This window comes from Peromyscus eremicus, chromosome 5 (genome assembly GCF_949786415.1).
Source record: "Peromyscus eremicus chromosome 5, PerEre_H2_v1, whole genome shotgun sequence".
Lineage (NCBI taxonomy): Eukaryota > Metazoa > Chordata > Mammalia > Rodentia > Cricetidae > Peromyscus > Peromyscus eremicus.
Window position 1 is genome coordinate 49,154,344 of NC_081420.1, and position 144,179 is coordinate 49,298,522.

General features: G+C 39.6%; 1 long non-coding RNA gene across 1 annotated transcript; it reads left to right on the forward strand.

Annotated features, from left to right (window-relative positions):
• Positions 1 to 102,947: 102,947 nt before the first annotated feature.
• On the forward strand, positions 102,948 to 107,224 carry LOC131910483 (uncharacterized). Its single transcript, XR_009379135.1, has 3 exons — positions 102,948 to 103,056; positions 106,714 to 106,790; positions 106,895 to 107,224. It is a non-coding gene; the product is annotated as an uncharacterized LOC131910483 (long non-coding RNA).
• The last annotated feature ends 36,955 nt before the right edge of the window (positions 107,225 to 144,179 follow it).

Below are 144,179 nucleotides of genomic sequence, written 5' to 3' on the forward strand. Positions count from 1 at the left end.
TTTTCAAAGGTTTAATTCCAATTTAATTCCAATTTCCTTTAGTGTCAATTGTCTTTGTAAGAGTTGGAGAGATGGCTTAGCGATTACTTGCTGCTTTTCTGTAAGACAAGAATTTGGTTCCCAGAACCTACATCAGTCAGCTCACAACCACCTGTAACTCCAGCCCCAGGGAATCTGATGCCCAGCCTCCAGGGGCACCTACCGGCATACATATATACATATACACACATACACACACATATACACATAAATTAAAAAATTGTGGTAGGCTTAAGTCATTTCATCTTTTTGGTTTGTTCATGTAAGTAAGATGTGTTCAGTCTATTGTACACTCTTTCTGAGCTTTCCTTGTGATCCAGGTTCCTTTTGTAACTGGTTTGGGGCAGTTTTCCTACATTTAAATTTTTTTCTTAGGAATGAATTTGTTTTTATATTGAATATGAAAGCTCTCTGTTAGTTTTAGTGTGATTTTCACCTGCTTAGAAGGAAAACATGTCTATTTTTACTTAGTGTACAGAGCTAATTTTGAAGATGCAATCAGATTTCCTGGAGATTATTCTGAGAGGAGTCATTCTTTTGGAGTTTACTAATAAAAACTCACCTCTGGTCCTGTGTTTGACGAGCAAATTAAAGAAAAAAAGGGGGTCATTTTATGTTACATATATCTCTTCAAACTGCAACTTGGATATAATTTTAACTTTTTATTTGACACATAAAATTAATAAAGCAAATTAAATATCTAAACAATTACTATATTAAGAAGTAGGAGCAGGGTATGAGAGTGCTAACCCCCCTAACACATACCATGTATGTATGTATGTGCCTGAGCATGTATGTGTGTGTGCATCAAGTATGCATCGAACAGTAAAGTGAGATCTTAGTGCCATGGAAATTCAGTGCTTGCTTAGATAAATTCAAGATGCCATAATTTGTCTACCAATAAAACTTACTTTTAACTATATATTAAGTTGATATTCTACAATATCTTTGAGAAAATCATTAAAATTTTTTAAAAGGGGCTGGAGAGATGCCTCTTGCAACACCACAGTTCCCAGCCCCCCATGTGGTGGCTCACAACCCTCTATAACTCTAGTTCCAGAGATTCTTATACCCCATGTTGGCCTTTACAGACACCATGCATGCACACAGTACACATACATGCATGCAGTCAAAACACTCATAGGATTTTCAAAAAAGTTTTATTATTTTTATGGCTATGAGTTAATGATATTAATTAGTTGTTTGGAGAAAGCAAACTAACAATGAAAAAACCAAATTCATAAAGTTATCTTGACAAGCAAGCTTGCTCATCCACAGTGATGGAAGCCTGTCTCTCCTTAGACTATTAAGTGACTTAAGGATAGGGTACATATATTCTATAGAGTTGAACTCAGTATATTCCTTTTAGAAAACAGTAGCTATCATCAATTATGCCACCCTATAACCTTCAATTTGCATTCCTACATTGAAATATTAGAACACAGAAATTGGCAAGGAGAGATGGACTTATTCATAGTTTGGCCAAACCATGAAGGGAAAGAATGTATTTCCTCCCCATGGTGTTTGTGACAGTCTTAAGATTTCTAAGAGCCATAGAAGGAGATTTAGCTGAGAGACCTTGTAAATCCTCCTTTCCAGGTAGAAAGGGAAGAGCAGAGCACTCAGCCTCAGGAGGCCCCCTGTCTTTGTTCCTAGTGGTTGCCTCTATTCTCAGCAGGGAAGGGCACAAGGTGTTCCTTTTGAATCTAGAATATCTTCTCTGTCCCAGCAGGGCTCCAACCCATTGTCTCTCAGCATGGGATGAGAAGCATACAACTTCTATGTTCAGACTGCTGGCAGAGGAAAATGAAACAGCAGAGCCAAGTTATGAAGAAGGGGCTCTGTGGTCTTTCCCTTTTCAACATGTAGCCTCACAAACAATGAATAAATTTTCTTTAGAAAATAAATTCTTTGGTGTCACACTGGGCAGACATTGTCACTTTGCTTTCTGAAGTGTGAACTTCAGTTTTAGTGACTGTTCAAAAACTTATCTATAAAGTGCATGTCTGTGGTAATGCACAATGGGCCTTGAGTAAAGGACAGTTTCTCCACTACTACCTGTGGATCTGGTTGACCTGCGTGAACAGATGACTCTCTCATTAGCAGCTATCTGCCCTGAAAGCACCTCCTCGGTCTCTTCCCCTCTCACTGTACCCTTCAACATGAAGATGAGGAATGGTTACAGTAAGGTGTTTAGAGTGAATAGTTTTCCATCAATTCTGTAGATGTTGAAGCATCTTCAGAGAAAATGAAGGGTCCTTGTAAAGGGGAAAAAGGCCCTCAGCCTGGGGTCTCCTTTGCATTCTTCTATTGGCTGAGAGGCAGCAGACTTCAACATAGTTGACAAAAATCAAAATTACCTACAGAGGTGACATTCCCCAACAAAGACCTCCTAAACAACACAGACAACGCAAAGACTGTGTTTATAACACAGCTAATGTCAGTGTGTTTGGAGTATTGGGTTTAGCCCAATCTGTACTCCCACCTTGTCCCTAAACATGAACACTGTACCTTGTAAAACCATCACTCCATTTCATTTACAAAGGAAATTATGTAATGGAAATAAAGTAATGGAAGCTTTTTTAACTTAATTTTTTAACTTTGTACCATCTTTAAACCTTGTAATTTATATGCTTTATTGTCTGGAAAGTCACATAATCTGTGTGAGGGTATACATGTTTCTATCTGTCTGTCTGTCTATCTACCTATCTGCCTACAAATATATATAGAGAGAAGGGGGAGGATGCTCTTGAGAAATTTAGAAACAGCTCTCTCTTGAGAAGTCTGCCCCCATGTGTTGGGCATAGATTATCTTTTTTCTTTTTTAATAAAATCACTTTATTCTAATTAGCTCAAATAATATCACACAGATAGTTTAATGGAGTTATTCAGTCCCAAGTTCTACATATCTCAGCGAACTTCTGTATGTTAGAACAGCCGTTCTAAAGCCATGGAGCTTCACGTAAAGGTTTACATTTTGCTGTTACATGTATGCACTTATCTACCATAGAAATAAGGAAAGAGAAATGAAGGAAGGGAGGGAGAAAGGAAGAAAGGAAGAAACTATGGCTGAGTTGGAATTAGAAAGAAGTTAGGCGTGTATCCTCTTTCATGATTCTTCTGCCTTTTGTCTGCATTTTGTTGTTCCTCGTCGCTTACTATCATTTTTTCTGCTCTCCCCTCTTTAAATGGCCATGCTTCAATCTGAAGCCTACAGTGTCTCTTATTTCTCTGTGATAAACTTGCTCACCTTTCTTAGCTCTGACTTGTCCTGAAAGTTTTCTATGGGACAGTGAAGGATGTAGCTTTACCTGAGTGGAGATACCTCAGGACAAGAACGTCCCAGTCCATGTTTAACAATGGACTGTATCTCTTTGCTTCTGTAGTCAGACGTCAAATTTTCATTGAAATATGTGCTGTTTACTAGAAGCAATGGAGTCAGAGCCAGGAGCAGCCTGTGAGATATTCCTTACCAGGTGCTGTCCAGGGGAAAAGACATCTGTCTGCCATTTCCTCCATTGGTTTTCCTGAGTGGCAAATGGAGAACAGAATAGCTTACAGCTCAGGAAGCTGTGAGGAGGCAGCATAGGGCTAGTGCTTTGGGGATGCTCCTTACCCACAGAAGGGATGAGTGAGTAAAGAAAGAGAAGAGCAGTGCTGAACAACAGAACATTGTTTAGGTTTAACCTTTCACAGACTTCTATATTCTAGTTCGAGGCTTCTTAAACTCCTCTGTTCATAATCCCCCTTTGCCCTCAATATTTTGTATGTAACCCCAGGTGCATAAATATATAAAACAGGTATATGAAGAAAGCATAAAGATATTTATTTTAAAATAATTTTTGATAAACATACCAGTTTTATAGCTTCTTGAAGATGAAAGCAGTTGCATTCCGATGACATGGCTGGCTGACTTATCTTTGCATGAAAAATTAGATTTTGAGTGAATATTTGACTCTTCAGGACCTAGAACATCTTCAAAAATTTTCAGAGTTGATTAATATTTAGATTTTATTATCATCAATATCAAGCACACTGCTTTTTGTGAATGCATAGTACAAAAGAACAAAAAGTATGCTTAGGGCATTTTCAGAAACATGGGGAACCCTGTCTTAACCCCAAATCCCAAAATTCACTCAATGATTTTTTTTTAACATAGTAAGTGTTGACACTAAACCCACAGCTCTCATCTTAAAGGGAGTAAGGGATAGTTTATTCTAGAGCCATTTTTAGTGACCATGGTCCTGGAATAGAGATTTAGGTTAACTCAAATCCCATGATCCAGTGTGGAAGCAGTTTCATGAAATTTTATAGTTTTTACAGAACAAAGAAAGTCATAAATCAAGGCAGGTTTAAAACACATCGGTGGAGACATCAGAAACATGGTTATGGCAAGATAGGGGAAACTTTTCTATAGGTCCAAGATATTATCTGATGATATTTTAGCTTTGGTTGGTAAAAGTTAGTTGTCTATTAAATTCCAAAAGTTTCTAACTATCAGTAACAAGATGTTAGACCAGATACAGAGGTGGAAAAGGCATAGCTATTCTGGAGGCTAGAACTAGCCCAAGATAAGGTAATTAGCCTCTGGACCTACAACATTCCAACCTTCCCACGGTACTACAGTTTTAATCAGCCAGTCTCTTCATACACAGCCTTTTTTTTCCCCCCCCAGGAGATTTTGTTCACAGAAGGCAGCAACTCAAACAGCTAATTTCAATATCAAACATCAAACACAGTACAATCCAAGATATTCTTTTTGATACATCCTGAGAAATGCTAGAAGATTTCTGTTGTCCAGAATTTAATCTTTATCCTCTCATGGGAGCAGAAACCTTTTATGGCCAGTAAAATTTGAGCTAGATGTCTTAGTAGAGTTTGTTGGCATTGCTTGGTGTGACAACATGCACAAGGCAAAGCACCCATGCTGTGTTCAGAAGCAATGGCTGCAGTGGAGCTGCATGGAAGTGTGAGACCAAAACAGGAACTGTAGACCTTGGAAGTTAATGGGAGCCCAAAACAGTATACACTGTAAATTGTGTTCTCAGCGATTTTTATGAAAAGTAGAGAAAGTGGCTTAAAGTCCTGAATAATCATAGAATATATAACATAACCCTAAATTTTAAAAAAATAGAATTTTCAGAGTTTAGTAAGAATATCAAAGACCATTTTTTTCCATCTTAAAGGGGAAATAGACTATTTTCATGAGAAGTAAATATTACTTTAAGGAAAAGTTTATAATTTATTGAAACAGGTACTTGAAATTTTTAAAAATTAATTCATTAATTTATTTTTCATTCAGCCACAGTTTCACCTCCCCCTCTACTCCCAGTCCTTCTCCCCATCTCCCCTCTGTTTCTACCCCCAATCCACTCCTCCATTTCTGTTTAGGAAAGGGCAAATCTTCCATGAATGTCAACAAAACATGGCATATCAAGTTGCAGTAAGACTAAGCACCTCCCTGTTATGCCTGATTGCAGGGACCCCCAAAAGACCACCACGGAGACCAAATCCCATATGTAAAAGCACAGAACCTTTATTTTTCAAGCTCTGAGCTTGGTCTCTCTGTCTGCCCAACGCATTGGTGAAAGCAGAGAGCCCTGAGCTCAGGTAGGATAGAGTTTTTATCATAGCAGAGGTTGGGGTGTGGGGATTTCCAGGGTTCAGGACCCTGATTGGCTGACATTTATCTTGGGGTGTCTGTAAAACAAAAGTAGGCATATGCTAGACTCAAGGACATCTGGCCACCTTATCTATTGGTTGGAATGTTTGGGATGTCAGGTACTTCCCCTTAGATATAGGCCCTCCCTGGGTAGGATCAGCTAATGGCTTTTCCTGGGTCTAGGTGTTGCCTGCCAGTAAGCCTGTCGCAGAAGCTGTCTCTGGGCCTCTAAGCCTGTCATGGCAGCTGTGTTGTGAAGCTGTTTTGGGCCCCTCCATGCTCCCCATATATCAAGGCTGGGCAAGGTGACTCTGTGTGAGGAGTAGGGTCCCAAAAGCCAATAAAGGAGTTGGAGACAGCCTCTGTTCCCATTGTTAGGAGACCCACAAGAAGACCAAGCTATACAACTATAACACACATGCAGAAGGCCTAGGTCAGTCCCATGCAGGTTCCCTGGTTGTTGGTTCAGTCTCTGTGAGCCCCTGTGAACCCAGGTTTGTTGATTCTGTGAGTTTTATTGTGATGTTCTTGATCCCTTTGGCTTTCATAATCCTTTCTCCCCCTTTTATGCAGGGTTTACTGAGCTCTGCCTAATGTTTGGCTGTAGGTCTACATCTATTTTCATCAGTTGCTGGATGAAGCCTCTCTGATGACAATTGGGCTAGGCACCAATCTATGAATATAGCAGAGTATCATTAGGCATCAGTACATGGACATTTTCCCCCCTTCAGTCATGTTTGATTCTGTCCTAGGTCTCTGGGTCATCCAGCCTGCGGGTCCTGGTGCTCTAGGCAGTGTCAGGGGTATGATTACTCTCCTGGCAGGGGTTCAGGCTAGACCCATCATCATTGGTTGTCCACTCCTGCAATCTCTAAGCCACCCCTACCCCAGCACATCCCATAGGCAGGGCAGACTATACGTAGAAGGTTATGTGGTTGGGTTGGTTTTCCACTTCCTCCACTTGAAATCTTGCCTGGTTTGTCGAGCCCCACTTGACCTGTGGAATGAGTTCTGAAGCAGGGAGTGTGGAATTGGGAAATGATATCTATGAAATATAGACGTAGATGAAGAAAAAGATAGAGACACAGGATAGCTTCAGGAGGATTCTGGGTCAACACTGCAGACACTGAGTTTTATTACTGATAGCCTTTAAGTATCCAAAAAACAAGGAGGGCAAAAAGACCTCCCGCTTTCAAGGACATCAGGGTTCAAAGTACGAAGTACAGTTAAGTATAAACACCTCCTTAGTACTCAAGATCTCTGGTGACCATGCCTTACAGCAAAGCATCCTGTAAATAGGCCTTGAAGTATAAGATACCTGGTAACCACACCTTTGGCCAAGACATCCTATTATGGAGCCTTGCAGGGGAAAACAAGCTCAGATTCTCTGACTTTGAGTCAAGATGTGGGGGTCTTTGTGGACCCCCACACTGGTCACAAGAGACAGTTGAAACTGGGTCCTAAGGTTCTCTTCAGAAATTACTATTCCCTGGTTGAGGAATTAAAATTATATCCCATTTAGAGGATCAGCAAATTCAGCATGTTTGTGTGAGTGTGTATGCACATATGTGTTATGTTTATGTGCGTGTTAGTGTGCCTTGTGTGTGGAGTGCAGAGAACAACTTTGACTGCATTCCTAAGGACCCTGTCCATTTTTTTTTTTATTTTGAGAGAGGGTCTCTCATTGGCCTGGAACTTGCATATTTGCATAAGTTGGCTTGTATCTAGAGTTTTCCCGCCTGGCCCACAGTCAGGGCAAATCTCTCTCACCTGCCAGTCCCACAGCCCCTCAGACCCGACCAAGTAAACACAGGGACTTATATTGGTTACAAACTGTATGGCCGTGGCAGGCTTCTTGCTAACTGTTCTTACAGCTTAAATTAATCCATTTCTATAAATCTATAACTTGCCACGTAGCTCGTGGCTTACTGGCATCTTCACATGCTGTTTGTCATCCTGGCGGCTGGCAGTGACTCCCTTCCGCCTTCCTGTTCTCTCAATTCTCCTCTCTGTTAGTCCCACCTATACTTCCTGCCTAGCCACTGGCCAATCAGTGATTTATTTATTGACCAATCAGAGCAACACATTTGCCATACAGAACATCCCACAGCACTGGCTTGCCATCCAGTATCTGGGGTCCTCTTCTCTCTCCGTGCCAGTGCTGGGATTATTCTCATGCACTGCCACACCTGATGTTTAGTTTTACATGGATTCTGGTTTTCAGACCCAAACCTCCTTTCCTGCCTGGCAAGCATTTTCAGACTGAACTATCCACATCTCTATAATTCAGGATCATTTTAAAAAGAAAATCAGTTGCATTTTGATCACCAATTTGCAATTTATTAGAAATTGTAAATTTATTAGGAACCAATACAATTAAGTGGGTTTGTCTGCAATAAAATTTTATTTCCTCCAAATATGTGCAGGTGCCTAAATGAGACAGAAAGCAGGTGTGGGAAAAAAAATAATTATCTGGAATCCATAACTGCTTAATCTCGTCTCTGAGGATGTTACAGAAGCCGTTTGACAGGATTGTTTCTCAGACTCAGATAGAAAGGTTATAAAGAGTAAAATCCTTGATTTTATTTTTTTTACAGTCTTATCCCTTTTATTTTTGTGCAACAATAGAATCTCAGCTATCTGAGAGCTTTTGATTTTGGAAAGACAACTGTTCTGCAAATGTAAGGCAAGGGCTCTGGCAAGTGAGCATTAAAATGCTAGGCATCAGCTGTCACTTGCCAGAGGGGACACATACTGTAATTGCTCCCTTTAGAATGCTGTGTTGTTCAAATTCTGGCCAAGATGACACCCAAAGTGGGTGACATTAAAAAAACAACCAATTCAATGCACCTGGTTGCATCTGTGTTGTTCAATAGAGGGGGGAAAGGAAAGAAAAGAAGAAAAGCCATTTTTGAGAATGATTCCTACATGGTTAACTGAAGGCAGAGTTAGGCAATGTAAATCTCAGCAACATTAAAAAGTATACTGTGAGGTTTGCAGCTTAGTGACTACGTTGCTGAAAGTACGATTCTACCTAATTTTATCTGACACTTTCCTACCAACATGTAGCCTGCTGGTTCTCATTGGTGCCACATAGCTTGGATGGAGTGTAGATTAAAAGATGTTGGATCAGGGACCAATGTTCATCTGGGCTTTGCTGTGAGAAAATTAGCAACTGACAATGATACTAGTCTCTCTCATTGCAGGTTGTTGCTCATTGTATAGGGTCATTCAGTTGTGATTGAATGAAGTAGTGAGGGAATCTGCAGTCCTAAACAGGTTGTTGCAGATGAGTCACCCATTCTAATTTGATCATTAGTACTTTATAATATGCATTTATGTGGTGATATTGTGTTCCCCGATCTTTCAGCATTCACCCCAATACCTGGCTCCAGGTTTGTTTTTATTAATAAGACATTTTAAGATTCGTGCTACACATTTATGAGACAATATCCTGAGTAATGAGAACTGAAGTTCCCAGGAAGAAGGTAGCTACACACCTTTGTAAAACATTCTACAAGGCTGTTTGATTAAAATTATGCTAGAAATTGTTGAGAGCTGGACATTTGAAGGTCCAGAGCCAAATTATCTTGAGCTCTCTTTAGCACCCTAAATAGGTATTCATTCCCCACCTCTGTATTTGAACACCCAATCTTTGTGACTATCAGGTAAAATTCCCTTTGGAATACACCAATGGATACCTTTTATTCTACCAATGCAAAAGCTACATCTTCCAACAGACAGCACATCATCCCATCATAGAGATTCCTCTGCTTTCCTGCCACCCACCTGTCTGATATTTCCACCAAAGTATCTTTTAATTTCCCCCGAATTATAGGTTATTTTTTTTTTTTACTACTATAAAAACTCATGAGGTTGTCACCACATTGAGACATGGTATTTTGGGAAACCTAAATCTGTTCCTGGGCCATGGGAATTCATGGCTCCAGGATAAGCTGTCTCTTATCCTCTTTGAGTAAAAGATGTGTTTTTGTGTCAATGGTATTTAGCTAGTTCCATCTCCCATGACCTAGATCTCTCAGCGCTGAACTGGCCATTCCCTGGGCACCAGGTTTCTTGTCAACCCCTAGCTATTTTCCCTTGTGTCCCCTCTTCCCCAATGCCCCAGGTGGCACCAAACCCCTCAAAAATTAACAGTTCAGGATGTAGCACTTGTCTTCATCCATCACAAAGCATCCTATCCTTCCAAGGATTCATTTTCCTCTTCATCCCAGTTCCTCAGCATCTTATCAAAACTAGAGAACTGCAATCTACCTGGCTGTCAACTGACTCCTTAAACGTGAAGTTCCTCTGAAGACATCTATTCAGCCTATGGTCTGGTATTTTATGTAAGACAGGCACTCAATAAATGCTTGCTAAAAGAAAGGGGAAAAAAAAAGGAAAAATACCTGAGATTTTGTGTTCTTTAAAACTCAGTCTCAGGAGTCAAACAGTTATATTCCTTGGGAGGAAACAACACACAATGCCTCTGACTAATGTGAGCAAGAAGAAAACTTTATAGGAAGGCTACAAAATCTTTATGAAGGTAATCAATGGCAGTTGAATTTGTACTGGACTAAGATGTAACCTTAATCCAGTGACTGGTGTGCTTATAATAAAAGGGAATTTTAAAGATGGACAAACGGAGACTCAGAGGGAGGAAGACCATGTGTAGGTGTAGGCAGCAATGGGAGAAATATATCTATAGGCCAAGGCATGTTGGACATGGCAACACCCTGTAGAAGCTAGGGGAGAGTCTGGAAACAAGTTTCTTGGGGTCTGTTGACCCCAAGCTCTGCCTTGCCCACACTTTGTGATCTTTGAGCATTCAGAACTGTGAGAGGATAAAACTTATAGTCTTTTAGATCAGCTCCAGGAAGCACATAGTTTCTGGGAGATTCATTTTTATGGCTGAGTGAGCATGGTCCCACTTGGCTATGGGTTACACAACCCTAGTATATGATAAAATATGCCAGAAATGAATCTTATTTTGAGGACAATGTAATATTTCTTAGAAGAATAAAAAATAAAACTCTTACAAGACTAGATTATTTTAGGGCCATTATAAGGAATATATAATTGTCTACATATTCTGAATTTGTTATTTCATTGCAATCAAGTTGACTAGATAGACTCAGATTCTGTCTTCAGAACAGTGAAGATCAGGAGTGAAGGTGTCCAGTTGCCTAGTGAGAACTCACTGAATGCAAAACAGGAGGTTAAGTGCTGAGGCAAATGATGACATAAACATTAAGCACGGTCTTAGCTGATGATCTTTGCTATGCTCTGGAAAGACCCCTAAAGTGTTTTCTATTTGTTTTAAATTAGTGGAAGGAATCTGTTATGTCTGTTGATATCATAAATCACTACCTTTCCACTCCTGTCTCTCCTATTCTCCACGGATAATTAAGAAGGAAGGAAGGGTAATGTCCAGAGAAAAATGCTTCTTCAAGGATGCCAGGCCTAATTCCACATCCAACGTCTGACCTACATGTTAGGGGACAGTAACATTTTAGGCAAAGCCAGAGGGTAATTCAAGCTGAGGTATGTGCCAGACAATGCCTGGGGAAAATGCTAAAGTGCTTCCTTGAACTCAAAGTTTTGACTAATGTTCAGAGGCTTCTTGATGTAGCAGCCTGAGCTAACAAGAGAGACCATCTGTCATTGTCAGTGCCTAAGGCTGCTCCCCGAAATGTCAATAGCAGCAACTGCAGTTCTCTGAATTCAGTGTTGTGTTTCCCAGCAGGAACCCAGTCTTTAGGTTCTCAGTTTCAGATGCCCCAGTCCCTTCTCTTTGAAAGTTTTCCGACTACCAGCTGCAGAGTACATATGTGGTGTGCAACCAGGTAGGGAGCAGGCTTACTTTGTAGAGAGGAGTCAGCAAGCTTTTCTCTGTTTTACTACAATGTGTGGAGTGCTGGAAGCAATGATGACTCCTTCTCAGATGCCTATCTTCACTGTTACTGCTTGCTGCCCAGTGTTGTTTTATTGAGACAAAGTCTCATTATTTAGCCCTGACTAGTCTAGAGTTCACTGTGTAGGCCAGGCTAGCCTTTAACTTTCAGCAATTTTTTCTGCACCCATCTCCAAAGAATTATATGTTTAAAAGATTTACTTTTAATTTTGTTTATGTGTGTGGGTATATGTACATGCATGCAAATGCCCAAGGAGGTCAGAAGAGGGTGTGAGATCCTCTGGAGCTGGAGTTAGCAGGACAGCCTGTGTGAAAACAGTTTGTGTTTTTAACTGATGAGCTGTCTCTCCTGCCCCACCAAGAGTAGTAATTGAATAAAGCACAATAAACAAACAAATAAATAAAGCTACTAATACCCTGTTGTGAGGCAGAAGAGATATATGAGCAGTAGAGCTGAGCAGAGGTAGTTGAAGAGGCAGAGCAGTCTTCTGCCTATCTGTATAGCCAGACAGGCTATTGGAAACGTTGTCATCAGCTTTTATGGTAAAACCTCAGGTTTATAGTAGCAGAGTGCCATAACCTTGGGCAACAGAATGCTTTAACCTATAGTTTTAAGATCAATCACAGGAGCTTGAGCCATGTCAGAAAGGAGTAGGATGTGAGGTGACCCAGAGAACTGCAGCTGTGTCATGGTAGCTGTGTCCCCTGCGGGTCAGAATGTCCCTTTGAGGTCAAATATCCTTGTGTTTACCCATAGCTTGTTCCTTCTTTATGAAAATGAAGGCACCAGATGCTTTCCCTATACTTGCACTAATATGAGGTCTACATCCTCAGATGATCTCAGCTTCATTACAACACAAATTGCATTGTGAGTTTGAGCCCTTTTATCCCTGCCTTTGTAGACTTTTTGGGATAATCATGGATAGGAAGACCCTAAAAGGGGGCGTAGTTTTAATTGACAATTTGACATAATCTAGAATAACCTGGGAAGAGTCTCAAGACTCTTGGGAATCTTTGTCTAGATTTGGTTGGCATGTGAGTGTGTCTGTGGGAGTTATTTTGACTGTTTGTTTATATGGTAAGACCCAGCCCACTGTGGGCAGCATCACTCCCTGAGTCTGGATCTCAGACTGTTTAAAGACAAAGAGAGTTGAGCACTAGGAAGAATGCATTTATCCACTTATTTCTGCTATTGTTTGTGAATGTGATGTAAGGTGATACAATGTGAGGATGTGATGTAATGTGACTAGCTGTTTTGAGTTCTTGCCACTTCAATTTCTTGCCTATGATGAACTATAAGCTGAATGGTGAGCTAAAATAAGCCCTTTCTCTGATAAACTGCTTTGTGTCTGGGCATTTTGTCACAGTAACACAAACAGACCTAGGATGCCCACCATGATTTGGGAGATGAGATGTCAGCCCTCTGTTACTTGCTCTTGGTACTATACCTGCTACTTGCTGCCACACCTCCCCATCATGGTGGACTCTAATCCCTTTAGAACCATGAGCAGAATAAACCCTTCTCTAAGTTGCCTTGGTCATGGTGTTTTACCACAGCAACAGAAAAGTATCTGATACAAATGCCACATATATAATTTGGTTTAGAGAGGAAATAAACTTTTAAGTGAATGAATTCTGGATATTTTTAGACCCTCCTATCACAGAGGAACCTTTTTCAGTTTTTAAAAAGCAGAGATTTGTTTGATATCCTTAACTTACATTAACATGTTTCAGTATTTATTTGTTCACTCATTACTTTGACTTGAGGCGAGGTCTTTCTTCTTAGCCAAAACTGGCCTTGATCATGTGATCCTCTTGCTCTGCCTCCTAGGTTCTAGAATTACAGGTATATACCACCATACTCAGCTAGAAAATTGACAAGTTTTTTTTTTCTCGTTACTTTGAGACAACATCTCATGTAGCCCAGGCTTAGCCTGGAACTTGCTATGCAGCAAAAAAGGATGGCCTTTGACATCTGTTCCTGCTGCCTCTGCCTTCTGCATGCTGGAATTCCTAGTGTGCATAACCACAGCCAGATTATGCAATGCTTAGCATCAAACTCAGGGCTTCCTGAATGCTATGCAAGAACTCTACCAACTGAGCCATATCTCTGGCCCCTCAGGTGTTTAAAGCAGTTGGAACTACTAAGATAAACCTTTGTTTCTCTTTAAAGAATTAGGGACCAAACAAGCCAATGTGGGTGCACTGTGACCATGCCTCTTCTTTCTATTAGAGGTAGTGGACTATTCATCCAAATATAACTCCTGTAGCTTTTGTCAGACTACAGCTCTCATTTGAAAAGAGCTTCATAGATTCTATTTAACCTAAAATCCCCAGTAAAATAGTATCATTGGTATCAACTTATACAGACCGTGAGCAACTAACTGTGCATGTTCAATGGGCATATTGTCTTTCTTTTAAATGAGTTTTTCAAAGTCTGGCTTATGCCTCCCTGAACCTAAAAGGACATCTAAAAGTCAGGTACGAGAAGATGTTAAGCGTGACACTCATTTCTGGTCTCTCATACATCCCACTGACATTCCAACTAGCAGCCAACCCCTGTCGTATTCTCTAATTCCATGTGCTTGCAAGGTCTTTACATTTTCTTCTGCTTGCCTCTCTGGTTGCCCTGAACCAGGAAAGTGATTACTGTTGAAATGGGAGTGTTGCCTGATTCAACTGCATTGGTGAATTTATTTTATTTTATTTTACATTTGCTGATAATTGTCTTTTGACCAGACTACTATAATTAGCAACTTGTGTTTAAATTTATTTCCACTTCAGTGTTGTCTTCATATTTCTAGTATTTCACCCATTACTGATACTTGGAAATAGGTCCATTTTCCTGTATACATTTCTGGATATTTTTGAACAGAATTGTTTTTGAGTATTCATTTTACATCTATTTCTTTCCAGCACATAAAAATTATCTTTAAAGGTCATTAATTTAACAAGTCAGTCCCAAGGTTCCTTTACTAAGGTTAAGGAACCTTAACTGTTAGCATAAGTATTCAAAATAAAAAACCAGACCTCCAAAAAAATTGTGAACAAGAATATCAAACTTAAGGAAGTATTAAGTTATGAAACCTATCAATGAAACTGATCACATACTAAGCCCAATTCTCTATAATGATCATTGCACAGATACCTTTATGTGATGCTATACGATATATGTAATTCACAGCCATGGGATTTTGAAATAGAAAGATGCTAGTCATGTGATTTATAAAAAGGAAAAGTAATCTAGACCTGCCATCTCGGCTATTTGGGAGATTGGAGGCTTACAAGTTCAAGGCTACACTGGGGTGTACATGGACTTTAAAACCAGTCTTGGTGACTTAGTATGACCCTGTTTCAAAATCAAAAAGTAAAATTTCCCACAAATACAGCAACAACAAAGACTGGGGGTGGGGCAATTGAAGGGATGGTTCAGTGGGTAAGAACTTTGGTTGCTCTTGCCCTGGATTCAGTTCCCAGCACCCATGGGTAGATTACAATCATCCAAAGCCAGTTCTGATTTCCTCCTCTGATCTCTGTGGGCACTGCAAGAACTTGGTGCACTTACATGTATGTACATAGATAAAATGCCCATACATACCAAATAAAATAAATATAAAAATGAATTAAAAAATAAAACAACAAAATGACATGGAGTGGTAGAACCCTTACCTGTCATTTGCAGGGCTCTGGTATTAGAAGAGACTGTGTGTCCAGCATGATATAGCTACAATAGAGTCAGGATCCCTAAGTTCAATTCCATAGTGTTTTAAATTTATTTGAAATTTAAAATATTTGTGACTTTACCATTAAAAGTATATATTTATTGGAAATTTACATACTTCTTTAAAATAAAATTTACTTATTCTTAAATATTTATTTAAAGATTTAGTTAAAATATAATCTTTTCAGTATTTCCGGAATATAATTTGATGTGGCAGGTGTTTAGCTCAGATGTGCATTGGCTGCCAAGGTGTCGTCTCAATGCAGGGGAAGATCTATTTTGAGTAGATGCCTGGTTTCCGCTTTAAAAAATGCATTTTATTCCATGGTACACCTTGAGAAATGTTACAGCTCAATGAACAGCATGACTCTTTGGTTTTTCCGGTTTTTTTTTTCCTTGCCCCAGAGTTCATGAATATTAATCACGTCTCATCCTCATCACTGAGGTCAGGAGCACAGATGTACCCCCATCCAGTGGGAAGTGAATTACCATTGAGCAATCAGCAAGCCCACCTTTTGTCCAGAGCATGGATGCCCTCTGACCCTTGCATAAAGCCTGCATTCTAGATCTTGCCCTGAGGAATTGATATGACCATTTCTGGATACATTTTTCCCTTCTCAGCTGCTGCCAGTCATTTCCATTATTTCTACATTCTGAGAAGCCAGCATACCTTATATGTGTAAAAAACAGTCTTTAGACATTTGGTACAGGAAGGAAAGAAAACCAAAGCTAGAGGAAAAATTACAACAGGGTTCCCACTAGGTAATAAAATAAAAATAACAGTTACATGTATAAGACTACAGACATACTTTCACGGGTTTTGGCTCCTAGCATCAATGTTATTTAATTGTTTATTTTTTAAGCTCATAATAAAACCTGTAGACAACAGTTCCAACATTTAAGAACCACTTTGAGGAATTGTTTATCAAATGACAAAGAACACTTTGGATTTAGAAAGTTGGAAAAATATTTTTAAATGTTTATTTTATTGTTATTTATCTGTATGTGTGTGTTGGAGCTGGAGGTATACATTTGTGAGTCACCTCATGTGGGTGCTGGAAACCAACCCTGAGTCCTCTGCTAGGCCAGATTTAATTGCTTTTAACCACTGAGCCATCTCTCCAGTTAGAGATCTTTTAAAAACTTATCTGGCCTCTGTAATAAAGCCCATCTGGGGTGTTGTCATTTAAATTACCACCTAATTACAAGTACCACAGCTGCCCAATCTCTCCAAAGCTGGTTGAGATAGGTGAACAATGAGGACAGTGGAGCAAATCTATAAGCATTTTGTTTATACTTGGTGACTGGCTGCAGACACTATGGTGCACTGTGTTTTACCACAAGTGGTATGCAATTAATGAGCAAGGAGAAGGGCAAGGTTCTCTTTTGCCTGGTTGGACTATCACAAGTTCTGAAAAAATTGTGATCATTTCAACCATGCTTTACCCTTTCATTTAAGAGGAATCAGTCATATGTTCTTTAACCCATATTACCTGTGTTCATATCATGTCTCAAGACACTAAAAAAATACACTCAAGTTCTGAGTTGCAAGCAGTCCAACTTTTCTTCATTGGTCTCCTCAACATTAGGTGAAAATGAGTATAGTAATGTTCTAGGGACTTCAAGGGGTTGCTACTGTGGAGTATTTGATGACAAATAAATGCAAAAGCATTTTAAATATTTTTAAAATAATATTAACTTTACAAAATATTTATCATTGCTACACATTCAAAAAAGAGCTTTGAAGAGTTATAACCCAAAGAAGAAACAATCAGAAAATTGGTCATGTTAGTATCCAATCTTACTTTCTCCCCCATTTTTTTGGTATGGATAGTTTTCATGATCAGTCTTGCAGTACACTGATTTTTGTTGTTGTTCACTGTTTCTAACGTACTATCAAGCCTACACATTAAAGTCAAGGCTTCAGTAACCCCATTTCACTTCTAAAGAGGCTCATCCTGTTGTGAACTTCCCTATCTTTTATTCAAAATTATTTTTGTTTTATCATAAGGAATCATTCATGTCTAATCAAAATTGTATGAAAGTACCAATGTGTATATAACCCATGGGAAGGATTTTTCCATTGAGTTAACCCTATTTTATCTTTTCATTATGCTAGAAATTTTTGATGATGGTCTGATAATATGTATGAAAAATTACCAAGATAGTTGGAGAATATAGGAGATACCATGACCTTTCAGAAAACTTAATTTTGATACTGGCAGTCTGGTAGTCTAGAGGAAGATTGTAAAACCCAGGTATTTAATTGTTGAATAATTGTTTTCATTTCTTTTTGAAAACATATTTATTTCAAATTCACCCTGCACTATCAGGGCCTAACTGCAATTCATTTTTAAAATTAAGCTAGGGGTTGTTCTTCTTAGCAGGCTTTCAACTATTCTTTTATGTGTTGTCTCAATGGGGTATAAGAAATTACTGAATACTCAGGTCAGCATTCCACACTCCTAAGTGAGATTTCATGGTTTCATAGATTTCTGATTCTAAACTTCAGCCAAGCAAAGAAAAAAAAATAGCACAAAAGAATTCTAGGTTCATCTTGGGCTCCTTTCACACCCTGGGATCTGATTCTTTCAGTTTGACAAACTGAACCCAAATGTGTGAAGCTGATAAGCATCCTTGGCCACACTGTCAGAGCAGCAGATAATGCCAAAGTCATTGGACTTTTTCAACAAGTTCAAGTGGGAAAAAGAAGATGGATAGTTTCAACATAAACATACAGGAGAAAAAAATCAACAACATACACACACAACAACAAACACCTCCAGACCTAGGGAGATGGCTCGAATTTCGTTCCCAACACCCATGTAGAACTACATCTGTAAATTTTGTTCCAGGGGTTCCCTTGCCCTCACCTAGAATCCTTGGGCAACTGCACTTACACATGTACATATCCCCGTCTTCTCCAACATAGACACATAATTAAAAGTAAAATAAATCTTTAAAAGCCACAACTTATAGCAAGCCTGTTTATGAAAAAAATCCTTAACTTTTGACAATTATGTTCTAAACCTTCTATTATTTCTTATCTCTAACATCCTGCTAGATACGGGAAATCGAACAAAAGTATGACTAAATAAAGAAAACTAAATCGACACTTGAACTAAAGTGATGTAACTAATAAATAAGTGCAAACAGATGGCCAGATTTGAATCTATAAAATCAATATTTTACCAATACCAGAAAACATCAACTTAAAATTGTAACATGACAGAAATAATCCTTCACAATAGTTACTGCTGATACAAGGCACCTAGGAATTACCTTACAATAGAGAAGCAGGACTCTAGAAAAATGCCAACCCCTAATCTGACACATAGCAGGCAAGATGAATAGATGGGAAATTGTTATTCCAAGGGATAAGACACTGTATTACAAAAGACAAAGATTTAGTTCAAATAATGTACACATGTAATCCAATTTAAAATCAAATTTCAGCTGTATTACTTAAGGAGTTTTACATGCAAACATTTTAAAATTTCACTAGAAGAATGAAGTCTGTGAATCAGTCACTGGAATTCAAAAAGAAAATGTCTTACAGCAGTGGGTACCTCTGTGGAATTTTCTAAAGCCTTAGAGCTAAGTGGAAAAGATGGGACTAGAACTAGGCACTCATATCCTTTCCACTGATGGCAGGGTAGGGAGCAGAAAGGGAATAAATTACATAGATAAAACAAGCCATAAGGGCTGCATGGTAGATAATTTGCCAAGCATTAGAACCTGTAACTCCATGGTAGAACAGTTGCTTAGCATTAGAAAGGCCCTGGGTTGTGTCACAAGCAGCACACACACCCTGAAAACCTAATATATTGTCTGGCATGAAGCATGTTAGTCATTACCAGGTGTCTTTAACTTCCTTTGTCCTGGTTGTTTCCTTTTCCCATTTACTGTGTCCCTTCTATTGGCCTTGGGAGGTCACTAAAGTCCCTTTCCACTGTCTCAGACTCCAGGACAGCTATTTCTTTTTTGGGAATTTATGTTTATTCTAGTAACTTGAAACCAAAAAGTAGTTTTATATTCAACAATGGCATGTTAAAATATAAAATAAACCCTATAGATTTACAGGAATTTATTAGGCAGCTTTATGCCATTGGAAATAAATATTGAGGTAGTGTTGTTTATGGTTTTCCCAAATCACGTTTAAACGACTCTCCTTGGTAATGTTTGTAGACTTATACAGACAGAAATTTCATTGTTGGTCAGTCATATAGTTTCCAAATTCATGCTGAGAGTTTTAATTTGTTTTGATGTGTGTTTGTACATGCATGTGCATGAGTGAATATATGTGTGATTTATGTCTGCATGTTTGTACATATGTGTGGATAGCCCAGAAGACAACCTCAGTTGTTATTCCTTTATTTTTGAAGCAGGGTCTCATACTGGCATCAAACTTAGTAGTCTATGCTAACTGGCCAGGGAGCCCCAGGAGTCAGCCTGCGTTTGTTCTGTACTGACAGAGCCATCTTCCTAGCACTATTCATTATTATTTAAAAGTTAGGCTCAGGGGCTAGAGAGATGGTTCAGTGGTTAAGAGCACTTGCTGCTCTTCTGGAGGTTCTGAGAATTCATTTCCCAGCACCCATGTCAGGTCAGGCAGCTCACAACCTACTGTCCCTCCAGCTCCAGGGGATTTGATGCCTCTGGTCTCTTTGACACCTGCACTCAAGTGCACATACCCACCTGAACACACACACACACACAACCACACACACACACACACACACACACAGAGAGAGAGAGAGAGAGAGAGAGAGAGAGAGAGAGAGAGAGAGATACAGATAATTAAAATTAATTAAATCTAAAAATCACTGGTCTCACTGAAAAGCATTGGTGTTGCTTAGGAAAGGCAGGATTTCCCAGGGGCATGAATTCTCTTAGCTTCTTTCCTCTGTATTTATTTTCACTGTCAACATTTTCCTGGGTATTTGAAGAGGATTTGTGGTGAGAGTTATTATCCTATATCCAAATATAAATAGAGGATTTAAAGGGTAACATCTGGACCTTTCCATTTTAAAAGTGATTAATTTTTCAGAGAGGTTCATTGAGACCTTAACCATGAAGCCAATGGCCATGACGACAGGGAAGGATCAGATTGCTCACAGAGAGGCAGACAAGAAAAAAAGGGAATGGCTTTGAACATCGACTTTACACTTTAACAATCAGAGTATCCTTGTGGGGCACTTTTTTTTTTCACCCAGAAAATAAAGGAATTAGAATGAACCATCTGAGGGACACTTTTTGACCCTAGGATTTTTTTTTTTTTTGAGACAAGGTTTCTCTGTGTAGCTTTGCACCTTTCCTGGAACTCACTCTGTAGCCCAGGCTGGCCTTGAACTCACAGAGATCCGCCTGCTTCTGCCTCCCAAGTGCTGGGATTAAAGATGTGCGCCACCACCACCACCCGGCGACCCTAGGATTTGATGATGGCTCTCAACTGAAAAACAGTGAACTCATTTTAGGTACTATATGGGGGAATTGTACATGAAAACAAAAGCCCCTTAACATTATCCACATTTTATTGGATTCTTAATTCATTTATATAGTTGCGAGTAAAACTAAGTTGATTCTTCACCATAGCTTGGTTTATGTGACTGTCTCAGTGTTGCCTGGGCCTCATTTTTTTTTATGATAGGAAAAATGGGCAAACATTTGTTAGCTCTTTATCTAGTCTCTAAGGTGAGGTTAGAAGTGGTACATGAGAGACATTTTCATTGGTTAAGCAAAGTCCACATCCACCCATTGCAGTTGGTCTTTCTCAAACCTCTTGTTCAGGTTTCTGTGAAACAAATGTTGGAGATTTGGGTATACATGTGATAGTCTGACACATAAACATTGCAAAGTGTCCAGCTAGTATGCATGCATGCTCTCCTTACTGGGAAAAAAAAAGGTTCCTTGAAGATGTAAAATTAAATTATAAGTCAAACTTCTCGATTGGAGAAAATGTCCTAGATTATCTGGCTCATCATCATCATCATCATCATCATCATCATCATCATCATCAGAGTATGAGATATTCTGTCTCCTGGCATATTTCAAGCTCCTGCATCTTCATATCAATAGGACACCTGAGACTGACTTGCTTGAAAATGAAAGCAAGCACCTGATTAGACTGCAATGGCCCTTTTCAGTTACAAGTGCACTGTCAGTCATATTTCTGAAAGGTTCCAACTATTGCAAGAGCTCTCTATAGAGAAAGAAATATCAGGAATTGCAATCCAAATGGTGAGTTTTGAGGTTGTAAAAAAACTGCTTTAGGACAACAGTTTGGGAAACTATAAAAAAATATTGTATATATGTGCATGCAAGCACTCGTGTGTGTGTGTGTGTGTGTGTGTGTGTGTGTGTGTATTCAGTTGTACACATGTGTGTCATGGTATATGTGGAGGTCAAAGGACAACTTTATGGAGTCAGTTTTGTCCTTCCACTGTGGAGTTCTGAGGATCAAACTTAGGTCATCAGGCTTGGCTCTTGGAATGCTTCATGAACTATATTTTAGAAAACAAATTTCAGATGTAGATTTTTTAAAATAACAGAACTGATTTTTTAATTCCTCTCTGTCTAGGGTCATTATGGAATACATACAAATAGTTTCACTCTGAAAAATCTCAATTTTTCTATTTATTTACAGGCTGCGTCAAATAAATGACAAGAACAAGTGAATAAGCATTTGGTGTCATTTTCCAGAGACCATTAGCTATTAATAAGAGACAAAATCAAGAGCGAATCTCTGTCTCAGCATGGCTAGTCAGCAGCTCCTTCCATCTGTTAAAATTAGGCATGAAATTCAGTGCCTACCACCAAGTTTTGTACAATAGAATGGGAGATAGCATTTATCATTCCATGTTTCTTTCCTTTGTTTTCTTCTTTCTTCCAGTTTGGACTGATTAAAAGGTGCAATATGGATGGGCCACAGACAGATAAACCAAGGATGACCAGGGACACCTATATCAGACACTTGTGGGGAATATGCATCTAACATCAGTTGTCTACTACAGGTTCATCTTCACATCCTTTTCTAACTATTAGCTGACATAAGAGCTAAACTTGAAGACTCTTGAGTTCAACCAAAATTTCTATTTTGGTTTCATTTCATTTTACACAGTTATTTACTCTAACTAAATGTTCAGCCTTTCTCCGTTAATCTTTAGAACTCTGATCTTTCTTTTTTAAAATGATTTATTTCCATTTTCTGCATATGACAGTTATGTCTGCATGTATATAACCACATGCATGGAGTGGATGCAAAGACAAAAAGAGAGTGTCTGATCCCCTGAAACTAGAGTTTCAGGTGGTTGTGAGCTGTCATGTGGGTGCTGAGAATTGAACCGGGGTCCTGTGAAAGAGCAATAAAGTGCTGGAGGATGTCTTTCTGTACACTGTGAATATATGTTGTTTCCATTGGTTAATAAATAAGTTGCTTTGGCCTATGGCAAGGCAGCTTAAAAGCAGGCAGGAACTCCAAGGAGAGAGACAGGAAAGACAAAGGCAGAGTCTGAAGAGATGCCAGCCACTGCTGAAGGAGAAGCAATATGCCAGCAGGCCGGTAGAGCCATGGAACACATGGCAAAACAAATTAATAGAAATGGGTTAATTTAAGATATAAGAGCTAGCTAGCTAGCAAGAGGCCTGCCATAGATCATATAATGTATAAATAATATAAGCCTCTGTGTGTTTACTTGGGTCCGAGTGGCTGTGGGATCATGAGTGAGAGAGATTTGTCTGGATCATGGGGCCTGGAGAAACCTTCCAACTACAAATAGGCACCTTTATCTATTGAGTCATTTTTCTAGCCACCGGAACTCTACATTTTAAGACTCATCTTAGGGTGGCATGCTCTGTGATGACTTCCTAACTTCCTTTCATCTGAAAACACAATGATCCCTGGGCAGCAGTCAATTGATATTCCTTGATTCCTGCTATTGTAGCAGTTGTATGAATAACTGTCTTTGCTCTTTTAATGGGTAGTAACTTCTTTTTGGACAAGCACCAGTCTTAATTATTTTCAAGTCCATCAGTGAACTTAATGGTTCACACAGGAAGCTTAATACTTATTGAATAAGTTCATGATTTAATTCGTAAATGAGCAAATACATGAATAGACTGAATTGAGGCAGGAATTTTGTACAAAGAGCCAGTTTTTATGATTCTCAAGTGGAAAAGATGCCTCTATGTAAGTATATTACCTATATATGTGGAGATACATATATTTATATGTAATATATGTGTGTGTGTATCTTACCACACATGCATCTATGTATTAATTTACAAATATATGCATGTATACTTAAATATAAATGAACATAAAGAGACATTTGGAAAGTTCAAAATTTTTAAAACATCATAGACACTATTATGTATTATTTCTGTCTTATGATTAGAATATTTAATAATTGTTAATATGAATTTAACAAACATGTTTAAATAAAACATCAAATCATAGTCATTTTGAGAGGGTCTTTTAAGCCTTTATTCCAGGAATCACCAAGGGATTCTTTGGCATCCAGGGTACTTTGCCTATGTGTCTGTCTCTGATCTTACTTGCATTGATTAGGAATGAGGACAATCATTAACCACTTTTCCCCTCCTTTTGTGGGATGGGCAACATTGGTAATGAAAACTGATATTATTTCATCTAAGCAACTGATGCTGAAGCCAGGCCCTAGCCCATGGTGGCTGTGATGTTGCAGGGCAATAATGCAGTCTTGATAGAATAAAGATGAGTGGACTGCTTCTATTCTCTGTCCCACTGAGCACAAAGTCCCCTTCCTTTAGGAGTTTATAGCCTCGTTTATCTCCCTGTTCATTTTGTCATTGGCTTACTATGTGCCAAACCTCTAGTAAATAGAACAGAAAATCTTCCACAGAGCAAAAACAGTGTGCTGGTCCCTACCTCTTTCCAAGAGATAGCATCCCTGGCGATTACTAACACAAAGTGGTAGTGTTACATATTGGAATGTCTTTCCCCAGCTCCTTCATGTAAGTAGCAGCACATAAGTATAGGCTTGGTTCCAGTAGGGTGATTTACATATTCATCCCAGTTACCCTGATGGTATGCTATCAATTCCCTGGCCTGATTGCAAACAGACTGTCAACAATGTGAGTTATCAGAAAGTAAATCTGTGTTGTAATTATGTAAAGCCAGAAACACATGGAGCTGGACAATAGATCCAGTTTCCTCTTCTATCCTGCAGAAGTAGAGCAATTTTATACACTGTAGCATGGAGAAATCTGAGCTGTTTGCTATTCTGTAACAGGTCTTCTCAAGCCCATGAGATTCTGGATCCCACAAGCCATTTATACCCTTTGCCAACCCAATCCACAACCACAATATCCATTTGCGTAAGAAATTAGCCTGCTATTTCATATTTTGTTGTAATTTATTTGTATTTTCATTTTTCTTTACTCTGAAAGTAATCCAAACTTATCAAGACATTAATGGAGGTTAAAAATAGACTAAAACCATGGGAAATTTTTAAAAGTTTCTTTTTGGTGTTTTATAGGTATGCATTCTACTACTGAGTTAATTCCCTACACCTAAGGAAATATTGAGGTAAAAAATATAAAATTAAATAAATGTCAATGCTTCCTACATTTAACTAGGAAGCGAGAAATAGATGGCTTAGTGGGTAAGGATACTTCTCCACAACCATGAGAACCTGGGTTCAAATATTTGGCATTCAGATAAAAAGCAAGACATAGTTGCAGTGCCTATAAAGCTCAATATTGGAGAGTAGAGAGTAGAGAGAGGCAGATCCCAAGAGCTCACTGACAAGCCTGTCTAGCCCTTTGAAGGTTTTATTTTTAATTTTCAGTTACACACACACACACACACACACACACACACACACACACACATACACATATATGAGTATGTCTATATGTGGGTATATACACCTCTGTACCTGTATCCAGGGAGATCAAACAAGGGTATTAGATCCTTGTAAATAGAATTATAGGCTGTTATGAGTTGCCTAATGTGATATGGGCTTTGGGAAATGAATTTGGGTCCTCTGCAAGAGCAGTGTATGCTATTAACCACTAAGAGATCTCTTCAGGCCCTTTGATTTCTATTTTAAGCATACTAAAGTCTAGGGTCACACTGTGCACTGCCATTTGTTAACTTCTAGTGCTCTATGATTGTTGGATATGTCTTATATCACTTTTTCTAGGACCACTGTGGTTAGCATGGACTTTTAGTTCCTTTCTGAAGTACTAATTATTCCCCACAATGCAATGAGACAATCTGTGTCTAAGGCATTGAAGAAATAAATACTTTCTTAATTTTTATAAAGAATACACATGAAAAGGTGTGAGAGGAAATGGGAGCAAAGGAGGCATGTGCTAAGCTGGTTCTACTAGCATTTACAATTTTGCTTTCCATGTTAATATGTATTTTCCAAATCTACTTTCTGTATGAGGTGTCCCTGGTATGTTATAGACTAAGAACGCCAATCTTATTTTATGAATTGATTTCCAACCATTAATGGACAACATCGACTTGTGATAAGCATTGACTATTTCTAAGTAGGTACTTCATTATTTACTTGGTTGTTTCCATCAGTTTATCCAAAGCATATTTCAATGCATGGTTTTTCCCGATGTTTCCTCAAATAGCTGCATTAAGATCTAACAGCCCTAGCATATCCAGAGCCTCTAAAGAGGAACATAATAAAGTCAACTTAAAAGACAACTGATGTGCTGAAGAAATGCTTCTATAGTTGAGAACATGTACTCCAAGGTTCTCAAATTCAGCTCCACAACACCCATGTCAGATAGTTTACAACCCCTTCAAACTCCAGCTCCAGGGTATCTAATGCCCTCTTCTGACCTCTGAAGGCACTGCACTTACATGCACACACAATTATAAAAATTAAAATAAACCACTAATCTAAGGGTAAGTTGAAATGGTTTTATAGAAGTTTGTAGCTCATCTTTTTATTTCAAAAATATCACAGCTATTGGCACTCTTATTTACTGCTCCACATATTTTTGCTTTGTAAATAGCACAGGATTTCTGTCAACGTGACACCAAAAGCATCAAGAAAGAAAATATTTTTGTCAGAATTGGCTCTGCAATCAACAGGCTTTCTCATCAGTTCAGGCAGTTGTCCCTGATGGTGGGGAGCCATGGGATACTAATTTCATGCTAATTTTGACTTTGATTCCTTTATGCCATTAATATATTCATCATTAGTGACATGCCCTGAACTTCACAGTCAAGCTGGGGACCTCTAGAGATGGATTAATTAGGTCAATGGGAAGGAGACAGCATGAATCTCAGTTTTAGATGGCAGAAAGATCATAATTAACCCCAATTATTTTGAAGGTACCGGTTTCTTAGTTTTACCTTATAGGATAGCTGCCTTAAATGGTTTAGGAAGAGTTGCGGTCATTTCTCCCTCTTTGGAATATCTCCCTATAAAGGGGAATATTGATAAAAGCTGTCATTATTGTCCAAGATAGTTTCTTTTGTCCCATTAAAGGGTTGAATTTGGATCTCTGCATGTAGTAATGAAGTCAACCTTATACATAGAAAGGTGTGATCTTTGTTCTCAAATCTTAGAGATCACCTCTGTTAGCTTCAGAGCATCATTTCTGAGACAATAGCAGGATTTGGGGTAGGAATGAGCCAGGCCAGAAATTCTAACAATGTGATATGGGGTGAGGACTTTGAGTCACACAGTAATAGCCGGTTCTCTAATGGGGTAGAGACTGAGATTAGCCTCTTCGCTACTCACCCACACATGTGGGTGGACTTCAGCCCTATAGGCCATGTCCAACTTGTAGCCCATGGTTTGTATATGGCTGGAATAATGATAGACATGACCTAACATAAAATTGTAATTTTACTCAAAAGAGACTGACAATTTAGTTTCTAAGCAGAAACTTTTTAGATAATTGGTGTCAAATGTTAAAATGGTAGACACGCCTGCAAGGTGTAGACAGACTTTCCTGGAAGAAAACACACTTGGGTTATCATTATTTTAATGTAGCACTGACCCTCACTCCTCTAGGGAAGTACAATTGAAGACTACACTCTTTGAGCCTTTTGTGGCCCTGAGTTCATATGTCTCTTGGGTCCTTCATAACAGTGTCTGTTAGGTGTTTTCACAGTATAAGCAGGATCTAACAGCTGTTTACTTAGATATATAGTTTCACTTTTTAAATTCTAGGGTTGGGCTATGAGAAGGATCTGCAAAGAATTTCTATTTCTTCCTTAATGAGGTATCAATAAGCAAAGATTAAGAGTAATGTGCTTCAGAATTCACTAACAATGTTTGAAATTTGTGATCTTCCTCATTTTCACATGGTTATTACCCCTGCTCAAAACAAAGCCTCACATGGCCCAGCCTGGCCTCAAATCTGCTCTATAGTTGAGGAGGACCTTGAAGTTTTAATCCTATGGATTCCAACTGTGGAGTGTTGTGCTGGGATTATAGACATGCACCAAAATGCCCAGTTTATATGATAGTTAGGGGGAAATCCAGGATTGCATACATGCTAGGCAAGGGCTCTACCAACTCCCCAGTCTTTGTGACTTATTTATTTTTCAGAAATGTCACTTTTATTCCCAACAGTCTGCACTGAAATACATATTCTTGCCACCCTGCAGTGCTAGGGATCAAATCCAGAAGGCTTATTTTTTGATGGTTACCAAGAATGGGGTTTGAACAAACTCCAACTCAGCATATCTCACTGCAGTGTATCCTGAGAGAAAACAGCCTGTCAAAAGAGTCGGGTAGCTGAGTCACAGACCTTAGCAGAGAGTGCAGAGTGATTGCTTTCAATATTTTCTTTTTCTTCTTCTTCTTCTTCTTCTTCTTCTTCTTCTTCTTCTTCTTCTTCTTCTTCTTCTTCTTCTTCTTCTTGTTCTTCTTCTTCTTTCCTTTTACTTTATATGTTATGTAGAACAGCAATTCTGTGCATGACAATCAAGACCCTGTTGGGAGGTGTCTACAAGACCCAAACCTAGCATTTCCTGGCCCTTTTATGTGTTTGCATTAAAACAAAACTACTGTCTATGGAGTTAAAATGATAGCTTGGCACCCACTTCATAACAATCCATTTAATCCCCTTCTCCTGTATGCACTTACAGAAATAAACAAAAGGACCTAGGGTAACTTGATATCCTGATCAAACAGTAGAAATTGCTAATTTTATTATATCTTAATGCCCGAGTGCATGTTTTTTTAAATCATGTTCTTTCTTTAAGATTTACTTTCAGAGTTATCTTTAATCTTTAAAATAATCATGCCAGTTAAATAAATGTTAACAATCATTTTAAAACTGAACATTTAAGAGAAATATTAATATCACAGAAATGTAATTTTTTTTTGTTTGCTTTTGGATTCTAAAACACATGTTGTTAGCTATGGATGAGACTCAGGGTACATGTACAAAGCCTTGTGTTCAATCTCTATCATCCAAAGCTAAAACAAGAAGAAAATAAGTAAGTGCTTTAGATGACATTTTGAGCTATATTCCCCCTCAATGAACGTAATAACCACTGTGGATTGTGATTTATATAAAACAAATGGATGTTTTTACATCATAATATTTTGGTTCAATTTAAGTGAATTACACTTATTTTTTTAAAAATTTTTATTTTGCAATACAATTAAGTTCTACATACAGGCACAGATTCCCTTGTTCTCCTCCCTCCCGCCCCCCTCACCTTCCCCCCAGCCCGCCCCCCATTCCAATCTCCTCCAGGGCAAAGCCTTCCCCACAGACTGAGATCAACCTGGTGGACTCAGTCCAGGTAGGTCCAGTCCCCTCCTCCCAGGCTGAGCCAAGGGACCCTGCATAGGCCCCAGGTTTCAAACAGCCAACTCATGCAATGAGCACAGCACCCGGTGCCACTGCCTGGATGCCTCCCAAACAGATCAGGCCAATCAACTGTCTCACCCACTCAGAGGGCCTGATCCAGTTGGTGACCCCTCAGCCACTGGTTCATATTTCATGTGTTTCCGTTTGTTTGGCTATTTGTCTCTGTGCTTTATCCAACCTCAAAGAATGTTTCTGATTTAATTATGGTGAATATTCAAAGATGTATTTGTCATTATGAGAGATGTCTTTGCAATCTTAAAATACTGTTGCCTTCTGCAAATAGGGAAAGCTTGACTTCTTCCTTTCCAATTTGTATCCCCTTAATCTCCTTATGTTGTCTTATTGCTCTGGCTAGAACTTCAAGTACTATATTGAATAAGTATGGGGAGAGCGGACAGCCTTGCCTCGTTCCTGATTTTAGTGGAATTGCTTTGAGTTTCTCTCCATTTAATTTGATGTTGGCTGTTGGCTTGCTGTAAATTGCCTTTATTATGTTTAGGTATGTTCCCTGTATTCCTGATCGCTCCAAGACCTTTATCATGAAGGGGTGTTGGATTTTGTCAAATGCCTTTTCAGCATCTAGTGAGATGATCATGTGGTTTCTATTTGCAGATGACATGATAGTATACTTGAGCAACCCCAAAGATTCCACCAAGGAACTGATACAGCTTATAAACACCTTCAGCAACATAGCAGGATACAAGATCAACTCCAAAAAATCAGTAGCCCTCCTATATACAATGGACAAAAAAGCGGAGAAGGAAATCAGAGATACATCACCCTTTACTATAGCCACAAATGACATAAAATACCTTGGGGTAATACTAACCAAGCAAGTGAAGGACCTATATGACAAGAACTTTAAGTCCCTGAAAAAAGAAATTGAAGAAGATGTCAGAAAATGGAAAGATCTCCCATGCTCATGGATAGGCAGAACTAACATAGTAAAAATGGCAATCTTACCAAAAGCAATCTACAGATTCAATGCAATCCCCATCAAAATACCAACACAATTCTTCACAGACCTGGAAAGAATAATACTCAACTTCATATGGAAAAACAAAAAACCCAGGATAGCCAAAAGAATCCTGTACAATAAAACAACCTCTGGAGGCATCACGATCCCTGACTTCAAGCTGTACTATAGAGCTACAGTAATAAAAACAGCTTGGTACTGGCATAAAAACCGACATGTGGACCAATGGAATCGAATTGAAGACCCTGATATTAATCCGCACACCTATGAACAAATAATTTTTGACAAAGAAGCCAAAAATGCACAATGGAAAAAAGAAAGCATCTTCAACAAATGGTGCTGGCAAAACTGGATATCAACATGTAGAAGGCTGCAAATAGATCCATATCTATCACCGTGCACAAAACTTAAGTCCAAGTGGATCAAGGACCTCAACATAAATCCAGCTACTCTGAACCTGCTAGAAGAGAAAGTAGGAAGTAGTCTTGAACACATTGGCATAGGAGACCACTTTCTAAATAGAACACCAGTAGCACAGACACTGAGAGAAACAATCAATCAATGGGACCTCTTGAAACTGAGAAGCTTTTGTAGGGCAAAGGATACGGTCAACAAAGCAAAGCGACAGCCTACAGAATGGGAAAAGATCTTCACCAATCCCACATCTGACAGAGGACTGATATCCAGAATATATAAGGAACTCAAGAAATTAGACATCAAAATGCCCAACAGTCCAATTAAGAAATGGGCTATAGAACTAAACAGAGAATTCTCAACAGAGGAAACTCAAATGGCTGAAAGACATTTAAGGAATTGCTCAACATCCCTAATCATCAGGGAAATGCAAATCAAAACAACTCTGAGATACCACCTTACGCCTGTCAGAATGGCTAAGATCAAAAACACTGAAGACACCTTATGCTGGAGAGGATGTGGAGCTAGGGGAACTCTCCTCCACTGCTGGTGGGAATGCAAGCTTGTACAACCACTTTGGAAATCAATATGGCGATTTCTTAGAAAATTGGGAATCCATCTCCCCCAAGATCCAGCTATACCACTCTTGGGCATATACCCAAGGAATGCTCAACCACACCACAAGAGCACTTGTTCAGCTATGTTCATATCAGCGTTGTTTGTAATAGCCAGAACATGGAAACAACCTAGATGCCCTTCAACTGAAGAATGGATAAACAAAATGTGGTACATATACACAATGGAATACTACTCAGCAGAGAAAAACAATGACATCATGAGGTTTGCAGACAAATGGATGGATCTAGAAAAAATCATCCTGAGTGAGGTATCCCAGACTCAGAAAGACAAACATGGTATGTACTCACTCATAACAGGATACTAGATGTGGAACAAGGATGACTGGACTGCTACTCACATCACCAGGCAGGCTACCTGGAAAACAGGACCCCAAGAAAGACACAGGGATCGCCCAACGACAGAGAAATGGAATGAGATCTACATGAACAGCCTGGACAGGAGTGGGGGTAGTGAAGGGCGAGGGTCGAGGGAAAGAGAGCTTGGGTGAGTGGGAGATCCCAGCTGGATCAACAACAGAGAGGGAGAACAAGGAATAGGAGACCATGGTAAATGAAGACCACATGAGAATAGGAAGAAACAAAGTGCTAGAGAGGCCCACAGAAATCCACAAAGATACCCCCACAACAGACTGCTGGCAATGGTCGAGAGACAGTCCGAACTGACCTACTCTGGTGATGGGATGGCCAAACACCCTAATTGTCGTGCTAGAAACCTCATCCAACTACTGATGGATCTGGAGGCAGAGATCCATGACTAGGCCCCAGGTAGATCTCTGGGAGTCCAATTAGCGAGAATGAGGAGGGTTTATATGAGAGAGAATTGTTGAGACCAAGGTCGGATAAAGCACAGAGACAAATAGCCAAACAAACGGAAACACATGAAATATGAACCAATGGCTGAGGGGTCACCAACTGGATCAGGCCCTCTGAGTGGGTGAGACAGTTGATTGGCCTGATCTGTTTGGGAGGCATCCAGGCAGTGGGACCGGGGCCTGTGCTCATTGCATGAGTTGGCTGTTTGAAACCTGGGGCCTATGCAGGGTCCCTTGGCTCAGCATGGGAGGAGGGGACTGGACCTACCTGGACTGAGTCCACCAGGTTGATCTCAGTCTGTGGGGAAGGCTTTGCCCTGGAGGAGATTGGAATGGGGGGCGGGCTGGGGGGAAGGTGAGGGGGGGCGGGAGGGGGGAGAACAAGGGAATCTGTGGCTGATATGTAGAACTGAATTGTATTGCAAAATAAAAATTAAAAAAAAAATACTGTTGCCTATATATTTAACATAGTTGTTTCTTTTTAGAAACAGGCTCTGTACTAACTGTGCTAACTGGAATGTTGTACTTTTTGACAAGTTAAAAAATAAAAGGTTTAATCTACTAAAAAAAAAAAGATTTACTTTCAGGAGCTGGAGAGAGTACGCTCTTTCACAGGACCTATGTACGATTCCCAGCACCCACATGATAGCTACCAACTGCCTGTAATTCCAGTTCTGGGAGATTCAGTGTTCTTTTCTGGTCTTTGTTGGCAAGGAATGCATATGATACACAGTCATACATGTAGGCAAAACACCCATACACATTAAAAAATATTTAATAAGAGGTTTCCTTTTAATTTTAATGGTATGTTTGCATATGGGTATGGGCACATGAATGTAGGAAGCGCCCAAGGAAACCAGAAGAGGGCATCAGCAGATGCACTGGAGCTGGAGTTGCATAGGAGGTTGTGCACTGCCTCATATGGGTACTAGGAACTGAACTCAGGTCTTCCGCAAGAGCAGTTAGTACTCGTAAACACTGCTAAGCCACTCTGCAGGCCATTTTTGTGCTTTCTTATATGTTCTTGACAGAGTATGGGAAGTACATTTAGCTACTGCAGCATACCTACTACAAGGGCATTGTTGAAAGAAAACTCTTATAATGTTAAACTGCAAACTGTGCCTGGACTTGTTTCCATGCTGATCATTTTCACTTGAAAGAATGTCTAATAGACCAACTATTAGTTTTCAGATATGGCTAATAATTTTAAGATAAATAACTGATAACACTCAAGCATTCAAACAAAAATTAACATATTAAAATAACTATATCTACCCCTGTGGAGTTGAAAGGCTTTTCCAGTGAGATTAAGAGATGTGCTCATTGATGTTGTATATCAAACATGTCAGTGTGTGGAAATTTTGTCTAGCTCAGTGAGCCAATGTCTTCCCAAAAACTAAAGTATACGATATAAAATAGACCATAGTGAAAAACATTCTTCACAGCCCAGGGCAACCAATAGATTAAAAAAAAATAGTTTTGTGTATGTGTGTGTGTGTGTGTGTGTGTGTGTGTGCATGCTAGTGCCAGAAGAGTATGTCAGACCAACCTAGAGCTGGAGCTATGGGTTCTATGGTATGAAGTTGGGTCCTCTGGAAGAGCAGAAAGCACTCTTAGCCATCTTTCCACTCCCATCAATAGATTTTAATGAAATTGAGTAAGAGGTTTCTGATTTCTATTATGAAGGTCTTGAAGAGCTCACAATATTTTTGGTGATCTATAGGTGTAAAGCCAGATTTCCCTTTCCCTTATAAAAACCAGAACAACACATTACAAGTGCTTGGATGTGGAAGCATGGATGAGAACCTTGCTATGTTTATTAAGCCAGAAACTACTCAAGCATGTAAATCCATGATATTCTTGATACTGTGTTATTTGCTTTGAAAATGGAATTAACTTCATAAAATATGCTGTTTGGTTAACCTATTATGTATTTGTCTTATGAAATAAATTGATAAGTTAAATATTTCTAAATATCTAGGCTTAAATTCACAAAACATTAAATACCCCTGGATCAATACATGCAGAGAATTCATGATAAAACTTAAAAGCATGATGGTTATCTGAAGATGGGATTGTAGCTCAGGGACAGAATACTTGTTTGTAGAGATCAAGAGGTCACTAGTTCAAATTTTTAGTTCCCCCTGTTGTTTCCTATTTGGTGAACTTGGGCTGGAGAGATGGTTCAGGAGTTAAGAATACTTGTTGCTTGATTATGGGAACAAGATTTAGCTTCCATCACCCATATGAGGTAACTCATAGATGCCTGTAACTCCAGCTCTAAAAGATACAATATCCTCTTCTTGCTTCTGAGGGTACCTGTACACACATGTGTACATACACCCCCTCACACACACAGACCTTCATGAACACATACTTAAATAAAATAAAATCTTTGAAAAAATCCAGTTATCTGAAGTCATAAATTTTAGGAACCACTGATATAGAATGTTCCTTCCGTGTCTACTCTTTTATTTGATTCATGCTTATTTCTGGTAAATGTATCCATATACCTTCATATATTTGTTCCTGCCTGAACTGGCATTCCTCCACTTTTGTAGTATAATTAGTTCTGATCTTTAAGGCTCCATTAGAGCTGGTTTGGCAGACTTCTTCCTTATAGTCTTTTATAACCAGTTTTCCCAATTTCTCTCTTATACAGATTTTTCAATTTAATGATCTGGTCAGCTATGTGGTGCTTTGGTAGACTTTAAGGTTTAGTTTGTGTTGTATTTTAAGACAGTCTTGTTAGTTTAGGCTGGTCTTGAACTCAGATTCTTCTGCCCCTGTCTGCCTGGTACTTGGATTGAGGCATGTACTTCTTTGCCAAGCTCAGAGTATAAGATCTCACAGGGCAAGTGTTTGTCCTCCATTCTTTTTTTTTTTTTTAATTTTTATTTTGCAATACAATTCAGTTCTACATATCAGCCACAGATTCCCTTGTTCTCCCCCCTCCAGCCCCCCTCACCTTCCCCCCAGCCCGCCCCCCCATTCCAATCTCCTCCAGGGCAAAGCCTTCCCCACAGACTGAGATCAACCTGGTGGACTCAGTCCAGGTAGGTCCAGTCCCCTCCTCCCATGCCGAGCCAAGGGACCCTGCATAGGCCCCAGGTTTCAAACAGCCAACTCATGCAATGAGCACAGGCCCCGGTCCCACTGCCTGGATGCCTCCCAAACAGATCAGGCCAATCAACTGTCTCACCCACTCAGAGGGCCTGATCCAGTTGGTGACCCCTCAGCCATTGGTTCATATTTCATGTGTTTCCGTTTGTTTGGCTATTTGTCTCTGTGCTTTATCCGACCTTGGTCTCAACAATTCTCTCTCATATAAACCCTCCTCATTCTCGCTAATTGGACTCCCAGAGATCCACCTGGGGCCTAGTCATGGATCTCTGCATCCAGATCCCTCAGTAGTTGGATGAGGTTTCTAGCACGACAATTAGGGTGTTTGGCCATCCCATCACCAGAGTAGGTCAGTTCGGACTGTCTCTCGACCATTGCCAGCAGTCTGTTGTGGGGGTATCTTTGTGGATTTCTGTGGGCCTCTCTAGTACTTTGTTTCTTCCTATTCTCATGTGGTCTTCATTTACCATGGTCTCCTATTCCTTGTTCTCCCTCTCTGTTGTTGATCCAGCTGGGATCTCCCACTCACCCAAGCTCTCTTTCCCTCGACCCTCGCCCTTCACTACCCCCACTCCTGTCCAGGCTGTTCATGTAGATCTCATTCCATTTCTCTGTCGTTGGGCGATCCCTGTGTCTTTCTTGGGGTCCTGTTTTCCAGGTAGCCTGCCTGGTGATGTGAGTAGCAGTCCAGTCATCCTTGTTCCACATCTAGTATCCTGTTATGAGTGAGTACATACCATGTTTGTCTTTCTGAGTCTGGGATACCTCACTCAGGATGATTTTTTCTAGATCCATCCATTTGTCTGCAAACCTCATGATGTCATTGTTTTTCTCTGCTGAGTAGTATTCCATTGTGTATATGTACCACATTTTGTTTATCCATTCTTCAGTTGAAGGGCATCTAGGTTGTTTCCATGTTCTGGCTATTACAAACAACGCTGATATGAACATAGCTGAACAAGTGCTCTTGTGGTGTGGTTGAGCATTCCTTGGGTATATGCCCAAGAGTGGTATAGCTGGGGGAAATGCAAATCAAAACGACTCTGAGATACCACCTTACACCTGTCAGAATGGCTAAGATCAAAAACACTGAAGACAGTTTATGCTAGAGAGGATGTGGAGCTAGGGGAACTCTCCTCCACTGCTGGTGGGAATGCAAGCTTGTACAACCACTTTGGAAATCAATATGGCGATTTCTTAGAAAATTGGGAATCCATCTCCCCCAAGATCCAGCTATACCACTCTTGTCCTCCATTCTTAAAGCAATTGTGTCTATGTACAGTGTTCTATGTACAGCTGTCCAAAGGACTGACATTTTAGGCTTGGGAATGCTGTGTTATCCTGCTGCTCTGACATTGTACCCAGCTGATGATTGTGACATTGTCAAAGTCGAGTACTTCACTGACCTGGGATGCTGGGAACTGAACCTTTTGGTAAGATATCACAGAGAAGCCAGCCATCTTCTGGTTCCAGGATTTCTGGAAATCCTTCCAGAGTCCTAGCTTTTCTCCATCACTTGCAATCACCAACCTGTACTCAAAGAAATTACCGCACAACTGAGGTATCATGAAATAGTCAGACCAGTTAATGAAAACTGGAGTTATCCTGATGGAGTTGAGCCAGTTAATGAATGGAGACAGGCCAGCTGGCAGTATCTGTTAGAAGCCACACAGACACATGGCAGCAGGGCTTTTCCAAAACTTCTGTAATTGGATGGAAGTGGGGACATTTCTCAAGATTAATAAGAGTGGCGCACCATGTCCAGCTGGCAGCCTTAGGGTCTCAGCCAGTGTTCAGTCACATTCTGTGTGAACACTTGGGCAACCTGCAGCAGCAGCTGGAGCCTCTGCTTCATGGGAGGCAGTGCCTCTTCTGGAAGCCAAGGCTCCACTCACCTGTCATTGCTGACCTCCGCCTGAGGCCGCTTCCAGAGGTTCTTTCTTGCAGAAATCCTTGTCCTAAAAAATAAAAAAGAAGCAAACATTACTTACAGCACAGGATGGCCTGACATCCTCCATGCTGTTACCATCTGTTGCAGATATTCATACTGGACAGTTTTCAAATGACAGCAGATGTCTCAGCAAGGAAAAAAAAATAATCAGCTCAAAATATGTCATTACCTAGCTAATGTTATAGTTTCAGAGGATAGAAATTATGTTACTTTGGGTCATCAAGCTGATATCCTCATTTTAAAATCAACGTTCTTTCTTTTCATTTCAAATGAATGGTGTTAGTTGTTCTGCCAAGAGTTTATTACATAAAAAATATATTTAAATGTAACTGTCTAAATGAGGAGTTTGCATTCAGATTTTGTGTCTTTAAATATGCTTTGAAGAATATTCCTTGGAGCCATTAAAATCCTGAGTAGGAACAAAAAAGGTACTGTCAACTGTTAGGGATGTTAATGACTGTCCGGTGTGCCTCACACCTGAAGAACAATTTTAGAAGGCCCACTCTGTTGTGTCTATCTTCCATTAGTCAATTTATAAAACTGATTAAAAAACCAGGAGATGAGAGTTTTCTGTGTATGTCTCCCAGTAACAGAAGAAGCTACAACCATAAAGTATCACCAATATGACTGTCCAACCATGAGCTGAACAACTACGATACCAGTGCACATGCCAAAGTAGATAGGGCAAAGCCTATAGGGCCTTAACCCTTCACAAAGAACCATAGGCAGTCATCATCCACAGAGAAATCCAGTTCTTTGGGTAGAAATTCTATAGAAAGGGAAAGTCAAAGAATCCTAAAGCCAGAAAAGGACTCAGCAATGGGAAGTTTTGTGTTGCTGATGGAGGGGCCATTGTGACAGGGGATGCAGGTGTCCATCAGAGCTAGAAGAAGCTCCCAATTGATAGCAGATAAGGAGGGAGACATTAGCTTTAACTTGTAAGAGCTCTGCATATTCTCTATGCGTATCTTAGAAGTTAATTCTCCCCACAAACAAAAGTGCTGACTTATTAACAGCTTGCCATTATCCCTGAGAAAGTTAGAGTAGAGGAAGCAATTAAGTTTATGAAGCCTTCTTTGCATTACAATGCCATAAAAAGGTCCATTAGTGCCTATTTAAGTGCCTAAACCTGTGGTCATTCATATAGCAACAATAGGCAATGATGCACCCCATCATAGGCAAAACCCATCCAGAGTAGATAAATATTCTATTTGTTTTAGGAGAAAGGTCTTCTTTGGACATTATGCTTTAATAGTCCTGTGTACAAATTATCTTGTTTTTTTCCTAGGTACCTGTGGTAGTTTGAATAACAAATAGCTCCCATAGACTCATTTATTTGACTGCTTAGTCACAAGACAGTGGCACTACTTGAGAAGGATTAGGAGATGTGGCCTTGTTGGAGTAGGCATGACTTTGTTGGAGGAAGTGTGTCACTAGGGGTGATCTTTGAAGTTTCAAAATTCCAAACCAGGTCGAGTTTCTTTCTGCCTCTCTGCCTATCAGGATATAAAGGTCTCAAATACTGCTCTAACACCTGTCTGCATGCTGCCATGCTTCTCACCATGATGATATTGGACTAAGCCTCTGGGACTAAGCCTCTGAAACTCTAAGCAAATGTAAGCCCCTAGTTACATGCTTCCTTTTATAAGAGTTGCCTTGTTCATGGTATACAGCAATAGAACAGTGACTAAGATAGTACTGTTAAGCATATTTAGAAAGAAAATGAATTACTATGAGATATGAGTAGTCAGTAATCATGTACATTAGTAATGGGACCCATTTCCAGGCAACATTGCAGGACACATTTTGAGATAACAAGACTCAATTTAGTGTATACAAGTCTTTGAATGACAATTATCTTGAGTACATGATCTCAATTATGTTTGTAAAGAGCTGGATTCTGTTCTACCACACAGAGATGAGGTATTAGCTCCCAGATCTGATACCTTTTGGTGTCAGACACAACAGTCTCATCCAACTCCTCTACAGGAAAAGATGAAGACACAGAATCAGTGTGAAGATGCTATAGAAGGAAATTTCAGACAGGCATTAGGAATGTCTGTTACTGAGTGGCTGGCAGGAGATGGAGCTAGACAAGGAAGAGATGAAGAGGTAGACAGACCAATTACAAATCATGAGCCCTTTAGCTAGAGTGATGGACTTTCAAGACCTGCTTTAGTAATTCTTTGTGAGCAATGTTTGTGTTCCGTAATGATTTTCTTTTCCCTTTCTCTCTTGTCATTAATGAATTTTCCTTTTGAAAATGCCAATCATTTGTTGAGGTGTAAAAGAGAAGCAAGAAAAGGGAAATGTACTTTTTGCTGTGTTAAAATTTTAAAGTGATAGTATCATATCTTGGAAAGTATGTTCATTTTATGATGGTTAACACATATGAGCCCCAGAGATGATGGACACTTGGGAAACTGGATATGGCAAGAAGTAACAGTTTTTCTTTGTATGTGTTTTGTCTTAAGGCAAGAAGAGTTGTTGTGGCTGATAATGAAGTTATCATAAGAAGGTGACCATGAGATTACATATTCTTATTTGTACAATATGTTTGTGTTTGTTAGCTTTTCTTCTCTATGACAAAATAGCTGAGATAAAACTCTAAGAAAGGAAAGATTTATTTTTGCTAATAATTTCAGAGTTTCTATTCCATGGTCACTTGACTCCATGCTTTTGAGCTTTTGGTGAGGCAGTGCATCCTGGAAGAAGAGGATGATTGTGGAAAGGAGCTCTCCTTATGCCAGTCAGGAAGTAGAGAGACACAGACAGGATGGGATCAGAGGTAATACATACTTTCAGAGAGCTACCTCGTGACCATTTCCTCCAATATGGTCCTATCCCCTATTAGTCCATTTAGCTATAATTTATCATTCATCCATTTATTTACTCATTCATTTGAGACAGGATCTCATGCAGCCTAACCCACTGGTAAAGTTAACTCCCTTATTGCCTAATGGTTTCTTGATAGCTCCATTAACTGGATACCGAGCCTTCAGCATGCCAGCCTTTGGGGCTGCTTTATAGCTAAACAAAAACACTGTTCATAGTTGAAAATATTAAGGATATTTGGAGAATTCCAACTCTGTCCAATATGAGATAGCACAATCTGATTTTTATCTTTTTATTTGACCAACTAAAAAGCTAAATGAAATGTAGGGCACAATAGTTTTAATTCATAGAACAATAGCAAATACAGGCCCATGACCTTCAGGAAAATGGAATCCTGAGAGATATCTGGAGTCACAGCACAGTGGACAGAAGTGAGCAAAGCCTGGTGGCTGTCTTAACTCAGAAGATAGGGTCAGAATTTAATTCATAGAACAATAGCAAATACACGCCCATGACCTTCAGGAAAATGGAATCCTGAGAGATATCTGGAGTCACAGCACAGTGGACAGAAGTGAGCAAAGCCTGGTGGCTGTCTTAACTCAGAAGATAGGGTCAGAATTTAGGGGGTCTGAAGTAGTTAGTGTTTGTTGTCAGTGTTCTTGAAAAGAAGGAATGAGTAGCCATTGAAAATAACTTAGGGATCTTCAACTCATAGTTCAGTTCTTTTATATTTAAAGAAGTCTATATACTGTTCTACTGTTATCATTTAAAATTTATGTGAATGTGTATGCCTGTGCACATACATGTGAATGTCTTGCCTGCAGAGGCCAGAATAGGAAACTGGATCCCTAGAAGCTGGACTCACAGGTGATTGTGAGCACCAGATGTGGGTGCTGGGAACCAAATGAGTCATTTGCAGTAGCAGCATGAGATTGGAACTTCTGAGCTGTGTCCCCATCTCCACAGACCAGTTCTGATTCACATATGCTAGGGAAAGGTACTCCAGAAGGGGTGGAGCCCTAAATTTGGAGGCTCTTGATGAGTTGGCAATAAGTTGTGTTCTTAGCAAGATTAAAAAGAAAGAATTTCTACTTCCTGAACCACTGAGAAAAGGCTTCAGAGGGGGGTCACTTTCATAATGGGGATTACATTAATTTAGGAATAAAAGTTACTCTAGACCAAACCTAATAAATCTTATAAATAAGCATTGGAAAGATTAAATTTATCACAATTAACTATGAGCCAGAACATAGTCTGGTATTCTTTAAAGACATGCAGCAGTGAACAATATGAAATTCACAATTTCTAACCTCCAGTTAAAACTTACAAACCATGTAACGAGATACAAAAGTAAGAGCTGTAACTCAGAGATTAATCAATAGAACCAGAAACAACAAGGACAATGGAGGAGGAGACAGCAAGCTTTAAAGAGCCCTGGGCTGATTTAATCTTATCAAAGAGGGAGCGAGCAGGTGAAGACAAAATAAATTATGTGGGATTTATAGCTTAAGAAGTATGTTAACTAGGATGGGCAATGTGACTCAGTCAGTATAGTGCTTGACTAGCATGTACAAAGCACCAGCTCTGATCCCTGGCCCTGCAGAACCTGTGTACAATGGTGACACTTTAAACACTCAGGTGGAGGCAGAAGGATCAAGAATTCAGAGTTCTTTTTAATTACATAGTACATTCAAGCTTGATCTGAGCAGCATGGGAATGAATGGATGGATAGATTAATAAATGAATGAATGGTAACTAAATAAATAGTATTTTTTTTTCTAAAATGAAATGCACTAGATAGGATTAACAACCCACTAAGCACTGCAGAAGACCAGCAAGCATGCAAATATAACACGAAGAGGATTGGTGAGGTGGTCCTGGGGGTAAAGGCACATGCTGCTAAGCCTGATTAGCTGAGTTTGAATCTCAGAACCAACACAGTGGAAGGAGAGAAAATACTCTCACAAGTTGTCCTCTGCCTTCCAAATGTATGCAAGGCATACAGTACATAAACAAAAAATGTATATTTCAAAAAAGATATAGCAAGATAAATTGTTCAGATAAAACCCAGAAAGACAACAGAGGGAGATAGAGTGAAGAAACCTTATTGAATTTTGAGGTGTTAAGCAGGTGACCACATTGAAAAATATTAAATATGCCCCAAGGAAAAAAAGTCATGTCACATGAATAATGAATGAGAACAGACTTCTCCCCCAGAACTATGCAAGCCATAGAAAGATGGAGTGACACCGTTAAGAATCAAAGGAAAAATACTAGAGCATTAAAAGAAAAAGAATAATGTACTTGGGGCTGTATGACAAATGTGGAAGTAGATAAGAGAATGGGACAGAAGATAAGATAGGACACTTGGAAACATGCTTCCAAAGGCTCTGGAGCTGTTGGTGAATGTAATTAATATTCTTTGGAGGTGGGATTAGTCAAAATAAAAGCATATATTGCAAAACAACACTGCAGCACTAAAACTTGAAGTATGAAAATCAAACTAGTAATCCCATAGTGGAAGCAAAATTAAATCACAAATTGTGCTTACTGAAGCCAGGGATGATGGTAAATGCTTATTATTTCAGCATTTGAGAAGCAGATTTGGGAGGATCAAGATTTTAAGGTCATATAAACCCTCCTCATTTTCACTAATTGGACTCCCAGAGATCCACCCGGGGCCTAGCCATGGATCTCTGCATCCAGGAGGGTTTATATGAGTGAGAATTGTTGAGACCAAGGTTGGATAAAGCACAGGGACAAATAGCCAAACGAATGGAAACACATGAACTATGAACCAATGGCTGAGGGGTCACCAAATGGATCAGGCCCTCTGAATGGGTGAGAGAGTTGATGGGCTTGATCTGTTTGGGAGGCATCCAGGCAGTGGCACCGGGTCTTGTGCTCATTGCATGAGTTGGCTGTTTGAAACCTGGGGCCTATGCATGATGGCTTGGCTCGGCCTGGGAGGAGGGGACTGGACCTACCTGGACTGAGTCTACCAGGTTGATCTCAGTCGGCAGGGGAGGCTTTGCCCTGGAAGAGGTGGGAATGGAGGGTGGGCTGGGGGGAAGGTGAGGGGGGGCGGGAGGGGGGAAAACAAGGGAATCCGTGGCTGATATGTAGAACTGAATTGTATTGCAAAATAAAAATAAAAATAAAAATAAAAGATTTTAAGGTCATCCTTGGCTACATGATGAGTTCAATGCCAGCCTGGCTACATGAAACAGTCTCCAAAAAAAAAAAAAAAAAAAAAAAATCAAACTGAATAAAAACAGCAGCAGAAACAAATTAATTGTTCTAAAGCGAGGAAGGATGAATGAGAATATAATGAGCAATGAGATGAAAGGAAAATATGTTAATATGAGAAACTTAATTCTAACTATATTGAAAGTTAAGTTATATAATTAAGATGCTCTAATAAAAACAAGAGATTGTAAAAGCACATAAGAAGTTAGAACTCTCTCTGAGACTTAATTTATAATAATAATTTGATGATTACTATTAAATATTTTAATTTTATTTGTAATTATATGTGTCTGTATGTGTACATGTGTGGGGAGTTGTACATGAGTAGAGGTACCTACAGAGGCTAAAAGAAAAATAAGGTCCTCTGGAGTCACTGGTGGTTGTAGGCGACCAGATGTGGGTGTTGGGAAATGAACTTGGACCCTCTGTAAGGACAATATGAATTCTAAACTGCTGAGTCACCTCTCAACCCTGGCAAAAGACCCAATTTGATACAAATAAAAAAAGGTAAGCTAAAAATAAATCACAAGAAATTGATATAGCTGGATATACTAATGAAAAGACAGCAGGTTACATTTTTATAGATAAACATTTCTCTGTTGTATTTTCTCCATTTAGTCTTGAAGCCTCTATGGAGATTGGCAAATGTTTTTTGCTCTGCTCTGATAGGAAGCCAGGATTTGGGTCCTAGAGACAAACAAAATGCCTTTCATGAGATTCATGTTTGTTCTTGCAGAGGGGCTAGTGTCTAGCTGTCCAAACCACGAACAGGTGCCCTGCTTATAGGCAACTTGTTTACATGGTAGCCCTTTTTGTGGCTCTTGTCCTTGCTACTCTGTAAGAGATCTTTGACTGACAGGGGAGAAGTTTGCAGACATTGATCAAGAAAGGCAAGAGGGACAACTTAGGTAAGCGTGTGTACTTCCTGAAGCAGCGTGATATAGGTTCCAGAGGCCAGAGGCAGTGTGGCTTATCAGGCCAAGTGGGAAAGACCTTCTTGGCTCTTGTTCTCAACTTGTGGATAGAAGCAAGACAAAGTGAGAGAGGTGAGTGTCCAGACTTGGTTAGGGCAGGTGTTACCAAGCAGATTTCACCAGGGAGTTCTGTTACAGAAGGTGGGTTCACGGCGAGCAGGTATGTGCTGATTGCAGCACTGGGGTAGAATAAGGGCATGCTGTATATCTGAGTGGTCCATGCAGGGTATGGGAGCCAGTATGGTGAAGCGAGAAGTTGATTGTCCTGGAGAGCTGGAAGGATGTGAAGACCAGGAGAGTGAGGGGAAAAAAGGAAGCTTTCTATTCTGCTAGTAGGACTGTAAGTTAGTCCAACATCTATGAAAAATCAGTATGTAGGTCCCTCAATAAACTAAAAATAGACATACTGTTATTTGTATGATCTAGTTATACCATTTCTGTGTGTTAGACTTCAAGACAACATATCACAGAGATACTTGCACATCAGTGTTTCATGTAGTGGTATACACAATTGCCAAATTATAGAACAAACCTAGAGGCCCATCAGCAGAGGAAGGGATAAAAGATGTGATTTGAATATACAATATAATTTTCAGCCACAGTAAATAAAGAAATTGTGTTGTTTGTAGAAAAATGGGTACATCTGGAAGTAATTATATTAAGTTAAGTCAGTCCCAGAAAGAAAACAATCTCATGTTTTTCTCAGTTGTCGGACCTAGAATTTGTAGCTTCTTAAGCCCATATGTATGCTATGGTGTGAAAGGAGAAGTGAAGCAAGTGGTAGTGGGGAGAAGTAGGAAGGAAGTAGGGGATGGAGGAACGCATTTGGATATAAAGTTCACTATATCCATGCATAAAAATGGCTTTGTGGACCTCCATATAATCAGACAATAGAAACATCCAAGAAATATCACTACTTCCTCAATGAATAAGTCTGCATTACACCTAAGTGGCCACATACAAATATAAAGATTCCTCACAGAGTTTAGGTCAAGGAATGTGATTAGGCATAAAAGGGCCAATTTCCTAATGATGGTGAGAGTCATTGATCAAGAAGATGCAGCAATCCAAGTACATATGTTCTTCACAGAACTGACTTCATAGACTTACCATAAAGCAAAAATTCCCATGGTTAATCTTAGAAAGATCAACATTTGCCCAATGTTGCAGATAGAACAAACAAAAGAAAGTCAGTAAGGTTATGGTAGATTTTACTGACATCAGCCTGCCCTAATCTAATATGGGAAATAATACATCAGGAAAGCCATGGGATACATATTCTTCCCAAGTGATGGACTGTGTATCAGTCATATCATTTTCAATGGACAGAAAATAATTGACATCATGCAGAGAGTGCTCTTTTACGGCTAAGGTGGCTCAGTGAATTAAGCAATTACCGTATACGTGTGAAGATGTGAATTTGGATCCCAAGAGCCCACAAACAGGTGGATGAAGTACTATACATGTGCAATTACAGAGCATCTGTGGCAAAATGGGAGCATCCCTGGAACCCCAGAGGCTACTCCCATTTAGCAGTGACCAAGAGACCCTGTTTCAAGCAAGGAGACTAGTACTACCACCCAATCTTATCATCTGTCCTCCATGAGCACACTGAGCACATGCATGCATACACCACACACACACACACACAATTATAAAAATACATTATTTGTCCTTTGTCTATAATTAAATATTATAGATTATATTTATAATTATAAACAATTATAAAATTATATGTAAATATAATTATAATCTATAATTACAATTATATTAAAAGGAACTTGATAAATATAATTTATTAATGTTATTAATTTATTGCCAGAAATTTATCATTGCAATTCAACCTCATCTCATGTGATGAGTTAAAGCAATCTTAGTTTTTCTTTATTGGTAGCAGTTTTGTGATCTGTTTAAGAAATCTTTGTTTATATCAAATCCCTGAAGAGATTATCTTGTCTCCTCAGTATAATATAATTTTATATTTGATTCATAACATGTATGGGGTAGAATTTCATGCTGGGAGAAGCAAAGGTTCATGTTCTGTCATTTCTGTGGGAATATCCAGTAAACTTTCATTTACTGAACAAGGCATTCTTTAACACAGTCTGGCAGTACTACTTTGGTTATGAGGCATTTGACTTCATGGTTATGTCTCATTCTTAGGCTCTATTCAGCTTTATCCACTTACTTGTTTATTTCTGCAAAAAAAACATTAATCATTGTGTCTTTATAAGTTTCAATATTTGATGTCATCTAAGTCCATTTTATTTTGGTGTTGGAAGAACTCCAGAGTTGTTCCTAAACTTTGCTTTTAATACAATAAATGTATCAGAGATTATTTTGAGTATTTATACAGATTTGGGGATGTTTTATGTCTTCTCCATATATTTGGGTTATCTCAGTTTTTCCTTAGTAAGTTAAATGTGTAGTCAACTTGACTGATCTAGAATCATCAGGCAAATGGGTCTCTGTTTGCATGTGAAGAGTTTTCTTGAATCCATTAATTGATATGGGAATCTCCATCTTAAATTGTGAGTGAGGTCATTTCATGGGCTGAATTCTGGACTGGATAGAAAGAGGAGATGGATCTGATCATGGGCATGCATTGCTCTTTATTCCCAATGGTAGATGCAACATGACCAGTTGCTCCAAGGCCCTGATGCCCTCCCTCCCTTTCCCACCATGATTGTACCATGAACTATGAATGAAAATAAATGCTTTCTCTCTTAAGTTGCTTCTGTTTGGATATTTTTTGTCACAGTAACAAGGAAAGAAACTAAGACAGACTGCTGCCTAAACCACTTACATGTATTATTATATTTATATATCAAATGATTTGTGGCCTTGTAAATGGAGACATTTTGAAAAGTTATTTTCCAGTTGTTATTTATAGATAGATGGAAGTTGCTCATCCCTCTGACTTTAAGATAATGGTCAAAGGGAGGTCTAGGCTTGGGGCAGGACTAACTGTGGGTCACTCATGTACACTGCATCACCGAAGCTTCAAGTGCAGTTGAGACCCAGCATAGAGATTCAGATGGAGATGGAAGAGATTGCAAGTTTGAAACTTGGGGGTCATTTGTATAGAAAAGCAAATTTAAGAAGTATATGTCTCAAACACAGAGAAATATTAAACAGGAGAGCAGGAGATTGGCTAGGATAATATGTTACTAGAGACCAAGGGGTTTATATCAGATCATAATGACTATGTTGGTATTTACTGTGTCAAACACTATTTGGAGAGTTTTCATCTTCCTTAACTCCTTCAGCCTTCATGAATGCACCACATCAGCATTTCCATCATAGAGCCTTTGTGTTCAGTCATTGCAGCAGAATAATGTCTCATGCTTAGCCTCTTACAATTAGCTTAATTTAGCAGTAGTATTTGTCAATGCTGTTTTTAATGGAGTAATGGATGGATGAGCCAATATAGCTAAGTAAAACTGAATCAGAGGCAAAAGTTAAAAAGAAAAAGAAAGAGACAATGTAGAGAGCTCTTATGAAGGTTGGGTGTAACGTGGTTGACAGCTTGAATAGTAGATCCACAAGTGGACATTTTACTCTGTTTAAATTGTTTCAAGCCGGCAGGAGCTGACCGGAGTGCTGACTTAGCTTGTCCTGTCTCTCCCCACACAATTTACCCTGAACAACTAGAAAAGAAACAAAAATGAATATTAGAAATGCCTGGTGTGTGTGTGTGTGTGTGTGTGTGTGTGTGTGTGTGTGTGTGTGTGTGTGTGTGTGTGTGTGTGTTAAAAAGTATATCTATCTGCCATTAGTTTATTATCTGTCTGCCTATCATCTATCATCTAGCTATCTTTCTACCTGTCATCTATCGTTTCTCTTTATCTATATCTGTCTATCTAATTTCTTTATCTTCTTATATATTTATCAGTCTATGTGCCCATTTTTATACCTATATGTCTGTCTGTTCTATCAATCATCTGTCTTCTTTCTATCGTCTATCTACCTGCCCATCCACCCATCCATTTTTGCAGAATATGGCTTTGTCCTCAGGAAGAGGTAAGTATTTGTGATTGTATAAAATGGGACTTCATCATTTGCTTATCCTCTGACCTTGCCTTGGGACAAATAACCCTGGCCTCCACATTTTCCCCTGAATACCTCTGGCTGAGGCATCCTCAGGTGTCAAGTCTCCAGCATGGAGACACCCTCATTTTCTTATCATGAGACAGTATCAGGAGCTAATATCAGCTTTTGAGCAGTTGCTTTTTGACATCACCCTACTCTAAACTTGGATAAACTGAATCTTCTCTGGATATCTTGCTGTGCATTCTGAGAGCAGCACAAACCACCTAGGAGACTGTCAGGAACTACTCAGGCTTCCTCCTAAAGTCTGCATTATTTCCAAGGTGATCTTGGGGATATCTTGGCCCAAGGGAAATATGTCTAAGGAGTGATCCTCCTGTTGGCATTTCTTCCTATGGGGAATGGTTAAAACTTGGCTCCAGGAGTTGATTTATATCTTGTGTATAGCTTTTTTTTTTGACAGAAAAGGCTGATCAGTATTTAAGGCTGTAAAGATCTGGGGGCCTAGAGAGAAATGTGCTTCAAATGTGAAGGACTTTCCATAGGTCCATGCATTTTAACACAGTTCTCTGGGCTGATGGCATTGTTTTATACGGTTGTGCAATCTTCAGCCAGTGGAACCTTCCTGAAGGTTAACATAAGTCACTATGAATGGGTGTTGAGGCTTTATAGCGTGGCCCCACTTCCATCCATCCTTCCATCCATCCTTTGCTTCCTGAATGTGGATATAATGGGAATAGATTCCCCATGCTTCTGCTACCATGTCTCCCCAACAATGCTCTGCATATCTTCACACATAAGCCCAAATAAACCCTTCCTCCCTCAAGCTGTTTTTTTTTTTTTTTGTATGTTTGGTCATAGCAAAAGCAGTAAGAAAAACAGCTGATGCACACATGGTGAGAGTTCTGCCTGTAATTATCACAGCCCCTAGAATGATCAGGCTAGTAAAGCCAGTAATTTAAGCAGCAGAACAAGAGTTATCCTGGCCTTTGAAATTTTGGAGTGAGACGTTGCCTCCTTCTCTGCAGCTATGGAAGTCCTGCATGGTACTTTCTTTAAATGGAGAGATCAAAGTCCATTTGTTAGTGCAGCCACCTTCATCAGTGATGAAGTGTTACCAGTGGCACTTCTTCTGAACTCATGGTAACTCTGAAACACTTGCTGCTTTACCAGTCCTTTGATGTCCTGGAGATGGTGCCTTTCTTAATCCTTATGGGTCAATCCAAGCTCACTTCAAATATCTCCCCCAAAGCTTCTGCACCTCTATCAGTCCTTATAGAATTGAAAGCCTGGCTCTGAGTTGGGCTTTGATGTAAGTAAATATTACAGATCAAGGGTCTATGTAGACCATAACCACCAGAAGATTCCTTAGCATGAAGCTGTTTGTGGTCTTAAAATTTCATCAGAATAGCATTCTTTTAAATATTTTTTCAATTATTTTAAAAATTAAGTGTATGGGTATGTATCTATGCAAGGATATATTCATGTGAGTACAGATGTCCAAAGAGGATGGAGATGTAAGATGTCCCAAGGCCTGAGGCTGTAAGCCATCCAATATGGGTTCTGGGTACTGAATCTTGGTCCTCTGCAAGAGCAGTCTATGCTTTTAACTGCTGAAACATCTCTCTAATCAGTAAAATAGCTTTTTCTTCCTTCAATAAGTTGTTCTGTATAAGGACAATGTGACAAACATTTGGTGCTAGAGGTCTAGTTTTTACCTGTATCAGCCTATAACATGCTGTCTTGGCCAGCATAATTGTAAGACCCATTACTCTTCCTTGTATTCAAATGACTTAATTTGTTTTATTGACTTAATTTTGATATTTTGTTTCTTAGAATTTATGAAGGCCCAAAGTGGGGGAAGCAGGAGAACAAATTGGCTTGTATTAGAGAAATCAAAGACATGTAGAACTTCTGTGATGGTTTGAGAGGAAATGGCCTCCAAAAGGAGTACCACTATTAGAAGGTGTGGCCTTGTTGGAGTAGGTATGGTCTTGGAGGAAGTGTGTACTGTGTGGATGGGCTTTGAGGTCCTGTCTGTATAGGCCTCCAGGTTTTCTATGATTGGTATTGAAATTAAAGGCATGTGTATCCAATACTGGCTATATCCCTGAACACACAGAGGCTTACCCAGCTCTGCCTACCAAGTGCTGGGATTACAAGCATACGCCACCACTGCCCTGCTTTCCTATGGCTTGCTAATAGCTCTGACCCCCGGGCAACTTTATTTATTAACATACAAAAAACATTTTAATACAAATAAAATATCACCATAAATTATGATAGCAAAGATCTACCCAGTCAACATTCCAGCATGGTTGAACAAAGGGCCCACAAAGCTCCACCTCTAGCTGAGAGAAAATTAGCACCTGATAGCCCCTGGAGGAGGGAGAGTCAGGTGTCTTCAGTGGTGTGGCCTCTTGTAGGTCGTCCATGCACCAGTGGAGGGCCCTCTCCCCTTGTGCGTATAAAGGCAGCACTAATAGGACTCAGTGGGCTATTTTTTAAAAATAGAGGAAATGACGTTGGAAGAAGGATGCAGAAGTGGGCTCTTGGAGATGTTACAGGAGGAGCTGAGCAGACACACTGCCCAGTAGTTTGTAATACATACTGCTCTTGTAGAAGATCCCAGTTTGATTCTCAGCACCATGTTAGGAATCACCCATGATTCCCAGCTCACAACTGGCAGTAATTCCAGTTCCAGGGCATCTGACTCCATCTTCTGACTTCTGAGGCACTGTGCTATTCCTTTTCTCTGCCTCACATCCTTAAAATTTGGATGCTGGTATTATAATACTTTACTCATATGAATCAGTAGTTAGAAGACCCTAAAAATTACATTTAAGTAATGGATTGCATAGAGTACAGTTTATTTTATTTGATCATTTTGTTGATTGGCAACCCAGAGAATAGATTTTCCTTGCAATCCAAGACCCTAGGCAGCAGCATGATAAAAGAGCACAAAACAACATGAGTTCATTAGTAGCAGATCTGAAAGAAGAGTTTTGGAGTCATGATCCTGAAGTTTGTATTTTCTCCAACCACCTACAATGTTGTTTTCTCATCTAATGAAGTCATATAGATCTGAAAGAGCCCTGGGTGTTCTCCTTCCCCAGTGTCTCATTTTTCTGTCATCTAAAAATCTCTGTTGTGGCTGTGTGTTTGTATTCTGACTGGGCTTTCTTTCCTTTCAATGCCTTCTGCCTTATTACCTGAGAATCATTTCCTGGCCACCAGACCAGATTCTCCTATTGGCCACTGATGAACTCTTCCTGCCAGTATCTTCCCATGTTCTTTCCTAATGTCCCATACTTTGGCACTAGGTGCAATCTTTTCATGTTTGTCCCTGAGAAAAGATATGATGAGATTTCTATTTTTGTATTAAGGAACTAACAAGCTATATCACAACACATTACACATAACAAAAAAGAAGTGTTTTAGAAGACCTGGCAAAAAGTACAGGAGACACAGACAAATTTTAATTAATATAACAAATATTGCAAAGACTAAAGTGGTTGCACTAAACTGCATTCACTGTTACCTTAGTTAGGGTTACTACTGCTGTGATAAAATGCCATAACCAAAAGCAACTTGAGGAGGAAGGAATTTATTTCACTCACAGCTCCATTTCATCAAAAGCAGTGAGAGAAGCTAATCATCAAAAGCAGTGAGGGAAGGAACTCAAGCAAGTCAGGAAACTGGAGGAAGGAGCTGATGCAGAGGCATGGAGTAGTGCTACTTACCAGCATTCTCCCTGCTGAAGCATGATTTTTATAGAAACCAGAACCACGGACCTGTCAATGGCACCACCCAACATGGGCTAGACCAAGTCCATCAATCCTAGTTAAGACAATGTCCCATAGGCTAGTCCACAGATCAGTCTTATGGTGGCATTTTCTTAATTGAGATTCTCTCCTTTCAGATGACTTTACCTTGTGTTAAGTTGATGTGAAATGAGCCAGCACAACTGTCCATCTGAAATTTGAGCTTAGTGGTGTGTTTAATACTATTTTCTTATTCTGGAAATACTAAAGCTACAGAGCTTGACTCTTTCCCAAGTCAGCTGAAATTCCATTTAACTGTATATAGCTAAGATTGGAATGTGTGTGAACATCTACAATGGCTATTTTCAAGCAGACTTTTACACATCAGAAGAAATGCTTGGATTCCAGGGATGAGTCTTGAGGCACAGTACCACACGGCAGATGGGACATTAACCTGCTTTTCATTATTAAACTGGGAAGTGAGTATGCTGCAGTTGTTGAAAATGTCTGCAATAAAATAAAATTATACTTCTGTACCATGGTAGATTTCAGATTATAAAATACACATTATGCCACATGGCAGCTATTCTGAAGTCCTATTAATTTTGAAGTTTATTGCATGCTTAGTATTAACAACTATTTTAAATAAAATATAAACAGTATTGGTTGAAATTCAAGCTATCTATCTATCTATCTATCTATCTATCTATCTATCTATCTATCTATCTATCTGTCAACTATTTATCTGTCATCTATCTATTCATCCATTCATCCATCCCTTATCTTCCTATTTCTCTATGTGCATACTGTATATGTCCATTGTTTGCATGTTGCAATGAATCCATCAACAGTCAAGCTTTGAAGAAGATCATTCTCTTTCAAGGGGGCCTATCTGTAATGGTTAGTTTTTGTCAAGGAATACCAGCTTAAGACTTGCCATCATCATATTAACTTGCGGACATGTGCGGGCAATTTTCTTGATTGATGATTGATGTGGGAAAGCCCAGGACATTGTAGGCAATGCCACTCTTGGGTACGTGGTTCTAGGCTGTATAAGAATCAAGATGAATAGACCATTGAGAACTAACCAGTAAGCAGTATTTTTCCATGGTCACTGCTTCAGTGACTGTCTTGGCTTCTAATGCAGGAAATCTACAGAATACTAATAAAGGACTATTTATTAGATGATTATATTGGGGGAACAACTCACTAATACAAGATAAGGCAAATTCAATTGCAGAGTCCTGGAAGGCTGAGAACCCATCCCACACTCTTTCATGCTGCCTGACTCAGTCTTAACCATCTAAGAGCACAAGAACAAAGGCAACTGCATACATGCTCCCCAGGTCTTAAGCTGGCCAAGAGGCCATGCCCTAGGGACTGGTACCCCAGGCCATAGGTGAAATAAATACCCACTGCAGGCTTCCCTCAATGATGGACTAAAACCTGTAAGCTAAAATAAAGCCTTTCCTCCCACAAGTTACATTTGGTCACTGTTTTATCACAACAACAAGAAAGAAAAAATGGATACTACCCCTCATTGACTAACTATTTCCTACTAATATATTCTTGGAGAAGAGAAATCATAGTCTTAAGTTGTATACCTACTGATGACTTCATCAAGCTCCAAATGGCCACTTCCAATCCATGGGTTAGATAGATGGCTCTGGTGAAACTCAATGGATCACAAACCAAAACTAAGAGTCATGAAATTAGGAAAGGGACTGGTAGGAAGTGTTGATAGGGGTGGGAGGGACATAAGAAATGGGAGCAACAGGAGAGTAATAAGAGTATATTTTATACATTGTATTAAATTGTCAAACAAAAATTAAGCAATGAAAAATGCCAACTGGGAGTCTTTGAACACTTACCTTCTTAAAACGATTAAACAATTATCTTCCTTTAGTCTATGACTTTACATATGATGTGTTGTGTAATAGTTGATTTTGTGGAATTATGCTTTAAGTAGTAAAAGCTAAAACCAAAATAGACATAGTGTATCTTGCCAAAATATCAAGTACAATGCCAAGAGAACTGGCTATTTATTTGTTTTTCACATCTGTTCATTGACTAAAGTATACATCAGACAATATCTATGTACAATCATTCATTCATTCATCTTTGTAATTGGCCATACTGTACATAATTGGTGAAGTCTGGCTGTGGATAAATTGAAACAAAACAAATAACAGGAGGCATTTGGTATTAGTGAAGTTTTCAGGGGGTTGGAAAGATGGTTAGGCAGTTAAACATGCTTGGGGCTCTCACTGAGGACCAAAGTTCAGTTCCCAGCACCTACTTCATGCATCTTACAACCACCTATAACTCCAGTTCTAGGAAATTCAGTACATCTGGCATCTATGAGTGCCTGATTGAATGGCTCCCAAGGTTTGTGGGATGTGAGCTTAAGCATCGGTGGCTTCATAGAGAAATCTGAGGCAGTTACATTTAGGAAAACAGTGAGGCTAGTGTATTATTTACTCATATTTAAATATTCCTAGGTAAAAGGGATCCACAAGTGCCACTCCAGTTTCATGCCTTAAAAGGCCTTGGGAACACACACTATTATGGTGGAGGTGTCATTTAGCTAGAACTAAAGGACAGCTGCTAATAACTGCCACCACACACCTCATTCAAAAATTAGCTTTCTTGGGGTCCTGTTTTCCAGGTAGCCTCCCTGGTGATGTGAATAGCAGTCCAGTCATCCTTGTTCCACATCTAGTATCCTCCTATGAGTGAGTACATACCATGTTTGCCTTTCTGAGTCTGGGTTACCTCACTCAGGATGATTTTTTTCTAGATCCATCCATTTGCTTGCAAACCTCATGATGTCATTGTTTTTCTCTGCTGAGTAGTATCCCTTCAACTGAAGAATGGATAAACAAAATGTGGTACATATACCTACCTCTTTTTTTTAATAGAATCTCTCTGAGCCTATGGATTATAGCTTGGTTAACATTTACTTAATGGCTAATTTCCCCTTATAAGTGAAAAAATACTGTATTTATTTTTCTGGGTCTGGGTTACCTCAGGATGACTTTTCTGGTTCCATTCATTTGTCTACAAATTTCATGATGTCATTTTTTAACAGCTTAGTAATACTTCATTGTATAAATGTACCATGTTTTCTTTATCTATTCTTCTGTTGAGGGACATCTAGGTTGTTTCCAATTCTGGCTATTATCAATAAAGCCACAATAAACATGGTTGAGCAAGTGTCCTTGTGGTAGGATGTCCTTTGGGTTATGCCCAATAGTGGTATAGTTGGATCTTGAGGTAGATTGATTTGCACCTTTTTGAAGAACTACCATATTGATTTCTGTAGTGGCTGTACAAGTTTTCTCTCCCACCAGCAATGGAGGAGTGTTTCCCTTGCTCCACATCCTTCATAGCACTTGTGTTGTTGATCTCAGCTATTCTGACAAGTATAAGGTAGAATCTCAAAGCAGTTTTGATTTGCATTTTCCTAATGGCTAAGGATGTTGAATATTTCTTTAAGTGATTCTCAACCATTTGAGATTCTTCTGGTGAGAATTCTTCATTTAGATCTGTACTCAATTTTTAATTGGATTATTTGAGATTTGATGTCTAGATTCCTGAGTTCTTTATATATTTTTGATATTATACCTCTGTCAGATGTAGGGTTGGTAAATACCTTTTCCCATTCTGTAGGATGCTGCTTTGTCAGGTTAACAGCATCCTTTGCCTTCAGAAGCTCTTCAGTTTCATGATCTTAGGGCCTGTGCTATGGGTGTTCTCTTCAGAAAGTTGTCTCCTGTGCCAATGTGTTCAAGGTTATTCCCTACTCTCTCTCTTGCAGATTTAGTGTATTTGGTTTCATGTTGAAGTTTTTGATTGACTTGGACTTGAGTTTTGTGCAGGGTGATGACTATGGATGTATTTGCATTTTCCACATGTAGACATCCAGTTATACCACCCCATTTTTTGAAGATGCTTTCTTTTTCCATTGTATAATTCTGGCTTTATCTAAAATCAGGTGTTCATAGGTGTGTAGATTTATGTCTGGGGTCTTTGATTCAATTCCATTGATAAAGCTGTTTGTTTTTATACCAATACCATGTGGTTTTTGTTACTATAGCTCTGTAGTATAACTTGAAATCAGGATGGTGATACTTCCAGCAGTTCTGTGGTGATATTTTTAAATACTTTGCATTGGATTGGATTTTTATGTATTGTATACAAATTATATATATTCAGATTGATATTGTTAGAAAATATTGTATGTATATTTCTAATCTTGTTCAGGATATTGTACTTATACAGTTCATTTAACAATGTAATGAAATTTGCTAATCTTTGAATGTTATCATTACCAACTATTAGAATATAAAGAAATGAAAGTTAGTAGTTAGACATTACAATTTAACTTGTAGTCATATTAGGTATGTTTTCAAGGCTAAGCAGAGATATATTGTAGCTGAAGGTTTCCTGTATCCTTTCTGGTCCTGCAGCTGCTCAGACCCAGATAAACACACAGAGACTTACATTAGTCTTAAACTATATGGCCTAATGGCTCGGGCTTCTCGCTAGCTAGCTTTTACATCTTAAATTAACCCATTTCTATAAACCTATCCTTTGCCACGTGGCTTGTGGCTTACCAGCACTTTACATCTTGGTTCTTCTGGTGGTGGCTAGCAGCGTGTCCTCTGCTCTGCCTTTCTCCTTCCTCTCTCTCTGGTTGGAATGTTCCACCTAACATTATTCTGCCTCACCATTGGCCAAATAGCTTTATTTATCAACCAATCAGAGCAACATATTTTGACAGCATATAAAAAGACATTCCCCCATCACTTCCCCTTTTCTTTCTAAACAAAAGGAAGTTTTTAACTTTAACCTAGTAAAATTACATATAGCAAGCAAGAATTACAGTTATAATATCTAGTCTATTTGTATTTTGTAAAATTAAAGAAAATATTTTATCTATCCTATATTTGTGATTCTAAAATATCATATCTAATTTATCTTTTATCATAACCAAAGAAAACCATAGTTATAACTATCTAGTCTTCAACTACATCAAAGACCTCAGAAGGATATAATATTACCTAAGTAAATATGAAGTACATTGCAAGCAACTTCCAAAAATCTAGAATGACAGAGACAGTTGTCTACCTAGACAGTTACCCCAAGTTCCTCTGCCAAGTTCCTCTGTTTAAAAATGTTTTAGTTTATTGATACAAGTTTAGAGTTGATTTATATATATATATATATATATATATATATATATATATATATATATATATATATATATATACTCTCATTTAAGGTATTATGTTTATGTAATTCATTTAAATTGTAATGGATAATTAAGAAATACAGATTAATAATTAGTCTTCTATGATAGTTAAACTTATAGTCATGTTAAGTTTTCTAGGTATACATAGATATAATTCAGTTAGGTAGGTAATCTTTGAACACTTCAAAGACCTACAGAATACGATATTTAAAATGTTTTTAAAACTTAGACTTTCTGGACAGTGAGACACATCGGCAGTACCGATTTACTTCAAAAGAGAAAGATAGGTATTGAAGACACTCCACATGGAGTTTATCTTCTTCTTAGCAAAAATAGCCATTTGGGCAAGAAACTGTTCTTGCCTGGACTACTTGACAAAATGTTGTATCGACTGGACATGCAGAACCAATTGGAAGGTGATCACTGAACTTCGCAAGACGAGATGGTCCTTCAAGTTCCTGCTTCACAGAGGAGACTGCCAGACATTCTGCAGGACACAGAGAGAAGCAACTGAGAAACTCTAGGCCTATAGGAAGAAGATGGATGCCTCAATGTTGCAGAGGAACTTTGGGTAGCTGTCCAGGTAGACAACTGTCTCTGTCATTCTAGATTTTTGGAAGTTGCTTGCAATGTACTTCATATTTACTTAGGTAATATTATATCCTTCTGAGGTCTTTGATGTAGTTGAAGACTAGATAGTTATAATTACGGTTTTCCTTGGTTATGATAAAAGATAAATTAGCTTGATTTCTCCATGTTCAGTAAATTGTATGGGTGGTGCCCTTTGCAGTGGGGACCTGCTTTCAGCTTTTGGAGAGCAACCTTTTGTCTTAGCATACAGCTTAAGTTGGTTTTGCTGGTGTGAGATTATTTATTCTCTGTGTTTTCATGGGTGTAGTTAACCTCTTTAGGTTGGAGTTTTTCCTTCTAGCACCATCTTTAAGGCTGTATTTGTATATATATTTCCTGATCTCCAAGGGTAGGGACCCAATAGAAACCTCCAATTTAGACTCTCTCTTCACATAATGTCACCTATTACCCCCTATTGTATTCTTCCCACTTGCACAGATCTCTTTTCTCTTTGCAAATAGTCCCTATTCAACTCCTTCCTTCCTTCCTTTACTTATCTGATTCATGTTGTGAGATCAGACCTAAAGCCTGTGTTCTAACACTTAGTTTTATATTTTGTTCTGTTCGTTTGTTGAGGCAGGGTTTTGTGTGAACTTGCTATGTAGCTGAGTATGACCCTAACCTCCTGATCCTCCTTTGTCAACTTCCATATGATGGCATCATATGGAGTTTGACTTTACTATTGTATGATACAGATTTGTATTTTTTGCTTATATTGCTATATTGCATAAAATAGTATTTTCATCTCTGTCATGTTGACACAATACTTACAAAAGAGATAAATGTTATCTTTTCAATTTTACAGTTTTCAACATTACACCTTGGGTGATAAAATAACTAATATGGCTTACAAAAAGGAAAATTCTCATACCAATATGGTAGGTTCCTACCACTGTAATAAATGTAGCTATTGCTAAGATAATGCCTGTATGTATCTCTTTAAAAACAGTATTTTAGAGTGAATTGGAAAAGATAACTTTTCTATATAATAAAAGCACCCTACAGCATCAGAGAAAATTACCATTTCCATTGGTGTGTAATCATCTTGTCATATTCAAAGTCTGAATGGCACTATTTATAGCTGGCAGGGAACAAAACTCTGCCTAATATTGTCCTATTTAAATACAAATTGTCCCTTCAGAATATAAAAGAGGTGTCCAGCCTTGTTTATCTGTGTAACTTACAAGTTTGTTCTCTTATCAGTAGACCTTTGGCAAATTAAATTGCCACCTTAAATGCACCCCCAACTGTTACAACCTAAGAAAAAGTCACTTGACCAGGAGTATACATCCTAACTTAGAGTAGAAGGATCATGGTGGTCTTGGTTGACTTTAACTGTCAGCTCGACAAAGAAAAAATTAGGGTTACTTAAGAAGGGAGTCTCAATTGAGGGATTGCCCAGACCAGATTGGTCTGTTGGCTTATCTGTGGGAGATTGCCTTGACTGTTAATTGATAAAGGAGGGCTCAGCCCACTGTGGATGGCGTCATTCCTTGGTCAGGCTGTTCTGGGGTGTATAAGAATGCTAGCCGAGTATAAGCCAGTCTTGAGCCAGCTATAATCAGGCAGCATCCTCCACGGTTCCTGGTGTACATCCTTGAGTGTAAGTGAGTTCTTTGCTTTGAGGGTAGTGTTAATTAAGTCTTAATTCTACCTTAAGTCTTTATTCCTTCTTATAATAATGACTTTCCTACAGTGGTAGCAATTTGTATTTATCGCAAATAGACTTATTTATTTAGATTGAACTCTGTATCTTTGTTACTAGTATCTGCTCATAGATAAATACTCTCATGGCTTTGCTCACTAGTGGTTTTATATAAAGTACATGTATATATAAAGCACATATATATATATATATATATATATATATATATATATATATATATACACATGCATGTGTCTTACAATTTTAAAATTGAGGGTGGAGATTAAAGACTCACATTGGCCGTGTAAGTGTAGTGTCCATCTTTCGTTCTTGCCTCTTCCTTTTTATTGCTCAGGGGTTGAGCAGGGTATTTTAATTTGTCAGGGTCTGGGACAGTATCTTTGACATTGAGGAATGAACCTGTTAAAAGAAATGATGAGCTACAGACCACTGACAATTGAGAATGGGCCTGATAGACAATTGAGAATGGACCTGAAGATGGAATTCCTCTTATTTGTCATATATTTTGAAGCATGTTTTCAAAAGTCCAAGCTTGGTGCTCACTTTATGTGATTTCATTATAAAGGTTAATAAGGGGGTTATGGGCATAACAAATTCTTCCAAATTTCACAGTGCTAGGAATTGCCATCTGTGGTACTGTGGTACCAGTGAGGTCAAATCTTTGTGATATTTTCTGACATTGTGAGATCAGGAAAATAACTGTAAAAGTTGTGTTGATGGGCAACAAAAATGTAAAAAAAAATGATTAAATGATTAAAAGCTGTATTACAATTGAGTCCTGCTGATGTGAATTCTGCTTTCTGTTTAAAACATTTTCAGCTATCCTTCATGTGACTTAGAGCAGCATCTCAGGGTCTTCCCCTTAAAGTATTGCCTGTTCTTGAATGGGAATTATGACAGGAAAAGAAATCATCTGTCCTTAGCCACTACTGTGATATTTTGTCCCCCACTGATAGGTTGAAGAGTGGATGAGAGATGAGGCTAAAGGAAAATGAATGGAAGGTAAAATGGATGGAAGAGGAACTAGGAAGATGGCTCAGTCTGTAAAGTGTTTGCAGTTTCAGCATGTGGCTCTGGGTCTAGGTCCCAAGAATCCACAGGACAATCTGGGAGTAGTAGTCTGCACTTGTAATTCCAGTTCTGGGGAAGAAGGGACAGGAGGTTTCCTGGAACTCTCTAGCCAGACCATCTAGTCAAATCAATGAACCCCAGGTTCAGTGAGAGTTCCTGTTTTCAAACTTAATGTGGAAAAGTAATAGAGGAAGACATTCAACATCAGTCTCCCAACCTCAGGCCTCCATTGACAAACACACACATACATGGACACACACATATACATGCTCACATGAACATGTACACACATAAAGTGAAAACATAAGCTCTTCTGATTTGTTTTCTTTTTACTTTATGTTAAAAATTTTTAAGTAATAATGTAACAAATTAATGATGTGTAGGTAGTTACTGCCTGTGCTTGTGTTGCTGTAGTTGCCTTGATCTGTGTCTATCTTTACAGCAGTGTAGATATTTTCACCCCAAAGTTCTGATATGCTATGCTCCAGTCACTCTGTAGAGGGGCTTCTATAGCAATCTCCAAGCAGATAGATTGATCTCTTTGGGGAACAAACGTGCTCAGTACACTGGGGCCTGGAAAAATGGTTCCCTGGTTAAAAGAACTTGCTGTTCTTCCAGTGAAGGCAGAAGTTTCTGTCCCACCAGCCACTCCCAAGCACCCAGCAACTGTTTCACAAATTGCCACACAGAAGCTTATATTATGCCAAATACTTGGCCAGTAGCTCAGGCTTATTACTAACCAACTACTGTACTTAAATTAACCCATAATTCTTATCTATGTTTAGCCACATGGTGGCTTAGTACCTTTTCTCAGTATGACATTCTCATCTTGCTTCCTCTACATATGGCTGGTGACTCCTGACTCTCTGCCCTTCCTTTTCCCAGCATTCTTAGTTTGGTCACCCTGCCTATATTTCCTAGCTAGCTATTGGTCAATCAACATTTTATTAAACCAATTCAAGTGACAAATCTTTACAGTGTACAAGAGCATTTTAGGGAACCCAAATTCAGTTCCCAATACCAATGTTGAATGACTTGCTACTGCCTCTAACTACAGCATCCAACATCCTCTTCTGGTCTTCATAGGGTCTCCCACTAATATGTGCATAGAGTCATATAGACATACACATATAAGCATAAATAAAAATAAACCCAGAGATACTTAACATGCATGTAGTTGGTTGTCAATTATATTCTGTAAAATGCTTTTCATATCTTTAACCAAATAAGATTTAGGATATCTGAAAACAGACTCTTCTCTCTTTGGTTATGAATTACTATAATTATTTTTTCTTACTCTGCATGTGACAATGAGCCATTTAAACTGGTCATTGGACATTCCTTAAACTAAAAGCATGCAGAGATAGACTTCACTGCAGTGTGTGTGTGTATGTGTGTGTGTGTGTTTGTGTGTGTGCATGTGTTTAATTATTGTATTCTCTTTTAACAACTAATAAGAATATGACTTTGGGATTTTTCTCTGTGCTTTTTTGTTATGATATTTCATTCACATTGGTCAACTCTTCTACCATGTTAACCACTGTGTAAGAAGAGATCTACACTCTGTGGATAAGAGCATTTATTATGTATGCATAAGGACATGAGTTTGAATTCCCAGCATCTTTATAAAACTTCAAGCATAGTTTCATGTGGCTATAACTCCAGCTGCCTATGAGGTAGAGACAGGTAGGTCTCTGGGATGTGATGGCTTCCAGACTAGTTCCACATTTACTGAGAAACACTGTCTTAAAGGGAATAAGGGAAAGGAAATAGTGTATGTCTGTCTGTCTGTATGTGTGTCTCTCTCTTTCTGTCTCTGTCTTGGTCTTTCTTTCTCCTTTACACACACACACACACACACACACACACACACACACACACACACACAAAACACTTACACACCCCAAGAAGAGAGAATATAGTGGAATAATGAATCAAGCAGTTTTATCATATAATGAATATACATCTGTCATCATGTATCCTATAATATAATAAATAAGTTTGTAATGCAGAATTTTTCCCCAGGTCACTGATGTAAGAAGAATTATTGTCTTTTTCCTCCTTGAAAAGGCTTTTTTTTTCCTCTTTCTATCATAACTTTTGGGTAGAAAATGACAGTGATTTGATTTGCAGTTATGATAATTCATGCTAATCTTTTAAGAATTTCAAGTCTGAAAATAAATGTTTCTTTGAACTAGAGATAAAAAGTGACCTCTTAATTTTCACAGAAGATGCTTACAACTCATAGGTAATTCTGTCTCAACTCTGGCAGCATTTGGAGCACTTTTATGATGGGTCCAGAAAAGTAATCATTTCCCTTGAGTACGATTGACATTTTGCAGTGAGCTGATGTCTCTAAAGTATTTTTCTCAATTAATAGTTTACACTCAAACAGAACTTCCTGATCAATGGTGTTCATATTTATGCACTTTGATAACAAGTTTACTTCCCTGTGGAATAATATTTTACATGAATCAAATTCACATTTCTTTCAGAGTCACATTTACCTTTCATTAATTGCCTATTGATACTAAAACTTCCATGGATGGGCTGTAAAAATGGCTTAGTGTTTAAAAGCACTTCATGAACTAGTAGAGGACTGGAATTTGGTTCCCAGAGCCCGTGTTAGGCAGTTCACACCTTCCTTTAACTCCAGTTCTAAGGAATCCAGCACTCTGTTCTTGATTCAGAGAGTACATATACTCACAAACACATATCGGACACAGATAAACATTGAAAATAAGACATACCTTTAAGAAAAGAATTTCCATAGACAAAATTCCTGAGAAACATCAAGTGCACTGTTCACTATAACATGGGGACTCAGTGGACTTTAGGAATGTGGTTAAAATTTTAGCAATGCTTATTTAATCCAATGACTCCTGCCTGTGAATCAGCTTAGTGATATAATGAACATGGGTAGGTACTGGAATGTAAGCTATTAAATCTATTCTTCTGGTATCTTTTTTTGTCCCCATCTCTTTAAAATATGGTTTTCTTTTTTTATGTTTTGGATATAAAATGGCCCTAAAACATATGAGTTCCAGGACTGATTCCCAGCAGGTGACCCAAGTAACAGGTGCCTGGACCATAAGAACAGGAAATTCACCAAAGGACTACTATGTTTATAGCTGAATGCACTATCAGGTTTTTTTTGAGGCTGGGTCTAATATAATAGCCCACCAAGCTGGACTCTAATTCACCATGTAGCTAAGGCTGACCTTCAATTCTTGAATCTCCTGCCTCTGCCTCCACCTCCCATGTGCTGGGATTGCAGGCATGCACCACCACATCCAGACTGAAGGGAAGACTTTGCCCCTGGTCCTTTCCCCCAACTCTTTATGCTCACTGTGACACAGGAAGTTTTCTATACAACGTGCTCTTGCTGCCTTCATGTTCACCCACTTTTTACATCTAGTGCAATGCAGCTGGCACCAGACTGGACCCTCCTTCCTGTTGACTTTCTCATATAGTTTGTTATAGTAACAAGAACAGACTAATACAATACTACATTGCAATGGTCTTTGATGCTGTGTGGGACTGTTTGTCTTTTTTATGCTAAAAATCCCTTTTCAACACATTCCATCACTTATATTCCATAAAGGAAGGATGATGCATCATAACGTGCTCATTAAAATGAGGGTGCTAGAGCATTGGTTACTTGGTATCAGAGAACAGGTGTGTGTAGGAAAGGCGGGGGGGGGGCTACAATGCCCATAGATAGAGCAACATGAAGCTATGAAAACATTTCATCCTGACAGGAGTGGAGTCTCCCACAGGTCTTGGTGGTCCCCAGATGGTGGTGCTATTTGAAAGAGATGTTGGGACCTGACACCTAGCTGGAAGTAGTAGGTCACTTGATGTGGGCTCTTTTATCTCTTGAATGTGAACCCTTCCTGTCTCCTTTGCCCTGTTTTATGTTTACCAGGAAGTGAAAAGCAACTTCTGCCATGGACTTTGGCCACCAAGATGGCCCGAGTGCATGGAACCAAGCAACTGTAGGCTGACTCCTGTAAAACAACGAGCCTAAACAAATTCTTCCTGAATTTGCTCATTGTAAAATAACAGACATGGCATAAGAATCTCGCCTGCTCTTTGCTTACTGCCACAGAGGTGCATACTCTAAGAAGTCATGGCCTTGGAGATGGTTCAGCCAGTAAATGCACTTACCACCAGGCCTGATGATCTGGGTTTGATCCCCTGAAGAATATCATTATGATTTTGATAGGCACTGAATAGTAAAGAGAACTGGCTCTTGCAGGTTGTCCCCTGGTATTTCCTGTCATAGCTAGAGTGTTTCAGAAAGAGATCTTAAAGGCGAATGGTTGGAAGTAGAATTCTTTACCCTCTTAGAATACAGTTTTAAAAGATCTCACATGATTCCATCTCAGAGTAACTACTGTGTTACTGTTGGGAGAAGAGACCAAAGTTAGGGTTCCAAGGGTTGGTAGGAGTCTGTAGAATGTAAAGCTAACTTTTCCCCACTAATATATTATCTTTGATCCTTTATAGACAAATTTCATTTTTTATCGAAAAAATGCCAACAGTTAGGGATAGGTAAGTTGTACTAAAATGTAGAGAGACTTTGAATGGAAAGAGTCTTTGCAGGCTATCTATACTAGAATGAATTGTGTCCAGATGGGATTTTGATAGAAGCATGTGTATATGCGCGCAAACACACACACACACACACACACACACACACACACACACACACACACACACGAGACAGAGACAGAGACAGAGAGAGACAGAGATACAGAGACAGAGAGAGACAGAGAGACAGAGACAGAGACAGAGTGAAAACACTTGTGCATGTAGTGCATGTTGATCATGTGAGCAAAACAATATCCACTCTCCTCTTAGATGTACAAGGTGTTGATGACTACAAAGATACAGAAGTAAGTCAATTCTACTTAATTCCTATAAAAGAGTTGGGCAACACTCACCATGAAGTAATTTATTAACAGGCCCATATTGAGAATCCATTTAAAATTCCAATTGTAATGATATTTTGTCTAAAGGACATTGATTTTGTTCCACTATGCTGCTTCTGGAAGTGGGAGGGAAACAGAATTATGATTCAAATTACTAACATAATGAAAAATCATTTGTATTCGTTTTTATTACTCAGACTGACACCTGGTGAATAAGATAACCACTTATTATTTAGAAGAACTCTGCAGGGATATGAAAGGCAGAAATCCTCATTAACCATCTGTCAAGTGCTTAAAATTATAAGGGCTTGGGGGTGAAATTTAATATTACTTATGATGCAGGACCTATTTTATCCAGGATAAACAGCAGATTTTCTTTTAACACAGAGAAGAACAGTGAATTTCTCATTAAGAGGGCTTTGGAAAGTGTTACAGACACAGGTAGTTCAAAAATGTTGACAAGAGAGGTTGGAGGAAGGGAGCACTTGAGACCTGTCAGATCTTGCAGATTCTGAGCATGACAGATCAGGATTGAAGGGAGGCGAAGTATCTTCAGTGAATGTTTTGTCTTTTATTCATTCTGTAGCTTAGCTGGACTTCATACAGGGTTGAAATTAGATATTCTGTGTGCATCCGGCCACAGTCTAATGCCCTCATCCTGAGTGTGATGTGAGTAGCACACTGACTCCTCTTATTCTCTATCATAAATGCGCTGGATACAGATGTAAGGCCTTAGGGATCTAACCTGAGTCTCCAAATCCTCTCTTTGTGGCAAGTCCCTTTTGGAAATTTATTCATCAGAGTTTTGACAGATGGACTAGGACACATGGCGATTATTTCTGAAGGCAGGATGGTGAAGGATGGTTATAGGTGTTTGTGTAATATTCCTGTACATGGTAAGGAGATCCAGAGGCACCCAGAAACTAATAGGTATGAAACCTGGGCACTTATGTCCACTCCTTTGTTTCTCCCCTCAAGGAATGAAAATGGAAGCCCCAGTAAGAACATCAGCCATCAGGTTCCTGATAGGGAGAGAGCTATGGGAGAATTACCCAGAACTTAGTGTCTTAGCTCCTTCTAGTCCCTTGAACTTAATCATGCCTGTTGAAGTTACTCAGAATCAAGAGGGTAAGTAGTCTGCATGATGAAATCATCCTAAATATTGACAGGAAAGTAAAGTAGAAAGCTTATAATAATGATGTGGAAAAAAGAAGATAAGCATGCTGGGCAAGACTGAGTACAATTGAGGATGGGACAGAGCATAGCTTCCTTCCAGACACTATGTCAGTCAACATGCATGCAGTATTGGGGCACAAGAAAGGACAGCAGGAGCTCTTCTTTCTCGTTCTGTATCAAGAGATTACTTTCACTTTGAAGTTCATAAATTTTACCAAAAGATCTGTTTTGAAGAGCTGGACCCACTGCATGAAGAACGTATTAGCTGTAATAGTTTGTTCTTTCCATCTATCCAATTTTGTTTGTGGGTTTCCCCTACAAAGCCAAAGGAAGAAGAGCATGATTGTGCCTTTTTGAAAATTAAACCAGCAGCTAAGGCCAGCTTGGCAGAGACACCAAAGATGGAAGCACTTGAGTGAAGATGAAGATGATTCAAGTGCCAGGGTAATTGGCAGTTGGTAAACCTGGTCTGGTCAGAATTGGCTTAGCCTCACAGCAAGTGTTAGCCTGGACATGAAAGTTGCCAGGTACCATTGTTGTATGTGAGACATATAACCATCAATAGCCATTAACAGTTTTTAATCATAAAGAATAACTCTTCATTTCAGTCCCATCTAAGATGTAATGGGGGCTTCACAGGGAGTGATGCCTTGTAATATCCTCAGTGTGAAACTCTCAAGGTCCTTCAACACACTGGAGTCAACTTTCCTTTTTTTACTGGCTGCAGAGGATTACAGAAGATATAACCATTGCATTAATATAGCTCAGTGGCAGCAGCATACAGTTCTTAAACTAGACTATCTTTTTAGTATTTTTGTAATTTCTTATTAGAAAATTAAGACACGAATATTTCAATTTTAAAATTATATTTGATATAAGAATACTTATTAAGTCAGAAGTTGCAGTGTTAAAAGTAATACTATACTAATTAAAATATTTGGATTACTTATTTGACAACATATGACAATTCTAACTGAAATTAATTATATTGACAATGAGATGTGGCTGGATATGAATTCTGTCTTCCTTTATGCTGAACAGGATCAGACAGAACAAAAAAATCCTCTGTAGTTCACAAAGGAAAGGATATAAGTTGGCCTAATTGGAAAGCAAATGGACTTGGGCAGTAGAGGCAGAAGGATCAGAAAATTAAGTCCATATTTGACTACATAGTGAGTTTAAGGCTTGTCTTAGCTGGGTTTCTATTGTTGTGATAAAATATCATAACCAAAAGCAACTTAAAAGGAAAGGGCTTATTGCATCTTACATTTCCAGGTATCACTTCATCACCTAGGATAGTCAGAGAAGGAACTCAAGTAGGACAGGAACCTAGAGGCAGGAACTGATGCAGAGACCATGGAGGAGTGCTGCTGACTGGCTTTCAACTTATGGCTTGCTCAGCCTGCTTTCTTATAGCATGCTGGACCATTTGCCCAGAGACGGCACCATACCCTGTGGGATGGGCCCTCCCACGTCAATCTCAATCAAGACAATATCCGGCAGACTTGTCTACAGTACAATCTTATGGAGGCATTTTCTCAATTGTGGTTTCCTCAGAAAACTCTAGCTTGTGTCAAGTTGACACAAAACTGACCAGCTCAAGGCTAGCCTGGGCTACAGGACTCTGACTCAAAACAAGATTTAGGGTTTCATATTACTTAATTTGTCTCTTTTCATAATTGCACAAAAATGAAATATTAAGGACTGATTGTGTATGTGTGTGTGTATGCATCTGTTAACTGAAGTAAAAGGTAACTTACAGTACACTTGGTTGGTGCAGAAGAAAACCTTCCCTGAATGCTCTAGACTGGAGATTAAGATTCTGATGGGAAGAGGGTGAACATTGTTAGTTAGTATACTGAAGGTATCTGCCCAACTTGTTCCTGTTTCTGGCTCTTAGTCTTTTAAGTTGCTATCACAAAGTACCATAGGCTAGATAGTTTATAAAGAAATTTATTTCTCATAGTTTTGGAAATGAAAGTGTTCAAGCTCAAGGAACCCGGTAAGGTTCCAGTTTCTAGTTCTTGGGACAGCTGTATTTTTGCTGGGTTCTCACCAGATGGAGGGGGTAAGGAGGCTTTCTCAGGTTTCTTTAACTTAGGTACTGTTTCCATCTGGTGGATATCATCCTCATGATGAGATTGCCTTCCCAAAGCTCCATCTCTTCATTGTAAAATTTAGCAGGGAGAAGAAAAATTAAGCCTGTGATGTCTAGTGGTGGTCAAGTGCTTTCTGTGGATAGAACATGGGGATGGCTTGCTTTGCTTTTGGTGGTTGATGTCCATGCCTGTTGTCCTCTGTTAAGAACACCAAGAAGGTGTTCAGGTAAAAACTTGTGTTCAGGTAAAAACACAGCTTGAGAGAGTAAGTTCTCTCATTCTACCATATGGCTCCTTGGGATCCAAGTCAGGTCATCAGTCTTGGCATCAAGTGCCCTTAACCACTAAGCCTTCTGGCCAGCACTCAAACTCCTCTCATGGGAAGAAGCATAAGCCACTCAGAAAACACCCTGTCAGGGACATCTTAGATTCTACTTTTCATGAAAGCAATTTAGTCCTCTGGGAATGAAATTCTTGAGTGAATTCTTTTGCCTTTCCCCAAACTCAGCAAATCAACTCTTTATCGAAGGCCTTCCCACCCATAGTCGTTCCAAGGCATGATGGACACCCTCTCCAGCCTCAATAGAACTAAAGGAAGTCCTTCGTCTAACATGGCAGCATTACCCAGCTTAATTCACTTAATGTACGCCATAATCGCTTTATTTCATTAGCTTTGCTCCAGTATGCCAGGGAGTCAAGCTTACCCCCCAAATCACCATATATTAACTACAATTCCATGAGGCACCAGAGCAGTTTAATTTGAAGATGAAACTTCAAATGCAGCTGGAGCCCAATTTAGAATTTTCATCTCTGTAAATGGAAACGCAAATCAGCAGAGCGTATCCCGAGTGGAGGCTTGTGTTCGTTCTCCTGTAAATTCCTTTGCTCTCCAAATATCCAAGCATTTTGCAAATAACCAATTTGATGCTGGGTTTCAGAATTCTCTCCTCTAGCGAAGCAGAGCTGTGATTGGCCCTTGTTATGGTTCCTGGGCAGAAAGTGGTGTTTACCTCTCTTCCAGACTTAAGCCTTGACTTTCACTTTTCTGCGTTCCCTCTTCCCCAGCCTTTAGTCTTCGCCTGTTGGCATGAAAGAGATTTGACACTCGTTTGACAGTACTATATTTTTGCTATGGAAATAACAAACATGCCTGCAGTAGCCTAGCATTTTACAGAGTCAAAGAACTCTCCTTGCTCTTCTCAACCACACAGTGGACACATGCCATGGCAGGTGCAGTGCCATGTGTCAGACAGAAAAGAGAAGAGCGATTGTCATGGGGCTCAGGACTGTGTTTCTTCACTCCTGTTGCATGTAGATATTGGACTTTGAGAAACCCAGAGACTCCCTACGGGCCTTGATTCTTCTGGTGTAAAGTGGAACACCCCTCCCCATCCACTTCTCCTCCATCTCCATTCAGAAAGGGACTGGCCTTCCATGGGCTTGAACATATAGCATGGCACATCAAGTTGAGGTAGGACCGAGTTCCTCCCCCTGTATAAAGGCTGGGCAAGGTAATCCAGCCTGGGGAACAGGTTCCCAAAAGCCAGCAAAGCACCTGGGATAGGTCCTGATCTCATTGCTAGGAGCTTTACAAACAGATCAAGCTACACAACTGTCATACAAATGCAAAAGTCCTAGGTTGGTCCCATGCAGGCTCCCTAACTGTTGGTCCAGAGTCCATGTACTTCTATGAGCTTGGGTCAGCTGGCACTATGGATTCCTCCATCATGACCTTGACCCCCCGGCTCACACAGTCCTTCTTCCCTTTCTTCATGAGGACTCCCGGAGTTCAGCCCAGTACTTGGCTGTGGATCTCTGCATCTGCTTCCAAAAGCATCTCATTCTGTTTCAATATGTTGAGTGACATTTTCTGGGGAGACATGAACCAACAGATACCTATTCAGCCCAGATACATGGCTGGCCAAAGAAACAGTTCCACCTACAGCTAACTTTGGCCAATCCACAGATTTATGGTGCTTATTTATAGCACATGGGTGACTCTTGTGTCACTGCCTGCCCCAGATTGGGTGATACCATGGAAGCGTATAACTGAGGTCCCCTGCAATTTTTAGGCAGTTCCATTGAAAAGTCTCTTCTCTCTCAACAGTTGCATACTGTTGATATGACCTCAAGGGGAAGCCTCATGAACCTTGTAAATTTCATTAGCTTCCAGTCTCTTACCTTTCCTTAGTTTTTTGAGCACCGGGTGAGCCTCTGTCTTCCATCCAGGATGCCATGCTTCAGTTCAGTTAACATCCACACAACAAACTGATTACAGTGACCCAAGCATGAGCCTTCTGCTTCTTCTATATTCTATCCTACAACCTGCTATAGGATGATAGCTCCTCAAAGATGGACACACCCTAATATCTGGAACATGTGAATATATGTCCTTCCACTTTTTTTTATTAATCAAGGTTTAGGGCTTTCTAGGGACATAGGACTGATAGGAGACACACACACAAATGCAGACACATGCTTGTAATTTAATATGAGAACTGATTCATGTACCTATGGAGTGCCTAGGCCTCACCTAAAATGAGGAATGCTGGTAATATAATTCACATCAAATACAAAAACCTGGGGAGCATATACTATGTATGGTATGAATGTACCCCTAAAGTTTTCTGTGTTAGAAATTGGATCCCCACTTTCATGATATTTAGGAGTGAGAATTTGAAAAGCTGTTTGGGAAATAAGGGCTCCACCCTAAAAACTGGATTAATCCTTATAATGGATTATTGGTCTATACAGAGGGTCTCCAATATGTTATTCTTGAGTTGTCCTGGGTCTCGGTAAAGCAAAATAGCCCTTGGCATTTATTTCAAGCGTGAACCCCTTGCACAGTAGATGACTTCCAGCACTAGAGAAAGCTTATTGGTCTGCCAAGGATGGTAGAAGAGAGAACATGAGAAACCTAGGTGGATGATTTTGATGACTATTTCCTCCCGGCAACAGGCAGTGAATTTCTTTTTTCCTTGTGGCCTTTTGTCCTCAACAGTATCTTTTTTTTTATGAGAAGACTGTTTTCTCTCACGTGAGGAGGGCTTCTGTACCTGTTACAGCACAAAGAAGAGGAGGTTGGGATGCCCACTCTCATCTTGGATTTTCACTAATTCTTGTAGACAGAGATCAAGCCACTGCTGTGGAAGGGGTGCACAGGCACCTTTAGACCAATAGAGAAAAGGACGGAGGGGATCACCAAGTGGGACGCCCTCAACCCCTTTAGAGTCAGTGGTCTCCCAAGCTCCTTCTTTACTGGAGAAGTCTGTGTCACTTGCCAGTATATGCTCTTATTTGCACTATTCTGCTTCCTTGCCTTTTCATTATTAACTGACAGAAAAGAAGAGCCCACCTGCCAGTTCTTGTCACTCATTTGGCAGAGCAATTATTCTTCCTGGTGAATCCTTGGCACGGGTCATGATAAAGTCTGGAGTGTGGTCTGTTAGTTTTGGCAAGCTTTGCTCTCCAGAAATCCTTCAAATTTTCCCACCACTAAAATGTGCTTGACAGAAGATGCAGACATTGCTGTGGCACCTTCCTTTCTTTTTTAATTCCCCAGAAGTGAAATTGTTCTGAATCAAACTAGCTTACCTTAAAATTGACATAACAAAGTTAATTGATTTAATGTAACACAATGATGATTGCATAGGAGATGGAAGCATATTTTGACTAAAGACTGAACCCACGTGAATTTAAATAGAATTCCTCTATTGGAAAAGGGGTAGGGCTGATAAGCCTTTTTCCTGCTAGGAGAATAAGGCAGGAAAAAGATGATGTAAGATTCTTCTGTGCCTTTTTTTTTTTTTTATTCTTTTAAAGCACAAAGTTAAAGTTCTGTTTGTTTTGTGGAAATGTCAATGCATCTACAATGTGATAGTGCAACCACAATGTGGTTTGAATGGTGGCACTGTTGAGAACATCCTGGAACCTTCAGGTATGGAGCCTACCAGAGGAAGTGGGTCACTTGTAGTGGATCTTAAGGCTTTGTAGCCCTGGAACACTTCCTGTTTGCTCTCTGCTTCCTGACTGTAGCTGCTGCGTGACAGTAGCCTCCTGCTGTCATGCCTCCCCTGTCCTGATGGACTCTGTGCCCTCCAGCTGGAAGCTTACTGTTCCTCCCTGGAGTTGTTTCTTGTTAGATGTTCTGTCGCTATGGTGATAAAAGGAACTGACACATGGGGGCTCTCTCACATGCTCCAACATCTCTTGCCTTTCAGACCCCAGAATAGGGAAACAATGAAGTCAGAGTGTCTTGCTGGAAGACCATCCAGAGATGGAGGTGATTGCTTGGGGAACTAGTTGTTTAAGATGTCAAACTGTTCATGGTTGAATCTCTGACACTTTCTCAATTTGAATCATTTTACTTTCCCAATGCAATGACTGAATACCTGATAGAAGCAATCTAGGAAGGAAAGAAAGATTTCTTTATTTTGGTTACAGAGAATTTCAGCCCATCATGCAGCAGAGGCAGGATAGAACAGCTGTGTGTGGCAGCAGAAATGTAAGGTAGTAGTTGGTCACACAATGGCATACAGGAAGCAGAGACTGTGGGCAAAATTAGGAGTGATTATAACCCATTGCTCTATGTCCCCTTTCAAGACCCTACCACCTAAAGTCTCCATAGCCTTCAAAATGACTCTGGAGGTTGGATACCTCACATTCAAAATATGAGTCCATGGAGGACATTGTAGATCCAAACTACAGTAGGATCCTGGGGGTAATAGGTAGACTTCACCACACATTCAATTATTCACATTTATAATGAGGGCATTAGGAGTTGTGGAATAGCTGTCAGTGAAGTGCTTGAATGAAACATGAAGGCCTGAGTTCTGATCCCCAGCATCCACATAAGTTAGATGTGGTGACATATATGTGTAACCTCAGGCTGGGTCAGCAGGATCCCTAGAGCTCGTTGACCAGCTAGTCTAGCCAATAAGAATAATGTTCAGTTCTTTCCTCCAAGTACACTTGTACTAAAGTCCACACATACTTGCATACATGCACACACACACACACACACACACACACACACACACACACACACACCCCATCTGGTCAGTTCTCAGTAGGGTTTTACCACTACCCAGCAATGCCTTACAAGTCACAAATGATCTCAAATAATGACAAACTGGTAGTTATATATGTGTCTTTGTTATAAATGCATATATTTTAACTCTTTGGATACCACAGAATACTACCTGTTCCTTCTTATACTCCTATATTGAAACTTTACTTCTGTTGAACCTCACTTCTGGGATGCCTCAGCTCTGTCATGAGTTTTATCTGCTTCCCCTTGCTGCCCACACTGTCTCTCCAGATGATCTTATCTAATCTCAGTGTTTTAGGTACTTTTAGGTACATATATTTTCCAATATGCTCTCCAGCCAAGAGCATTCCCCCACACTCCTGGTCCAGTGTCTATGGCTAACACGACTTATTTATGTTGCTACTCAGTATGCAGACTGTGCAACTCTAACTTACCATGCCCAGAGAAGAATTCCTAATCTTTGCTCACAGACCCTGCTTCTTTTATGCCTCTCTAGCTGCTAATGCTTTCTCCCACAGTCCACCAAGTTGACTGGTCCAGTTGAATGGACCTCAGTGCAGTTCCCATTCTGTGTTCAAGCATCATCAATTCATGCTGATTCTCATTATGTGCAGCTTTGAAACTGACCTTGAATCCACTTACCACCCCCACCCACCCACACACACACAGTGCACATACCTCTTACTGTTGTCTGAGGGAGAGCAGTATATAATCCAGGCTGGGTTATGGGCTATTACACAAGTATGACTCATGAAGCATTGGACATTACCCAGTTATTGGGTAGAAACAGGGGTTAGATTTTATTAATCCCTAGTTACTGCCACTCATTCAATGTCTGGTTAGCACCTTCATTCCACCTATTAGGTTCTCATTTGGCATCCTCCAGTAACACTGGCTTTAATTTCATTCCTTGTATTTTTAACAAAGTTCTTCTATTTGAGAGCTATTTTTAGGTTTATTTATTTTATGTGTATATGTGTTTTACGTGCATGTAGTGTGTGAAGCAGGTGCATGTGTAGTGGACACAGAAGTCAGAAGTATATCATAGGTCCCCTGAAATTGGAGATGTAGATGGTTGTGGACCATCATAAAAGTGCTGGGAACACAATCCAGTTCCTCTGTAAGAGCAGCCAGTGCTCTCAACTGCTGAGCCATCTCTGCAGCCCCTTATCTGCAAGATTTTTTTTATTGTAGCCATTGTTTCCCCAAATCCCTTTTCACCAAATTGTCTCCTTGTTTCTTATACTACCAGTTCAGGGTCATTTAGGTAGAGAGTAATTCTGCAATTATAAATTATTGACTGCTGTTAATTGCTAACCATTTGTATCATGTGTAATCTTTCCATTAACTGAGTTTGCTTGAAATCCTTTTCTCTAACACTGTTATAAAATGTTGGTAAGATAAACTCTAAAGTGTGGTCGAACACTTGTCAGTGTTTTGATGGCATGTTTGATTTAAGTGGTTTTCTTCATGCTATGCTTCTGGTGTCAGGGAAAATTTAGTTCTTACCATCAACTGTGTCCTAATTTATCCCATGTTCTATTCTCTGCCAATTTAGCTATTCAATTACAGCACTATCCCTTTCTCTCACTTGCATTAGTTTCAGTTTGAAATGACCTGTCTGTTTGAAAGACAGGATTAAACCAGAGTCAACTGAGTTGTTCGTGATGATGGAGGGCAGGTTATTATGATAGATGAGACTCTCTCGTCCTCCAAAACAGTGTCTGTTAGGCAAATGCAGCAGTGTTAGGGTCCTGTTCCAGTAGCTTTTATTAGTTTCTATGCACCATTTGTGAAACGTGCAAAGCAGAAGCACATTGTCCAACAATGAGCAGCAAAAAGAATTGAAGAAGCTGGAGCCTTCAGGTGACACGGGCATGGTGAAGCCAGCTGAGGAAGGCTGAGCTGGAACTCCTTGGTTTTGCTTTGGTTCATGGAATGAAAATAGACAAGTATAGCACTCATATTAGTGGAAATTTAAAGCACTCCCACGAAGGAAATTGTCTAGCCACTACAAAATACAATGTGGTTGCTAAAGTAAACAATAGCCACCTGTCCATTTTTATAACTGAAGAAATTAGAAACCATGAAGTGGAATAAAAAACAACAACAACATGAAATATGAGCACAAGCAAGAACAAAAGGAAAGAGTTCAAAGGTCATTCCTTTCCGACCACATCTCTTTAGTCTTTGCTAAATCACAACTAATTTGATGTTTCATTTTACTCAGCTGTAAAATAAGAAATAATTTTAAACTCACTTCCTAAAACCTCATATTTGGGACCCTATTACATCAAAATAACAGATGTAAAAATGGGAGATAGCTTGAAAAAAATGTACTTAGCTACACTGAAAGTGTGTTTGAGGCTAAAACAGAAGGTTATTTTAAGTGGCTCCTTCTGAAGCGTCTTCCTTCATCTTCTGTCATCCTCTTGTGAAAAATTCACAGTCCTCTGAATTGTAAATGTAGTTGAATTGTCATAAATTATTTATATGCATCCATCAATCACCCTAGCTTGCTTGGTTGCTCATCAGAAACATTTGTACAAGGTTTGAAGACTATTTTAAATCAGACAATTTATTACATACATTTGTTAGATATTTATCTAATTGGATCTCATAGATGCCTGTGTTGTATTGTTTGCTATAATTTACATATTCTTGGATGATGACTGTATTTCCATGGTATTTTAAAATTCTATTTTTATATTAATTCTGCAACATTGTACTCTTCAACATGCTATTGTAAAATCTTGCAATCTTTCAAAAATGGACTTTGGGGTCCAAATCGATGGCTCTGTGGCACTACCAAGCTTGATGACCTGAGTTCAGTCCTTCAGCCCAGATGAGGGAAGGAAAGAGCCACAGACTCCTGTGGGTTGTCTTCTATTCTCTGTGCAGGTACCACAGCATGTGAATGCCCTCATCTCAATACATAAATAACTTTTAAAAAATTTAATGTATTTTATAAAATAAGCAATGGAATAATGGAAGATAGATTTTTATAAAGAAATTCAATAAATATGAAGTGTTAAGGAAAGAAAAGTCTCAACAAAAAATGTTTGTTCTATGCAAGCTGCCTTGGTTATTTTTCTTGTTATTGTAATAAAACATCCTGGCAGAAGCAATTTAAGGATGCTAGAATTTATTTTGGCTCAGAGTTTGAGGGTACAGTCTGCCATGGTATGCAAGTCATGCCTGTGGGAACTTCAGGCATCTGGTAATATTATGTCCAGAGTCAAGAAGAGAATGATAATACATCCCTAGTCCAGGGAATACCACCCCACACAAAATGGTTCTTCTCACTTCTGTTAATCCCAATGTTAACTCCCCTTCAGACATGCCTAGAGGCCCATTTGCTACATGATCCCAGATCTCATCAAGTTGACAACTGAGATCAACCATCATCACCCATTTTAGGTCTGGTCACATTTCTGATGTTGTGCAGAGCAGTTGGTTGCTAGGTAACCACAAAGTTAATAAGGTGAAATTGCTCCAGGATCCCTTCTCATCCACCCTTTTGCCTTTCTCGGGACATGGCCAATAATAGCAAAGATAATTTCTGGGGGAAATGAGATTATATGATATTCCTAACTAAACTGACAACAGTGGTTGTGAAATATCCCTGTAGGTTTAGCAAAAATATACCTTCAGATGGAAGAGAAGTCCAAACCCACATATATAAGGAAATGTGATGTATTCTAGAGATGGAACTGTAGATTTGTGAAGAAGGGAAAATTAAACATGATATTTGGGTAATGGTCTGTACAAACAATAGACAACAAAATCAATTTAAATTAAGTTACAAATATAATTTCTTTAAATAGCATTCACAGACTTAAAAAAAAAGGAATCAGCAAATAAAAGTGCTATAACAACCCACTTGAAATACATAGAAAACTATGATTTTTGAATGTGTTTGAAGCAGGCTTATGTTCATTAAATAAGATGAAAATATAGGAAAACACAATGATAATGATGATATGTTGATAAAAATGACCATATAGAAATGGAATGCAAAAAAGGAAACATGTGTAGCATGAATCTTAAAAGGTCTTATTAATAAAAACAAACCTGGAGCCAGGTATTGGGATGAATGCTGAAAGATCAGAAAAACAGAACAAGCCACATCCAACCTCACTTGGCCAATTCCTCAGCTGATCTTGTTTCCTCAAACTGGAAGCCTCTGATCCCTCATCTGAATGGATCTCAGCTGAATTGCTGCTAAAAGCCTAAAAGCTTAACTAGCCTGAAGTTCCTAGTCCTCACGCCTTATGTATCTTTCTGCTTCCTGTCATCACTTCCTGGGATTAAAGGCCTGTGTCTTTCCCAAGCAAGAATGAGATCACAAGTGCTGGTATTAAAGGTGTATGTCACCATGCCTGGCTGTTTCCAGTGTGGCTTTGAACTCACAGAGATCCTGATGGCTCTGTGCCTCTAGAATGCTAGGATTAAAGGTGTGTGTGCCACCATTTTCTGGCCTCTATGTCTATCTAGTGGCTGTTCTGTTCTCTGAGCCCAGATAAGTTTATTAGGGTGCATAACATATTGGGGGAAACAATATCACCACACATATGCAATACATAAACAACCTCCAGACTTGGAAAATATATTTTCTGTGAACGGGAAAGAGCAAAAATTTGATATCCAAAAGATATAACTAGTTCAAACAAGTTTACAAAAAAAGGAGAAATAAGGATAAAATATAAATGATAGAAGTATAGAAAAGGAAATCCAAATAGTTATTGTGAGGTTGCAAAGATCTTCAGTCCCATTAGCAATAAGAAAACTGTAAATTAAAATAGTGTACATATTTAGGGGCTAGATGGCTCAACAGTTAAGAGCCCTTGCTGCTTCTCCATGGTACTAGAGTTCAGTTCTCAGCCTCCACATCTAGATAGTCCATCATTGACACTCTATTCCCATGTGATTCTAGAGTGTGTCAAGTTGACAATTAAAACTAGCCATCACACTGGAGAAGCCCATTCTGTGGTGAATGGCATTCTAGTGTTGGCTAACATGTTGTTCTCAGTGCCCACCTTGGTGGGATATCTGTTTGTGTCTGCCACTTCTCAACTCTGACACTTGGCTTGGCTTCCTCTGCTTTGTTGCCAGGAGGTCCTTAGCCAACTTCTTGATTGTTCTATGTCAGTCTTCCCCTCTCCCATTCGAGTTTCCCAAACCTTCTCTCTCACTGAGTCTCTTCTTTATGCCTCTTTCTCCCTCACAATTTTCCGTTATTGTAGGCTAAATGCCAAGGTGTGGTGCTTTCTATGAGACATGTCCCCTACAGGCTCACATATCTATCTAAACACTTGATCTCCACTTGGTGGCGCTGTGTGTGGGAGATTATGGAACCACTAGTGGAACTATGCCACTAGGTGTGAGCTTTAAGGATTTATGGCCATTCCCTGCTTCCTGCTATTTTTTTCTCTTGCTTCCTGTTTGAGGATGAAATGTGATCAGCCAGCTTCCTAATCCTGCTACCTCCTGCCATTATGGATTGTCCTTCTGGAAATGTAAGCTAAAATGAACATTTTTTTTCTCTAAGCTTCTTTTGATCATGGTATTTCATCGAAGCAACAGGAAAGTAGCTAATAAACTGCCCACACCTAACTCAGGAGACCTCCTCTTCCTACATTCTCCAGAATTTCCATGATGTCTGTGTCCTTTTTGCTCCTTCCAAAGGTCCAGTCCCTTCCTCCATGATGTCTCTTTCTACTGCTACTAGTTAAAAAAGAACAGTTTCCTTGAAAGGTTTTCTTTCTCTATTTCAAATTCACCAGTGACATTAATTTTCTCCCTTCTGTTAAACCTGAAAATTTCGAGAGAAAGACAAGTTCCACAATTTTGGGCCAAATTTGAAGCAAGCTTTAATTAAATACTGGCCAGGATAATGGGTTCTGGCCAGGACCATTCTGGGGTTCTGGGAAATGGTGATGAGTCACATTGTGCCAAAACTTATAAAAGCATACCCACAAGGCTACCATATTTCCCATCAGGTCCAATAAGGGGCAAACATATATTCTGATGTACTTCCTGCCTTCACACCTCCTGCCTACATACAATCAGGGGCAAGCATACATCCTGTAATATTTCCTGCCCCACATACCACCCACCCACATGTGATCAAGCATATCTAGTCCAGATGGGTCAAAAAAACATAAAGCAAACAGGAACTTAAACTTATTCTTTTTGTTTGTTTTTATCTGTTTTGTTTTTGTTTTTTGTTTTTGGAGACAGGGTTTCTCTGTGTAGCTTTGGAGTGAGCTGTCCTGAAACTCACTTTGAAGACCAAGCTGGCCTCGAACTCACAGAGATTCACCTGCCTCTGTCTCCCAAGTGTTGGGATTAAAGGCATGCACCACCACTGCCCAGCCCAGGAACTTGTTCTTAACTGTCTTGCCTGCAAACAGAACCATTAACCTGCAAGGTCTATTGTTCCTGTTTTGATCTCCCATTAACTGCACCATGTGTTGTTCTTGTTCCTGTTTTTGTCTTATACTTCCTCATCTCAGAAGAAAGGGAGACTCTTCCTTCATAACTTTAATCCCTTTTCTGTGCTCTTAATTAATCTGGATATAAATCCATCAGGCATCCATTGCCATGTTTAATTTTTATGGAAACTTAAGCTCTGCTTCCTTGTGCTTCTTTGCAAAGGCATCCACATTTTTCCTCTCCCCAATTCTTGTACTTGTACATGTAAGCCTCCTTTGTCTTTAGCAAACTACTCTCTTAAAACATTACCCTTTTACTCCTAACCACCCCCTTTTTTGTATGTGTGTGCTGTATGCCTTTTTGCACATGGTATATACCTTTGTGCACATGGTGGCCAGTGATTGACATCATATGTCGTCTTCAGTCACTCTCCATCTTAATTGTTTTTGACACCAGGTCTTTCACTGAACCAGGAGCTCACCTATTGGCTAGTCTGGCTGTTCAGTGCTTTCCCTGCACTGGGATCACAGACCACAACTGGCTTTTTCCCAGAGCGCTAGGAATCCAAACTCAGATATTCATACTTGCAAAGCAAGCACTTTACCGACAGAGACATCTCCCCTAGCACTTTCATCTCCTTTCAACAATTCCCTTTCTTGCGAAGTATTGTACAGTATTTCTCTCCCACTGTCTTAGCAGAGCAGTGTAACAGCCCCCTTCCACTTTTAGCCTTGCACTGGTGTTAGCTGTCACACCTCATTATTTCTGTGAGGTTATTTGTATCGTTTCCATTTGTTTGTTTCATATTTTCAGAAACACGTTGGCTTCTGTCCCTACCAATGTGAGAATCATCGAGAGAAAATGTAACAACATAGATTCTGTTCAAGTTAAGGAGAAAGGCAACATACGGATGCTCAGCAACAGGCAGACGTTATTGACACCAGGACCACACTGGAGAAGGAGAGTCCCTCAGCTATGGGATGGCTTTGTAGAAGAGTAAGTAAGCCAACATCTTTTTAAAGTTATTTGAGTAAACAGTTTTAGAAAATATTGATTCACAGGATAAAAATATTATCAACTAGAAAATCATCTTGTGTTTACTGTTCAAGGAAAAACAGAGCCATGAACGGAAGTGTTAAGGGCTTACCTGTCAAGGAACAAGAGCATATTGGACAGGTGCACGGCTCTGTCACTTGCTCACCTGGGCAGAGGGCAGAACAAATGTCTTCTGCACAGAATCTGTGCCTATCAAGAACCTGGACAGATGGTTGAGCCCCAAAGTAAGAGGTTAAAATGAGTCCAGAATCTCCACACTTACTCTCTGATATTATTATTGTCAATTTTATAATAATTGAAGCCAGAACCTTACATAAGCTAGGCAAGTACTCTACCACTAACCTCTGCTTCCAGCCTTTCTGAGTAAATTTATTTTGAGTCAGAATATCACGAAGGTACCCAGGCTGATAATGAACTCCCTCTTGTAGCCCAGATTAGTCATGAACTTGACATCATCCTTCCTCAGCCTCCTGTGTAGCTGGGGTTACTGGCTTGCTCCATCAGGCTCCACTTCTTGCAAACTCTTAGTTTCTACCTCTGAACTGAGGACTGGAATTTATTGTCTTCTGACAAACCAATGCTTTTACAAAGAAAATAAAAAAGGTTTTACCACAAAAGAAAACCCAATTTTCTAAAATTCTATAAATGTAGAAATATACATTATGGGATGGAACATATGTAGATATTGAAATGATCACTATGGTGAAGAAAATTAACCTACTCACCATTTTAGAATTAACACCAATTGGGTCTTGAACTGAGGGCCTTGTAAATGCCAGGGAGGTGCTTTACTCCTGAGCTATGTGGCCAGTGACTTACTACATTCTGTTTGGGGTTTGCCTTTCTGCCTATCTTTCGTCCTTCCCTTCCCTTCCCTTCCCTTCCCTTCCCTTCCCTTCCCTTCCCTTCCCTTCCCTTCCTCCCTCCCTCCCTTCCTTCTTCACCCTCTCTCTTTCTTTCTTTTGCATGTCAAAATTTCATTTAGCAACTCACCTTTTGTTATGATTTTATTTGCTATATTCTTTGTGATGTACATTAAACATGCTTACCCCATGCATTTGCTACTGTGAATGCTTAGCCATTCCCCAATCCCACTATTGGATTCTATATCTTGGTGTATTTGGAATGCTTTACAGGCTACACGTTAATGGGAGTATACAACTACTTTTCTTTGTGTCCAGATAATTTCACTTGGCATAGTCTTTCACTCATCATTCTCTTTACTGTCCCTTACTTTTAAAAACAGCCCTCTGTTACTTTCCATGAAAGTTTTTTAAAAATCATTAAAGAAATTTATTATTGCCAAAAATATTTTTAAAAGTCAAGCTACAAGAATAGTAAGATTCCTGAGAATATGGTGAGTTGATTTCTTACTCTTATTCATCAAAGGTTACTCAAATAATTAAAACAGCTGGGGGGAAGTTCTTGGTGAAAAATCACAGCTTGCTTCGGGAAATAATGGGACCATCATTTCATTATATTATTACAGAAGTCCTTGAATGCATTTCAATTATTCTGTCTGTCAAGCAGGATGTCTCAACACTAGCTCTTAGGTTCATTCACTTTCCATTTAATTTTAAATTCAATTTATTTGTGTGTGTGTGTGTGTGTGCGCGCGCGTGTGCGTGTGCGTGTGCGTGTGTGTGTGTGTGTGTGTGTCTGTGTGTGCATGCATGCATACACATGCAATGGCATGTGTATGGAGGTCTGAGGACAATTTGTAGGATTTGGTTCTCTCTTTCCACCATGTAGGTTCCAGAAATTGAACTAAAGTCAAGCTTGGCAACAAAGGTCTTTGCTTGCTGAGCAATGTTGCCTTATCTCACTTTATTACTTAGAGATAGTTTAATGAAAGCATTTCCTGCTGTGAGTCCCAGCTCTGCCCTTCTCCAGGACAGCTCTGAATATAGCCCAACACAAAATCACAAACAGATTTAAAACATTATGAAATTTTTCTTGTACTTCTTTTGCACTTTGATTACCCAGTTATCCAGTATAAAATTCATAGATGACAATCTCATGTCACAATGTCAAAAGATCAGACAGATCTGATTAGACCTGCAGAGAATTTATTCATTGTTATTTTAAAAATCTCACAGTTATCTAAACACATGGTTCTGCTTTCACATCTTAGATAACATCTGTTGGTATGTCTTAAATGGTATGTAAGACCTTGTACTTGTATGTAATTTTTCCTTTATAAAATCAATATGGAGGTTGAGGGGATATCTTAGTGGTAGGAAATGTGTGTGTAGCATATGTGAAGCTCTAGGTGCAGTTCTAAGCACACACAAAAAGGAAAAGCAATATGCGTAAAATTACTTACCATCAATCATTCCTTTGTTTGATGGGTATAAAAATTATGAATTCTGATCTGTGATGAAGACACAGATATTTTAAAAAACATTTATTTCCCCCAAAGTAAGCAATATAATATGGGTTGTTTGCTGTGGAAGGCAAGACTGAGGTAAGTTCACACTGGGGCTGGTTTGAGCAGCACCCCCCATCTCCCATCTCCTGCACATGACATGAACTTGGTAGTTGGCCTGCCAAGCCCCAATATATTAACTATCTAATTTGGGGACATCTCTGCTCTGTCTCTGTGTCTAGACCTAAAAAGCAGCCTGCTGTTACTGAGCCTCCTTTGATATCAAACACCCCTGGAAGTGAATTGGGGAGCTGTTTGGACAGAGCATTTTCCCAAGGCTACTTCTCCATTATGAAAAGGGGCCTCTTGCCCATTTGCACCAGATTGAAAGTTAATAGAAGGCACATCCTTCAGACATCTCTTTAGGTGAATCTGCCTCTTGTGCTCTGAATTAGATTCACTCTGCAATTTCCTTGTCTCTTCGAAGAACATTACCATCTTTGCAATTACCTTCACTCAGAAACCCAGAGTTGCTTCTGACAGATCTCTTTCCGCTCCACGCTATGTCAAAAATTAAAAATGCCTTGCTTTTCCCCTGACACTTTCCAAATCCCAGCACACAGTGGTTCATTTCCATGCCACTTAGAAAACCATTTGACTGCTTTTCAAGAATACTATCCCATCCCAAGCCAATGCTGATTATGACACCAAATAAGAGTCTCTCAAGTGACTATAACTTCTCTACTGAGGAATCTCAACTGTGCTTCCATAAAACTCTAAAGTCTAGGTTCTCCTTGCAAACATCTCCACACTGTCTGTGGACCCCATTTTCCATATTTCCCAACACTTTTATGCTGATGTGGCCAGTATCTTTATTCTCCTTGATTCAGATTTTCCCCTTTTTTCATAAATCTGTTTTTAATGGAATTTAAATGTCTGATAACTACTTGGTTTTTGACCATCTCTCTCAGTTCTCCAGCCTGACATTAATTCCAGCACTGTTTCTCAAACGTGGTAAATTAGACTCTTAAAGCAGTTGATATGTATGTGTGTAGGTGGGGCCAATGTGGGTACAGGCAATGAGAGTAGTTAGGAGGTCATGACATGGGGTGCCGAAGAAAGTGAAGAGGGAAAAGGTCATGTGTCACATAAAACCAGAAGGAAGACTGTTTCAGGGGCCAACAGAGGCCAGAGGAATGGGCAAGGGGAGTGATGGAAATCAACAAGTGCAACTCTAGTTTTAAAAATGCCACAATGAAACCTAATACTTTGTATGATAATATAAAATAAGAGTAAACAATAACAACAAAAGTGCTGTTAGTATTACCCACTCGAGGTGCCTGAGCCTGCATGGTTCAGCCTGGACTTAGCTGCATCTGTGACCTCAGGACCTTGTATCTTGTGTGCCTATGTCCTGCCTTTCCAGCCAGACTCGTCACTTCTATGTTGCTGTGATAAAACATTATGATCAAGGTAGCATACAGAAGAAAGAATTTATTTTGGCTTGTAGTCCCAGAGGTTAAGAGACTGTCATGGCAGGAAGGCGTGGCAGCAAGTGACAGGGATGGTGGCAGGAAGCTGAGAGCTCACATCTTGAACCACAAGCACCAGGAGAGAGCAAGCAGGAAGTTTGCCTTCCTTCAGTGACATACTTCCTGCATCAAGGCTCCACCTGGCAAAGATTCCAGAATCTCCCCAAACAGCATCACCAACTGAGAATGAAGTGTTCAAATTCCTGAACCTGGGGTGGGGGTGGGGGGCATTTCTCATTCAACACATGACACCATGAGCTTTTTTTTTGAATGTCATGCTTTTTCTTTTTATGCTTGCTTCTGATTCTAATATGAAAACAAACCATGGCTGGGGATGTAACATAGTGGTTGAGCATCTGTTCATCGTGTTCAAGACATGCTTTTATTCTGAAGCTGCACCCAATAAGGGTGTTATAGCGCAAGCATCCAGCAAGATCAGGATGATATCCTTCAAACATATTGGATTCGTTGAACACAAAACTATATGTTACCTGAGACTTGAAACAACATATCTAAAGGAAATAAAACCATATTGTGGTTTATAAATTCAATTTGCATATTAAAAGTAAGGCTGAAATTATAAACTAATATAAGCATAATTGTCTTGGGATGAATTATGTACATCGTTTGGGTTTTGAAAGCACTAACCATTTGTTCTCTACTTGAAAGCACTCACAATTTCTGACAGAAAAGGTAATTCCCATTAATTAGTTTACATATGTATATAAATTAAAGATGGGTTTGTGTTTCTGTAGCTCACAGACAGAATCAGACTTGCTGATTGTTTTTGCAAATAAAGTTTTGTTGAGACATAACCATATCTAGTTGTTTACATATTAGGTATTGTCTGTGACTGTTGTCGTCCTTTTGCCCTTAGAGTTCAATAGTTGAGAAAAGGACAAAGTACCTACAAAGCCTGAGAGGACTTGACCCACAGTGCTGACCCAGAACTGATTCTCAAAACTTCCACAGAAGCAAAAATTGCAGATGCTTGCATCCATTCTATGAGATATTAAAGTATTTGTGAACATATGATATACATCCCTCACATGCCTTTGATAGTTTTAAAAATATCTAATTTATGTAAATGCTGGACTAATGGATATTATATTGCAGTGTTTAGAGAGTAATGGTGAGCCAGAAAGTCCTTACATGTTCAGACCTCATGTAATTTTGTTTCTGTTTCCATTTTTATTTTGGGAGCTGAAGACTGAAGCCAGAGCCTTGCACTTTCTAGGCAAGCACTTACCACTGAGCTAAATCTACCTTTTTTTTACTGAATGTTTTATAATAGAGCGTGATCCACAGAGGTAGATCCTATTGATCATAGTGATATAACTATATTTATTATATTTCTTTTTAAAAGAAAGATAAATTAGCAGAAATGTAAAGATAGCTCAGCAGTTAAGAGCAATCAATTGCTGCTCTTGCATAGGACCTGAGTCATGTTCCCAGTGCCCATGTCTGATGTCTCATAATGTCCTATATCTCTGGTGCCAAGAGATTTGATGCCATCTTATAGGAAGTGTTTGCCGTGTTCTACACATGGTGTTCACTATTGGAGACCTACCCACCCACCTATAAAAATGAGTAAATAAATAAGTAATGTTTGCATACAATAAGAACAACAGCAACAAAAATCACCTGAGCATTTTTTACCTCCTATTATTAAAATGATAAGCATCATTAGACAATAGTTTTGGGGGTAAAGTCTAAATGAATGGCAGTGCCAATAGTCACATGAGAACCATATCAAATGTTCCACCCACAAGTTTTCTCTATCATGTTTATAAAGTTCAACACCTTGTTACAGAGTCATGAATATTTTCATTATTGTATGAATTTGGCCTCTAGTTTCATGATCATCTTTTCCAAGGCAGGAAGAGTCCATTCATCTATCTTTTCTCACTCTAGTTTTTAGAATCTAATAGCAGCCCATTGACTTGGACCAATAGGCCATTCTTCATTGACAGGTCCTTGAGGGGGGAAGGCAGAGCAGAAAATAAAGAAGACAGGAAATTTTGATCAGAAGTTCTTATATAAGTTTGGTCTTATGTTAAGCAAGTTTACTAGGAAGTACAGCATTTTCTATACAGTTTGTAGAGGTGCAATGAGACAGAGTCAGTAGAAGGCCATCATACAATGGGAAGCTAATCAAACAATGTTGCACAAAGGAGCAGAGGATGTCTCAACTGCATTGCATACTGAGCACACAGTGGTTTGGAGACTGATAACTCTAGTCTCTTATAGTCCACAAAGCAAAGCCTTAACTCCTTCAAGGCCCCAGCACCAGACCAGACCTTTCCAATTTTGTCCCTGGGCAAGGATATAGAATTAGCATTGCTTTTGTCTTTACATCAGGCCTCTGAGACAGCCTTGGACCAGCAGCTTGGTTCTCCACAGCTCATTATGGGAAAGGAGAGCTTGCTTAGCACACATGAGTCCTTGGTTCAACTTCCAGTAGCACACACACGAAAAGATTTGTAGATGAATTTAATGGAATACATGGTATTAATGGTAGATACTGATCCTAGCATGCTGGCTCTGTCACAGAGAGACAACTGGTTGGAGTAGAATATTCCTCCATCTTAGGCAACATAATATTCCTGTACCTTTTGCTAGTCTCATGATTTTTGCTTTCATTTGCTCATCCTACCTGTTTATTCACTAGTTGTCATTAACGGTTGATGTATCATACATCTGGAGCTGGACTGTGAGTGTTGCTTTAAAAAAAGTTGTTCAACAACTCCACAAAGTTTTCTGTTGCAGAGTTTACTCATAAAAATTACAATATTTGCAAAAGGTGCAATAACCAGTGAGATACCAGATCTTGTTAGCAAGGGAAGCCTGCTGCTATTTATGACCACTGGTGTAAATTTAGTTAAATTGTTTACTCTTACTAGAAAGGTATGTTCCCAGATCTCTCTGGGCACATTACTCATTAAACTATACATCGATATATTCATTTTCTATCACTGTCATAAAATAAACTAACAAATCCTAGCATTGTAAAGAAAAACAGCCCACTAAGTTATATGAATTGGCTTGATTAACACAATCAAAAATAGGTAAAAATAGGTGCCCCCACAATTCAAATTGCTTACTAAGGGTTTTATTTATTTTAAGGATTTATTTTTCATTTCTACTTATGTGTATGTATGTATCTGTGTGAGTGTATGCCACATAAGGGCAGGTTCCTGGAAGGCCAAAGAAGGCACTGGGTCCATTGGAGCTGAGTTACAGGCTGTTGTGAGCTGCCTGACCTGGGTTCTCAGAATTGAACTATGGTCTTCGGTGAAAGCAGCAAATGCCTTTAACTGCTCAACAGTCTCTCCAGCCTGAGAATTTTCTTCTTGATCATGTGCAAGATGTTCATTCCTGAATGGGAACTTTGCCAGTGATCTTGGCATAGTAAAAAGAGAATTGATGGTCCTCTTAACACAGACACCCAGAAATGTCACAGTGCTACATATGTGCTGCAGGCTGTAATGTTTCTCCTGCACTCCATGATGCAGGAAACAAAACAAAAGACAAACAAACAACAAACAAAAAACACAGGCTATTTGCTGGGGAGAAAAATTACAGTGCACAAAAATTAAGCTTATTTTCATTGCTAGACTAGAATTCTCAGTCTATACTGACTCCTTCCTATTAGGTGAAAATACACAGCATTAGGTGGGGATTTTATTTCCAGGAGTGAGGATATAAACATATGATTCACACTGCTCATAGCAACCCAAGATCTAGGAGAGTTAAGAGAAAGCAACAGAAGAGAAGCAATTTAGCAAAGGCATCTATTAATAAGCCATGATTTATGAACATGTTGCAAGGGGAACAGGATTGTGTGTGTCTATTTTCTAAAGTTCAGGTGGAGGGGAAAAAGGCTATGAAATAGTTGGAAAGAATTGGGAGTTGGGATAATGCGCATGGCCCTTCCCAGGGAAGGTGTTCTAAATGTTAGCGATTAGAGTGCAGTTGTGCTGTGCATTATGCAAATCACCTTCCAAGCCTCACCACAGCATGGCTCTAATTTTCAAACAAATACTAGTTTTCTTTTAAAGAGAAAAAAGCCAAAACAATTTCAAAAAGAATGACTAATGTTTGTTTAGCTTCTAAGGAGGGAGAAGGTTGTTTGTTTGTTTGTTTGTTTGTTTTTCTTTTCCTACTTTGGACCAAGGAGATTCGGTTGTATTAAAATGTTCTGAGGTCAATTCTGAGCACTGTGGTTCACAAATCTCATGGATGATGGATGGTGGATTAGCCTAGGTGTGATTGTGAGCCACCACAAGGGAAAAGCAGTGGGAGGCACTACTGCAATGTAGATTCACTGTAGGTTCCTAATGCCTACGTCCTGTCTGTCTGTAGAAGAGAAGGCAAGTTTATATAGTGATGTATAAGCTAAGAAATACATGATCTCAGTGCAGATTTTTTTCTTTTTGGCATTTATACATATTAGTGTACATGTGGGTCCATGCATGTGTGTGAGTGCATGTGAAGACTAGAAGTTACCCTTGAGTGTTATTCCTCAGGCATCATTTGGCACCTTGGGTATTTTTGTTGTTGTTATGAGACAGGGTTTATCACTATAGCTCCCTAAATAGTCTAGACTGGCTGGCCAGTGAGTTTCAGGAATGCTTCTGTCTCTATCTCCCTAGACCTGAAATTACAAGAGCATAATTTACTGTATCCAGTTTTCCCTTCTCCCTCCCTCCCTCCCTCCCTCCCTCCCTCCCTCCCTCCCTCCCTCTCTCCCTCCCTCCCTCCCTTCTTCCTTCCCTCCCTCTCTCCCTTCTTCTTTCCCTCCCTCCGTCCCTCTCTCCCTTCCTCCCTTCCTTCCTTCCTTCCTGGAAAAGCCAGACCACCAGTTTTAGATTTTCAGATTCCTAAGAAAACCTCCAGAAAACCTGGTAGCCCAATGGAAAGTTTAAGGAGAGCAGGAGATTGGCAGCTGCTGGCACTAGGAAGAATGTGGGAGGTGCCCTTGGAAACACCAAGGCAACAGTGGAGATTTCGGGGAAATGCAAAATTCAGGGAACTACACACCACTGGGGTTGAAAATGAAATTATGTAATGGTTAGCATTGATTGTTATGAACTTGACATATGTTAGCCTCACATGGGAAGACATCTCATTGAAGGATTTTCTACTTTGGACTGGCTTCTAGGTTTGTCTGTGAAGGATTATTTTAATTAAGTTATTTGATATGGGAAGAACAGGCAACTGTGAGCAGTGCCATTTCCTAGGCCTGAAATCCTGAACTGTGTAAGAATGGAGAAACTAAGTTGAGTACAAGCAAGGAGGCAAGCATGCACTCATTTCTCTCTCCTTTTGACAATGGATGCAATGTAACTGGCTGCTTGAAGTTCTTGCCTTGCCCTCCCCATAATGAAGAACTAAAATGATGAATCTAAAAGCTAAAATAAACTTTTTTCTCCCCTAAGTTGCTTTTTAACCTCTACATTTCATTATAGATACAGAAATTAATCTAGTATAAGTTCCACCAGGAAGTGTGACCCATAATGAACTCCTATGCATGAGGTAGTGAGTCACCGGCAGTCTCAGTCAGAATGAATGAATCAGATTTGTGCTTCTGAAAGGGCAAATCAGCAAGGGAATGAAGTGAGACAGAATCAGGAAGTTACATTGTGAGGTAGTCCCTACAACTCAGCAAAGAAACAGTAAACCCTCAAACTGAGGTTGCATTCGTGGGAATCCAGAGGTGAATTACTTAATGAAAAATCCTTGTCACTTGATGACACAGTGAAGTAACATGGAGAGAATGAATCCAGATTATGCCTAGATTTCTAGCTTGAGGCACTCAGTGCATAATATTACTGTTCACTAAGATACAGGAGAGACATAGGTCAGGAGAAGGGACAATGGGCCTAGGAGTAGGGAATTGGGATACTTTAGGATGATCTTGTTTATTAGTCCTTAATTAGCATTTTATCAATTATATTGGGATTTGAATTAGGATCAATTATACTGGAATTTGAACCCAGGTCCTAGACAAACACTTTACCACTTAACTATATCCCAACATTGTCTATTAAGATTTAGTAAGTAGTTGATGTCAGTGACTGAGCAAGACTGACACTCTCAGTGCAAGTTAAATAAAATAAAATAAAAACAATTTTATGTAACTCTACTAATAAAATCAAGGTCACTGACTTGTTAATCTATGCACCTTTCAAGGGCTGGAACCCATGCCTGCTACATATGTAATAAGTCTTAATCTGCACTGAATCTTCTACAGCCTCTGCTAGATGTTGAAAGTTTCCACTCAGTCATTGGGACTTCTCACCGTCTGTGTAACAGGACAGTGGTTTCACTGCACTGTGTGGGCTGGTCTGTTAATGGGATCCACTTGATGGAATGTGAAGAGCTTAGGCTGGCTCCTTTAAATTTACTCTTTATACTGTTTCACTGCCTGTTTGCTAGGTTGCTATCCATCATCAATCCCCCCACATTTCCTATAGCTCTCTTGGTAAGGGGACACTGAGCACATTGTATTATAATTACTCTGCTTATTTTATGTGACACCTGTTAATCATGACTGTGTTCTAGAAATGTGTTTTCTAACTTGTTGTTTTTTATTGTTGTGTGGCCTCTGTCTCTTCTAGAGACAGGAACTCTCTGACTTTTTTTTTCAGTGTTTTTCTCTCTCCTCCTCTTCCACTGCTGCTACTGTACCTTTTTTCTTTTCCTTCCTTCCTTTCCACCTTCTTCTTCTTCCTCATCCTCTCCCTTTTTTCCTTCACATCTTGCTCCTTCTCATTTCTCTTCCTTTCTTCTTCACCCTCCTCTTCTTTCCTTCCTTGACTGCTCTTTCTTCCTTCTCTTCCTCCTCCTCTATTCTATCTATCTATCTATCTATCTATCTATCTATCTATCTATCTATCTATCTATCTATCTAACTGTCTATCTATCTATCTATCTATCTATCTATCTATCTATCTATCTATCTATCATCTATCTATCTATCTATCTATCTATCTATCTATCTATCTCATCACTTAATCTAAGTGTTCAATAATAAGACCATTCTATTAATTACCAGCTGGAATTCACTACTGAACTCCACATCCAGTACATTTATATGGTTAAAATTTATCAATCAGCACATAGCAACAAACTCATCATGCCACATTTCCTTGATCCTAAAAGCCCCCTATTACCTATAGCATAAAAGCTACTGGAGAGGTGAAAGACCTCTACAAAATATAAAGACATCCTCTGTTCATAGACTGGCAGAATAATATTCTTTAAGTGACTGTTTCAACAAAAACAGTTTACAGATCCGATGCCATCCCAATCAAAACTCTTGCCTTTTGTGATTGGGACTACCTATGGATACCTAAGCAGTACAAATGCCATGGCACATATCTGAGAATGAATACATGGTGTTAAAAGTGTGGTCCTAGCTATGAATCCCGATTTCAGCCCCCATGAAGGCCATCCAATGTTTCAAAAAGTTCAGATCTTTTATGTTTATCTGACTCTTTAAAGGTGTTTGAATGTGGGAATATCTCTAGCAACCCAAGAGGTTAAATCTGGCTTAAATGAGGGCTTTGTAGGAATTGAATATCAGCACTGGAAGTTTTTCAGACATTGAGGGCACTGGAAAAAGGATAGAGTTCTGCCAATGGGAGCGACAGGGAAGCTGCCAACAGCATAGATGCCTCATTTTAGAGTCACTGTTCCTTGGCTAATGGCTTTCTATATCACAGCCCTCTGTGACAAACTTCTGGAAGCTATGTATCTGAGGTGACTCACAAAGATTAAGTAGTGTTTCTAACAAACACTCTATGACTGTCATGTCATAAAACCGATGCAGTGTGACGAGCTCACTTCCTTCCTGCCCATGACTTGAAAGGCCACTACTTAAACTTCACCCATTCTGCCTAAAGGAAGCTGAGGTTTTTCTGGTTTTTAAACTTCAGATGTTTGAGGGTTTAACCATAAAATTTAATTCCAAAATCACTTTGGGAAACATTTTCTTTTTTCAAACAGCATATGGACAAAAGATAAAATAAGTGCCAAAGATCTCAGTCCAGAAAAACACATGTTGAGAATTAGAATCCTATTTACGTTTGTGTTGAAAGTCAAAGTCATTCTTGTTCTGGCAAGAGGAAGGCTGCCTGTGTTTTGGTGCTTGCTATAGGAGATGCCTGTTACCTGTTCTTAAGCTACTCTGTAATTGAAGCAGTCTTTGTTTTCTCTCTGAATTGTAATGACTCTAGCCTTCTACCCTGAACTCAGATCTAGGTGGTCTTTGTCCCAGAACAGATGCTACAAATATAAAATCCAGTATAGTACCTACTTGTTTGTTTTTTCAGGTTTTTAGAGGTGCAAAAATTTACTTTCTCTTATTATCATTCTTATTATTTTGAGACAAGTGTCCTGTATGGTAGGGTATAGTCTTGAACTCACTATGTAGCTGAATATGACCTTGAACTTCTAATCCATCTGCCTCCATTTTTAAAGTACTGAGATTACAGATGCATACTACCATGTCAGGTTTACACATGAGCCCACAGCTTCATTCTTGCTAGGTAAGCACTCTATGGGCTGAATTTCATCCCCATGTCCTGGTTTTAAAATGTACTGATCAATAGTATCACATTCACTTATAAGGTGATGCAGCTATTATGACCATTCATCTCTTGGACATATTTTAGCACAACCTGAAACCCTATTCCATTCTCCACAGGAAACAATCATTTAATTAACTCTGTGAATTTTATTATTTTAAATGCATCACAGTGAAAGTATACATTATATGACTTTAAAATATTTTATTACATTTACTCATTTTAGGGTGTGTGTGTGTGTGTGTGTGTGTGTGTGTGTGTGTGTGTGTGTGTGTTGCCTGCCCATGCTTAGTCCTCTGAAAGAGCAGCAAGTGCTCTAACAACTGTACCTTCTCTCCAGCTCTCAGCTCAGTTAATCTGAAGTGTTTAAATTTTTTTTGCCCAATTATCTTTACCAGTTATTCATTTTTACAAAAATAAAAATGAAAGAGTTTGGAGTATTCTATGATATTCATGGATTCATACATTGAGCAAAACAACTGAAGAGAAGTAATTTCTATGAAATCATTTCTGGATAGTGCTTCTAAGTTGCGAATAACTTAGTCATTTATTTATAATCACCTAAAATAAAATCAATTCAGCTCAATGAAGTCCTGGAGACACTGAGAAAGATGATACAACAAGAAATTTGAGCCATGTTTTTGAAAAAACAAATTAGAACATAATTCTTGGATTGTTGAAAAGCCACCAATGTTGCAGTGTGCTGTTTATTTTGTTATACTACTAGAAAACACTATACCCAGTGAATGTATTCAAAGTGACCCAAAGTTGACAAGTCTATAGAAAATTCTACCATAGAAAACGATAAAGAAGAATGTGTGTTATGATAATGAAGCTTATTGTATTAGCTTCTTTCCTTGTTGCTGTGACCAAATACCTAACAGAAAGCAACTTACTTGCAGGGGGCAGAGGTTGGGCTCACAGTTCACAGAAACAATCCATCACAATGGGGTAGGAAAAGAAGCAGGATTAGCTATATCCATGACATTAACCTAGAAGCGGAGAATGGGGAATGCCAGAGTTCATTTGAGTTTCTCCTTTTCACTTTTATGTTTGGCCTGGGACTCCAGCCCAATGATGTCACCTACATTCAGTGTAAGCCTTCTTGCCTCTGTGGAAACTCCTTCACAAATACACAAACAGAGGTATGTCTTCTAGGTGTGTCTTCTAACACCCCCCCAAGCTGATAATGAGAATTGATTACCATGTTTATTAATGTCAAACACATTGGCATCCTAGTTATTTATTGGAAGATGACAACAAAAATGGATTTGAGGTACTGATTTTCCCATAGAACTCTTACCATCCACTTACCCGGAAGTGGTTGGATCCACCTACCAGGAACCATGACTTTCACATGTAAGCTTATGTGGGGATATTTCATAAACAGACTATAACACTTACTTCCACTTTCTCTATATGCTAAAATAAACATTACAGAATTGTCATATTTACCAAAGGAAGTAGAAAGACTGATTCAAAATTGGAGTCATCACTTCCATCCTTGATGTTGCCCAAGTTTATATCATATGCTTTTAGGAATCAAGCAACAACAGATGTTGTTGTATAGATTGACTTAATGGTGCAGAGTCAACACCCACCATTTAGCCTTATTCACATTCTGCCTCTGTTTATCAAGGCACATTCCTCTTCTCTTTTGCATACACTATGGGAGCCTACTGGGTTTTCTTGGGTCAATATGAAAAAGCACTTATAAGAATTAGTTTGCCTAAATCTTAATAAAATTCAGAATTTTGATGTAGTCTATTGAAAAGTTAATGCAATGTAAGTAATTGAGGACATTCTGAAGAACAAGAAAGGGGAATCTGTCTTCAAATATTTAAGGATTAGTCATATGAAGAGAAGTTTAAGGTCAAATTCCCTCAGCGTGAAAGGATAGAGTAAAGCCAAAGAGCAGAACGGCTGGGCTTGAGTTCTTGTTGCCTTTTATAAAACTTCTATGTTTTATTAGCTTGTGTCCTCTCTGAACTTTATTCTGTTGGTTTTATAAAGCGAAAATTAAAAAAAATTCCTTCCTCTCATCCAGGCATGGTGGAGCACACTTGAAATCCTAGCATATTATAAGTGGAGGCAAGAGCATAAGAAGTTCAACGTCATCCTTGACTGTATAGTGGGTTTGGGACCAGACTGGACTACATGAGACCCTGTCCAAACAAAAAATAAGTTAGAGGGCTAGAGAGAGAGCTCAGTGGTTATGAGCACCGGCTGATGTGCCAGATGACGTGAGTTTGGTTCCCAGCTAAAGTCCACTTCAGGCATTGCACACACATAGAACATATACATACATGCAGGCAAACATGCAAACATAAAATTAAATTAAATTCCTACCTTAAGGCATTGGTGAACTAACACATTTAAACTTGTTTAACATACTAAATATGTACTTACGTAGGCTAGACACTTGGCTTCCTTATCTTGCTCATCTGTGCTGAATATTTGCTCACTCATTCATGTGCCTGCCCAGATCCTTTTGCCTCCTGGAATAGATGTCTAGAACCCCTCAAGTCACTGAGACAACCATGTGCTCCACTGCATGGGATACAGTTTCATAATCCATTGCAGCTGGGGTGATAGTAGAGAACACATCCTTTGTTTCTCTTTCAACAGTTTCTTTTTCTTTCGAAGTTACTAGTTTCCAATTGAGAAAGAGAATCTGGCACAGTTTAGTTAACTGTGGACAATAGTGGATGTGTTTGCTAGTCCATAGTTATTTAAACAACTGTTCATTTACTCTTTTGCAAAGCATGGTCATGTTCTAGCATTTATTATCTGAATATGAGTAACATATAATACATTTTCCAAGGATCTTGCAATCCCTGAATAAACAAACAATAATACAAACCAGACATTCAGGGAAATAAATATGCTCTCTTGTGTACTAAGTGACATATGTTATTGATAAAACTGTTTTCAAAGTGAATACTATGATGGTATCACTGAATTCTGATGGAAAACATTGGCAAAGCCTTTGTGAGGAAGTATAACACTTAATTCAGATTTGAAAGCACCAGAAGTGTTTTAACAGATGGGGAAGAGACGGCAAGTTTTGTGTTAGAATCCTCCAACACTCTATCAGAATCTGGTGCCCACTCCTTTCTATTTTGCTTTCAGATCTGTTTTGTCCACTGTCCCTCTGTGTAAGGGGATGGTGGTTTCATTTCCTAAGTACCTGGTTCCTAAAAGGCAGAATTTCTAAAGTGGTTTGTCTTTGCCTCTCTTCCATTTAAATATGTTTTGAGTCTTATGCACCAAGTCACAAATCTTATGTCTTTATTCCCAAAGCAGTCAAGCGAAGAAAATAATATGAATACAATGAGATGGAAGCTATGCATTAAACTGAATATGATCAAAGAAGTTGACTCTTTTGTTCAACATATTCAACTTGTATTAAACTTGGCCAAACATGATATACAGCTGCTCAAGCACACATATATGTGCATGGTGAGAACACACTGGAGAATGGGAGTGGAATATTCTACAGCATCTGAGAAGGGGTTTGAAGAGGGAGATCTGGGAATACAAAAAAATAGAGCCATTTCCTTTGTACAAATTCAGGTATTAAAGAAAATGGGACAAAAATAAAGTTCAAAATAGGAGCTCACTGGCAAGATCAAGAAGAGAGATGAAAAAATATGCATTGGGTTAAAAATTTTAGTGTCTCCAAATGTTTCATTTAGTAAAACATTTGAGAAACTAGATTATTTTCCTTAACCCAAAAATGCATAAACTTTTTAAAAAGCTACAGCAGGTTGACTAGTGGCCACCCTAAACATCAACTCCTAAAACCAAGAATATATATATAAAGTAATACGTGTATTAGTTTTTTGGAAATAACTATCCTTTTAATATAGGCATACTCCTGGTTTATTAGGATGGGTTATGGTTGTTATCAGAGCCAAAGGGAACTAACAAGAAATAAATGAGTTGATAAGCACTTGAAAGCAGAGATTAGAGTGATGTGTCAAGGAGTGAAGGCTGTCCCCAAGATCTCAGAGAAAGAAGAAGCATCAATTGTGCTTTGAAGAGTACTCATGGGATATATAGACAGACTTGTTCAGATCTTGATTTGTGGCTTCTGACCTATAGGACAGTGAGAGACTAAATCTATGTTATCTTATGAGTTAATTTTCTTGTCATAAAATACCCGACAAAAGCAATGTAAGAGAAGACAGTTAGGTTGGCTCACTGTTTAAGGCAATGTAGTCCATCATAGTTAGTGTGGTGCTTAGTTTTAATTGTCAACTTGGCACAATCTAGAATCATCTGGCAAGGAAATCTCAATGAAGAATTGTCTAGATCAGGTTGGCCTGTAGACATGATTGCCTTCCTTAAGGTAGGAAGACCCACCCACTGTGGGTGGGACCATTCCCTAGGCAGGGGATTATGACTGTGTAAGAATGGAGAAGGTGAACTGAGCACTAGCATCCATGCATCAATTCATTTCTCTTGACTGTAGGTGTAATGTGATCAGTTTTCTCAAGCACTTATTACTCGGATGTCTCTGCTGTGATGGTCTGCAGTCTAGGATGGTGAGCTAAAATAAATCCTTTCTCCCCTAAGTTGCTTTTGTTATCACAGCAGCAGGAAATGGAACTAAGGCAGTGGGAAAGACATGACAGCTAGGACCAGCTTGGTGGGGGCTGTAGAGAAGGAGCTGGTAGTGGTAACTGAATGCATGGCTTCCTCCCTTGACTTCCTCACTTCTCAGTGGATCAGGAAGGCAGAGCAGAAGTGGGGCAAGGCTCATCCTCCAGAGGCCCATTTTAGCTACCCTGGCCCCACACCCAAGTAGATCCATAGTACCCTCAAAGAGTTCCATTATTTGAGGACCAAGTGTTTAAACGTGAGCCTTTGAAAAAACATTTCACATGTAAGCTACAACATTCACTATAATTTGGGGGAAAATTGTTAGAGAAACTCTAGGAAACTAACACAGAGACTGTATTTTACTATGTTATTTATTTATTGTTTGTTTGTTTTTTCAATATAGGGTCTCACTGTGTAACACTGGCTGTCCTGGAACTCACTCTGTAGACCAGGCTGGCCTCAAATTCAGAGATCTGCCTGCTTCTGCCTCCCAAGTGCTGGGATTAAAGGTGTGCACTACTAGGCCCAGTGAGTCTGGGTTTTCCAAACTAAAGATTTTAAGAACAATGATAATTACAATATTAAATGGAGTTTTTGAAAAAGATTTATTTCATTTTTGTTTTGTGTATGTGTGTGTTTGCCTAGTTTGTATGTAAATAATGTGTTTGAAGTGCCAGTGGAGGCCAGAAGAGGGCATTGTATCCTCCAGAACTGGAGTTAAAGACAATTGTTAAGTGACCACATAGGTGCTGTGAAAAAAACCCAGGTCGTCTGGAAGAGCAGCAAGTGCTCTTAATCACTGAGCCATCACTCCAGCCTCTCAAGTGGAGTTTTAGGCCTCAAGAGGTAAACAGAAGGTCATCTACTAGCAAGAACAGCATCTTGAGAGGTTCTTGAGGCCCCTATCCCCAGCAGTGAAAAAGGAACAAACAATTTATGAGGGTGGAGGACCTGACCATCCAAACAGTGGAAAGAGAGACCGTTGGCTTAGAGAGGGGAAAGCTCGCTAGGCCTCAGCCTTAGACAAAGAGCTACAAGCAACTGAGTAATGATGAAAGCAAGAGAAATAGTCTTCTCTAAAGAGCCCCCTGCCCCTTATCAGTTATTCAAAACCAAATGATCTGTCCTAAAAATATATACATACAGGTAACATCGTACAGACTGAGCAGGTTGTATTTATATGTTAAGAAGAAGAGGCAATGAATTTGAAATAGAGTAAGGGGGATACATGTGACAAGTTGGAGGGAGGAAAAGAAATGGAAAAATTATGCAAGTAGATTAATTCCCCCAAATTAAAAACTGTAATAGAAAATTAACAATTTTTGTTTTTGAAAAGCGGTTCTCAGACTATGGAGCTGCCTGCATGTTGTATAGAGGTCTCAGGGTTGCAGGGTTTGGAGTCATCATCTATCTTGGTGGGGTAGAATTTCTGATAATGCAGATGATTTTGAGTTATCTCTGCTCCTTCTAAGCAACTCCTTCCCCACACTGCTGTTTATAACACCAAGAAAATACTCATCAGTTCACCAAATTGGACGTTGGTACAATTGTTATTTTTGATCAGTTGCGGGCTACCTTTCTAAGGTGCATTGATATATATGGACCACAGCTTCTCAGAAATATCAACTGCACAACAAATACTCACTAGGGCAGAGGCTTCAGATGCACTCCAAAATAGGGAACCCTACCTTCTAAAGGGCATCATTTTGCTAAGCTGTATGTATGTGTGTCAATCAATTCATGGTCCAAGTGTTTTGGGGTAAATTGTCAAATTAAACTTTTTCTAAGTGTACCATATTGCCATTTAAAATTTGTTCCACAAATTTAAAGCATAGTTGGGGGCACAGATACTTTCATGACTTTGATCTGAGTTTATGAAAGTATTCTCCTATGAAAATGGCACATATTTATCTGCAGTTCAGTTCAGCTCACCCCTAAGTTGTACACTGAATGTCAGTGAACTGGTGTTCCATGAGAAATTTTATTTTGTTTGCTTGAGGTACTGGAGATGGGACCCCGACCTTAAACATGTTTGTTTATGCTCTCCATAACAGAGCTACATCATAGTACTTGAAATATTTTACATTAAAAATCAGTTTTCTCCTGTGATCTAGGGATTTTTCTTCTAAATGGTCCAGCTGTGCATCCCTTAGGCTTAGAAGGAGCTTACTGCTAAAGCTAATGCACACAGGCTGGCCTCCATGGACAGAAGGAGGGAACTATGACTAACTATGGTGCCTCTGCTGTGATGTATTTGTGTATTTTACATAGAGTGAGTTGTTTAAAAACTTTCACCGACAAAGGCATTTAATTTTTTTCAAGTGACTAAAAATCCCATTTTTCTGTTGTAGTAGCCATGGCCATAGTCTGGTTGTGCCAAGACAGCTGGGATCAGCTGATGTGGCAGCAAACAAAATACCAAGGTGTTCATTGAAACTTCTGTTGCTGTGACAAAAGCAACTTAGGGGAAGGAAGGATTTATTTGGTTTGCTTACACTTCAAGGTCACAGTCCACACTGGGGAAGTCAAGACGGGAACCCAAGCAAGAATTTGAGGGTATAGGAACTTTTGGAGCTGGAGTTGTGGGCTGTTGTCAGCTGCCCAGCATAGATGCTAGGAACTGAACTTGGGTCCTCTGCATAAGCAGTATGCACTCTTAATGGCTAAGCCAGCTCTCTATCCCCTAGATTGAAATTTAAGTCAACTTGGGACTGATGGTTCAACACCCCTCCTTTTGGCTTTTATTTATGTTCTTTGCACATATCAGTGTCTAGCTGCCCTGCCAGCCTCCTTCCTTTAAGCCTCCTCCTTCTTCCTTTCTCTCCCTTTGAATACCATAAAAATAAATGATGGCAGGAGCTGTGCCAATTAGTTTTTGTCAGCTCGACACAAGTTAGTTTCATCTTGGAAGAAGGAACCTCAGTTGAAAAAAAATACCTCCATCAGATTGGTCTGTAGTCAAGTCTTTAGCATATTTTCTTGAGTTATAACTGATGTGGGAGGGCATGGCTCGCTATGCCCCTGGGATGGTGGTCCTGTGTTGTAGAAGAAAGGAGGCTGGAAGCCATGGTGAGCAAGCCAGTAAACAGCATTCCTCTATGGCTTCTGCTTTAATTTCTACCACCAGGTACCTGCCTTGAATTCCTGCCCTGATTTTCCTTCGTGATAGACATGATTGGGACATGTAAATAAGACAAATAAACTCTTTTCTTCCCAAATTGCTCTAGGTCATGGTATTTCATTACTACAACAGAAGCCAAATGGATAGGACCCTACAAAATATTGAAGATACAATACAGTCTCTGACAGATGAAGAAGTGCATGGCATGATGAGAATAAGATTTAGATTTTGTCTTCAAATGAACAAGTATTTATCAGTCAGGATTCTAGAGGAACAGAACTGATAGAATAACTCTCTCTCTCTCTCTCTCTCTCTCTCTCTCTCTCTCTCTCTCTCTCTCTCTCTCTCACACACACACACACACACACACACACACAAACACATACAGAACAGGTTTACAGGTTGTGATCCAGTTACCCAACAACGGCTCTTATATACCAATGGGAAGTTCAAGAATCCAGTATTTGTTCATTCTACAAGGCTGGATGTCTCAGTGATGTTTAGTATATGCCAGAATCTGAAAGTACTAGGCTGTAATGCTAGTAAAGGAACAGACTTGCCAGTAAGAGTGAGAACAAGCAAGCAAAGAGCAAAAGCTTCCTTCTTTCATGCCCTTTATTTAGGCTGCTACCAGATGGTGTGGCCCAGATTAAAGGTGGCTTTTCCCACCTAAGGAGATCTGTATAAAAGGTGGGTCTTTCCACTTCAAATGACTTAAGAAAAATCCCTCACAGCTGCACCAAGACGCTTGGGTGTTAGTTGATTCAAGCTGACAACTGACAATAACCATCACAAAAGACAAGTCAACAGAGTTCAGAATAGGAGCATGGTATTTGTTTTGCAGTATGATTCCGCTGAGTGGTTCACTGTGTACAGACTCAGTAGGTAACTTCTTCAGTTATCAGCTCCACCTGTGAGGGGGTAGCACTTCCATGGGTCAAAACTAAATAGAGAATGAGCCTTTAATATTCATTAATCAATCTTAAATTTTAATTATATTATTCCTACTTATTCTCATGGCTAGATTTCAAGCCACAACAACTGAGAAAGTGTTTATTATGACATTACAGTTTCCAGTAATTTACAACATTAGAGTAGACCTCATGAAGACTTCTCACAGCAGTATTTGTAAAAACACATCAGAGCATCACATCTGATGATCTAATTAAGGCAATCCATAAGTAATTAATACAAACTCCTAATTTTGAAAATGCACAAAGAGAGAAAAGAAAATCTCCCTCAGTTTGACAATTCAAGGCTGAAGCAATTTCAATCCCTTTCATCAAAACAGCTTCTTCGTGTGATAAAGACTACATTAAAAAACATGAGGTTTCATATTGATTCTCTCTATCTCCGTGGGTCTTCATCATTATGCATTATGACTTCAATCTCTAGAATTCACAGGATTGTTGCCGGGAGAGCAAAATGACTGGAGCATTTGACACAGGCTACAATCTGCAAACTCAGTCCAAACTGTTTTGTGGTGAGTAGTTACTTGAAATTTATATTTAAATTGTTCTTCACCCACACGCTGGAATGAAGCAATTTAAATCCATAAAATTAGAGTTAAACAATGTCACCTCAATACCATCCATCAGAGATCACTGCCTACTTAAAAAGAATCGGGTAAGCAATCAAATCAACAACTATTTCTACTTCATATTTTCTTACAGCTTAAATGGCTGTTAAGGTGTACCAATCCATGTACAAATACATGGAGTAAGTGAAGCCAGAAAGCACAACATTTCTTCACTTAATTACCTCTTTTTGTTTTTTTTTACTTTTTTTTTTTTATTTTGCAATACAATTTAGTTCTACATATCAGCCACGGATTCCCTTGTTCTCCCCTCTCCCGCCCCCCTCACCTTCCCCCCAGCCCACCCCCCCCCATTCCCACCTCTTCCAGGGCAAAGCCTTCCTCGCAGACTGAGATCAACCTGGTAGACTCAGTCCAGGTAGGTCCAGTCCCCTCCCCCCAGGCCGAGCCAAGCCATCCTGCTTAGGCCCCAGGTTTCAAACAGCCAACTCATGCAATGAGCACAGGACCCGGTCCCACTGCCTGGATGCCTCCCAAACAGATCAAGCCAATCAACTGTCTCACCCATTCAGAGGGCCTGATCCAGTTGGGGACCCCTCAGCCATTGGTTCATAGTTCATGTGTTTCCATTCGTTTGGCTATTTGTCCCTGTGCTTTATCCAACCTTGGTCTCAACAATTCTCACTCATATAAACCGTCCTCATTCTTGCTAATTGGACTCCCAGAGATCCACCCGGGGCCTAGCCATGGATCTCTGCATCCAGATCCCTCAGTAGTTGGATGAGGTTTCTAGAACGACAATTAGGGTGTTTGGTCACCCCATCACCAGAGTAGGTCAGTTCGGGCTGTCTCTCGACCATTGCCAGCAGTCTGTTGTGGGGGTATCTTTGTGGATTTCTGTGGGCCTCTCTAGCACTTTGCTTCTTTCTATTCTCATGTGGTCTTCATTTACCATGGTCTCCTGTTCCTTGTTCTCCCTCTCTGTTTTTGATCCAGCTGGGATCTCCCGCTCCCCCAAGCTCTCTTTCCCTTGACCCTCGCCCTTCATTACCCCCACTCATGTCCAGGCTGTTCATGTAGATCTCATTCCATTTCTCTGTCATTGGGCGATCCCCATGTCTTTTTTGGGGTCCTGTGTTTCCAGCTATACCACTCTTGGGCATATACCCAAGGAATGCTCAACCACACCACAAGAGCACTTGTTCAGCTATGTTCATATCAGCATTGTTTGTAATAGCCAGAAAATGGAAACAACCTAGATGCCCTTCAACTGAAGAATGGATAAACAAAATGTGGTACATATACACAATGGAATACTACTCAGCAGAGAAAAACAATGACATCATGAGGTTTGCAGACAAATGGATAGATCTAGAAAAAATCATCCTGAGTGAGGTAACCCAGACTCAGAAAGACAAACATGGTATGTACTCACTCATAGCAGGATACTAGATGTGGAACAAGGATGACTGGACTGCTACTCACATCACCAGGGAGGCTACCTGGAAAACAGGACCCCAAGAAAGACATGGGGATCACCCAATTAATTACCTCTTAAAGCTTGTTATTGGCACTGTGAGCTGAAGACAGAAAGCAAAGAGTCCTAAGAACTGTCCTGTATAGGGCAGAGTCAAGAGCCCTGTATCAGAAAGCTGGAGACCAAAGATCTGGGAGAATATTCTTGGTGTCCTGGAAACTCAGTACCCTGGGATTTCCAGGTGAAAAGGTTAAGTTATATATCTGTGACATCTAATATTCTCAATGCTATAGTCCTCAGCTGTTTGTGTTGTATCCATGTGTATATGCTGTGTGCTTGGGTGTGTACAAAAATGGTTGTTGTGTGCATGTGTTGTGTATATAAGAATGCATGTGTGTTGTGTATTTGTGTGATATGTGTATATGTGCTGTGTGTGTACATGTAGGTTGTGTGTATATATGAATGTGTGTGTTTTGTGTGTTGTGTGAATGTGTTTATGTTGTGTATGATTGTATGTATTGTGGAAATTCCTGTATATTCTTTGCATATATATGTGTGTTTGTGTTCATTGTACACGCATGCTGTGTGTATGTGTGTATATGCTGTGTATGATTGTGTGTTATATAAATATGCCAGCATTTAATTATTGGACAGGCACTCTTTCAAGCACTTTTCATGTGATAACTAGTTTACTAGCTAGGGCTGACTTATTTTCCAAACTGGATTGTTTGCTGAGAAACAACTCCAATCCATTTTATCTATTCAAAATCCAGAGTTCAATGCCTCACAATATTCAAAGTTCACCATAAAGCCCTTCACTCAATTTTAGAAGTTTTCATTGGCTTAAACCCTGGTACAGGGCAACCATGCCAATGCACATTTTTAACTTAACTGATTGTTGACTTAACTGATTTTAATTTAACAACTTCAGTATGTGACTTGACTCTTCTCATTATGTTTCCTCAACTCAACAATGTGGCAAGTGATATTATATAGCTCTTTAGTTGTTAGAGCTAAATAGATAAATATATTTTTGCATAATACCTTAGTTTCTTTTACTCTTGCTGTGACAAAATACCCCGACAAAAGCAACATCAGGAAAATAAAGCTTATGTGGTTCAGAATTCCAAGTTATAGTCCATCGTAGCAGGGAAGTCACAGCAGCAGCAGAGAACTGGTCACACTGCAAACATAGTCAAGAGCAGAGCAGTGAACTAATGTTGCTACTCCTCAGCTTGTCTCTCTGTTTTATACAGCCCAGGGTTCTTCCCACAACTAAGATGGGTTTTCCATATCAATTGCTGTGATCATGACAATCTCTCACAGATATTCTCCAAGGCTGACTTGAATTTAGATGATTCCTAATGATGTGCCCAGAGGCTTTGTTGCCCATTTGTATGACCATTGTTGATAGTGACAGGGATTTTTTAATGTTGCAAATATTATATTATGTATATTATATACATATTACATGCCTTCTGTATCTAATCGCCCAATGATACACTTCAGGATTGGTTCCACACCTTGTCTATTGTGACTAACAAGTCCGTGAAGACAGGAGAGCAGTAATCCCTTTGATGTATTGATTTCATTTTCTTCCAGTACACCTACAAGCAGGATCCCGAAAGTTATTGATATGATATAAAATTCATGATAAGAATTAGTTGTTTACCATCATAACTCTCAATTAGATCTCTTTGAAAATGTGTATAACATATTGCTTTAAGGTCTGTACAAGATCAAGTCAGTTAAAATTTCAAAATGGTTGGGGAAGAGAATCCCAAGACCTCACTTGTCTTGCTGAGGAGTTATTGGCAGTTGATGGCTGCTGGGGGAGGGAAAGTCACTTTCTCTTGGTAATCAGATTATTAGTAGGATGTCCATACACTTATAGAGAGTACTAGATGATTCAATGGGATATATATGATTAAGACATAAATTAGGGATATGTGTTCAGACCAACCAGGGGAAACTGAAGCAGCAGCATGAAGGGTGGATGTGAAGAAGATACATTGTATATATGCATGAAATTTTCAAAGAATAAGTACAAATATTATTGAAAATAAAAAATCAATCCCCTAAATGAAATATAGAAAAATAAAATAATAAATGAATTTCTTTTTAAGATGTGGACAATACATCCAACTATATCAGATATTCGGCAGCAGCAATTACAAGAAACAAATGGGCCTGTATCTGTGGGGTGAGTAGTGGGATATAAATCCATAGTAGGTGCTGAATTTGAATTACTTTTTAAATTTTATTTTTAGTTTCAGTCATCTCTCATCTGACCCATCTGTGTTCCAGATCAGGATGCATTCAACATTCATAATCCATTCCTGATCTTTGTGGAAATAAACAAAGATACAGCACATGAGAAAAGCAGGGGACCTTTAACCAGCACTTGCTACAGCAGGAAGACCAGAGATTGTCACTTGGCTTGGCAGAGACTCCAGGAAGTGAGACTAGTGAGGAAGCTTGGCAAAAAGGACCTGGTGTGCCCTGACTGGAGGCTGTAGGCATGGAGCGGCTGTGCCCAGACAGGCTGGGTTTCCTGTGAAACCGCTTATACTGTAGATGTAGCTTTCACTGGTGGGTGCTGAGAAGGAAATGAATAAAGAAGCTGTCAGTTATCAATCAAGTCTTGTCACTCAGAGACCATTTTCTCAGCAGCAAATCTTTGAGGCTATGGATTAATGTTAGTGAGAGCAGTCTGTACACCTACAGTGTGACTGATCCTGGGCTCCTATGGAAAGACAGACTACCTGGGCTTACTTCTGGAGGGTCCAGAGCCATGTACTGTTGTATACAATCTGGCCACTGTCCTTGAGGACAGTGAGTCTCTCATCTTGCAATCACACTGACACACCGAAGACCAAATATACTGGAAATTTCTTTGCTTTTGACTATTTTGGCACCCACCTGAGATGACTCCAGGATAAATTCACAGACCTAAACAGGCCACTCACAACATCCTTGGGCCTTTTCCTTTGTTTCCAGCCTCACAGAAGCTCTCCTGGCAGGGGTCTGTGCTTTCTCTAAGATTAAGAGCTGTGACTTTTTTCTTCCTCTGCATGCCTTTGGCGTTTTTCCAGGGGAATCTACTCCCTCCCTTCTTTTAGAATCAGCTTATCTACTGTCCTCTTTGGAAGTCACTGAGCTCCTCTTATAGACCAACAGAATGCCATGTGACAAATTCTGCCACAATACTTCAATGCATTGCCCCACATATAGGTATGTGATGTGTACATGTGTATGCATGTTGTCATGTATATGTGCATAAGTATGTGGTACATTCGTGTGGAGTCCTGAAGGTGACATTGGGCCTTTGGTTTATTTACTCAGACAGGGTCTCTCATTGAATCTTGAACTCACCAGTCCTGGCTCATATCCAAGCCAGCAAGCTCTAGGGATTCTCTGTGCTGCCTCTGGAGTGCTAAGATTTCAGGTCATTATCACACCTGTATAGCTTTTTTACATTCGTACTGGGAATCCAGACTCCGGTCCTCATTCTTTCTCAGCAAGCACTTTATCCATAGAGCTATTTCCTCAGATCTCTATAACCTCATCTCAATGTTTGGGTTTCAATTCTATTCTTTTATTTTTTTTCTAAGGACATGTTTTACGCCGGGGATAATTAGTTTGGATTAATTGTATAACCGCGGTGGCTGGCACAAAATTTACCCATTCTAGATAGTGAGTTTATCAAAGATTTGCTCCATTCTGTTTGTCCTGACCTTGGTGCTCTAGTCAGCACACTATTAATGCACAGCACCAAATATTGAGGGGAATTGGAACCAACATTTTTAGACTTTCTTCAGAAAGTTCTTCCAACACACCACATGGTATGAAAATGTGACATTAGAAACAAACACTGAAAGATCAACTCAAGTGGTCAAGCAGAACAGATATGATTAAAGTATTTTCAATGTGTCCTCATGACATTTTGTAAAATGTCTCTATTCTGAGGTTATAAATCAAGCAAAGTTGAAATCAAAACCTGTTCCCTGCCTGACATTCAAAGTTGGAGGAAGGGCTTCCTTTAGCAACATTTGGGTTGCTCTCTGGAATGTAAATACCCACCTGTTTTCATTAAGACTTTCATAATAAGAAACAAGGCACACTTAGGTAAGAACTAGTCTTTTCAGAGACACTGAATCTTAGAAAAATGGCCTTGATTCTGGGGACTGTAGTTTCTGAGCTCTCAGTAATTGAGACGGATAGAGATTTGCTCACATATTGGGCATTGGTGGTGCTAAGAGAATATTCTTGGTTGAAGATCAAAGAATATCATTCTATTGAGGGAAAGCCAACCAAAATCTGGCCAGAGAACTAAGGGGATGGGGACATAGTGCAGAGGGTAAAGAACTTGCTTCACAAGCAAAAGGACCCAAATCTGTATCCCAGCATCCATGTAAAAAAACTGGACAAGGAGGTGGATACCTGTAATCCCAGCACTGGAGAGTTAAAGAAATGATAACTTCTGGGAGTTTCTAGCCAGTCAGCCTAGCCAATTGGTGAGATCCAGGTTCCATGCCAGACCCTGTTTCAAAAACTGATAGAGGAAGTAACCTGGTGATGAATTTTTATCTCTATACACATACAGCCATACCTCTGCATACAGAAGAACATGTATATAACACACACACACACACACACACACACACACACACACACACTCACGCACAGAGAGAGATAACAGAGACACAGAGACAGAAAGAGACAGAGACAGAGAGAGAGACAGAAACAGAAAGAGACAGAGAGAGAAATAAAGAGAGACAAAGGCAGAGGCACAGACCGAGAGCATGAATTGTTTTAAAGTGAAAAGTATCATTGTATTAGATACCAATTTAGAGATGAATTCGTGTCTAATTATGTTTAGGACTTTTTATTAATTTTAGTTCAAAGTCATTGAACTATTAATGCCATGTCTTATTTTTAAACATAAACACATATTTAAATAATATGCTGTTATGGTTTGAATGTGAAATGTCTCTCACAGGCTCACATTTGAACATCTGATTCCCACCCAGTGCTGCTGTTGTGGGAGGTTTGGATGAACTGGAGGAAGTGGTTCACTAGTGGTGGAGCATTTGAGGCTTATACCCCCACTCATTTCCATCCTTTTCTCTGCTTCCTGGTCCACCCAGATATGAACAGGTTCCCACCACCACAGTCCCAAGCCACATCTGTCCCCATGCCTTCTCTATCATAATAGATGATATTCCCTGGAACTATGGGCCTACATATATCTTTCCTTTCTGAAGTTGCCCTAGCCAGACATTTTATCAGGTGAAAGGAAAAGGTCCAGGTCACATGCAAATGACCTCTGCTTCTGATCTGCTAGGAGGAATACTTACTAAATTCATAAAACCATAAATTGATAATGTTTTAGAAAGAGTTACATCCATATAGTCTTTCTCAGAAATGAACTCAAACTACTGTGTATGTTCCACAACAGTACACCTCCAACAAGCTGTGTGGTGCTTTTGTTGTCTTGTGTTTTACTTGAAGCCTAATTACTATCATATCATTAGTTAGCAAAAGCACTTCACCCAAATTAATCCATTATTTAATTAATACTTACATAATTTTTTAACAATCAGTGCAATTTGGTAAAGGATGACAGATGCTTGTGTGCATAATTGAGGGTGTACCAATTAAGCTCATCAAATTTGACAAATTGGAGAAAAAGATAATAGATTCAGGGAGATACTTAATGTTTTGTTTTGTACCTCACAGCTGTGATACAGAGTAGAGAAAAAGAATTCAGTATCTGAAAATTCATGCTAGGGTGACTTCTGACTTTTTCATGCTCTTGTAGGTGGTGATATTGAGATGTTACTTTACATGGGTCTATAACATGTGGTCTAATGTGCAATGTATGGCTTTTACATGTTGCTCAATTATATTATTTTAAAGGTTTTGTTCTTATTTCTAATTATATGTTTGTGTATGTCTATATGGGGATAGATGCATGTGAGTGGGGTACTCAGGTATGCCAGAAGGGGGCTTTGGACTCCCCAGAGCTGGAGCTACAGGTGAGCTACCTGACATGGGTGATGGAAACTGAATTTGGCTCCTCTGAAAAGTGCTCTTAACTGCTTAGCAATCTTTCCAGTCCTCATTACATGTTTTTATATCATCATCTACCAACACCTGGGTTGCTAGGACTATTCAAGACTAAATTTGGATAGTACTGAAGAAAAGTGATCTAATTAGAGGAAAATGAGGACTTTATTTTTCAGCAGAGTAAGATGGGTTGTATGAGTCTCAAAGTTGTTCCTGTTTCATCAGGTGTCAAGACAAGGGTGGCAACTTGTGATTGGTCCCCTTGTTTGGATCTCTCTGCCATTCTTCAGGCAGGACCATGGACAGCAGCAATCTATCACAGCAAGGACATAAATCTTGTCCACACAGTTTCCAGGGAGCCACTATCAAGTAGATCACATTCTGAATTTTCTAGTACTTTAATATTATACTAGACTGACGTCTCAGAAATTATTTAGGTCCCATGTTTCTGTTTCCTATCATTTCTTGTCCTTATCTATACTCTAGGTATTGGAGTAATTCTAGAAGTGATGAATAAGTGAGAATGTCTGTTACTGAATTTATGATAGAATTGGGAGGGGTGGAAACAAGCTATCAGATATTAATGAACATTCAAATCTCATGTTAAGAAGGTAATCCTACCTTTCAAGCCTTTTTTTTATTTCCCAGAGTCCCACCAAGGAGATTTTGGAGGTAGGGTGGAGATTAACAGAGGAGAATGAAAGTTGGCATTGCCCTACAGCAGTATTCACATGCTCACAACTGTGGGCACTGAGCTCTGATTCCTATTTCTTTCCCTAGCTTTCTCTCTGTTTTCTTACACCATATGGGGCATACTCAAATGTGCATTATCTGTGCATTTATTGTTCTGGTGACATACTGTCCTAATTCCTGCCCAGCCTATCCTCACCTCAAGCCTTTATGCCAGTCAATATGAACTCTTCCCTCTCATTTCTGGCAGAGAACCCTGACAGCAATGAGGTTCAAGGATTCTTCTGGACCCATGGCTTATCACCACCATTGCTTTCCTTACTAAGCTTCCTGATATTCCCTTATCTGGTTGCTCTCGTTCCTTTGTTTATCTCTTATACCTCAGGTTCAGGAGCACCAGCTCTGCCTTCTCCTCTTCTCCCTTTGCCCATCAATCTGTTTAATTTTGATTTTTCTTCATTGCATAAGGGAATCAGCATCTCCAGCTTCCCTTTACCTAGCCAGAGTTTCACCTCATCTCACCATTTATTTCACAGAAGAAATTCATTTCAGATATTTTAATAAGATTTAAAGGTGGTGAAATATGCCATCAGTAGAGGTATTTGGAGATTTGCCATAAATGACCATATTTGCTGACTTAATTTATTCTCATTTTATTAATCAGTATTTTGGTATTAGTTTTATGTCAACTTTATGCTATCTAGAGCCATTTAGGAAGAGGGACTCTCAATTGAGAAAATGTCTCTATAATATTGGTCTATAATCAAGTCTACTTGGTATTTATTTATTTATTTTTGATTAATGATTGATGTGGGAAGGCCTAGCCCACTGTGTGTGTGTTGCCCCCTGTGGACTGGTGGTCCTGAGTTGTGTAAGAAAAGAGGCTGAGCAAGTCAGGAGGATCAAGCTGGTCATTGTTGTTCCTTCGTGGCTTCGGATTCAGTTCCTGTCCCCAGGTTCCTGCCCTGAGTTCCTTCCCTGACTTCCATCAGTATGGACTGTGACCTGAGAGTTGTAAACTACAATAAACTCTTTACTCCCCAGCTTGCTTTTAGCCATAATATTTTATCATAACAATAGAAAATCTAACTAAAACACTAGACTAGACATGTTGCAATCACAGAACTTAAAAATGGTTCTATCTAAAATCTTAATGTCCTGATATATTTGCTTCATTGGTATAAAGAAAAAGGAAAAGATAAATTTCTATGGGTCTTAGACCGGCCATGGCTCAGAAAAAGATGGCATAAGCATCACTATTCCAAGTGCTGCACTCTTAACCCTTCAAAACTAGAGGGCCAGTACAATCAATACTTACATTATTAGACTCTGAAAGTTGACCTCTTCACACAGCTTCAGATATTGATCCAAATGCCAAGAATAATGAGCACAATCCATTAGGGGTCACAGAACATTCAATTAGATTATAAATGAACTCAGTATGCTGCCTGCTGGTATAGTAGAACTTAATAAATATTTATTAAGATAATTAGGTAATGCTATTTGGAATGTTTTATTCATTTTAAAGTGTTTCTGATTGATTAAAATATTTTCACAATGCTACCCCTATTTCTGTAGTTTTCAGTTCTGAGTTCTTTTCTTCCTGCATCACTTACTCCAGCCTCAGTTGGTGGGCACCTAAGAATTTTTTGTGTGAAAAATGATAAATTCAGCGACAAATTCAAGAAGAGAAAAAACATAATTTTAACTTTTTTGAATGGGGTGCTGAGGTGACTATCAACTTCATTATCTTTCATATGTTTTCATGCTTTCCATAATAAGTATTTATCACTTCATGAATGGTTTTAAATTCTTAAGAAAAACTCAAATTGTTCTACTCCTGATAGATTTATTCAGTTCACAGTATAATGCTAGTTCCTATTCTGGAGACATTACTATGCAAGCTGGTAATACTTAGCTATTACTGGTGATATTAGGTGCATAACAAAATTGTTATAATTAGTAAAACAGTATTGCTAATACCATGGGTTTACTAAAATAAAATACAGAGATACTGCATCTTAGTCTCTAGTAACAGTGTGAGAAGATTCCAGAGCAACTCTGGACTGCACTTCTAATCAGCAGTGGTTACCCAGGTAAAAGCATCCCAGTCAATTTACTGCAGAGTCATTCTGTTTAATTACATGAGGAGAGTTTCTTTCTGGTGGGTTATACAGGTGAGCATTTCTTCCCCACTATTATCAGGATGTGGTCTAGCAAACTCACTCTTTGAAGAGAGCACTTTTCTTTCTCTCATTTCTGAATTGCTAAAAGCCAGACATAGTGTGGAAATTGATGTGGGGACCAACCCACACCAAGCAGGATCATTTAGTATGCTGCAGGTGCACTCAGCTTCCCTTTGAAGTCCGTTCAAGGGAAAGTCGCAAGCTTTGCAACAACATCGAGCTCATTCTTCTGGACGGCACTCAGAGTTTATCAATTTATAGAGGTCATATCCAGAGGAAAACTACAAAGACTCACATTCTGCAAGCACACCTGCCCTTTGCAGTGTGGGGCACTCAGCTAAAGTAAGGTGCTCTAGGTGGTGATGACTAGGCACAAAGGAAAGGAGAATCAAAAACAATATTGACTTAGCCACTCTAAATGCATACTTCACTTTTATTCTTTCATTTATAAACCAAAGTGTTTAGTTATAATAATATTTATCATCCTCTCACTTGAAATGTGTTCTGTACCTGGTAGTTCTGGAATGATGGAGGTAATGGTGATGATGGTGGTGGTGACAATGATGGTGATCAATGATGATGGTGATGATGGTAGTGATTGATGGTGATGGTGGCAATGTTGTTGTTGGTGGTATTGATTAATAGTGATGGTGATGATGATAGTGACTGATAATTCTGATGCTGATATGTTATGGTGGTAATGGTTGCAAGATGATTGTGCTTTCTATGAGGATGATGATTATAATAATGATTGGTGGTAATGATGATGAAATTATGATGGTGGTAGCTGCTGCTGCTGCTGCTGATGCTGAAGAAGAAGAAGAAGAAGAAGAAGAAGAAGAAGAAGAAGAAGAAGAAGAAGAAGAAGAAGAAGAAAATGACAATGATGATAAGATGTTTTTGTTTTCTGAATATGTATTCTCACAATTCTTGGAGTATTTTTATAATTATGTAAGGTTGTATAATAAGAGAGGTTTAATTGAGACCAAATTATTAGTAGTACCATTTATTCATTGACATTTACCCCTAGCACCAGTTGCAAAGGTCTTGAGGGCATGTTCCAGGAATGCTTGTGAGAACATCTAAGGTCCTACATTAATCCATAATGTGCTCCCCATCATTGTTTCTTCTGTCGCCACTACAAATGAGTCACCATGGGGGGATCAGAGCAGCACATCCCTGCCCTCTGGACTCCTCTGATAGGAAGGGATAGCCTTGTGATGAAGAAGGAGTCTGACTCAAACAGCAGTTGGCATATATGTGATCCACAGATCATCAATCCGAAGTTTCCCATTGGAAACACATCTTTCCATTTTTCTTTCCTATTCCATTTTGACTAGAATTTTGAAAACAGCTGGTAGAGTCTGAGGACTGTTTCCCAAGACAGAACTGGGCTGCATCATCTGCTCTATTCCATGTAGTATTCAAATTCCTTTGATTCAGTTTCTGTCTTTCTTTCAGGGCTATCTCTTTCCCATGAAGGCTTCATCACCAAGGGCTTTGACATGGGCAGAGTGTCACTGTCTACCTTTTGCTACAGCACAGTGTAATATTCATATCAGACAGTAACAGTTTATCAAAACAAAAAAAGACAAGGTGTTACTCTGTAACCCAGTCTTACCCCTTGAAACTCAAGATCCTCCTGACTCAGCCTCCTGAGTACTGAGATTTGAGGCATGCACCAGAATGGTTGGTTTACTTCCCTGGCTTGTGATTTCATCAGTGTAGTGGGCACTAATCTCTGTCTCTCTGTCTCTCTCTGTCTCTCAGAACCATACCAGATGATACCAGATGATACCAGATGATAAGGGCTGCACTCACAGTGCTCCTCTGTCACCATGAGTAGATAACACAGGAAGGCCCTTCCTGGTGTGACTCAGTGAGTCCAGAATGTTCTGGAGGAGCAAGGAAGATAATTGGTTCTGAGGCCAAACAAACAAAAAAAAAGGTGGGAGATTTTCTTATATCTCTCCCTACCCCAGGAATTTCCTGCTTCAGAGACAAATGGAGTGAGGGAGGCAATAGGTAGAAACATGGCAGGTATTTTGATAAACAGGAAAGATAACTGCCCATAAACCAACCAGAGGAGTGTGACACATATCAGTCTCAAATCTGTGAAAACATTGGCCACTATCTTTACTGAGCTTAATGTTTTCTACAGAATGTTGTGATTTGTGGCAGAAGTGTCATAAACCTTAGGGAATGGCAGTATTCTAATGGGATTGGTGGGAAAGATCACTATGGGCAGGAGAGAGTGAGTGCCTTGGGTACCAGATATTTTTAGAGTGGACTGTGGCTTGAAATATAATACCCACCACAGGATCCTGTGTTTAGGAACTCAGAGTCTCCCTGGCCTTGGAAACTCTGAGGTAGTAACCAGCTGGAGGAAATAGGTCATTGTAGAAGGAAGGACCTCTGAAGGTTGTGGCTGGCCCCAAGATCCTGTATTACTCTCTGCTTCATGTCTACAGTGACATGAGCATCTCTGCATTACCTCCTCCCCCAATCAGGATGGATAGAACCCTCTGAAAGCATGAAAGCATGAATCTTTTCTCCTTTAAGTTCTTTAGGTCATAGATTTTTGTCATGGCAACAAAAACGAACAATATGCTATGTAAAAAAGTTAATTGTCGCAGGAGAGATAGCTCAGCGGTTAAGAGCACTGACTGCTCTTCCAGAGGTCCCGAGTTCAATTCCCAGCAGCCACATGGTGGCTCACAACCATCTGTAATGAGATCTGGTGCCCTCTTCTGGTGTGCAGGCATACATGCAGGCAGAACACTCTATACATAATAAATAAATAGATCTTTTTAAAAAAAAGTTAATTGTCATCTGAAGCCAGTGTGTCCACATGTCCACAGAACAGTAATCCAGGAGCTGCAGAACTGCACGCAGGGCTGGGGAGATGGCTCAGTGAGGACCTGAGGCTCAGATCCCTACCACACATATAAAGCCCGGGTAAGGCGGTACACACTTGTAACCACTGCACTGAGGAGGTCCCAGACAGGTGCAGCCTGCTGGCAGGCCAGTCCAGATGAAAAGATGAGATGTAGGGTCAGCGAGAGATCCTGTCTCAAAAAATGAGGTAGAGAGCAATAGAGGAAGACATCTAACAAGAGTTCACCTCACACACGTGTGCACACAGACATACACACAGATAAACACCTGAGCACACAACAATATTACACACATATATACACATACCTGTGTACACACATACACTACACACATACACCTATGCGTATATACACTAACACATACACTGACATACACACATGAATACACGGACACCACACACATTAACACACACACACACACACATACAAGCACAAATCATAGTATTATCATTTCTTCCTCTTCTCCACAGCTTGGTAACTTGAGCTCAGTAAACAGGTATTTTTTTGGTTCTCTGATGATATGCACTCATATTGCTATACATAATAATCTCACAAATAACCTTATATTTGTGGGGGAAATGAGGCAAAGACTAAATTTACCTTAGAAAACTCATCTGCCTGTATACCTGTGACTCAGTTTCTCACAGTCCTTTCATTTTCTTAGTCTTTGCTCCCTGCTTATTCCCAGCCTCTGCTAGAGCCGATTTCTCAGGAGTTAGCTGAGTCCTCGCGGCTTTGAGCTGGGAAGGCTTCCCTACCACGTCTCCTTTCTGCTATTCTGTGGCCCTCTCCTGCCTTGTGCTACGATGTGTTCCTTACATATTTCATCTTCCCGACTTCTGTCCTATTAACCTCATTCAATTCATCCAGGCGGCAGTTTCTGTATTAAGACTTGATCACATTTCTTCCTTTTAGTCTAGAGACAGAGACTAATAAACATGGCCTTTAGTCTCAGAAACTGATGGCAATCCTGAGCCTCATTTTCTGAGGGCTTTGTCCTGCCACTTTCTGTTAAATAGAATTCGTGGAAATGCAGGGGAGTCTCTCAGATGGGGCTGTGCTGTTGCAGGCTCGGGGGCTGTTGGAGAGAACAATCAGTGGATGGGTCAGACAAGCTCAAGATTTCAATCTGAGGGAGTTCCACTGCTTTCAAATTAGTTCTGTGAGAGAAGGCTGTGCCAGGCTACTCAGCACTAGCAATCAAAGTCAGAGACTGAGGAAGCAGGAGATGGGTGGGAAATTCTTATTAGAGGTGACTGATGGAAGACATATTTCCATACTCAATAATGCCAATGAAAGATTGTATCTTAAATGCCTTCTGAGGGATGCTATCCAAATACAGGTTGAGGAAATCCTTGCAGAGAAACAAATTATAAGTAGTCAATAAGCCAGCATGATTTTAGTGCCCGCCTGGAACAATAGCAGTGCTAGCTGTCAATAGGTATTTATTCACGCATACTAGGGATATATAGTATTGATCTTACTGGGAATTATTGTATAGGGGAGACTTTGTGGATTATTGATAATTGAATAATATTAAAATATAACCTCACATTTGTTTACCCCCAACCACTGAAACATCTCATTCTCCACATTTTATGGTTTTAAAACATGTCAAGTTTTTAGTAATTCACATTAAAATTTTAAACAGAAAGTGAAGTATGTCAGTATAGAAAATTATCAACAGAAAAATAATTTCTTCTTAACTTTTCTTGACATCCTCCACCTCTTGAAACAGGGTCTTAGTTTATAGCTCATGCTGGCCTCAAACTCCTGATCCTCTTGCCTCAGCCTCTTGAGGACTGATATTCAAAGCATGTACTGACTTGCCTAGTGTATCCTTGATTTCTACACCCCCATTTCTACATTTTTGGAGTTATACTCTTATTGTATTTTATTTATTTGTATATTGATGAGTGGTTCTGTATTGTAATTGGTAGTATAGAATTTGCAGTAGTTTCTGCAACATGGGCAGAATGAGGAGAAAGACAGACAGACAGACAGAGAACAGAGATGGGAACAGAACCATTCATACATACAGATAGAGACTGTAGAGTCAGCCTGTCCTTGACAAACCCTAATCTTTATAACACACAAAGTACATCATTTTAAATCAGCCAGTACTATTTTAAACCAGTAATATAGTTGTAATTTGACTTTTACCATTTTCTATTAAGTTTTTAATACTTCTATATAAGGTATCTATCTGGAATTAAACTTATCTGGTTTCACACACAGAGAATAGTTATTTCCAAAGATCTGCTACTAAAAAACACAGCAGTCACACAAACCTCTACAGTAATCTCTACAAAGATGTATCTGATTATTAACCTGCAGCTTGAATTTCCATGATCCTGCAGCTCTCTCTTTAGGCATCTAATCACTCTTTTCTGCCTGTCTAAGCAGATGCTGGAGCAATCATTCCCTTTCCTGATCCTGGGTCAAGAGGGTACAGCTACTGTCATTGAGCTGACAGAGATCTGCTTTGCAAAGAAAGGGGTAGTATGCTATGTAGACTTTTTAATTCCAATTTTATTGTTACTGATTACTGGTCATTCTTTAATTTGTGTGTGTGTGTATGTATGTGTGTGTGTGTGTGTGTGTGTGTGTGTGTGGGGTGTGGTTTGTATGATATGTATGTGAGTGAGGGTGTACACATGCCACAGTGTGCATGTATATGGAATACAGAGAATATTTAGGAGTTGAGTCTATTCTTACCCTTTGCCTTTATTTTGAGGCAGATCTCTCTTATTTCTGATGTTATGTTTATTTCAAGCTAGCTGGCCCATGAACTTCTGGGTGGTTCTTTTGTCTTCTGTTATCTCTCAATAAGAGTGTTGTGATTACAGATGTGTGCTTCAACTGGCTTTTCACATGAGTTTTAGGCACCCCAAATCAGGTGGTCATGTTTGTGGGTCAAGAACTTTTACCTACTGAGGTAATCTCTTCAGCATCTTCAATACTGTTTTTCAGAAAATTTTATTTCCAATAATGTCAGAGTTGAATATTCAGACAAAACCCTCCTTGGAAAAATAAAAAAATCTGATAAGAAAGCAAGAAACTTCTGGCCATATGTCAAAGGCAAATAAAAGGGAGAGAGAAGCATGGATCTTGAGGACTACAGGCAGATTGGTCTTCAGGGTTTATGTAAGTATACTGATAGAGGACTGATGATGTGCTTCGGGAGTGGAGACCAGTAGAAGAGGCTTCACATTGCCTAAGATTCCAAGGGCAACCTTGTATTGGAGGTGAATGGATACGCATGTGCCCTCTTCCTCCAACAGTGGGGAAGTGGCTGCTTTGAGTCTTACTTTGGGTTCCCATAAGCAGACCTGAGATTTTGTATTTGTCAGTGTAATAAGAGAAACAGAACCAGCAGAAAAGAGCTATCCTCTCTCTCTCTCTCTCTCTCTCTCTCTCTCTCTCTCTCTCTCTCTCTCTCTCTCTCTCTCTCATTTATTATTGGTTTATCTCGGGTGCAAAGCAGAATAAAAGGGAAGAATACCAGTGAAGCAGGGAAACATGAACATGTCTCCTCCCTGTACACTTCGCTCTAATCAGGACCTCAAGGTACTGGATGATGTCTAGTTGTCTGGGGCTGAACCCATTGATTTTTGTGCAAACTTTTATGCAGCAACAACCTCTATTGACTTACCCTAAAGCACTGTTTATCTGGGAGCCCTGTGGTTCCATCAAATTGACACAGGTTAATGACCATAGAGCCAAGTTTGAGGAAAAGTAGTTTATTGTCAGGTACAGTAGCTGCTCTGGTGTGGAGCTTCAAATTTCTTTCAGAGCTCATACATTTCCCTGTCTGGTGATGGTGGGCTGCAATAGGACCTGTCCTCAATATATAGCTCATCATCCTAGCTTGCCTGTCTCATTCATGACAGGTGCCACTCTGGGTAGATGAAGTCTTGGCCTCCCTGTTTGAATGTGAGCAGTATCTGAAGTCCATCGCCACCTCAGAGCTTCCTGGGACATCAATGTAAGGCACTGGTGCTGCTACATTGCACACTAGCTTTATCTTTCTTGTCATTCCCTAAATGCAACAAAAGTCAATGTGTTCGCTGCAGAGCTGGCAGGTGCCTTCATCACAGGATTCGTAGTCATCAGGCATCTGAGAAGCAGGCAGGTGCTGAGGAAGTATAGCCAGATATCAAGAAAAATAACTAAATATTAAATAAGTAAAACAGCAGCAAAGACTAAAACATTAACCAGTTCTCAGTCATCCCTCTAGTTAAGCAGTACCTTATCTCACTTTATTCCCACAAGCCTGTGTAGTGGGAGCAAGTTGATTCCCCAGTTTTACAGTTTAGAAATGGAGGCCCAGGAGCACAATAGAAGTTGCTTGAGGCAGCACAGCACAACAGAGCCACAGCTGTATTTCCACTTTGACTGCTGTGTTGTTCGGTAGGTGTGGACATTTCCTCCGTGCTGTGATTTCGTGTCTGACAACAGCAGATGAATCAGTTACTTTTCTGTTGCTGTGATGGAATACCATGGTCAGAAGCAACCTGCAGAAACAAGTTCAATCTGGATTATGTTTCCAGCATGTTAGAGTCCATAGAGTGAGGAAGGCATGGCTGCAAGAAGCTAGAGCAGGAAGCATGGATGTCATCTCTCCAACACACACAAGAAGCAGACAAAGCAAGCAGAAAGTAGGGCGAGGACATAAACTCCCCAAGCTCACCGTGTGATGTACCTCCTCAGTCAAGGCTCTGTGTCATAAAGGTTCCCAACCTCCCCAAATAACACCTGCAACTGGAGTAACTGGGGACTGAGTGTTCACACATAATTAGTCAATATGTGGGCATGGGGCAGGAGGCGGGCAGGATGACAACCACACGTAAGCAAGGAAGCATTTAGTTTGGCTTGTACTTTGGAAGTCCAGGCCACCATGATGGAGAAGTCATGGCAGCAGTAGTATGAGGTAGCTAGTCACTTTGTAACTGCCATCAGGAAACTCCTTGAGATAAGTGCTGGTACTCAGTTTACTTTTTCCTTTTTATTTAGTCCAAGACCCAAGCCTGTGAAATGATGCTGCCCACATTTAGGGTGAGTCTTCCACAGTTTATACAATCTAGAAACTCTCTTACAAACATGCCCAGAAGTTTGTCTCCTATGTGATGCTAGATTCTGACAGAATCTAAATAACTATTGACAGTTGACACCAATAAAAGCTTTCCCGGTAGGGAGATCTTAGAAAAATCATCCTACTGTGGGGTCTGTGTTAGTGTTATTTCTAATATAACACAGTGACAAAGATGTGATATACTTCAAAGATTTAATAGCTTTGTACAAATATCATGACTTCAAAATCAGTAGTTTGGTGATGAGATAATATGTTTTGCAGTAATTATTAATTAATGAGCAGGGCAAGATATTGAACCAAATAATGAACCAGTTGCTAGATGGATCTCATAATTCTATTAATAAAGATAGGTTAGATACAGTAATCTTTGGTGATTCAAAAAAAAAAAAAACAAAGTAAAGTTAAATAAATGAGCTACCTCTACTTCCAACTGGCCACAGAGTATAAGAAAGATTTTAATTTTCAGTGGGCTATGGTGATACATGCCTATAAATCCAGCACTTGGAAGGTAAAGTCATGAGGATCACTAATGCCAGGCTAGTTTGAGCTACATACCTATATTCTATTTTTTTTAAATGTGTATTTTTGCTTTTGCTATCTCTTTTGTTTTTTTCACTAGAATCACACAAATATTTTTTCCAGCATCACTTTATTGAGTTGCCAAAATGTTAATTAACAGTTTTTCTCTGTTATCATTATTATAACACACTTGCCTCTTGGCTCTGTATTTACAGATATTAACAAAGCCAGAATTGCTGTTGATTTCTGAACCCAAACATGAGTAAGTAGCCATGCACACATTGTCTGTAGGGCCTGAAAAAACCCACAAGCCACAGGGAAGTGAAAAAGCCAGCTCTAAGCCAAGGCTCTCTTCAGAGACAGAGAGAGAGATGCAGACACCATGTCTGCTTTTCTGAGGAGTGTTGGTCTGGGAACTGTTTCTATGAGGGACTGGGATGAGGAAGGAGACTAAAAAATTGTGCTGTAAGCCAGGCCCCTCTCCAAGTTCAGTATGAGTTGCAGTCCTGATTCAATATCTTCTGAGCGGCTGGACTCTGAGACTTGGGTTGCTGGGAAATGCAGAAAATGGTGAAAAACTCTGTTGTTGTTTGTTTGTAAATTGTCCCTCACAGGCTTGTGTGTTTGACATTTGGTTCCCAGGTGGTAGTGCCAATGGAAAGTTTTTGGAATAATTAGGAGGTGACTTATTACTTGAGGAAGAGAGTCCCTGGGGGTGGGCCTTTAAGTTTGATACCCAAGTTCAACTTTCTGTGTCTTCTCTGCTTCCTAACTATCAATGTGTATGACCATCCATCTCCTGCTCTTGCAGCCATGCTTTGGCCATCATGACAGGTCATGTCACCTAGAACTATAAACCAAAGAAAATCCTTCCTGGCAATAGAGTCTCAATAAAGGATTGTCTATATAAGGTTCACATGTTAAGTATATCTGTGTCTTGATTATGTTAACGTGGGGAGACTTACAGTCAGGTCAGGGGAGACCTGAAAGTGGGTAGTATTACTCCCTGGTTTGGAGTAACATAATAATCCAGAGCTGGGTAGTAGGCATGCATACATTTTTTTCTCTCTCCTCCCTTGGCTGTGGATATAACTAGCTGCTTCAGTTGATTTTCCCATAGTGCTGGATTGTAATCTGGGATTGTAAACAAATAAACCCTTTCTCCCTGCAAGTTGTTTGTTAGTTACCCCAAGGGTTTATTTGGCCTTACAGTTCAAAATAGGTAAGAGTCCACCATAGTGGGGATGGATGGAAGCAGGCAGATAGGAAAGTGAGAGCAGGAAGCTGAGCGCTCACATCCTCAATCACAAGCATGAAGTAGAGGGAGAAAACAGTTGGTGACAGGAGACTTGTACTTGCACAACCTGCTCCTAACTGCTGTGTTTCCCACCCCAGCTTCCCCAAACAGCACCAGTATCTAGGGACCAAGTCTTCAGAAGCCCAATCCTGCAGGGGGCACTTCCCATTCAAAGCAGGTGGTGCTGCTTTTGTCCAAGAATTTTATCACAGCAACTGGGCAGAAAACTAGGACACCCTCTTAAGCTGCTTGCAAGGTATTTTGTCACAGTAATGAGAAAAGGAAGTACTAGAGACAGATCTTATTGTCTGTTTGTGGAGGAGTCAGAGAGTTAGGTACTACCACAGAGATACAAGGCAAAGAAAGAGGCTCAAGTTCAGAAATACAGCAAGTTCCTTGACTTTCAGCCATTACAGTCAAAATTCACCAATGAAAGAGGTGAATTAAAATCAAAGGTAAAGATCTTTCTAAAAATAGAAGTGATAGGAGAGATCATGTTTGTAAAGTATAACTAGCTAACTTTTTACTTTTTCTTTCTGTATTTGTAAAACGCTATTTTTATGTTTTTAACTTTCTTTGTGTTCATTTAGTATTTGTGTCAATGTGTTACATAGGAACATTGTTATAATGTGGCATACCTCAGATAGGTTCTGGACATTCTTTCCTTCCCTCCCCTTTCTTGACCCTCCCCTTCTCATTGTTCCTCTTTGCTCCCTGAGACAGTTTTGATTCTCTTTTCATGTCATATATACCTGTTTGATTTTATGTATTTATATGAAATGGAGGAAGCATAAATGAGAGAAATCATATAGCTTTTGTCTTTCTGAGACTTAATTCATTTAGTATGGTTATCTCCAGTCGCCTCCATTATCCTGGAAGCTTAACTGGGTTCTACTTTGTGAATGAGGAAGTTTACATTGTACGCATTGTACATACAGCATGCTTTACTCATTCATTCTTCTGTGGAAAAACAAATAAGCTGTTACTCTTTAAAAGTAGATTCAATAGTCTATCCTTCTATCATATCTATATCCTATCCTCCTTTTTTCTATAGAAAGATATTGACTATGACCAATAATAATTTGTAACCAATCTCTAAAGAAAGGCAAATATCCATAGTCCAGTTTTTGGGAATATGGGCATATTGTTCTAGTCTACTTCATGCTGATAGGGGGTGCTGGTAGTCTTATGGGGATCTTGAGAAAATTCAAGATAATGGTCAAGTCCTGAGAAGACTGGCTATAACCTTTGTTGATAGGTACCATCTGTTAGGGTTCAGGAGGTCTGGCTTGATAAAATCTGATCCATCTTAACCTGGAACTAATCCATAGCCTCTTGCTTCCTGTGGAAACAAAAACAGAGCCTCCTTTCCAAAGTAAGATATCCCTAGATCCAAATTTTGAGGTCAAGATACCTTTAAAATATTTATATTGGTTTAACTCAACAACCTTTATAATTAATGTCTTTCTGCAGTTAAAAATCCCAAAGACAATATAATCCAGATTCTTTGTGTAATTTTCATCTTTATGTGGCTTATTTTTATATTACTTTTACTTTCTCTTCAAAGACTTTAATTTTTAAAACTATTTATTTATATAACTGTGTATATTCATTTTCCTCTCTCTTCCAAGCCTACGTACATTTTTACACACATTGTAAACTGTTTAGGGTTTATCCCATCTGAATCTGTCTTATTGTAAATTTATTGCTCTAAACTGCAGCATTACTGGGACTGAAACGGCAGCTTTGGCTGCTGTCTCCCCACACCTCAGCTTTCCAACATGGCAGAACTACATTTACTGCCAGCTCTGGGGGAACCACGCTCATCACTGACTCTGTGAAGTAGTAGGTCTATGCTTCCACCCAGCAGCGTGTAGCCCAAAACATTCTTTTAATTTTTTTGTACTACCAAGAGCTAAATTTGCCATGCAGTGTACTGCCCAGCTTGGAGACACCTCTGTGCACTGTGGTGGGAATCCATCATTCTGCACTCAAGCCCATATGCCATGAACCTGCCATACTTTTGCTCGAGTCTGCATGCCATGGTGTCTCTGTACCTTGGCTTCTCTTATCTTGACCGGCATGAGACATGAAGTAGAAAGCTCTTTTGGGCTCCATTACTGTGTGTTTAGAAGCCCTTTTTAAACTCTTTTAGGCCTTATGGAAATTCAAGAGCCCCATGTTGGTACTCCAAATGTAGTCAGAACTTTTCCAGTGTCCTGCTTGGCCTGTGGTTGGGACAAATCTCTCCTGCTCACATCCCCCAAGTAAACACACAGAGGCTTATCTTAATTATAACTGCTTGGTCATTAGCTCAGGATTATTACTGACTAGCTCTTACACTTAAATTAACCCATAATTCCTATTTATGTTTAGCCACATGGCTTGGTACCTTTTCTCAGTTCTGCCTTGTCATCTTGTTTCCTCTGTGTCTGGCTGGCAATTCCTGACTCAGCCTTCCCCTTCCCAGAATTCTCCTCATCTGCTTACCCTGCCTAACTTCCTGCCTGGCGACTGGCCAATCAGCATTTTATTTATCAGCCAATAAGATCAACACATATTCACAGCATACAGAATGGCATCCCACAGTACTAGCTTCTGCTGGAATCTGTACACAGATGGCATGCACAGATATAGGCACACTTACATACCCTTCAATAAAAAAATCCTTTAGCATGCAGACAAAGAAATAAACAAGCAGGAGTTGAACCCTTGTCCCACCTGTGTCTCTTGCCACCTATACCACAGTAGGCTATAGCTCTAGGAACCTTTGCTTCTCAAGGCTCCTGCTTGTATGATGATATCCCACTACCTTTTTCTTGGCTTATTGGCAGATTATTCATTTAAACTAGACCTTCCATACTCTGGAAAGAATCTTTTCTTTATTCCCACGACTATGTATAGGCTTGGTCTTTGCATTCACATCTTGGTTTGTCTTGACATCTGTGGTGATATATTGTGTACCTTAATAAAATTTGCCTGAAGATCAGAGAACAGAACAAGCCACTAGATTAAACACAGAGGCCAGGCAGTGACCTAGCACTTGGGAGGCTGAGATCCGTCTGGATCTCTGTGAATTCAAAGCTACCCTGGACTACATGAGATTGACTCAGTCTAGGAGAGAAACAGAGCCAGGCAGTGGTGGCATACAACTTTAATCCCAGTACTTGGGAATAACACGGCTTTAATCCCTGCACTAAGAAAGAAGTGATATGGTTGGGCAGAGAAAGGTGTATTAGGCGTGAGGAGACAGGAACTAAAGCTTTTTTGGCTAAAACTCTTTCAGCTAAAACCTTTTCAGGCTGAAAAGTCCTAGAGGTAAGAGGTGGCTGTGGCTTGTTCCTTTGTCTCTCTGATCTTGCAGCATTTACCCCAATATGTGGCTCTAGGTATTTTATTAAAAGACCATTTAGCAATTTGTGTCACAGACATCAGCTAAATGTGAACATCTAAATGTTCTTCCTAGACCTATAAAATGGCTGGATGGCTATTATCACAAATGCATGGAGCCTGGAAAGGCAGAAAGGGATGAAGCTAAGAAGCAAACTGAGGTTCATGATGAGGAAGGAATTGGGTACCCAGTGTGGTTTGGGAGAGAGTGTTAAAGAGACAAGAATCCATCACCTCAGCAGTAATGACCCAATGCATTTCTAGTTCCTTCATTAATTATATTTCCTCTCATTTCTCTTTATTTCTTCATTTATTTATTTGGTTAGTTTTGGGATAGGGTCTTACTCTGTAGCCCGGGATGTCCTTGAACTCACAGAGATCTGCCTGCCTCCTAAGTCCATGGATTAAAAACATATGCCACTATACCAGACTATTTTATTTATTTATTTATTTGTTTGTTTGTTTGTTTGTTTATTTATTTATTTATTTAGTGTGTGTGTGTGTGTGTGTGTGTGTGTGTGTGTGTGTGTGTGTGTCTGTTCCTGTGCACCCAATGCTCACAGAATCCAGAGAAGGATCATAGCTGGAGTTAGAGATGGCTTTGAGTCACCCAACTTGGGTGCTGGGAACCAAACTCAAGTTCTCTGGAAGAGCAGCATGCACTCTTAACTGCTGACACATCTCTCTGGCCCTTGCCATTTCTTTCTTATTGTCTTGAATGTTTCTGTCTATGACGACTCCAAGTTCTGAATTCTCTGTTGACTTAGATTATAGGGTATTTTCTAGAAATTATATAGTAGGCATGGATACTAATCAGAGGTTCCCACTACTTTTGGGAAAATGCACATTGCTTCCTTTTTCTTTTAAACATGCATCTTTGAGCTCTCTTTAATTGTCCTAATTGTTCTAACCCTGTCTGCCTTCTCTGTATCCACTGTCTGATGGGCCAGTGCAGAGCAGCTGTCTCATTTATGTAATTCAGCAATTGTTCAGAGAGACTGAATTGTGAACACAATTGTTCCTAGGTATAAATAGCAGCAGGCTGGATAAACTCATCTGTAGCTTCCATTCAGAACCCTCACAAACACTTTTGTTTCTCAAACAGTTCAGATCCTTGCTCCTTTACCCCACCATGGAAATGTATGTGATATGCATTTAGCCAACAATTGTATTGAAATGGCCTAATTCTAGGTCTCATGCTGTCACCTTTGTGTCATGCATACCTGCATTCAGTGGGCCCTATACAAGTAGACTAGAAAACATCTGGGTTCTGAAATCAGCAAACCCTAGGGCCTGTGAGCTCTGAAAAGATATATGAAAATTTTAGTTATTTCCTCATTGCTGTGAAAACTTCCTGGCCAAAGCCGCTTAAGGATAAGGAAGGAAGGGTTTATTTTGGTGCACAGTTTGAGAGCACAGTCCATCATGGAGGAGAAAGCATGACAGCCGGAACATGAGGCAGGTGGTGGCATCGCATCCACAGTCAGGAAGCAGAGAGGTGAATTTTGGTTCTCTATTCACTTCTGCTTTTTATTCAGGGTAGGAACCCAGCCCAAGGAACGATACTGCCTGTTTTATGGTGGCTCTTCCTCCCTCCATTAAACAAATCCAGAAAGTCTTTCACAGACTGAATTGTCTTGAATGTTTCTGTCTATGACGACTCCAAGTTCTGAATTCTCTGTTGACTTAGATTATAGGGTATTTTCTAGAAATTATATAGTAGGCATGGATACTAATCAGAGGTTCCCACTACTTTTGGGAACTCCAGTATACTCCACCTCCTAACAGAGCCTCACCAGGGATTTAACCTTGAACATATTGGCCATTTGGTGGAAATTTAAGATACAAACCACATAACACTGTAAACTCCAGGGATCACATTCAAGTTTTAACTTAGACAGCTTGACCCTGCAGCAGCAAGTTTTTTTTTCTCCTTATATCATTAGCCAAATTACTGCAATATAAATTGAGTTAAGCACACAAGGGGAAAAAAACACATCATTTACCTTGTAGAATTTCTAAGACTCATTCAAAATGTTCATCTTTCAATTACTGACAACTACCAACTTGCTAGTAACTAATAACATTGTATACTGGCAGTAACATTAGTTGGCATGTTTTACCTTGTTTAAACCTCAAAATGCCACAGAAATACTTTCACATCTGTGCTTATTGCTAAATTGCCCACAATAGTGAGGAGTTGGAATGCCCATAAACTGAAGGAGGGCTAGTGCAGATGTGGCATATATATATATATATATATATATATATATATATATATATATATATATATGGCATTTATCAAACTATAAATAAAAACAAAATTGTGAAATTTGCAAGAAAAATGAATGGATCTGAAAGTATTAGATTAAGTGATGTGAAGGCATTACACTGTTTCTTTCATACACAAATCCTAATTTTTAATGTTAGTGTGTACGAAAGTAGATCCAGGAGAAAAGATGAGGAGGAAGAGAAACATCTTAAACCAATTTTGTTTGAAAAATGTATAAAACATGGTCAACTGAACTTATTGACCATCTCAACTCAGCTTCATTCTACATGAAATTAGAAGGAATTTGGCATGACAGATTACAGGTGAATTTAATTAAGTGTATGTGAAGCACCATGAGGACTCTTGAATCAAATAATATCATTTCCTGTGTAAATGTATGGATGGCCACATGAGGGAAGAGCAAGTGAGGAGGGAGGATGGCAAGAGGAAGAAAAGGAGGAGGGAAATGGGGGAGGATACATGAGGGACCCTTGCTAACAGTAGCACAAGGTCTAACTAAATAGACAGAAATATAACAAAGTGAACTACAGAAAAGAAAGGTGTTCTAGTAGGAGAAAGAAGGAAGGAAGTCACAAAAATGAAATCATGTACTCTGAAATCATGGGATGACCCCTGACTAAAGAAAGCCCCAAGCCTCAACTTGAAAGGAACAATGAATCCAAACACAGCACCAAATTCTAGGTATGGGATCCCATGGAGACCAGGACAGGGGTGGATGACCTCAGTCTATGCCGAAAGCATAGAACAATCATGAAATAATACTATCTTTCTTCCGGTGCACAGTATGAAATAGGAAGTCCCCTGCCCCATTTAATGTCAGTTTGTTAACTCTTCCAGGTGGACTGTACTGAAATTCTACACAGCAGCTCATGCTGCTTGGACAAATACCTGGCAACAGTAATTTAAAAGAAGAGTTTAGTGTGGCATACAATTCAAGGTTATAGCCCATCATAGCAGAGTAGGCATGGCAATAGAGGCTTAAGGCAGCTAGTCATATTGAGTCCACAGTCAGGAAGCAGAGAGAGATGAATGCACATTAGTTCATGTTCTTTTTTTCCATCCAGTCTAGCCATTAAAGTGGGTCTTTCTGCCTCAACAAACATAATCTAGATAAACCCTCGCAGACATCACAGAGGCCTTGTTGCCTAGGTGACTCCAGATCCTGTCAAATTGACATCGGTGTTAACCATCACACCTCGGGCTTGATGCCTGATTTCTATTTGGGGCTATGTTGCCTTTCTTCAGTTTCCTTCTTCTTCCTAATTCTGCAATATTAATGCAAGCACAGATGCTGGGAGAAGAGAAAGTGTAAATCTGATCACTCTGTCAGTAAAGAAAATTTGTAATCGTGACCACAGAAAGTCACCTTTCCGTCACTGCTTACAGAAACATCTCAGTGGTGTTGCTGCTGTTGGGTAAACTAAAGCATATGGGGCACCAAGACTATTCCCCAAGAACTAAGAGTGTCTTGGATGAAGTCTGTTCTGTGTTTATTGCAGCCTAATTCTCACATGAGAATGTGAGGAAGCATTTCATGTCTGCTGCTGGAAGAGACTCTTAATCCTTAATTCCTGTTGTGGTTAAAGCTAGCCATAAAAAGCATAAAGAGTTTCCTATGTACCACCCACTCTACATCTCTTATACAGTAGAGAGCACAGCAAAGGGCCCTTTCAACAGTGATGATGACCACTCAGAAACATCCATTTGAGAATTCTTTTGAGTAGATCCTTGTATAAGAGGGAGAAGATGGTGACTCAAATCCTACCCCAGAAAAAACCAAAAGTAGGACCATGGTGCTTAAAATGTTGGTTTAAAATGAAACCAACCAACTTTATCCATTTGACATGTTTAATTCAAGGGTGCTGTAAACCCTTTTGTTTTGGTTTTTAACAGCCAGAAGTGGCTAGTTCTACTTTTTAAGTATTCCAAACTCATGCTTTATCCAATGAGAAAAACAAAACATTTGTATTTTCTCAATTATTGAGGAGAAAACAATTTAATTCTAATAAATATTTTCCCCTTGGAGTACTGAGTCTTTTATCTTTAATTCCTAATTCATAATAAGCCAGAGAATGATAATTAGCTCATTTCCTTCTTCTATAAATATTTTTCTTTTAAAAAATACACTGTTTGGGCTGGGCTTCTTGCCTCACATCTGCAATCTAAGCACTTGAGAGGAAAAGGCAGGGGGATCACTTTGAGTTCCAGGCTAGCCTGCGCTAAAAAGTGAGGCATTGTTTCAAAAAAGGAAGGAGGCACAATACAGTGTAGCATGTTCATTCCAGCTTTAAACTATACACATGTACACAAGGATGTTCTGGCACACACATGCATAAACACGCATTTGGTGCAAAGTAGCATTGCTCTTAGTTCCCCTATGGACCAACTGGTCTGATAGGTCTGCTCTCATTGGGCACTTCTCTTGTCTCTTTTATTTAAGAATTAATAATGAAGTGTAATTTATTCATTCATTCTAAGTTTTGTGAAGACAGAGAAACTGAAATGGAAAGTTCTGTTTTTCCCATATTTGAATAAATACTTGAAAAAGCTTTGTTTTTTATAATTATTGACCATCCAAACAGCTAAATGATACTGACTTTACTTGTAACAGATAATATGAGATGGTGGGTTATGTAGGCAGGTCACTTTGTGCAAATTCATACCAGACTGCCTTTCCCTGGAGAGAACAAGTCCTCCAGGATTTCAGTATTTGAATACCATGAAATTCCACCAGAACGAAGATACCAGGGGACTCCTGCACATTCACTAAACTCATAAGAGAGCAGTGTATATAGTTCTTAAAGTTACCACCAGAAAGGAAACTTGTGTGTGCTTGTTTATTTTTCTCCCAGTTGTGCTGAGTTATAAAATATACTTTTGAAAAGTGTCAAATAGCCTACAGTTATTTGGTGATGTTGAATATTCTTAATGGACTGTTTTATCTTGCATAGCCAGGTTGGAACGGTAACAATGAAGTCTCCTGTCTGTTATCAAAGCCACTCAGTATGCTCAACTACAGTGACAGACTCTCAGTATCCATCCTCCTGAAGCTTAATGTTTGCAGAAGATATTCCAAAGCCTTCTGAGCAACACACTACTGACCCTTCAGCACTGTTCTCATGGGAGCTCCTTTCTGAAGTGTTGCTGTAACCAATACTTTCTCATTATTGCTAGAATTTGTTTTTTAAGTGTCTTACCATTTAACTCTAAGCTTTTGACCCCTGCATGGTTCTCAGGAGTATTAAGAATAGAGTCCATGCTCTCTTGTGTGTATAAACATGTGGGTACATACACACATGTGTGCATGTATATATGGAGGCCAGAGGACAATTCCTTCTCTCTTTCCCCAGTCTCTGGCCACTTAGATTTTGTGTCAGGATCTCTCTTTTGACTGGAGCTCACCAAGTAGGCTATGCTGGCTGACCAGGGATCCCCAGGGCTACCTGTCTCCTCTCTCGGCAGCAGGATCACTGGCATCATGTGTATGCATCAGCACACTCAGTTCTTTTGTTAAGGTGGGTTCTTGAGGCTGAAATTTAGGCCCTCATGCTTACATAGCAAGCATTGACTAATTATTTATAGCTGACCCACTTTCCCCTGCAGGTACAGCACTTGTCCCTCTTCTCACCACCTCTCTACATGTATGAGTCTGGATCTTTCTGTTAGCCAATGTGTCCAATTGCTGTCCAAGCTAGCCCTTTTGGCTTCTACTTCTCTCACTGAAAATGTTCATTTGGTTGATTGCATTCTCCAGCTTCTTGATTCAGGTTGCTACTTCATGCTGAGAATCCTCTGAGCATCCATGTCTGACAGTTCATCACACTTTTCCCTCCTGTGTTGTTCATCTACTGCATTGTGGAAAGGTGAAGTACTTTGTGCATGTTCTGTAAGACATTCACACTTCCCCTTTACTGCAGTCACCATGGGTTTCTAGAACATCTGCTTGTCAAGGGCAGAAACTGGAGTTTGCTATCGAATGCTAAGTAGCAGATCTTATGAATACCTAAACAAACAATATATAGTCGTTTTTGGTTGTTTCCACTATTGCATGATGGTTTCTGACATCATGGTCTAATTGTAGGGAGTGTGAGTAGAGAGATACAAGCAATTGGCAGTGAGCCACTTCCAATGAATTACTACCCACAGATATATTTAAGAGCATTTCTTACTACTCTATCAGTCCAATTTCTGTTGTCATAACAATATACTTGAGTCTGGGCACTTAATAAAGAAAGTAAGGTTTTATTTAGCTCATAGTTTTGAAGGCTGAATGGTCAAGATAATAATCCACATGAGTCTACCCTTTTGTGGAGCCCCCTCTCTTGCTGGGCCACAATGTGGCAGAGGATATCATGACAGTATTGTGTGAAAACAGGAGAATGTAAACAATGAAACAGGAAGCCACAGAGCAAGGAGCCTCCAGCTTTGTTATTCTTATAACAACTTGCTCTCTTGGGAAATAGTTTACTGTACATGAGCTGAATCTCCTGTGAGGCTATGGACCCAAGACCTTGTATTTTCCAGTGGTTCCCACACTTGGGATTCCCACCACCTCTATACTGCCACATTATGAACCAAGCTTCTAGCACATCAACCCTGGGGGATCAAACCACATCCAACCACGGCAGTTACATATCTGTTAGAATAGCAGAAAAATACCATAGACAACAATAAAAACGCATATAACAAAACCACAGAGTCAGCCACACCCACTACTTTACTCAAGGATTTGGGGTTCTTGGAAACTAGATTGTGTTGGCAAGAAAGAAGGACTGAATTTCCACCTTATAACTCCTTACAAAGATAAAGGTAACTCACCAATAGGACTCCTGGATGTTTGTAACAGACAAATGAATACATCTCCCTTTTTCATGAATATGCATCAAAGAAGCTTTATCCATAACCTCAAAAAAAAAAAAAACCAGAAAAATGTCCTTCTGCTTATGACTTGCAAACAATGTGGGTACAACCTCCCTAAGAAAATATTATACAATGATACAAACAGATTGCCAATATATTTATCAAGGCAAAATGCAAGTTCAGGGAAATCAGCAACTCAAAAAGTTACATATTCTGTGATGGCTCTCTGGAAAAGCCAACTATATAGGGACACATAACAGTTTTATGTCTCAGAGGTAATAGAAAATGGACATAAAGGAACATAAGAGAATATTTGTAGAGATGGAAATTTTCTATGTCTTGATTGTATATTTGTCAAAACTCATAGATGTCTACATAGTAAAGAATGGATTTTACCAGAAGTAAGTTATATGTTGATGAAATTGACTGGGGGTGGAGATTTGTTCAATGAATCTATCTGCCAGCTGTGCAATCAATACATCAGGAGACAATATGAGTCATCACTAGGCATATAATTTATATTTGTGGCAGTTAAGTCAAAATGCAAAGTAAGCATAAAAAAATGGGAGAAAACTCAATGTTTCAATTTCTGATGTGGTCTTTGGTTTATCTTCCTCTAGAAAGGTGAATGAAATGCAAACAGGTTGTAAACAAAGGTGATGGGTGAAGCTCTCTCTGACTGTAAAGTGCACAGATAATGAAATGAGTTTCTGTGCTGGCTCCAGTTCATAGATGCACTTAGCAGAAACTCAGCAATCGATCTAAAAGGCAACCCAGAGCTTGGCTGCAGGTAGCCGAGTTCTTTTGTTCTCCTGGCACCCATATGCTCGTGAAGAAGCTCAGTGATAGATGGGAAAATGGGGTGGATGGTGACTGAGGGGTCCCTGCTGGTGTCATACAGGAAGCAAACCCCGCAAGAGATAAGAATGAAAACTGGGTATAGATTGACTTCGTCAACCTGAATCAGATTTTTTCAGGGAGTCTAACAACACCCGGCTCATTCTCAATGTATTTAAACCCAGTATAATTTGAAAAAAAATTTCCTGGTGTAATACATTCCCTGGTGTACAAAAAAAGCATAATTACTTTGAAACACAACTCAGGGTACATGTCCTTTCTCCCCAAAAGATGGGTTCCAGAGATAGGCTACCTATACAAGCTTAAGGGCCTAAGGGTCTGGCCTAGTCTCGGTCATACAGACAGAACAGAGGCCATTTGGACTATTAACCACCTCTGGTCCTGATTGTGGGAGCTTGGGAGAGCATCTGGTTCTCAGGGTCATTAAATTACTAGCCACCTCCGGTCTTGGTTATAGGAGCTTGATATGGCCTGACCCAACAGATAGCACAGACCACCAAGCAGTCAATCACTTCCAATTCTCAGCTTTCTGAATGGAAGAACAGGATTTTCACTTTTCCCATTGGAAAGACAGTCATGTATGCTTAACATTACTGGTTTCTCTGGAGATCTGCAGTCATAAGGACCTGCTATGCTCCCAACAGGTAGTTGAGATGACCAGTAGTGTGGTGGATAAAAGCGTACAACTCTTGTATACATAATACACACCAGATATCAGCCTCTGTGCCCCTTGTGAGATCAATGCATGACAGAAATATCTTGGTAATTTCAGAGACACTGAAACACTAAGAAGCCACTCACCTAGCACCCTGGTAGAAGCCTCTTGTGAACTGAGAAGTGAGAATTCCAGCATGGTTAACAGCTGCTTATGGCCTTTCTCCTTGGCAATTTTCTAGGATTCTCAGCAGAACCATTTTGTGGCCCTTTGTTTTTACCTGATCAGATTATCTCACCCAAGGCACCCAGGAGCCAATTTATAATCTCACTAATAAAAAATTGAAAAAAAAAAAAAAAAACAAAGAAAGGAAAGGAAAACAAGAAAACTTCTTAGCAATCCTTTCCTGTGTAAGTTGGGAGCCACCAAACTAGAATATATGATAACTGCTAAGATACTTAATTGTGACTCTCCCTTGATGACCTTATTATATTTACACTGGGGTATGTCTTAATTTAGGCAACTCTTCAGTGAGAAGCCCACATCCATGCTCATGGGTGTGGTTTTATGTTCTTCTTGAATGTCACAGTCCAAAGGAACAGTCACTAGTATCATTCACTTGCCTTTCTTGAACATCTCCTGATATAACAGGAAAAAAACCATTGCCTTAGGACATCCCTGCTGTTTCAAGAACTTGTTCTCTGGGGAGACATCAACAGCATCTACCCCCTCCTTGTAGGGTATCAATAACAAACTAAAGAACAATGCTGTTAGACTTTATCCTGGGAAACCAGTGACTTGATGGGACTTGTTTACAGAGGTGGGAGAGGGGCTTCTTGCAGGAACATGGAGGAATCAAAAGCAGACACAGCTCAACTTCCTCCAGCACTGATAATTTCCCTGAGCTGCACAGATGAAGGCCCTCTTCAATTAACCTATTCCAGCCTATATACTCTAGAACCTTCCAGACCCCAAGACCATGTAGAGGTAAGGCAAAATTTCATACAAGCATCTAGGAGGAGCACTGAGCATCTCAGGTGAGGCTCCAGTGACCCTCTCAACCCATTCTTCTGTGAAGGAATGTCAAAAATCAAGCCCTGCTATGATGGACCCTCAGAAGCTGACACAGCTGATGAAGATGATGAAATTAATAAAGCTATTGAATGAAGATGGCTGCTACTTTGCTCATATCATGCTCTATAACACCTTCCCTGTAGATGTCATCAACGGCAATAGGTGTCTAAGGACATGAGATTCTCTAAGGACAAGCACAGTCACATCTCTGAACATTTCTCAAAGTCACCAAACACTCATGCATGTACTTCCTTGTCTTCTCTAGTACCCTTAGCCCTTTTCAGGTATAATAGTAGTCATGTTACTTTTTCTACTCTAAATGTATAACTGGACTGTCAAATCTATTTCATCAATGGTATATTGTTTTCCCTTTCTGTCAACAATGATGTGATATGATCAAACAACCGAGTATAATGCTGTGGTGAAAATAAATGCTGGGATTAAAAGGAAAGTCAAGGTTAAAATGGTGAGGTCAGGAACACTAGGATTGAGAAACACCAGGATTTGTAGTTGGCTATGAGACAGCCAAACTAACCAGAAAAGAGAAAGAACAGGGTTCCTGGAAGACAAATATAATGTCAACAAGTGGGTGAGTCCTGTGAAGTCCCCCTGAGACACATGCAAGGCACTGTTGTCCTTTTATATAATGTTCACTGTACAACAACAACTTCTAAAACCCCTTCACTTACGCCATGAAGGAGACCTCAGTTCATCCCAAAGACAAGTTGCTAAATATGAGGCAACCAAGAAAACTGCAGCTACATTTTTGTGATTGTCATGAGTTCCCATGGTATAGTATTTATCTGCTCATCAAGATTTAATTAACAGCTACCAGACCCAACCAAGGTCAAAGACCAGCAATACATTCAATGTCAGCAACAAGCAGTGCTGGGCAAGGCTAGTGGCTAGGCGATCAGCCAAGGTCAGTACCTAACAATCAAGTCCAAGATGGACAGAGAAGGGCTTCATCTCCCCTTATTAGGAGTGCATGATCATCCCTGTGGTTGGAACAGAGAGGCATGCCAAGAGTGTACCCCACCTATTGATTCATCTGTAACATATAAAAATATGAAAAATCTCAGTGAAATTACGTCACTCTTGAAACAAACCCCTAGGCTATCAGGTCAAGATACCCTTCCTGCCACATGGGAGTACTAATAGTCCTAGCAAGCACATTTCAGGGCTCTCCCTTGGAATGCAGTTCTACTTGCTTACTTTCTACAGTAAATCCCCAAATCTCTATTCTTTCAGATTCCTTTTTATATTCAAACTCCTTTTTAAAACTCGCCCTTCTTTGTGCATGATATTCAGTCATTGAGTTTACAAAACAAAGGATCCAGAAACATTAGTTCAGGGCAGGATTTGGCAAACACCTAGCATCCCAACTCCCACTCCAGAGATAAGCACGACAGAGAAGAAAATGAATCCATTTCACCCAAAACCCTGGTTTCCCCTTCCTTGTCAATGGGACTTAGAGTTCAAAAGAAAAGTTGTATATGAATATTTTCTTGGAGAGGAAAATAATTAAGATAACCTCAACCCAAGAAAACCATTGACAAAATGCTTGAATTTTTTTCTAAAAAGCTGTGATTTTTCACTAGTTTGGCTATTTGTCCCTGTGCTTTTTCCAGTCTACCAGGCTGGATTGAGTCCCCAGGGGAGACCTTGCTTTGGAGGAGGTGGGAATGCAGGGTGGATTGGGAGGGAGGGTTGGGGGGTGGGAAGAGGGAGGACAGGGGAATCCATGGCTGATATGTGAAATTAAGTTAATTATAAAATAAAAATACTATAAAAAATATTTTCATTAAATGCAAAACAAAGTAAAAAAAAGCGGTGATTTTCACTGTGATGAAGTGTACCAATGTCAGAGCACCTTTCAATCAGTTTCATGTACACTCACAATAATATGACATTATGATATAAAATAGATTGTCTATTCCATTAGGCTCCCATTTTGCTAACTTCTCCTATTCTGCTGTTATCTCTTAGCTTAGAACATTAAAAAGTTCACAGATGGATGTGTACACTTTTGTTTCTGGTTGTTTCACTTAAAGAGTGTATTATAAAACAATGTAAAAGTTACCCATGTGAGCACATCAGTGGTTCATTTAGTGCTGTGTTAAAAGTTTTATTAAGTTTTTCTGTATTTTTTTTTCTATTAGAGTAATGATGCTATCTTTGGAATGAAGCTGCTGTGGGGTATCTGTTGGGAATGAGCTTTAATTTTATTTTTTTATATTTTTTTATTCTTTTTTTTTATTTTGCAATACAATCCAGTTCTACATATCAGCCACGGATTCCCTTGTTCTCCCCCCTCCCGCCCCCCTCACCTTCCCTCCAGCCCAACCCCCATTCCCACCTCCTCCAGGGCAAAGCCTCCCCCTGAGGACTGAGATCAACCTGGTAGACTCAGTCCAGGCAGGTCCAGTCTCCTCCTCTCAGGCTGAGCCAAGCGTCCCTGTATAAGCCCCAGGTTTCAAACAGCCAACTCATGCAATGAGCACAGGACCCGGTCCCACTGCCTGGATGCCTCCCAAACAGATCAAGCCAATCAACTGTCTCACCCATTCAGAGGGCCTGATCCAGTTGGGGACCCCTCAGCCATTGGTTCATAGTTCATGTGTTTCCATTCGTTTGGCTATTTGTCCCTATACTTTATCCAACCTTGGTCTCAACAATTCTCGCTCATATAAATGCTGTGGGATGTTCTGTATGTCACATGTGTTGCTGATAATAAATAAAACACTGATTGGCCATTGGCTAGGCAGGAAGTATGGGCGGGACAAGGAGGAGAATAAAGCTGGGAAGTGGAAGGCTGAGTCAGAGAGACACTGCCAGCCGCCACGATGACAAACAGCATGTAAAGATGCCGGTAAGCCACGAGCCATGTGGCAAGGTATAGATTAATGAAAATGGATTAATTTAAGCTGTAAGAACAGTTAGCAAGAAGCCTGCCATGGCCATACAGTTTGTAAGCAATATAAGTCTCTGTGTTTGCTTGGTTGGGTCTGAGTGGCTGTGGGACTGGCGGGTGACAGAGATTTGTCCTGACTGTGGGCTAGGCAGAAAAACTCTAGCTACATATAAACCCTCCTCTTTCTCGCTAATTGGACTCCCAGAGCTCCACCCGGAGCCTAGCCATGGATCTCTGCATCCAGATTCCTCAGTCGTTGGATGGGGTTTCTAGCACAACAATTAGAGTGTTTGGCCATCCCATCACCAGAGTAGGTCAGTTCGGGCTGTCTCTCGACCATTGCTAGCAGTCTGTTGTGGGGGTATCTTTGTGGATTTCTGTGGGCCTCTCTTGTACTTTGCTTCTTCCTATTCTCATGTGGTCTTCATTTATCATGGTCTCCTACTCCTTGTTCTCCCTCTCTGTTGTTGATCTAGCTGGGATCTCCCGCTCCCCCAAGCTCTCTTTCCCTTGACCCTCGTCCTTCATTACCCCCACTCATGTCCAGGCTGTTCATGTAGATCTCTTCCGTTTCTCCGTCATTGGGTGATCCCCGTATCTTTCTTGGGGTCCTATTTTCCAGGTAGCCTCCCTGGTGATGTGAGTAGCAGTCTAGTTATCCTTGTTCCACATCTAGTATCCTCCTATGAGTGAGTACATACCATGTTTGTCTTTCTGAGTCTGGGTTACCTCACTCAGGATGATTTTTTCTAGATCCATCCACTTGCTTGCAAACCTCATGATGTCATTGTTTTTCTTTGCTGAGTAGTATTCCATTGTGTATATGTACCACATTTTGTTTATTCATTCTTCAGTTGAAGGGCATCTAGGTTGTTTCCATGTTCTGACTATTACAAACAATGCTGATATGAACATAGCTGAACAAGTGCTCTTGTGGTATGATTGAGCATTCCTTGGGTATATGCCCAAGAGTGGTATAGCTGGATCTTGGGGGAGATGGATTCCCAATTTTCTAAGAAAGCGCCATATTGATTTCCAAAGTGGTTGTACAAGCTTGCATTCCCACCAGCAGTGGAGGAGAGTTCCCCTAGCTCCACATCCTCTCCAGCATAAGGTGTCTTCAGTGTTTTTGATCTTAGCCATTCTGACAGGCATAAGGTGGTATCTCAGAGTTGTTTTGATTTGCATTTCCCTGATGATTAGGGATGTTGAGCAATTTCTTAAATGTCTTTCAGGCATTTGAGTTTCCTCTGTTGAGAATTCTCTGTTTAGTTCTATAACCTATTTCTTAATTGGACTGTTGGGCATTTTGATGTCTACTTTCCTGAATTCCTTATATATTCTGGATATCAGTCCTCTGTCAGATGTGGGGTTGGTGAAGACCTTTTCCCATTCTGTAGGCTGTCGCTTTGCCTTGTTGACTGTATCCTTTGTTCTACAAAAGCTTCTCAGTTTCAAGAGGTCCCATTGATTGATTGTTTCTCTCAGTGTCTGTGCTACTGGTGTTATATGTAGGAAGTGATCTCCTATGCCAATGCGTTCAAGACTACTTCCTACTTTCTCTTCTAGCAGGTTCAGAGTAGCTGGATTTATGTTGAGGTCCTTGATCCACTTGGACTTAAGTTTTGTGCACGGTGATAGATATGGATCTATTTGCAGCCTTCTACATGTTGATATCCAGTTATGCCAGCACCATTTGTTGAAGATGCTTTCTTTTTTCCATTGTGCACTTTTGGCTTCTTTGTCAAAAATTATATGTTCATAGGTGTGCGGATTAATATCAGGTCTTCAATTCGATTCCCTTGGTCCACATGTCAGTTTTTATGCCAGTACCAAGCTGTTTTTATTATTGTAGCTCTATAGTAGAGCTTGAAGTCAGGGATCATGATGCCTCCAGAAGTTGTGTTACTGTACAGGATTCTTTTGGCTATCCTGGGTTTTTTTTGTTTTTCCATATGAAGTTGAGTATTATTCTTTCCAGGTCTGTGAAGAATTGTGTTGGTATTTTGATGGGGATTGCATTGAATCTGTAGATTGCTTTTGGTAAGATTGCCATTTTTACTTTGTTAGTCCTGCCTATCCATGAGCATGGGATATCTTTCCATTTCCTGACATCTTCTTCAATTTCTTTTTTCAGGGACTTAAAGTTCTTGTCATATAGGTCCTTCACTTGCTTGGTTAGTGTTACCCCAAGGTATTTTATGTCATTTGTGGCTATTATAAAGGGTGATGTATCTCTGATTTCCTTCTCAGCTTATTTGTCCATTGTATATAGGAGGGCTACTGATTTTTTTGAGTTGATCTTGTATCCTGCTATGTTGCTGAAGGTGTTTATAAGCTGTATCAGTTCCTTGGTGGAATCTTTGTGGTCACTCAAGTATACTATCATGTCATGTGCAAATAGGGAAAGCTTGACTTCTTCCTTTCCAATTTGTATCCCCTTAATTTCCTTATGTTGTCTTATTGCTCTGGCTAGAACTTCAAGTACTATATTGAATAAGTATGGGGAAAGCGGACAGCCTTGCCTCATTCCTGATTTTAGTGGAATTACTTTGAGTTTCTCTCCGTTTAATTTGATTTTGGCTGTTGGCTTGCTGTAAATTGCCTTTATTATGTTTAAGTATGTTCAAGCTTTAATTTTATAATGGGGGAAATTTAAGGAGATGGTGGTGGTTAATGCCTAGGTGTAGATCACTGGACACTTGTATGTTACATTTTGTAGAAAACTGCTCAACTTCCTCCCAAAGTGTAGATGCAGTTCCCTCTCACATGAACAATATATGTTAGGATTATGTCACACTCTTCCTATCACTTAGTACTGCTGGACTTTAAAAATCTTATTCACTCCAAAATATAAAATAAATAATGAATAAAAATAAAATAAAATCTTATTTACTTTATTAATGTATTTATTTAACATCCTGACCACAGTGTCCCCTCCTTCCAGTCCCATATCCCACCTCAAAAAACAACTGGCCTCCCATGGATATCCACAAAACAAACAAACAAAAATGATAAGGCATATCATATGTAGAAAGACTAAGCACATCCCTTTGTATTAAGGCTGGACAAGGCAACCCAGTATGAGGAATACGGTCCTAAAAGCCAGCAAAGGAGTCAGAAACAGTCCCTGCTCCAACTGTTAGGAGTTCCACAAGAAGACCAAGCTACACAACTGTCACATATATGTAGAGTGTCTAGGTCAGTCCCATGCAGGCTCTTTGATTGTTGGTTCCATTTCTGCGAGTTTCTATGAACCCAGTTTAGCTGATTCTGTGGGTTTTCTTGTGATGTCCTTGACCCCTCTAGCTCCTAAGATCCTTCCCCACTCTCTTCAGTAGGATCCCCATAGCCCGCTCTAATGTTTAATGGGTCTCTGCATCTGTTTCCACCAGTTGCTGGATGAAGCCTTTCTGATGACTACTAGGCTAAGCACCAATTGATAAATATACCAGAATATCGTTAGGCATCATTACATTGATATTTTTCTCTAGTCATGTTTGGTTCTATCCTAGTTTTCTGGGTGTTCCAGCCTCTGGATTCTGGTGCTTCAGGCAATGTCAGGGGTGAGGTCACTCTTATGGCATGGGTCTCAGGCTGGACTGGTCATTGGTTGGCCACTCCCACAATCTCTGTGCCTTCATTATCCCAGCACATCCCATAAGCAGGTTAGACTGTAGGTTGAAGGTGATGTGGTTGGCTTAGTGTCCCAGTCCCTCCACTGGAAGTCTTGCCTGGTCACAGGAGATGACCAGTTTGTGCTACATATCTGCAATTGCTAGGAGTCTTAGCTGGCATCATCCTTATAGATTCCTGGGAGTTTCCCTTGCACCAGATTTCTACCTGACACTGAATTGACCCTCTTTCCATGAGGCTATTTCAATACCCCCCCACCTGATCTCTCATTTTCCCATCCCCACTTGCCCCCAGTCCACTAATGAAATCTCTTCTATTTCTCCTTCCCAGGGAGATTGGAGTATCTCCCTTGGGCCTTCCTTGTTACCTAGTCTCTCTGGGTCTGTGGATTGTAGCATGGCTATCCTTTACTTTATAGTGAATATTCACTTATGAGTGAGTACATACCATGTTTGTCTTTTTGGGTATGGTTTATCTCAATCAGGAAGGTTCTTTCTAGTTCCACCCATTTGCCTTTGAATTTCATGACATCCTTGTTTTTAACAGCTGAGTAATACTCCATTGTATAAATGTACCACATTTTCTTTATCCATTCTTCAGTTGAGGGGCATTTGGGTTGTTTTCAGGTTCTGGCTACTGCAAATAAAGCTGCTATGAACGTATTTGAGCAAGTGTCCTTGTGGTATGATTGAACATCCTTTGGGTATATGCCCAAGAGTGGTGTAGGTGGGTCTTGAGGTAGATTGATTCACAATTTTCTCAGAAATGGCCATATTGATTTCCATAGTGGCTGTACAAATTTGCACTCCCACCAGCAATGGAAGAGTGTTCTCCTTGCTCCACATTCTCACCAGCCTGTGCTGTCACTTATGTTTTTGATCTTAGCCATTTTGACAGATGTAAGATGGAATCTCAAAGTCTTCTTGAATTGCATTTCCCTGATGGCTAAGCCCTCTGTCAGATGTGGGGTTAGTGAAGATCTTTTCATGTTCTGTAGACTGCTGTTTTGTCCTATTGATGGATGGTGTCCTTTGTCTTACAGAAGCCTTTCAGTTTCATAAGGTACTATTATTAACTATTGGTTTTAATGTCTGTGCTGTTGCTGTTCTGTTCAGAAAGTCATTTCCTGTAACAATGTGTTCAAGGCTATTTCCCA